The following is a 144,179-nucleotide window of genomic DNA, read 5'->3' on the forward strand; positions in this document are numbered from 1 at the left end:
AGCATTTTGGTGCATCTGTCCACATCCTGGTGCACATGATGGAGGCCACCAGGTCACTTCCTGGAGTCTAACATGCTTTGTCTCCATTATGTCTTAGCTTCTTTGTCTGCCTCCAGGCCCCGGTGGGCCTTTTTCAAGGGGGCCACTATTGAGGGGTTCTGAGATAAAAGCAGAGGAAGGTTGATTGGATCAGCCTCCACACTCAGCACAGGACACAGTTCTCTGCTGGCCTCCCTCTTCCTCCACACCTCTCTAGGAGAGGCAGAGCAAGAACCAAAGATTCAACTAGATCTGACAGCCCACCGGATAAGCCCTGCCTCTAGCCGTTGGCCGGGAGCAACTGGGCACTGCTCACTGCTTCTAGGCCTCTTGGTGCTAGAAAATGTGTGTCCATGACAAGCAGTTCGAGTCTGATGTTTTGGTGAGGACCACTGATGCCAATGCCTATTTCCCAAGCTCTAGCTCAGGTTGGGACCTCCAGCCACCCTTGGGGCTAGTTTCAACTATTCCAAATGGTTCTGCTTGGACAATGCTTCCTGTGACTAACCCAAGTCCCCCTCCATGCAGTGCCACCAAATTCTGAAAGCTGCCTGGTGGTTGCACTCCTGACCAATCCCCACCTTCTGATGCCAGGTGGCCCTCCCAAATTGATTTTGATATTGCTATTAATATATTCTCATTTTGCTATTGAGTTGCCTTGGTCATGAATCTGCACCATCCACGGCTCTGCCAGGGAACAGACAAAACCTACCGCCCTTCGGAAAAGAAAGTGTCTACACCACAGTTCCTAGGAGCTGACACAACTCTCACTCTTCATCTGTTGTGAGGTGGCAGTGTTCTTGTTGATATTGCTCCAGCCAACTGCTGCTGTTAATGTCCATAGCTCATAGTGTGGATCCTCTCTCTATATACACAAATATTAAGTAGCTCAGGGTTCTCAGGAGACATGATTAAACTCTTCAGTTTACATCTGGAGAGTGTGTTGATCACACAGCTAAGTTCATGAAGCAAAGCCAAGTGAACTTACCTGCTTCAACAGAACTGATACGACTCAGCTGACCTCTCCTGCATGTTCCAGCAGGGAACACTATAGTGTCACCTTCATTTCCTTTCCAGAGTAAAGAAGAATAAACTTCTTGGAGACTCAACAAAGTCTCATAGAAGATGTTCAAATGCAAATCTCCAGCCCCGTACCCAGCTCTAGAGTATATCTGTGGGTCCTGGAGCATTCCTAAAGTGGTACTTTTTTTTTTTTTTTTTTTTTTGTCTTTTGGGTCACACCCAGTGACACTCAGGGATTACTCCTGGCTCTGCACTCAGAAATAGCTCCTGGGTTGGGGGACCATATGAGACGCCAGGGCATCAAACAGCAGTCCATCCTATGTCAGCTGCATGCAAGGCAAATGCCTCACCACTGAGCCACGGCTCTAGCCCAGTGGTACTATATTTTTGGAGAGGTGGAGTCCACTTTTAGCATTTATCAGGGGCCACTCCTCATTCTATGCTCAAGAGTCACACCTAGCAGTGCTAGAGAACCATATGTGGTACCAGCAGGGTTGCCCATATACAAGACCTTAACTAATGTGCTCTCTGTCCTGCCCTGTACTTGGTTTTCATAATAGTCACACCATGTTGCTTTGAAGAAACCAAAGGTCTTTTATAGGGCCCAGAATCATGAAGTTCACAGGCCTTGTTCATATTCAGCATATGCCTCTGTGCCTTGTGTGCCACTTTCTCTGTCCCTCATGTGAGATCATGTGCAGCGTTGTGGTGGAGCAGAGCCCCTGGGATAGCCACTTACACTCAGGTCAATACAATGTCCAGACTCCAAAGGCCTTTGAAACGTTCAGAGGGGAGGGAAAGTGTAAAATTAATCACCACATTGTGGTGCAGGCGGATGGGAGTGATGCATGTCGGGTAGTCACGAAGAATTAATAAACCATACCAGTCAGGAGAGAGTCATGAATTCATTTGTTTTTCTCTTCGTGGTATCTCTGCCTGAGCACCAAGTCAACTGACTTTTCTTTATTCTCAGAACAAAATCCACCAGGGTGGGGTCAGGGTAGAGTGATCCAGTGGGCTTTTACATATCAAAAGGCTGGGTGAAAAGAAAAAGGGATTTGGGGGAATGCCTTTGTTTTGATTTAATAGCTGGGTATCATATAGGAAGAGTGACAAAGTGAGGGGGGTCCTGTGAACCCCATTTTTTTTGTTTGTTTTTGGGTCACACCCGGCATTGCTCAGGGGTTACTCCTGGCTGTCTGCTCAGAAATAGCTCCTGGCAGGCACGGGGGACCATATGGGACACCAGGATTTGAACCAACTACCTTTGGTCCTGGATCGGCCACTTGCAAGGCAAACGCCACTGTGCTATCTCTCCGGGCCCAGAACCCCATTTCTTATGGGCAAAAACGAGCCAAGATTTCATTTGTGTATGTGTTTATGTGTTTTGAGCCACATCAAAGTGTTCGGGGGTTACATTACTCCTGACTCTGTGCTTAGAAATTATATCTGGCAGGCTCAGGGGACCATAAGGGATGCCAGGAACTGTAACTGGGTTGAGCTGTGTGCCAGGCAAATGCCTACCCACTCTGCTATCTCTCCAGCCCAAGAGTTTGCATTTGATGAGGTTCTGCATAGTGTGAAATAGGAGTTTCTCCTTATCAGTGAGGGAACAAGAACTTTTAGTGCTTCTCTAAGTTCTGTCTGACTCCAGGTGTTCCCTGCTGGCTGACAAGCACAGTCACCATGTGTGGTCCTGGCACATGTGCTGAGTTGTGGGTCCTGCACAGGAGGCAGCTTCAGTCCCTTTTCTAATGGAATTGTCCCTGGTATCCCTGCTGACCCTTGAGTCTGGACACCCTGGCAAGGCTCAGTCCCAGTGTCAGGGCCACCTCCTTCCCAGTGCCCCCTTCTATCCTAGAATGATGGTGTCTTAGTCCTTCCAGTTTCTAGAGGACCTAGGAAGTTTCTACAGGCCCTTTCCTTTCTGGTTCCAGTGCTCAGTATGAGTTAGGTTCCAGATCTAACACGCATATTCAAGGAAGCTTGTGGGGCCCACACCTCCATCGGAGAGGGGATCAGTGTGAGAATCAATAATGGTGTCTTTACACATTTATTTGCCTGCAGCCTAAAATTCTCACCATAACCCAAAGGTGGCAGCCAGGCTGGCCTTAAGGCCACATTTGAAGATGAGACTCCAAACCATTGAATAAGCATTGCGGCCAATTTCATGCAAATACTGACTTGAAATCAACCCAGTTCCCATCTCCAGTCCCAGAGCCTATTACCCTAAATCACTCTCCAGTGGGGCCGGAGAGATAGCATGGAGGTAAGGTGTTTGCTTTTCATGCAGAAGGATGGTGGTTCGAATCCCGGCATCCCATATGATCCCCCAGGCTTGCCAGGAGCGATTTCTGAGCGTAGAGCCAGGAGTAATCACTGAGCACTGCCAGGTGTGACCCAAAACAAAAACAAAACAAAACAAAACAAAATCACTCTCTAGTGTGGGGAGGCCCCTCTGCTCCCATTGGAATTCACTGACCCTTGTGAAGGAGACAGCTAATGAAATGGAGAGCCCAAAAACATTTCATCAAACAGTTTTGATTCAAGTAGCAGGAACTTTCCCACCATGATCAAGTTCTGCTATATGTACTGCTCTCCCTGGCCCCCATTGAATCAAAGGATTCAAGAGGAAGAAGATAAGGGGAAGTTTTTCATAAGCAAAGGCCCTTATAAGGCCCTGCCTGGTGTGTGGGACTCGGATTCCTGCTTAGAAAACATCAGACTGAGACTGTTTCAGCCACTCAAATATGAAGAGAATCATAGGCAAACTGACATCACACTGTAATGTTTTGATTACAGATTCCCAGGGTAATTGACGGACTGAAGCTGTGTGTTGGTGTGTGTGTGTGTGTGAGAGAGAGGGAGTGTGTGTGTGTGTGTGTGTGTGTGTGTGTGAGAGAGAGAGAGAGAGAGAGAGAGAGAGAGAGAGAGAGAGAGAGAGAGAGAGAGAGTTTTCCCTTTTTACAGCCATAGGACCTAACGGCCTGGGGAGAGCTGTTAAGCTGTCAGTCACACCAGACTCCTTACAATCTTCCAAAAGATTAAATGTGTCAAGACTGGAGCGATAGCATCATAGTGAGTAGGGCATTTGCCTTGCACATGGCTAACCCGAGTTCAATCTGGAATCTCATATGGTCCCTTGAGCGCCACAAGGAGTGATTCCTGAGAGTAGAGCCAGGAGTGCCAACCCCGTTCCAAATAAAAGGAGATTAAGTATATCAATATGTCCTAGGTGGTAAGTCCTTGATAAATTCTTAGTGAGACACACCTGGCCTGTGATCTACTTCTCCATGTGCATGTATAGCTTCATCCACTTTGGTAGTGTTCCATGCACCTCTGCCTGCTTCGCCTCAGTGACAGTAAGGTGAATTTGGAGGAATCTCCCAGTAATCCACTGTCTTGGTAATTCAGTCTGCTTTAATTTTGAGGTCTTGACAAATAAGAGCAGAAATGCTGTAAAGGCCTATAGTTGCTGCTAAGTTCATATTTGGGCTCAGAACATCTTCACCCTTGGCCAGTGTTTTGTTCTTGCTAATTGCCAAGTGGGGAAGATTCTATAATTCTAATTCTAGAATATTCTAATATTCTAGAATGTTACTGCTGGTGAGCATTAGAATTCAGATATACTAAGACAAACATTGGAATAATCACTAAAGTAAGAACTAGAATTCTCTTTTGATGTGAATGAGCACTAGAATTTTTTAACACTATAGCTAAGTACTAGAATTCTCTTCAACTATGAGAAAGTATGGGATTTTTCTCCTAGTGTGGATATTATTAAAATGTTTCCCACCTCTGGATGAGCATAAAAATTCTTTCCTGGGGCCGGAGAGGTGGCGCTAGAGGTAAGGTGTCTGCCTTGCAAGCGCTAGCCAAGGAAGGACCGCAGTTCGATCCCCTGCATCCCATATGGTCCCCCCAAGCCAGGGGCAATTTCTGAGTGCTTAGCCAGGAGTAACCCCTGAGCATCAAATGGGTGTGGCCAAAAACAAAAAACAAAAAAAGAATTCTTTCCTAACACATATATATTCCTCAAAAATAGAAATTGAGCTTCCATATGATCCAATAATGCCACTCGTGAGGATATACTCTAGAAACCCCAAAACACCGTGAAGAAAAGCCTTCTCTATTACTATGTTCATCATAACAGTAGTTACAATGGCCAGAATCTGGAAACAACCCAAGTGACCAAGAACTGTAGTACATCTACATACTGAAATTTTATGGAGCTATTAGTAAAAATTAAGTCATGAAATTTGTTTATACATGGATGAATATGAAGAGTAGTATGTTAAGTGAAATATGTCAGAGGGAGAGGGATAGACATAGAATAATCTCACTCATTTGTGGTATATAAGAAAAATAAACAATAATACGGTAATAATATCCAGAGATAATAGAGATGAGGGCCAGGAGAACCAATCCATGGTAGGAAGTTTGCCATAAAGAATGGGGAGTGCAGTTAGGTCCACTAAGGGAAATAGAAAGCCTGTCTAGTGGGGTGAGGTGGGAGGAGGGAGATTTGGAACATTGGTGATGGAAACATTGCACTGGTAAAGGGGAGTGTTCTTTACATGACTGTAACCCAACTACAATCATATTTGTAATCAAGGTGTTTAAATAAAGATATTCATAAATAAAGGATTTTAGGAAACAAGAAAAAAAAGGGTCCACTGTGACAATCATAGTTAGGACTGATTGCTCTGGACACAATCTGGATGCTGAAAGAAGATAAAATGATATGTATGGTGCAATAGTGCAAACCACAGTGTTAAAAGGAATAAAGAAAAAGAGATTGAAAAGTAAATTATCTGCCTCAGAGCAGGCAAGTGGGAAGAGGGAGGAGGGGAGAGGGAGAGAGAGAGAGACAGAGACAGAGGGGGGGGTAAAATATCTGCTGTCCCAGAGGCAGGCAGGGGAGTGAAGGAGGGCAACTGGAGACATTGGTGGCAAGAAATGTGCTCTGATGAAGAGTAATGCACATTGTACGACTGAAATTCACTCATGAATAATTTTGTTACTATGGTGCTTAAATTAAAAAATATTATTTCCACTTGGATAAACACTAGATTTGTCTTCACCATAAATAATTTTCTTACTAAATATGTTCCATAGAATTCTCTACTAATGTGGGTGAACACAACCTCCTACCATTACAGAGGAATACCAAAATTGTGTAATGCTATTAATGAACAATATAATTTTCTTCTATTATTGATACGCATTTAAATCCTCTAACTATGAATTACTCTAGAATTCTCTGTAGAATAAGGCTAAAGTTCTCTGCCATAGAGCTGAGGACTACAACTCTTGCCTGTAGATGAGCAAGCACTAAAGACTTCTACCATGCTAGATTAGCACTAGCTTCCTCTACCACTTGGATTTTCTTTACACCACTGATAAACACCGAACTTCTCCTTCATTAGTAACAAGCATTAGAATTCACCCCCACCATGGCTAAGCATAAATGTACACCACGAAACATTTCTTTATCATTTTGATTTGCCTTTTTTCCCCCCACAACCAGCAGTGCTTCTGAGGTTACTCCTGGCTCTGCACTCAGAAATTGCTTCTGGCAGGCTTGGGTGATGGAACCCGGGTCCATCCATCTGCAGTGTGCAAGGCAAAAGCTCTACCGCTGGCCTCTACCATTTTGAATGAATGCTAGAGTAGTCTACAAACATTACTGTTGTCTCCTCTATCTTCTTGTCCCTCTTCTCTTCCCATCTTTTCTTTGGAACCCTTGAGTGGGGGGTGTCACAAAGGCCATGCACCTCATTCCCTTAGGAAACAGCTAATTTCAAGAACCCTCTACCTAATCCCCCAATGTGTTACTCGTGTTTCTTTGTGCCCCATCAATCCCTGATACCCCCAGGCAAACACTTTAGAGACATCAAGCCCAGCAAAGGGACCTCAGAGGTTCCAGAAGCAGCTAGCTTTGCCTTAAAAGTAGGTTCCCCTGGCTCCTCAAAACACAGACTCACGGAAGAGGGGGGACTTAGATCCGAGGATGAGACCAAATCTTCCCTCCATCCACACTGGGAAGAGAAAAGACTCACTCTGTTTGCGTCTACGCTGTGTGGCTCCTCGGTGTCTTCTTTTTTTTTTTTTTTAATTATAATATAATTTTATTTTGATCATAGTGGCTTACATATTGTTGACAATAATATTTTAGGTACATATTTACATAAAATCAGGAGGGATTCCCATCCATCACCGAATTGTTCTCCCTACCCGTCCGTTTTTGTCTTCCCTCCCATTTCTTCTTCCCTCACCCCCAGGGCGGCTAGAATATGTGGTCCCCTCTGCATCTAACCCATTACTTAGTAGTCTTGCACCTGTTTGGTCTTGAGGCCTCCCTTATTTCCCCCTCTAACTGGAGGCAAGACCAGCTATTTCAAGTTACGTGGTTTTGCCTGAAAAAGAAAAAAGTAATAAATTGGGGTAAGAGTCTAATACCCCGAAAATGGGCGGAATCCTTCTAGTGGCTCTCATCATCAATTTGGGAGGTGAAGGAGAAAGAGAAGGTGAAACACTCCACCAGTACCAAAAGAAGTGTCAAATATCCATTGAGGACTCCAGCTATATCGATAAGCACCACAAAAAAACAAACAAAAAACAAAACAAAACAAACAAAAAACCAACAAAAACAAGCACACAAACAAAAAACACACCATGGTCTTGAAATAAGAAACATGGCATAGCACATAACGAAAGAAAAGAGAGGAACAGAAAAAATAAGTATAACTGGGGACAACAATTTCAATAATCACACCCAAAGAGAGAAATCGACCAAAATAGATAGGTAAATAAAAAATAATAAAAAAATAATAATAAATGAAGGTAAAATATATATATATATAAATATAAATAAATAACCAAGGTTTTGTGCTTTTTGTATTTTTGTTTTTTCCCTCCTGCCCTGGCACAGTAAATATTGGGGTCATTTGAAAAGGAATTCACTTGGCCTAAAAAATATGGGGTTTCTCCGTCCTTGGAGTATACTGTCATGGGATCAACTCTAGACTTTGCTCAGGATCATTTACTCTCCCGGTGGCGTTTTTGTGGTTGGTAGACTTCTGCTCTGTCCAGGGTGATACAATCAGAGCTCTGTGTTTAGAGGTCTCAGTATCTGCACAGATCCTGAGATGGGATTTATGAGGAAGTCAGTCTTTGTGATTCTAGAGGTTCTGTTACCTCAGTGTCCTTTTAATCCATCTTCTGTGGTTGGTGATCTTGGGCTTTGCACTGAGTCTAGGATGGCACCTAGGTTAGCGTCTTTCTTTGTGTTTCCAGAAGCCCCATTCCGTTACAATTGTCTCTGCAGGACCTTTGGGACTGAGGATCATGCTTATTGTGCAGGTCATAGTTCAAACCCTAAACTAGGGCTTTTTTATTGGTCCCAAGATGTGTACAGTCTGGTCGTGGTTCTATCAGCCAGTCATCTGTAAATCGCGATCTTGGCTTTTGGACCTACCAAAGGGTGCCAAGTCTTCTGGTTTTGTCTTGTCGTTAGCTGGTAAGGTAGGCTAATCTGCTCTAAGGTCAAGTTGTTCACATTTTCCTCGTTGTCAGGATATCATGTTAGAGCTGGCCCTTGTTGTTGACCCCGCAGTATTAAGGCTGTCCTGGATGGGATTTGTTTCCTGCAGCTGTTGTGAAGAGCTGTGCCGTTTCTATGTCTGGGATCCAGGGTTCAAGGCTGGATGAATGGTATCTAATCACCTGAGGTCTAAGTTGATTCCACATGACATATTTTCCAGGTAGGAGATATCCCTGTATTATTAACAACTGTGAGTTCCTATCTCTATTAGATAAGAGCTCTTTTTTATATGTAAGATTTCCCCTTTATTTAGTGTGCCTTTGCAGGGAGAAATGGTGCTACATTATATTGTCGGTGTATTTGGGGGTGGACAGAGGGGATAACAGAAACAGGTCACATACCCAAAAAACGATAGAAAATAAAAAAAAAATAAAAAAATGAAATAAAATAAAATAAAATAAAAGTAAGTCAGAAGACAAAAGATAAACACAGAATGGTAGCACTATTCTGAAGCACCTAGAACATATATTTTATACACAACTAATACCTAACAATCAAATAACAGGGTTTAACAGGGTAGAAACTCCGAGCACTGTAATAGTCAACATATACTTGGGAGCAGTGTCCAAAATACATGAAAAAGGAACAACGCAAACTCTTGACTACACAGTATACCACAAAGAAAACAGCAACAACAGAGACAGCAGCATAGAGAGAACAGGTATGTAATCAGACTTCTACAACAAAGGCCCACAATAATCCCTTAGAGATCGTATACAGGAACACAAGTATAGAACACCACGGGAAATCACTGACTGTAATGGAAACATACCATAACACTATGTTTTAATGCCTTTATCTTACTATATTTTAAATAACCTCTTAGCTTTTCTGTCCACAGGCACCCTTGGATACAAAGGGCGGACAAACTAAGATGGCAACTCGGGATACTACACGAGATACCATACCTTGCTTGCAGTACGAGATGGCCACGAGAAAAATCTTTAACATACACTTTATCTCTAGGTTATACCTTCTTTTAGGAATTGAAGCACGTGACCAGTCAGGCCACCGAAGCAGTAACTGCGACGTACAGACTTAAACTACAGGCTCTATTCATCGAACACAATCAACCAATCCAGCATTCCCTTGCTATTCTCTCCTCTCTTCTCACTACTTTCTTCTTTTTTTTTTCTTCATTTTTCTCTTTTTTATTCTTCTCTTTACTTTTTTTCCCTTTCTCTTCTCCCTTTCTTTGTAAGGTATTTTTTTCTTTTCTCTCCCTTCATACCCCTCTCATATACCTTCCCCTTTCTCCCCTCCGGAAATCTAACTATCCCTTCACCCCTCAATCCCATCCAGATCTCCCACCATATTAAAACTCTTCACCCTCAGTCCTTAATCTATTAGGCATCAAAATCGACCTCCTACCCAACGAACCAGTACCCAGCACCCAGGCGAGGGGACACCCAGTCAAACCCACACCTAGTCTCCTGCAAGAAAAGACAGCCAACTCCCCTGCGGACTCATGCTGCGCGGCCCTCCCTACCAACTCCCCCTAACGTGGACTGTTTCTTGAAACCGGGCCTAGGTCCAAAAGTATCCCCAATACAAGAACTCTTCCAAGACCTCCCTACCACAAATTTTTACCAAACTGAAGAAGGCCAGGGGGTGGGATAGAAAGATGCCTGGGAACCCATACACCACAAGAAAAACCCAAAAGGCAATGGGAAAAACTGTACTTCCAACATAGGCATAAGACCTGTAATACACCACATCTTTACCGGCTTTCCCCCAAATGTAAGGTAGTTTTTTGCACCACTTTGGTCCTTTAAAAGCTTCGCTAACTCATTTTATTTCTTTTTCTTTTATTTATTTATTTTTTTAATTTATTTTTTCAAATGCCTGTCCTACATATACATTTGTGAGCATATACATTTTCATTCCCTTTCTTTTTTTTTTTTTTTTTTTTTTTTTGGTTTTTGGGCCACACCCGGCGGTGCTCAGGGGTTACTCCTGGCTGTCTGCTCAGAAATAGCTCCTGGCAGGCACGGGGGACCATATGGGACACCGGGATTCGAACCAACCACCTTTGGTCCTGAATCGGCTGCTTGCAAGGCAAACGCCACTGTGCTATCTCTCCGGGCCCGTTTTTTATTTATTTTTATTTTTATTTTTTCCTCGGTGTCTTCTTAACACAGACTCCGGAGACTTTACCTGAAGCTCAGCCCTTTGGTGGCCTCAGCCCTTGAGGGTCCAAGGGCTGCCACTGGCCTTAGCACTGGCTTGCAAGATGCGTTTCACCTCTGGGGGTGACTGCCCAGCAGGGGGAGCGGTCGGGCCGTGGGTCCCACCCCTCCAGTGACAGAAGGGACAAGGCGCAAAAGATGCCCTACCCCACCCCTGCAGCACCTTCTCCCTGGCGCAGGGTCTGGGCTCAAGGGCCGCCTGACAGACACCCAGGCCTCTGCTCTGGCAGACGGTTCCCCCCAATCCCCGTAAGCCGGCTGCTGAGCTCCTCAATCCCCGAGACCTCTAGGGACATCCCTGGGTGTCTCAGGTGGCTTCCTCCATCCCCCTTTGCCCTGGGGCCTGGCTTTGCAGCCAGAGCTTCTAGAATCTCCGGGACAAGGCCCAGAGCCCATGCTGTCCTAGAAGAGACTCGGAGTGCCTGACTTTGGGTCCACTAGACAGAAGCCCTGGCCCCCAGGATTCAAAGTGGGGAGGAAGACCAAGGAGGCACTACTGAGGGGGCCACCGACTGTCTGTGACAGATGGATCACTGCATTGATGGTGAGATTTTCAAAACTCGAATAAAGCTCACAAACCTTAAATCTCACCATCTACTCCCTCACTGATTTCTCCAACTCAGTTACTACAGTTTTCTAATAGCCGCAATCCTCGGAGAGGAAAAGGAAATAAGTTTTTTTAAATCAACTTTTTGAACATATCATTGTGAACAAGAGGAAGCACTGTTCAGTGAATGAATCTGGACAAATGTATCCTACCATGCAACCACCATTTTAATACATATATAGAACATTTCCATGAACTCCAGAAAAATTTGACACCCTTTGCAGTCAATATTGTCCCATGTTCCTAGCTCATTAATCTCTCCCTGTGCTAACAACCTGGTTGGTTGACCTATTTCTCTATTTTCCTATGACTCGGGCCAAACCAGCCACATGTCAGGTTTCCCTTGCTTAGCACATTTGGGGGGGGGGGGTAGCTTATTTTTAGATAAGCATTATTTTTTTTAATTTTTTATTTAAACAACTTTATTACATAGATGATTGTTTTTTGGGTTTCAGTCATGTAAAGAACACCACCCATCACCAGTGCAACATTCCCATCACCAATGTCCCAAATCTCCCTCCTCCCCACCCAACCCTCGCCTGTACTCTAGACAGACTTTCTATTTCCCTTGTACATTCTCATTATTAGGAATTAAAAAAATGGAAAATTTGGAGATAATTAGTGACACTCAAGTATAAGAAAGTAGCATTGTGACCTCTTGTATACTTCAAGTGCCCTTCTCCAGTAACATTTTGCAAAACTACATCAATAATATCACACCAGAATGTCATTGGTATGACCTACATGCTCTTTAGTATGTTTTTACTATCAGCTTTAATTTTCTACTCATTTGTGTGTGTGTGTGTGTTCATCACAATAAAGTTTTATTACCTATTCAAACTATCTCACTACAACAAAACATTATTTCTTGGTAACCACACATACACTTTCCCTCTTAGCCCTTCCCAATTCATCTCAGTCCCTGATGTAAACTAATAGATCTATAATTTTAATTAAAATTTTAATCACATATGTTTATATGATATACATATGTAACACATTACATAACATTATATACCACACACATGCAGGATACACATGATACACAATTAACATGTATGCACACATAGGGTATATAATATTACCGTACATGAACCTCTTAATATAATTCTCTAGAGAACCATCTAAAAATTGTTGCATTTTTTATGACTGAGTAGACATTTTGCAATTTGTTTAACCATTCACCTATGGGGGGGATTTATTCTGGTTCTAGGTTAGAATCTATTAAGAATAAATATGCCATGAAAAATTTTATCTTTCAGGAATAAATATCTGCATACAATTGCTGAGTCCTATGATAATTGTATTATTAATGTTGTAGGAAACTACTATAGTCCTTAGAGCATTGGAACATTTCGTATTCCTACCAGCACAAAGACTGTTTTTTCACATTCCAGTCAGCATTTGTCATATTGCTCTCCTTCAGCCATTTTGATAAGTAAGAAGTTATATCATAACGTCATGTGGTTTTGTGTTTCCCTAGTGGTAAGTGATATGTTGAGCACTTTTTCATGTGCTTGCTTCTCATCTGTACAGTCTTTTTCTTTTTCTTTTTTTTTTTTTTTTGGTTTTGGGCCACACCCTGTGACGCTCAGGGGTTACTCCTGGCTATGCGCTCAGAAGTTGCTCCTGGCTTCTTGGGGGACCATATGGGACGCCGGGGGATCGAACCGCGGTCCGTCCTAGGCTAGCGCAGGCAAGGCAGGCACCTTACCTCCAGCGCCACCGCCCGACCCCTGTACAGTCTTTTTCAAGAAATGTCTGTTCATGTCTTTTATTCGTTCTCTTTCCTATTTTAGTTTTATTTTATTGAATACAGAATCCTTCATAGGTAAGTTTCAGATATACAGTGAGTCAGGGCCATTCCCACCACCAGTGTCAACCTCCCTCCACCAATGAACTCAGAGTGTATTATCTTATACCACCACTCTTTGCCGCTGGCTTGCCAATATAACAGGCCCATTTAAGTTTAGATTGTTAAAGTTTAGGTCTTTTGATTCTATTGTCATTGACTTTGGCTTGAATATTTAGTCCTGTTCTTATTTTTTCCCCAACAATGCATCTGAAACCATTTGGCCACTGACCCAGAGCTTTTCTTTATTCCTTTCTTCTTAGTTTTATAGAAAAAAAATGTAGAAATACGTGGTAAAACAAAGTAATCCATGTCCCAAGATTCTATGAAAAAGAAAGGAGCCCCTATTTAGAAGATAAAAAAATAAAAGAATAGGGGCCGGGCAGTGGCGCTAGAGGTAAGGTGCCTGCCTTGCCTGCGCTAGCCTTGGATGGACCGCGGTTCGATCCCCCGGTGTCCCATATGGTCCCCCAAGCCAGGAGCGACTTCTGAGCGCATAGCCAGGAGTAACCCCTGAGCATCACCGGGTGTGGCCCAAAAACCAAAATAAATAAATAAATAAATAAATAAATAAATAAATAAAAGAATAAAAGAAAATAAAAGAAAAAAATGTGGGCCTGGAGAGATAGCACAGCGGTGTTTGCCTTGCAAGCAGCTGATCCAGGACCAAAGGTGGTTGGTTCGAATCCCGGTGTCCCATATGGTCCCCCGTGCCTGCCAGGAGCTATTTCTGAGCAGACAGCCAGGAGTAACCCCTGAGCACAGCCGGGTGTGACCCAAAAACCAAAAAAGAAAAAAAGAAAAAAATGTGTGTGTGAACGGTATTTTTTGTTACTGATGGTGGTGGTTTTTTTCGGGGTTTTTGTTTGTTTGTTTTGGGCTTTTTAATGCATAGGCACAGCAAAAGATGGGGGGAGATAGAAAGGAAAAACCTTTGGACTAAAAACAAGGAGACCCTACCCTAGAAGCATCCTGCCATGAGACCAACTCTTGGCTTTTGGCATACTAAATTATCTAATCCCAAAATCTTCCTTTGTGGCCCCAGTAAAAGTTCTTCTCAATCATAGTTGTTGCAGTTAGTTTTCTGTAGTTAGAGATCCTAAATTTTGTACAGATACTATGTAGAAGTCATGGTGACACAGAGCCTCTTCTGGTTTCATCTTACTTTTAGGTGGCAATGCAGGAAACCCTGCCCTGAAAGCAAGTTGCTGCTGTTACCAAATTATCAGGGTATCATATGAACCCACTCTGGGGCAAGTCGATGCCAGGGCAGCATTAGAGCCTTCCCTGGTAGAAGTCCAATTCCTGGTGCTGATGCAGAAAACCATGTTGGTTCTATAGATGGGATCCAAGATTCAGGGGTGGATGGCCAAGGCCAATCTTCTGAAGCCTAAGCCACGTCACTATGACAAGTGTTCAGTGTGTAAGGCCCCATTGCAACATAAAATGTTTTCCTATCCTTATTAGATAAGAACTTGTTTCCACATGTAAGATTTCCCCCATTTTAATGTATCTATGCAAAAAGAACAATGCCACATGATACTACTGGTACATATGGGGGTAAAAATAACAAGCTAAACAATCCAAATAACTTGGTTCTAACATGAACTTGAATCCAAGAGAAACTTACCTACTAGAATTTTTTACAAAACAAATCCATAAAAAGGAATGGGGAAACTGCCTCTACATAAGGATGTATACATTAAGAATTACCATATTTGCTGGCGTATAAGACGACTGGGTGTATAAGATGACCCCCTAATTTTGCAGTTAAAACATAGGCTTAGGCCTATATTCACTGTATCAGACAGAACGTTCCTGTGCTGCATGTGCTGCATGTGTTCCTGTGCTCATGTACCACAGTGAGCCAATAACAACAAGCAAAGGTTCAAAGGTTATACTGTCATTGACTTCCTCTCTGACTCTGGCCAATCTGAGTAGGCTTTTGACAGTGTAGATTTGGGTCCAGAACATTATCTAATTTGCATGCATAAAAAGCCTGCTTGGATTGGCTGAGTTAGAGAGGCGGTCCGAGCAGCCTTGTAGTGATTGGTGCAGGATCGAGTTGGAAAATTCGTTTTGTGGTAATATTCAGACAGTTTTTGTTTAGTGGCATATTGAAACATTTTTGGGATATACTCAGCATATAAGACGGCCCCCCGGGCCCGAAGAGATAGCACAGTGGCGTTTGCCTTGCAGGCAGCCGATCCAGGACCAAAGGTGGTTGTCTCGAATCCTGGTGTCCCATATGGTCCCCCTGCCTGCCAGGAGCTATTTCTGAGCAGACAGCCAGGAGTAACCCCTGAGTACCGCCGGGTGTGGCCCAAAACCCAAAAAACCAAAAAAAAAAAAAAAAAAGGAAAGAAAAAGAAAAAAGACGGCCCTCGATTTTCGGTTGACTTTTTTTTGTTTCAAAAGTTGTCTTATACGCCGGAAAATATGGTATACCTATTGGGGCTGGAGAGATAGCATGGAGGTAAGGCGTTTGCCTTTCATTTAGAAGGTCATCAGTTCAAAACCTGGCATCCCATATGGTCCACTGAGCCTGCCAGTAGCAATTTCTGATAATGGAGCCAGGAGTAACCCCTGAGCACTGCCGGGTGTGACCCCCCCAATAAAAGAATTATACCTATTAAGAAAATATTTCTTTTTTTTGTTTGTTTTTTTTGGGGGGGCCACACCCGGCGGTACTCAGGGGTTATTCCTGGCTGTCTGCTCAGAAATAGCTCCTGGCAGGCATGGGGGACCATATGGGACACCGGGATTCGAACCAACCACCTTTGGTCCTGGATCGGCTGCTTGCAAGGCAAACGCCGCTGTGCTATCTCTCCGGGCCCAAGAAAATATTTCTAATAAAAACTTTAGGAAGGAGGTCTTTCATCAGCCTCTTCTGGGATTCAGTGCCATTGCTTGTTGGGGACTGTGACTTGTTTGAGGCCATTTTGCTGTTCTTTCTGCCATAATCCAGCCTTTCACCTAAAGGCTACATGCAGTCTTGCTGTAAGTTCTTGGGCCAAAGAGAAAGGAATGTGCAGCTGCAAGAGATAATTAATCTTGTAGCCCGGAGGAGAGCAACACGGCCCGGTACCATTCCCAGAAATGAGGTCTTACTCCCTCAACTATATTCCGGAGTGAACTAGGCTGTTATCAATAAGTGTATGCTACATTGTCTGTTCAAGATCACTGAGGCAAGCACATCTTGCACCAGCTCCTGATAGTCAAGCAATTAGGAATGCAGCTAGAAGGTCACTAGAAATTTCCATAGAAACAGCACGTTCATCATAACTTGAAGGTCATCCAGCCCCCTAGCCCACTGCCCACTTCCTTATTTAGAGAATGATTTACTTTCTTTGTTCCTTGAAACCTGAAATACATCCTTGCCTTGTATGGGCCTTCGCGCCAAAAGTATGACTGACATCACCTTTGTACTGCCCCCTTCTCCTTCACTATATAAGAAGGAGCTGTAGCCCAATAAAGGTACCTTTGAGCAGTGAGACGCTGCCTTGGGTCTTTATTATTAACCTCTCTCAGATTTTTTACAGGTGTGGTTGCTCTTCTACTCAGCAAAATAGGAGTGCAGTTGTCTGAGAAGCCTTCCCAGCTAATTCCTGCTGGCCGGATCCCCCCTGGGGGGGCTTCAGGACCCCGCAATTGCTGATTGTCTGGCCCCTGGAATTTGTCAGATCAGTGTCTAGACCTGAACAGGGAAATGCCCATTCTTATCTTCTTAACAAGCAAGGAAGAGATTTTTCTTTCCAGTCTTTCCTCAGCCTCCTTCTGGGTTCCAGCACCATTACTGATGTCTGACCCTTGAGACCAGTCAGACAACAATGAAATATGAAGCTGCATGCCATAAACTCCTACTACAGAGCTCATTCATTGACTTTGTTACTGTTAGTTTGTTTTCAATTTTAGGTAGTTTACCACTATACCAAAATGCTAATTATTTCAGTTTGCTTTCTAGAAAGAAAACTGGATACTCAAGACCCAATAGACAATACTTCATAGTGTAGACTCCTCTTATAGTGCTCATTACCATATCACTTAGTTTTTAAAACTTAAAAATTTTGAATGTTTTTCAGAATGATCTATACACAATCTAACCCATGAAGCATTTCTTCAGTAAAGTTTAACATCATCAATGATGTTTTGCCTAACCCTAACCTTAACATAATCCTAACCCTAATTCCAAGAGCAAATCAACAGCAATGGTAGCTTCTTCTTGGGCTGTGGCAAGGTGGGCTGGGAATCTGTCTTCACTTTGGGAGCTGTTTGGCAGCTGGTTGGGGTGAGAGTAACATTCCAGTTCCTGAGGAGTTAAGAACTTATGTTAAAAAGGGTTAAATGGGGAGAAATAAAGATCAAGGCTGAGAGAGTTAAGGGCTAGAAAAGGATTTGTAAAGTAGTAAGTGGGTGGGGGTAAAAAAGGACAATATACAACATAGACAGACATTATGTATATTATAGATGGACATTAGACAGAAATTGAGGTAGCCAACACATACACTCATGTACACACATAGACAGACACTGGGTAAATTCATGGCTTGAAAAGCTGACTCAGGTGGAATGGGTCAGAATGCTTAAAAAAGATAAAGCCGGCAAGTCAGATGAAAAGATTTTATGTTTTCTAGGCAAATCGTCATTGGTGAGGGTAAACTTTACTAAAGAAAAGCTCCCTGAGTTAGATGGTATATAGAGCATTCTGAAAAACAATCATAATTTTCAAGTCTTGAAATTTAATGATATGGTAATGAGCACTGTAGGAGGAGTTTACACCATGAAGTTTCATCTAGCGGGTCTTGAGCATCCATGTTCCTTTCCAGAAAGCAAACCGAAATCATGAACATTATGGTATAATGGTAAACTACCTAAAATTGAAAACAAATTACAATAACATACTCAAATGAATGACCTATATAGCGAGAGTTTATGGCATGCAGTTGCATATTCCATTGTTAGCTGTGGACATAAACATTAGATCATTTTAGCAGAAATAATAAAATAGGAAATGAATAGATTATAATTTTCATCAAAACATCTTAATGAGTCTATAATATAATATAGCATTGCAATGTGAAACTAATGTGACCAAGCTATATCTGTAAGTACCACTGTGGACAAAAAAGACCAAGGAGTTATAAACAGTAAAATTAAGGCATTAAAACTTCTTACAGCAAGCTCTGTAGCGGGAGTCCATGGCTTCCAAATACATTCTGCACCAGTTTCTGTGGATTAAAAGCATTAGATTGGACACCTGCTCAATCTAAACAGCTATATTCGTTGTTGAAGGTCTCTTTGAAGTATAGAAGAGAATTCAAGTTTTTGTGTTTCTCCCAATTGCTTTCTTCTCCTCGCTATAATCTGGGGCTAATGGTGTTCAAGACAACTATCTATTAGACCATTGTGTTGCTTCGTGCAGTTATCTAAATATCACATATAAGTGATACACTGTATTTATCCTTTTTCTGGCTTACTTCATTTAACATAATATCTTCTAGTTTCATCCATGTTGCACAAACTGCCTGATGGCATCATTCCTTACACAATGTAGTACTTCATTGTATATATGTGCTACATCTTCATGATATACTCATCTCTAGTTGAGCATCGAGGTTGATTCCAAGCCTTGTTGGAACAGCTTGTTCCAAGTTATAGTACTGAGTGCTACAATGAATAGCGGTGTGCATACATTCTTTTGGATAAGTATTTTTCTGTCCTGGGGATAGATACCCAAAGAGAAGTTGCTGGATCATATGGTAGCTCAAGTTTACTTGAGTTTACTGAGAACCCTCCATATTGTTTTTTATAGGCGTTGGATCAGGCAGCATTTCCACCAGCAATGGAGGAGAATTCCTTTCTCACGACATCCTCGCCAGCATAGATTGTTCATAGTATTTTTGATATGTGCCATTCTCACTTACGTAAGATGATATCTCATTATTGTCTTGAATTAAATTTTTCTAATAATAAGTGATGAATATTTTTCATGTGTCTATCAGCCATCTCAGTGAAGTGTCCATTAATTTCTTCTCATTTTAATAGGGTTTTTAGGTTTTGTGGAGTTAACCTTTGTGAGTACTTCGTATATCCTAGAAATCAATCCTTTATCTGATGTGTGAAGTGCAAAAATTTTCTCCCATTCAGTTAGCTGTCTTCTAATTTTTGTTCGTGTTTCATTTGCCATACAGAAACTTTTTTACTTCGATGTGGTCCCATTTATTTAGATTTGATGCTATAACATTGGTATCCTATCATCGCAGACTTCTTTGAAGTTCAAGTCTTGGAGTGTTCTGCCTGTTTTCCTCAATGAACTTTATGGATTTGAATCTAATATCAAGATCGTTAATTCACTTTGAATTTAATTCACTTTGAATTGACTTTTGTGAACGGTGTGAGATATGATCAATCCTTAATTTCTTACACATATATCCAATTGCTCCAACACCATTTGTTGAAGAGACTGTTTTTTTATTTTATTTTTTATTTTTATTTTTTTGTTTTTTGGGCCACACCCGGCTGTGCTCAGGAGTCACTCCTGGCTATCTGCTCAGAAATAGCTCCTGGCAGGCACGGGGGACCATATGGGACCCCAGGATTCGAACCAACCACCTTAGGTCTTGGATCGGCTGCTTGCAAGGCAAACACCACTGTGCTATCTCTCCGGCTCCGTGGAGACTGTTTTTATTCCATTTCATATTCTTGGATTCTTTGTCAAAGATTAGTTGACCATGTGCTTGAGGGTTTGTCAATGGATATTCTATTCTGACCCATTGGTCTGAAAAACTGTCTTTGTTCCAATACCATGCTGTTTTGATCACTATGGCTTTGTAGTAGAGCTTCAAATTAGGTAATAAAATGCCTCCCAGTTTCTTGTTTTTCAGTATTGATTTGGCTATCTTAGGTTTTTTATGTTTCCACACAAACTTTATAATTGATTGTTCTAAGTCCTTGAAGAAAGTTGTCTGAATTCGAATAGTGATTGCATTGCACTGAACCTATATAGTAGTTTAGGTAAGATGGTCATTTTAATTATATTGATTCTCCCAAACCATGAGCATGGAATGCTCTTCCATTTCTTTAGGTCTTCAATTTCTTTCTTGAAGTGTTTTGAAGTTTTTTTTTGATATAGATGTCTCGCCTCTCTTGTTAGGTTGATTCATAGGTACTTGGTAGTTTTGAACACTATTTTAAAATGGGATGGACTCTTTGATCTCTTTCTTGTCTTAGTCGTTAGTTGTATAAAGGATTTCAACTGTCCTTTGTGTATTGACTTTGTAGCTGGCCACTTTACTGTTTGGCTTATTGTTTCTAGGAGCGTTTTTTGTGGACTTTTTAGGGTCTTCAATATATATCATCATGTCATTTGCAAATAGAGATAGTTTGACTTCCTCTTTCCTTATTTAAATCCTTTTGCTTGCCTTCTCTTGTCTGATTGTTATTATTAAGACTTTTAATACTATGTTGAATAAGATTGGACACCCTTAGCTCGTGCCAGACCTTAGTGGAAATACTTTCAGTTTTTCACCATTAGGAATAATGTTGGAATAAAAAACATGAATAATGTTAGCTGTGGGGTTTTTATAGATAGATGTTACTAACTTGAGGAAGGTTCCATTCACATCTATTTTACTGAGGGTTTTCATCATGAATGGGTGCTGGATTTTGTCAAATGCTTTTTCTGCATCAATTGATATAATCATGGACCATATGGAATGCCAGGAGTCGAACCACTGTCCTTCTGCATGCAAGACAAACGCCCTACCTCCATGCTATCTCTCTGGTCCCTTCTCCCCTTTCATTTCTGATTCTGTTTATTTAAGTATTTTCCCTTTTTATGCTTGAGAGTCTTGCCAGTGGTTTATCTATCTTGTTTATTCTTTCAAAACACCAGCTTCTGGTCTCATTAATTCTTTGTTTTGTTTTGTTTTATTTCTATATTGTTGATATCTGCTCTGGTTTTTATTATTTCTTTTCTTCTGCTTGTGTTTGGGTTCCTTTGCTGTTGGTTTTTCAGATATTTAAGGTGTCCCTTTAGGTTATTGATTTTCTTTTTCATCTTTACTAATGTATTGCTATGAGTTTCCCCCTAATTACTGCTTTTGCTGTGTCTCTTAGATTTTGGCAATTTGTTTCTTTGTCATCATTAGTTTCAAGCAATCTCTTTATTTCTTCTTTTATTTCCTCTTTGATCCAGCTGTTGTTGAGCAGCATGTTGTTTAGTTTCCAGGTGTTAGATTTTCTCCACATCTGGAGAAATCTGGATCTCTGTGGTACTGTGGTTTGATAGAATGGTTGATACATCCAAATATTTGTGACTTTATGTAGTTTAGACTTGTGTCCTAAAATGTGGTCTATACTGGAGAGAGTTCCATGGGCACTTGAGAAAAATGTGTATTCTGCTTTTTGAGGATAAAATGCCCGGCATACACCCATTAGTCCTAATTCTTCTAGTTTCTCAGTTAAGGCTCTTATGTCTTTGCTAGTATTCTGCCTAATGGCAATAACGAGGTGTTGAAATCTCCCACTATTATCATATTTCCATCCATATGTTTCTCTAAGTTTGTGAGCAAAAGTCTTACTTATATTTTTAGATCTACATTTGGTGTATAGATGTTGATCAGAGTTAGTACTTCTTGGTCTTTGTTCCCCTGATCAATAAATAGTGTCCAACTTTGTCTCCAAGTACTTTCTTGAGGTTGAATGCATTTGGTCTGATATGAATATGGTTGTCCCAGCTTTTATTGTTTTGCAGTGGCTTGTATAATTGTTTTCTATCCTTATACTCTGAGCCCGAGTCTACCTGAACTTTTAATTGTGTTTTCTGCAGGATTTGGGGGTTTGGTTTATGTAATTGCTCTTTGAGTAGTTCATTTAGGGTCTATTTGGTTAGTGCAAATATTGCGAGTTCTTTTTTGTCTGAGAATGTTTTTAATCCTTCCTCCCAGGTGAATGAGAATTTTCCTCTGGGTAGTAGATTCTAGGTTGAACGTTTCTTTTAAAGTTTGAATGTATCATTTTCTCTTTTCTTTCATGGATTGTTTCAAATGGACAATCTGGTTTGATTCTTATATTGTTTTTTTTATACTTGAGGGTTTTTTTCTCCCTTATTGCTTTTTTTTTTTTTTTTTTTTTTTTTTGGCCACACCCGGCATTGCTCAGGGATTACTCCTGGCTGTCTGCTCAGAAATAGCTCCTGGCAGGCATGGGGAACCATATGGGACACCGGGATTCGAACCAACCACCTTAGGTCCTGGATCGGCTGCTTGCAAAGCAAACGCCGCTGTGCTATCTCTCCAGGCCCGCTTATTGCTTTTTTTGTGGGTTTTGTTTCTTTGTTTGTTTTTGGTTTTTGGGCCACACCCAGTGACGCTCAGGGGTTACTCCTGGCTATGCACTCAGAAATAGCTTCTGTCTTGAGGGACCATATGGGACATCTGGGAATCAAACTGCAGTCCATCCTAGGTCAGTCTTGTGCAAGGCAAAGGCCATACCACTGCGCCACTGTTCTGGCCTTTTTCCCTTACTGTTTTAAAGAGTCGATCTCTCTCTCTTTGTTTTTGTCATTTGGATTACTAAATGTCTTGGTGTTGTTCTGTTATGGTCTATATTGTTTAGTACTCTTTTTGCCTCTTGGATTTGTAGAGAAACCTCTTTCCAAGGGTAGGAAATTCTCTGCTATTATCTCCCTCACTACTACTTCTTCCCTTTTTTCATTTTCTTCTCCTTCTGGAATTCCTATAATTTAGAGATTATTTCTCTTGCCTTTGTTCATTAAGTACCTCACTTTTTCTTCCAAGGTTTGGTCTCTCCTTTCTTTTTTGACTTCCTTGACATGTTTTTTAGTTCCTTCAGTTCCATTTTATGAATTCTCTCATATTCTAAAAAAGTTCTTTGAGTTGGTTGAATTGTTCATCTATAGATTTCTTAATTTTACACACTAGTGACTCCTTGATTTCCATTGCTAAACCATTAAGTGTTGATTTTAGGTTCTCATCTCCAAGGTTCAGGCATTTCAGTGGACTTGGAAGATTTCTCTCCATATCCAAAACTGTAGATGTCTTCCTTAGCTTCCCTATATATCTTTGCACAAAATGATTTGGAATGCTTGAGTATCCGGATGTTTAAGAAAGTGATCTAAAAAAAAGGGGGAAAAGAGAAAGTGATCTATTGAATTGTTTGTATGAAAGGTGGCTTAAAGTATATCTTTTTCTAAACTAGCAAGGTTATCTAAGTATGATCAAAATATTGCATACTAGTTTATTGGTTTGATCAGCTGGGTTTTGAGTTGTATATTTTCTAAGAAGTGCTAGATCCAATCTGCCAGGAACTCTAGAAGGGCTAATGCAAAGTAGAGGGGTTTTCCTGATCCTTTACAGACACAGACCTGACTGGTCAGAGGGGCAGATCAGCAATGGTGCTGGAACTGGGAAGGTGGCTGAGAAGAGACCTAAAAGACAGCCCCAGTCGTGTTTGGTGGGAGGGATTAAGACATGAGGTTCCCTGTTACTGCCCAGACACATACTTTGCTGGCCCTAAGTGATAGATGATCAGTAATGGCACTGGAACCCAAAAAGAGACTGAAGAAAGACCTGAAAGAAAGCCCCACCTTGATGGTAGGGATTAGGACAGGAGTTTCTCTGTTCCCGCCCCAGACACAGATCTGACTGGCTCCAGGGTGGTAGATGATCAGCAATGCTCATTTTCTAACTGAATTGTCTGCTTCTCTAACTGCTGAGTTTTGAATTTTTTTTACATTTGTGGGTATCACTCCTTGGTTAGATATGTGATTTATATTTGATAGTGTGTTTTTTCATCTTTTCACAGAGAAAGTTATTTAATTTTTATGATGACAAATTCATTAACCCTTCCTTTTATGGTTCTAGTATCAAGTTCATTTTATTTCATGCTTAGTTATTTTCTATGGAATAACTATATTTCACTGTGTGTGTGTGTGTGTGTGTGTGTGTGTGTGTGTGTGTGTGTGTGTTGGTGGTGGTGGTGGGCATTTAGGTTATTTTCTACTGTGAGGCATTACGAAAAAACTACTATGAACAATTTATAGTGTTCTTCTGTAGATATATGTTCTTGTTTTTCTCAGATAAATACCTAGGAGTAGAACTTATAGGTCATCTAACAAATATATATATTTAGTTTTCTTTAAAAATTGGCTGTTGAGGGGCCGGGCGGTGGCGCTGGAGGTAAGGTGCCTGCCTTGCCTGCACTAGCCTAGGACGGACCGCGGTTCGATCCCCCGGCATCCCATATGGTCCCCCAAGCCAGGAGCGACTTCTGAGCGCATAGCCAGGAGTAACCCCTGAGCGTCACCGGGTGTGGCCCAAAAACCAAAAAAAAAAAAAAAAAAAAAAAATTGGCTGTTGAGTTACATGACCTAGGTTAAAGTCAGGTTCCAAATTATTTACCTTTTTTAACTACACAAATAATTTACCTTTTACAAATTATTTACAACTTTTTTAAAATTATATTTCTTTACAAAGATCCAAGTTACTATCTGAAATCATTGACCTTCAGCAAGACAAACTGTTAGGATTTCCTGTTCTATAATTTTCTTGGCAACATTTCTCAATTTTCATTTATCTAAAAATAACTTTATTTGATTTTTTTAAAAAGTATTTATTAAAGCACTGTGATTTACAAAGTTGTTCATAGTTGAGTTGTATATATGCAATAGTACAAAGCACCAGTCCAAACCACCAGTGTCAACTCCCCTTCACCTTTGTTCTCAGGTTCCCTCCAGATCCCTAACTGTCATTATTAATAAATATTTTGTCCTAGTTATGAGTCTAAGTTGACAGGATTTGTCCACATTGAAATCTCTCATACCCTTGTCTCCTATATCCCCTTCTTTGAGCCAGGAAGCCCGCCAGGCCTGTATATCACGGATCCCAGCATGCAATGCGTCTTTCTTCTCCAACACTTTTATTGGTTGTTTTTCGGGGGGGAGTTTATTTTTTATTTTTTTCAGCCATGATATGCTTACATGTGGTTTCACTTATATTTATCTTGGTTGGGATTCAGCGAGCTATTTTTTATTATGGTTGAGAAAAGTTCAGCCATTATAGCACAATTTTTTTTCTATTTCATTTTTTAATTTCATGTCCTTTAGGAATTCTAATTACCCATATTGGGCTGTTGCACAGTATTCCTGAATCCTTTTAATTTTCATTTATTCCCCCCCTCAATCTTTTCTCCAGACTAGATTTTTTTTATGTTTAGGCAATTTTTCTCTACCATTTAACTGCTAATATATTTTTATGACTAATGCTTTGTTTCAGGTTTTATATTTTCAGTTCTAAAATATTGTTTTTTTATAACTTACATTTCTCTACTGAGATTATTTAACTAATTAATATTTTATTTAAATTATTTAGATAGGTTTTCTATAATACTTCAAACTTATTTATAAGACATACATAGAATTTATCATCTACTAAATTCAATAAGACCATAATTTAACTTACATTATTTGAATATTTTTCCTTTAATTCTTCAAACTTATTTATTAAAGCTACTTTAAGTTTTCTGTATGCTGAATGAAACAACTAGACCATCTCAGAGTCAATTTTTTTCATTGCTTTTTTCCCCTTAGACTTATGGCCACATTTTTCTATTTCTTTGATATTTTAGTTAATTTTTTTAATTATATACAGGATAGTGTGAGCAATGTGTTATTGAGAGACTAAAATAACAGTATTACAAATGAGACTGTAGATTCTGTTATCTTTCTAAAGAATTTTGATTCTTGGGGCCAGAGAGATAGTCCAGTAGATAGAGCACTTACCGTGCATGTGACCGACCTAAGTTTGATCCCCAGTACCACGTATGGTCTCCAAACCCTGCCAGGAGTGATACTTGAGTGCACATCCAGAAGTAAGTTCTGAGTACTTCCAGGTATGTCAAAAATGTTAATTTGTATAGTTAATCTATATTAATTTATGACCTTATTATAGTGGTTAGTTCACTTACTAAGTTTATCACTTAAATTATATGTCTGGATTTAGATATAGTATTTATTTTGTTCTTGGTTTGGGAGCTACACTTGGAGGTACTCAGGAGATACTTCTGGCTTAGTACTCAGGAATTACTCCTGGCTAGCTCAGGTAACCATATGGGTTGGGGTGGGGTGGGGGGACTTTTCCTGGGCCAGCCAATTACAATGTAAACACTTTACTCTGGCTCCTAGATATAATATTTAACTAAAACATGAGTTAAAACTATAAAATTCGCTGGGTCTTTCTCAAACCTTCTGACTTGGGGAGAACTAGACCTCCAAATTGTGTCTCATTTAGGGATCTAAATAAGTCTTGGTTTTAGGTGTATTAAAAGTAGAGTAGGGCCCATGCCAAAATAGGCTTCTACCCCTCCTCCAACAGGACAAGTGTGTAGACTTGCTACTTTATCCCAAATTCTTTCTCTTTTCTTTTTTCTTTTCTGGTCTTTGGGCCATATCCAGCAATGCTCAGGGATTACACAATTGGCTCAATTCAAATGCCACAAGATACATAATTCAGATGTTACAAGGCTGATCTGTTAAGGCTTATCCTGAGTACACAGATGTGGGTGCCGTGTTCTGGGTCTTGTGTTTCCCTTTGTCTCCAACTCCTATCTGAAGGCCATATTCCCACAAGCTAACAAGCTAACAAAGGGAGTATACAGAAGCAGTTTTAGCAAAAGCAGAAACTTTCATGGGGAAAGCGGAAACCTCAGGTCCTACATTAAATTAAACTGATCAGTCTTGTAACATCTGAATTATGTATCTTGTGGCATTTGAATTGTATATCCCTTTTATCTGCTTCCTGGAGCTGTACATTCAGCTCTGACGCATGGACACGCTTGGCCATGACTGTATATATTCTCACTCCCCTAGACTCGGTGTCCTTGACTGGAAGACTGTTCCCAGGTGGAAGTCTTGAACCCTTAGCTAGCTAAGCAAATAAAACCCTGCTTTGTGACTTGCATTGCCTAGTGGTCTCTTTGTCTTATCACTGGGTGCTAGCTCAGACCCAACAACTGAACAAGGGTCAACTGCTGTATTTTAGGAAGAAACATTTCACAGGAGCAGGAGAGAGTTGCTGTGCTCTGTTTCTGGATCTCATGGCAGGTGCATTATTTTGTGTTTATTGTTGAGTTCATTTCTGATTTATTGTGTACCTATGTATTTGAATTCACTAAAATTGTCAATAGAATGCATTTGAGTTTCATATTATAAGTGCATCATCAGCCCAGAATTATCCTTGGAATAAAATTCATATGCTGATTTCTAAAAGGCTTGTATTATTAGGTATTTAGAGTAAGTTTTATAATAATATCAACACCATTGGTTTTATTATACAATGACATGCCACTATTTTTTAAAATAGCCTCTGTCTCAGAATGTATTCAAATATAGAAATCATTTCCAGTGGAAAATATTTACTAAAAAACTTTACAATTGTGTTTTATTTTTGCTTTAATTATTTTTGTTTGTTTTATTTTGTTTTGGGCCCATACCTCACAGTTTTCAAGTATTACTCCTGGCTCTGCTCTCAGGAATCACTCCTGGTGGGCTTAGAGAAGCATTTGGGATGCTGAGGATGGAACCTGGGTCAGACATGTGCAAGGCAAGAGTCCTACCCACTGTACTATTGCTGTAGCCCCTTGTTTAGTTTCTAAAGCTGGTTACTGAGTTTTGAATATTGTACAAGCAATATCCTTGAGAAAAATTCTATACATATATATTCTCTTTAGACAAGTTGACAATTCCATATTGCAAGAAACCACCTGCCCAGCAATTTATTTTGTTTCAAGTCCAAACTCTGAGTTTTTAAAAATATTTTTGGGGGGGTCACACCTGGTGGTGCTCAGGAGTTACTCCTGGCTCTACTCTCAGAAGTCGCTTCTGACAGGCTCGGGGAACCATATCAGATGCCAGGATTCAAACCAGGGTTCATCCTGTGTTGGCCACGTGCAAAGTAAACACCTTATCACTGTGCTATCGCTCCGACCCCATGAGGTTTTATTTTTTGGTGGGGGGTTTGGGGTCACACCCAGCAGCGCTCAGGGGCTACTTCTGGCTCAACACTCAGAAATTGCCCCCAGCAGGCTCGGGGAACGATATGGGAGCTGGGATTCGAACCACCATCTTTCTGCATGCAAGGCAAATGCCTTACTGCTGTGCTATCTCTCCACACACCCCCATGAGTTTTTTAATGTAATGAAATGAAGAAGAGAAATGAGTTTTTTTCACTATGTATACATACCATAATTTCATTACCCACTCATTTGATTGGCACTGGGACTTTTTAATCCTGGTTATGTAAATAATGCTACAATAAGCATAAGTTTGCAGTATCTCTTTCAAATTCACCTTTTTGTATTATTTAAATAGATGTATAGAAGTAGAATTGCTGGATCAATTGATAGTACTATTTTAAATATTTTGAGAAAGTTCTACTCTTTCCCACACAGGCCGAACCAACTTTTACCCGCACCAACAGATTGAGGGACCCTCAACTTCTTCCCAGTGTAAAATAAAAATTCATGGGTTGTGATCTCACCCCACATGCTGTGTTTCTAACCCCTTAGGTGGACAGGTCTAAAGAAGCAAGGTAGCAGTGAAGAAATAATAAGCCAAAATATTCAGGAGAGAAGAGAGAGCCATATTTCCTGGTATGCACCCTGGTAGTATCTCCAAGAGCCAAACCAAAATTGACTTTTCTTTATTCTACCAATACTCATCCACCAGGAGGGGAAAGATAGAGAGTGAGGCAATAGTACCTATCCAGGGAAATTTTACATATCAAAGGAAGAGATTTAAAGAAGAAGGAAGTTGGGGGAACACCTTTGTTCAGGGTTGATAGCTGGGTGTCATCTTACATTCCAGGACTAGTCAAATTTTAATATTTATTGTTTGAAGTTCATTTGAATCTCTCTCTACATGTTATCCTGCATTTTACTCCCAAATATCTGCAAATATTTGTTTTCCTTGTTAGTGCAATTTTTACTTATTAAATGGAAGCTTAATTTTTTTAAGTGCAGTTTACTTTTTATTTTTTAATTTTTTGTTTTTTTGGGCCACACTCGTTTGATGCTCAGGGGTTACTCCTGGCTAAGTGCTCAGAAATTGCCCCTGGCTTGGGGGGACCATATGGGATGCCTGGGGATCGAACCTCAGTCCTTCCTTGGCTAGCGCTTGTAAGGCAGACACCTCTAGTGCCACCTTGTTGGCCCCTTAAGTGCAGTTTAACTTATACTAACAGGCTATGTATTTCAAGAAGAAAGTACTTTTTCAATCAAGTCCTCTGAACAGCTATTTTTCAAATGCATTTTTAAACAACTTACATATGTTCATACACTCCTCAGAGTTTAAAAACACACTTTCCTGTCATCTTTGTATGAAATTACTAAGGTGGATTGCAGGGAGACAGACCGGGTGGGGTAAAGGTGGGGTACAAATTGCTGGGGGGGGGCTTAGATATTGTCAGGAATCTACACATTCTCACATTTCTCTGAAAATGCCTGGAATATTTTTCTACATCATTTCCATAGATAACCCATAGGACCATGGTTCATATGTATTGATCTAGAATCTCTAGAGATACACCCTTCCCTCTTTGTCTCCCTGCCTCTGTAAGGCTCGCTAGTGCTCGCGGAGAAATGAAGAGATAGTCACTCAGGCAAAAGCTCAAGTGGGTTCTTTATTCAGGCAGGCCAGGGTCCAATGCTTGTTCAGAACCGAACAGAGGCAAAGGACCACGTGGCTTTCTTTGTTCATCCTTATATACCATAGGAAGGGGAGGAGGAAGAGGGTGGTAGGGATGACTTCCTTATAAGGTTATAACATTTGTTAAGGTAATACAAGTTCCTTATAAGGGCATGACATCCGCTAAGGTGATACGAGTTCCTCTTTAGGACAAAAAGGGTTATACGAGTTCCTTATAAGAGCATGACATCCACTAAGGTGATACGAGTTCCTCTTTAGGACAAAGAGGGTTAGATACAAAAAGGCAGGTATAAGTGGGGGGTAGTGTAACTAGTTGTTAACTTCCCTTTTCACCTCCAGTATTTTTCTTCCTTCTGAAAACATTGGAGCTATTTTCAACATGCAGAAGTGGACAGCATCTCCAGGCCCTTGAGGACCAAGAAAGTGGCGATGTCACTTTAGTTAATTAGTCAGGTTAGGGAATTTTCTATGCTGTAAAACAAAGGCTCCTGACTCCAATACACACATTGGCAAGTGCCTATTTCTTGTGCAGGCTCAGACTGGGTCTCTTTGTTGAAATCAAATACTTCCCACAGTTGCCCCAGGCACAGTTAAGAAAAGAAAAGCAGCACTTAGGTCAAAACAGGTGAGGATTGGAAGCACAAAGCCTGAGATAGGTCACTTTGGACTTTTCTAAGCCACTGGCTGAGACTACTCACAGCTGCAGAAACACTTCAGGAAGGGAGAGCAGTGGTTGAGAGAGGCCCTCAAAGCCCTGGCCTTAGAGCCAGATGTAAACCTCACTATGGTGCCTCATAATTCCCAGCCACTTTAAATTCACCCATTTAGTAGCAGGCAGAGGTTGTTAGGTCACATGCTGTTCAAATGAAGAGCCAGAACTCATTCCCTGGCACCCTAAAGGTGCCAGAACTGAGCCAGAACTGATCCCTGAAAACAGAGCCAAGAGTAAGCCCTGAGTTCCACTGGGCCTGACCAAAAATAAACAAAATTCAGTCATTTCTAGCTAGCAGAAGGAAACCTTAATTTATTGAATGTGGGTGGAATTATCATAGAGGTCTGAAAACCTTTTCTAAAAGATTCTGATACTATCCCTGAGAGCCCTCCCCTTAAAATCTAGAACCAGACAAGGGTACTTTATATATAGGACAAGATGTTCAGATGCAATTAAGAATGTGTAAATTGGGGGTAGGAGTGCAGGGTCATGGGAGGTAGAGAGATAGAAAAGTGGGTAGGGCACTTGTCTTGCATTCAGTCAACCCGATTTGACCCCTAATGCCGAATATGGTTCCCAGAGCACCCCAGAAATGATCCCTGATCACAGAGCCATGAGTAAACCCTGAGCACAACAAATGGTAAGATTGTCTTCACTATCTGGGTGCACCCTAAAGCCTTTCCAAGTATCTTAATAAGAGGGAGACAGAGGAGAAGGCTAGGAGACAACAAAGAGTGTACAAAAAGCGTACAGAGTGTACTTTACTGGAAACCACCGGTCACAGCTGGAGACCAAGAAGGAATTTCTCCCCAGAAAGAAACTGAATCTGACCTCCAGAAAGTATCTGTCTTTCCATTATTCTCTGTTGAGAACAAATTTTCACCTAATTCAAGGTCCCTTGTTAGAGCAGCTGGAACTGGGTGCCACCTTTCAGCCAGAACCCAAGATTCTGAAAGATAATTTCTTTAACAAAGAAGGTTCTGAAAAGTTAGTTCTTGACTCAACTGGCCATGAGGAGGGCATTTTCTTTCTATGCATGATTGAGTAACCACAAAGCAAATCCACCACAGCTCTGAGCTGGCAAGGAAGGTTACGGGTACTTTGTTTCCAGGGGAGAGCTGGGCCCCTGACCAGGCGCCTGTCCTTCCCCTCCTGTGGTCTGTGGACACAGATCTCGTATCCCTTGAAAAATGGATATGCTACCAACTCTGGCATACGTCTTTTCTATGGCGGCCTCACAGGCACTACTCAGGAATCATTCACTGGCAACTCTCAGCTACCCAGAGTAGGTTCAGCACAGGGAGCTGCAGAAGTGGTGCTATTTTTACAAGCCAGGGATACCCGTTACCTTGGTGGTCCAGGAGGGCCACTAGCCCTCACTAGCTCAGGGACCTCCAGCGTTACAACTGGCAATATTCAGGAAGTTCATGTGGTTCTAGGCATCGATCCTAGTACTGCTCTATTATCTCCTTCCTGTTCTTTCATACACCTCTTTAAGGAGGAAAGCTACCATTAGATTTCTTACCCCCCAGAGACTCTACCTGGTTTGTATATACTCTTAGACTACTTACAACAAGGTCAGAGGGCACAGAGCCAGAGATTACCTGTCAAGTGGTTCTGAGCAAATAAAATTTCCTACCACAAATACAATCTGCAATTCTAGGTGAACATTCATAATTTACAATAAGAATTACTGTTTTTTTCTCTGACAAACATACAACATAAATAAGCATTACCATTTCTATAGCCTTGAGATGAAGACTTACATTCCAAAGAGAATGGACAATAAATAAACCCAGAGTTAAAATGTAAAAGGTTACAAAAACACTCCGGAAAACAAACTGCTTAAGGCAATGATGACAATATTAGAGTAAGCAGACAATTAATTAGTTTTTTCTTTTCTAGAAAGGAAAACCAATGTGTGCTCTATAAAAAGAATGCATATTTTATTATAAATTATTCAAGTACTGCACAGAAGTTAAAAAATTCAAATGCCACTGCTCATAAATAATTAGCATGTATATTAGGAGGTATCAATTTAGAAATCTTTCATGTATGTGTTTCAGATAGGCTCAAGGAGATATTGGGATCTGTTGGAATAAATATTATTATATTATATATGCCATTTGTAAAGTTACAGCATTTAATTTCAGTTGTATTTAAACATGAGAAAGAAATAAAAGGAATCCATCTGAAATAATCATGAATTCCAAATAAATATTTATTTATCTCAAAGAAGTTTTTTTTTTAAATCATCTTTCCACAACTATATAAGGATCTTTTGGAGTGAGCAGAAAGCAGATTAAGATTAGAGTAATTTGGGGCCAGAGAGAGAGCATGGAGGTAAAGGCGTTTTGCCTTGCATGCAGAAAAACGGTGATTCAAGTCCTGGCATCCTATATGGTCCCCTGAGCCTGCCAGGAGTGATTTCTGAGCATAGAGCCAGGAGTAACCCCTGAGCACTGCCAGGTGTGATTCTCCCCAAACAAAACAAAACAAAACAAAAAAGATTAGAGTAATCTATTTGTAATCATGGTACTTAAATAAAGATTTTTTTTTTTAAAAAAAAGGAATACATGGCACCCGAGCCCTGGCGCAAGCATTTGCCTTACGCGCTCTAACCTAAGATGGACTGTGGTTCGATCCCCTGGCATCCCATATGGTGACCCAAGCCAGGAGCAATTTCTGAGCACAGAGCCAGGATTAACCCCTGAATGTCACCGGGTGTGGCCCAAAAACCAAAAACCAAAATAAAACCATAAAAAAATAAAATGTTTACAAATAAAAAAAGATTAATCATTTTTACTTTCATGATGCAATCTCACATTTAATACAAGATTTAATATTTGATTGCTTGATAGAAATTAGGATGTAGAAACAGATTTTTTGACACCCTCCCATTACTTCACATGGTATGATACTATTTTACCTAGACAGCATTTATATTTTATTTTGTAACTAGATAATACTTTTTAAATGTTTTATATTCATATTATTTCTGCATTACATGTTTTCAAATATTATTCCCTCCCAAAGTGCTGGGGACCATGAGGGTTACATTGGGTGGTACTAGGGGATATATGAGTCAGCAAGTCTCAACCAATTCTCCCAGGTCTAGGTGGCAGGATTTGACCTTGGGCTGAAAGCTCATGAGAGATTTTGTTTTGGTAAAGGATTGTGTCAGGGCTCTAGGTACCAAGTTCTCATATCATCTCTGAATGTTGGGCACAACTGTACAATAGACTTGAGCTGCACTGTCAGACTTCTCAAATCAAAGGTGCTGATGCCCATCCAATAAAAACACAGATCCCTCTGACATGAGGGATCCTTAAATATGTTTGGAAAAGTACATTTGCATGACTAAAGCTTGTTCATGTAGAAAGAACACTAGGTACATGATGTGGCTCAATCCAAATGAAAATAATAGTAACAAATAGAAAGTCCCTTCTATGAGGTGAATATTGTATCCACTATCACCAAACCCTGTAACCATGCTCTCAAGTAGAAGGCATTCCCCCCATCTTGCTGATTAGGAAATACAGATTGGCAACCATCAACCTCAAATAAAATGAGATCTCTATCCTGGGAAGTCACTAACTAAGAAGTCTCTGCCTTCTAGGTCTTTGAAACAGTGTGAATATAATACACAAATATAGGATATCAAGGATACTTTGATACTGGAGAATATTACTAACATCAAGAAGAAATAAAAAAAAAGAAGAAATAAAATGCTATGTGAAAGATACCACTTCTGGTAGAGGAATAGACATTTATTTAAGATACCAAGAAAAATTAGGCATTGTGTTAAAATATACCTGAAGATATTAGCAAGAGAACAAGGTAGTAAAGAGGTAAAAGGCCTAGATGTTGGAGAAAAATAGAACTGCGGAGAGGTGTGCTCTGCTTTAGGACTATTTCATCCTGAGAGCATTTATTAATTCTGGGGGCAATTACTAAACTGAGAGCCTGAGCAGAGTTTTAGACAGCTTGAAAGAAATAAGGGAAAGAGGTGGAGAATAGGAGCCATCACAGAAGATAGCCTCATCTTGAGATAAGAACCTAAAGTACTGCAGCAAAACAGTAAGTTTAGGTTACAAATAGACCTATTCTTACAAAGACTTCAGTCTACCTTCAAATCATCTTAATTTGTGAAATTGGATTAAGAAAATATCAGTTTGCTGGAGTTCCCTTGTGCTTCACTTAAATAAATGCAAATACTACATAAGAGGGCATAAAACCCTGTCTTCCTAGACCACAGATTATGTCTACATAGTTTTTCAAATACAACATCCAGGTGAAAATAAAAATGGTCAGATACTTGCATAGATATGATAACACAAATAGAAAAGACACACATACAATAGATAAAGATACCAGATAGTAAATACATACTTTAACAATATTTTCTATATTTAATAATAGTGTAATGGTTAGTTTAGAAGTTTTTGTGCATAGAGGAAGCAATGTCAAGGAATATGATGTTCAAGATAATATAGAAGGTTTGAAAAAATAAATAGAAAGGAATTTTACTTTAAAATATGATCATCAAAATTCAAAAGTTATCTTATTACCATTTTTTGTTGTTTGTTTTGTTTTGTTTTATATGTAGGCCATACCTGATGGTACTCAGGTAATCTCCTAACTCTGCTCTCCAGGATCACTCCTGGAGACTTCAGGGACCATCAATGGTGCTAGAAGTTAAATATGAGACTATGACATGCAAGGCAAATAATGTACTTGCTGCACTTCAACCAATCCCTCACTGGATCATTTTCCCTTTTATTTTGTTTTATTTTATTTTATTTTTTTTTGTTTTTTGGGCCACACCCGGCGGTGCTCAGGGGAGACTCCTGGCTGTCTGCTCAGAAATAGCTCCTGGCAGGCACAGAGGACCATATGGGACAACGGGATTTGAACCAACCACCTTTGGTCCTGGATAGGCTGCTTGCAAGGCAAACGCCACTGTGCTATCTCTCCGGGCCCTATTTTTGAGCTACTCCTAGCTCTGAATTCAGAAATGACTACTGGCAGGTTCAGGGAACCATTTTGGATGGTGGATATAAAATTGGATGATGGGGATTAAACCCAGGTCGAATGTGTGCAAGGCAAACAATCTATCCACTGCTCTGGCTCCCAAATTAATTTTTTTATTTGCTCACTGGATTAGATTTTAAAAGATTGGACAAAGGTAAACAGAAATTCAGTGAGTTGTTGACCAGAAAAAATATCCATAATGGTGCAGGAAATTATCAAATAATGAAAAATAGGAAATTTTAGGTTATGTGATAGCAGTAAATTCTAGCATAATAAGTAATGTATTCTTAAAAAAAAAAAGAGAGTGAGGAGGAACTAATAATTGAAACTATAATAATAAATGAAAAGTTTCCAAAACTATTTTTTAAATATAGTAAGTCATAAACTTTAATCTAAGGAAACTGAAAGAAAGCACAACATATCCAAGCACAACAAATCCTTACATCCAAAACAGAGAAAAATTTTATAAAGATAAAAGAATAAGACAAATTTTTATCTCACTCCATTTTAAATAAACCAGTTACACTAGATGCTGACTTCTCAACAGAACAAATGGAACGATGTAAATTAGAAAACAATGAAAAAAATTAAAATATTAAAAGAAAATTATCACAAACTAGATTTTTATTGTTATTTTTTATCTTGGGGTTTTGAGGTAGCACCTGACTGTGCTCAGAGCTCTCTCCTAGCTCTGTGCTCAGGGACTATTTCAGTATGGTCAGAGTATGTGTGGTGCCAGGATTAAACCCTGGTTGTTCACATGCAAAGCAAATACCTTACCTATGGTACTAGGTCATCACCGTACAAACTAGAATTTATCCCTAAAAAATATTTTGAAATTGAAGGCAATATGAAGTTCTTCTGCAATGGAAAATTCATCATCAGTAGACAAATAGTATATATAAGAGCTCTCTTCATACAAAAAGAATTTCAGAAATAAAATGAGTAGAGGATGGAGAGATAGTATATGAGTAAGGCACTTGGCTTGCTCATAGATGACCTGAGTTCAATTCCCAGCCCCCCATTTTGTGCCCTGAGCACAGACCTAGAAGTAAACTCTGAGCACCATCAGGTATTTCCTTAAAACCAAAATAAAATAATAAAAAAATGGGATGGAGCCCTTGAGCATAACTGAATGTACATTCTGCCTTCAAGAAAAAAAGAATAGAGAAAATACGCAGAAAAACAGTTTATTTCACAAGTAAACCTAAAAGAATATTGACTCTGTAGAATGGCAATGTTCAAGAGATTATAATGCAAGCCAAATCCACAATTTAAAATTTCTAGTACCAAAAGTGCAACCAAAGTGAAACTTCTGGGGCCAGAGAGATAGCAGAGCAGTAGGGCATTTGCCTTGCATGCAGCTGACCCCGGAAGGATCCAGTTCGATTCTCAGCATTCCAGCCTGCCAGAGGCAATTTCTTTTTCTTTTTCTTTTCTTTTTGGTTTTTGGGTCACACCTGGCAGAACTCAGGAATTACTCCTGGCTCTGTGCTCAGAAATCACCCCTGGCAGGCTCGGGGAACCATATGGGATACCGGGATTCGAACCACCATTCATCTGCATGCAAGGCAAACGCCCTAGCGCTGTGCTATCTTTCTGGCCCCACTAGGGGCAATTTCTGAGTGCAGAGGCAGGAGTAACCCCTGAGCACCACTGGGCCTTGCCCAAAAACCAATCAATCAATAAACAAATAAAGTTTAAAAAAAAAGAAACCGAAGTGAAACTTCTTAGTTTCATAAGAAAGTGAAATTAATTATATATTTTGCATACTAATATCTTTTTTGTTTGTTTGTTTGTTTTTGGGGGGTTACACCCAGCAGTGTTCAGGGGTTACTTCTGGCTTTACGCTCAGAAGTTGCTCCTGGCAGGCTTGGGGGACCATATGGGATGCCAGGATTCAAACCAATGACCTTCTGCATGAAAGGCAAACACCTTACCTCCATGCTATCTCTCTGGCCCCTAATATTAATATCTTTATTTAAGCATCATGATTACAAACATGTTTCTAGTTGGGTTTAGGTTATAGAAAAGAACATCCTCCTTCACCAGAGTTAATACTCACCACCAATGCCCGCCATCTTCCTCCTCCCCTAACCCCTGCCTATATTTGAGACAGGCGTTCTATTTCTTTCACTCATTACCATTGTAATGATAATTGTTAGTGTAGTTATTTTTTAACTGCACTCACCACTCTTTGTGGTAAGCTTCATATCATGGGCCGGCTTCCAGCCCTCATCTCTATTGTCTCTAGGTATTATTACAATGATGTCTTTTATTTTTCTTAAATCCCATAGATGAGTGAAACTATTCTGTGTGTGTTTCTCTCTCTTCCTCTGACTTATTTCACTCAGCATAATAGTTTCCATCTCCATCCATGTATAGGAAAATTTCATGACTTCATCTCTTATAACGGCTGCATAGTATTCCATTGTGTACCATATGTACACAATTTCTTGTTTCCAGATTCTGGTTATTGTAAATAATGCTGCAATGAATATATGTGTGCAGAAGGTATATTTTTATTAAGTTTTTGTGTTTCTAGGGTATATTCCTAGGAGTGGTATAGCTGGATCATAGGAGCTCAATTCCAGGTTTTTGAGGAATCTCCATATTGTTTTCCATAAAGGCTGGACTAGATGGCGTTCCCACCAGCAGTGAATTAGAGTTCCTTTCTCCACACCGCCCCACCTGAACTGATTGTTCTTGTTTTTTGTGATGTATGCCTCTCTCTGTGGCATGAGATGGTACTTCATTGTTGTATTGTTTTGTATCTTCGTGATGATTAGTGATGTGGAGCATTCTTTCATGTGCCTTTTGGCCATTTGTATTTTTTTCTTTGAGGAAGTGTCTGTTCATTTCTTCTCTCCACTTTTTGATGGGCTTAGAGGCTTTTTTCGTGTTAAATTCTGTCATCACCTTGTATATCTTAAATATTAGCCCCTTATCTGATGGATATTGGGTGAATAATTTCTCCCATTCTGTGGGTGAATTTTGTATCTTAGGCACTATTTCCTTTGAAGTGCAGAAGCTTCTCAGCTTTATATAGTCCCATCTGTTTATCTCTGCTTTCACTTGTTTGGAGAGTGCTGTTTCCTCCTTGAAGATGCCTTTAGTCGCAATGTTATGGAGTGTTTTACCTACATGTTATTCTATATACCTTATGGTTCTGAATCTGATATCAAAATCTTTAATCCATTTGGATTTGCTATTTGTGCAGGGTGTATGGTGGAGGTTAACTATTTTGCATGTAGCTGAACAGTTGTCCCAGCATCCTTGTTGAAGAGGCTTTCCTTGGTCCATTTTGCGTTTCTTGTCCCTTATCAAAGATTAGTTGGTTGTATGTCTGGGAGGATTCTAATTTTAATAATATATTTTATTTAAGTCAATATTTAACTCAATATTTATAAAATAATTTTCAACACATAATAAATATATAATAAATTATATATGACATATTAAAATATATCTTTTTATACCAAGTCTTATTTCTCTAATAAGAAACTCTAATAAGAAATACAATGTAAATACATCTGTTAGAGGGATAGACCAAATGTTGTTAAAATTTATATGGAGTAGGAGTCGGAGTGATGGTGCAGTAGTAGGGTGTTTGCCTTGCACATTGCTGACCCAGGATGGACTGTGGTTTGATCCCCGGGATCCCATATGGTTTCCCAAACCAGGGGCAATTTCTGAGCGCATAGCCAGGAGTAACCCCTGAGCATCACCGAGTATGGCCCAAAACCAAAAGAAAAAAATTTTTTTTATTTTTGGGCCACACCCAGTAACGCTCAGGGGTTACTCCTGGCTATGCGTCCAGAAGTCTCTCCTGGCTTGGGGGACCGTATGGGACACTGGGGGAAGGAACCGCGGTCCGTCCTAGGCTAGCGCTGGCAAGACAGACACCTTATCTCTAGTACCACCGTGCCGGCCCCAGAAAAATTTATAAGGAGTAATAACTCCCTAAATAGCCAAACAACTCTAGAAAAGAAGATGGGAGACTTTTACTTCACAAACTTTCAATTATACTATAAAGTTCTAATAATCAAGATTATAATAAATAATCTCAGATTCGAGAGCCCAGACCTTTAAGCATATGGACAGCTAATCTTTACACAGATGCTTGGAGCTTGAAGTGTAGTAAAGAAAGCCTCCTCAACAAATGGTGTTGGGAAAGTTGATCAGCCACATGCAAAAAAATTATCTCAGACCATATTTCACACCTTACACAAGTCAATTCAAAATGGACTAAAAACCTCTATATCAGGTATCAATCTATTAATTATATCAAGAAAAATATAGTCAGAATCCTTTATAAAATTGAATGAAAGCATCAAAATCTTCAATGACTCAATGCCAATAGTCAAGCAGACAGAAGTCCCACACTCCAAAAAAGGAATGGATATACTTCAAATTTAGAAATGTGTATACTGCAACGGAAAAGATGACTAGAATAAAAGACTCTCCACAGAGAGGAAGAAAATATTTGCCCACCATTTAATTGATTAAACATTGTAACCAAGAAATAACATGTACATTTTAGCAACAAATAAATGAACAACCCTATAAAAAATGAAAAAAGAGATAAACAAATACTTCCTTAAAGAAGACATACAGATGGCCAATAAATATATGATGCTCTTCATCACTTATCATTAGGGAAATAGAAATGAAAACAATAATGCCATGTCACCTTGAAGCAGTGAGACTGACACACATAATAAAAAAGAATAAAAAAACCAGTGTTGGCATGGATGTTGGTAAAAATAAAATCATACAGTATTAGTCGGAATTTTGATGATTTAATTTCTTAGGAAATCAATATATACAGTTCCCATAACACTTATCATCGAGCTTCCACATGATCCAACAATCCCACTTCTTGGTATTTACCCCAAAGTCCTGAAATTATTATTTGAAAAAGACTTTTACGCCCCTATGTTCATTGCAACACTATTCACAATAGCCAAGGTCTACAAACAACCCAAAAATGCCTGAGAATAGATGACTAGATAAAGAAATTATGATAATGGAATACTCAACTATAAAAATATGAAATCATGTAATTTGTTGTGATATGGAATTAGATATCATTCTTAGTAAAAATCACTTAGTAGGAAATATAGATATAGAACAGGGGTGGCGAACAAGTTCGACACAAAGAGCCAAAATTTTAAACTGTGAGAGTCAGAGAGCCACACCACGCAGTGACCTGCCAAAACAGACAAACACTCACACAAAAGCATATAATTTTAACAATAATCTATTAAACACATATTGCATTTTGCCATTTTGAGTGAGGGTCAAAATCCTGCAGTGATGGTGAGGGTGTGCTGCGTCCTCTACACTAAGAACTAATGGCCAGATGTGACCCAACATGTGCCACACGGGTCCCCGCTTGCTGGCCCGTGCAGTTATTTCCGAGGGCTGGGAGATGGGATGCCGCAGCCTGGGTGCGGGACTTCGCGTTTGGAGATCTCTCCTCAGAGGTCCCTCTCAGAAGCAGCAGAACAAAATCCAAACTTGGCAAAGAGTCACAGTATACAAAAGAATGGTAAGAGACAAAGAGCCGCATTCATTTTGGCCGGGAGCAGCATGCAGCTGGAGAGCAGCATGTTCGCCACCCCTGATTATAAAATGTCTCTCATATATAAATAAATATAAAAAATAATATAAAAATATATAAAGAAATGTAGTAAGGGAGCAACAATGACCAAGGTAATAGAACTGAATAGTTGGTATACAGATCTCAGCTTACCTGTCAGGGGCAGAGGGATGGGATGACTGCAAGGGGTCTTTGGGAAATTGGTGAAGAAAATAGACTTTCTGGTGGTGGATCTGGTGTTAGAAAATAAATGCATGAAACTATCATTAACAGTATTGTAACTTCACAGTAGGGAAATCAGAAATGATTTGGAAACAATTAAATGTTCACATACAAAATAATGAAATTTAATTTATACCTAATGCTGCATAAATGAATTCAGCAGCCAGAGAGCTAGTACAAGCATTAAGATGCTTGCCTTATGGGGCCGGGCGGTGGCGCTAAAGGTAAGGTGCGCCTGCCTTGCCTGCGCCAGCCTTGGACGGACCGCGGTTCGATCCCCCGGTGTCCCATATGGTCCCCCAAGCCAGGAGCAACTTCTGAGCGCATAGCCAGGAGTAACCCCTGAGCGTTACCGGGTGTGGCCCAAAAACCAAAAAAAAAAAAAAAAAAAAAAAAAAAAGATGCTTGCCTTGCATGCAGCAAACCCTGGTTCAATGCCCAGAACCACATATAGCTTTCCCAGGACTGAAAGGATGATGCTTGAGCATAGAGCCTAAAGTAAGCTTGAACATCACCTAGTGGGAATCTCCCCACCCTGGAAAAAAAAAAAACAAAACTCAACATGGACTATATATCTAAACATAAAACTTCTAGAAGAGAATAGGAATTCTGTGACACTGGACTAGGTAAAACTTCTCAGCTGTACTCCACAAAGACAGCCACATAAAAATAAGCTGTTTTTCATCAAGATTAGTAACTTTGACTCTGGTTCTGTTAATAGAATGCAAAGATGGAAAAAACTGCACATTTAACAAAGGTCTTAAAGGCTGAATATATTGATAATTATATAAAGTGAAGTGAAACACACAACCCATAAAGAATTGGCAACATTTTTTAACTGAAACTACTGCCATCAATACAATGTTATATCAAAGAAAATTTCAAAAAAAGATAAAAAGAAAAAGAAAAATCGGTCTAATAAACGTATAAAAAGATGCAGAATAAGGACCAGAGACACATAAAGCTCACTTTCATAAAGCAGAATTGGATTTGATCCCTGGCACCCCATATAGTCCCCCGGAACCATGCTAGATGTGACTCCTGACCACTGAGTCCCAAATAAGCCCAGAGCACTGCTGGATGTGTTGCTAGCCCCTCCTCCCAAATGATGCAGAATATCATCAGTGACTGGAAAATATAAATTAAAATTACAATGTTTATCTATTAGAATGATTGCACATGTAGAAAATCAATAAGGATATGTAGATAACCTAGTAGAATAAGTATATTTCGCTCTATCACTGAATATGAGGTTACTAAAATTCATGTATATTTTGAAAACCTATTAGGATTAATTAATGATAATCTTCATTGGTACCAGTTACAATAGCATCAGAAAATAAGTACTTATAAATATATTAAAGTGTCATTGGTAAATAAGAAGGTCTTGTGTTTACTTTGCACATGACCTGCTCTACCTATCTCTTCATTTCGAAGGCTCAGTGCAGAGTTGGCTTGACTTCAAGGACTCCACTTGTTCAGTTTTCAGACTTTATGAGTAGTTTTTAAAAAGATGTATAATATCTCCACAAAAATTAATAAGCAATGCTGAGTAAAAAGACTAGCAAAATAAATGGAGCTATATTCTACTCATGGAACGAGACACTCAATATCATGAAATCTTAAGCACAATGTCCTTTGGGAATCAATATGTCTGCATGTGTTTGTTGTGTAGTGTAGATTGAGGCCCTGTTTTTCTTCTTTCTTTCTTTCTTTCTTTCTTTCTTTCTTTCTTTCTTTCTTTCTTTCTTTCTTTCTTTCTTTCTTTCTTTCTTTCTCTCTCTTTCTTTCTCTCTCTCTTTCTTTCTCTCTCTCTTTCTCTCTTTCTTTCTTTCTTTCTTTCTTTCTTTCTTTCTCTTTCTTTCTTTCTTTCTTTCTTTCTTTCTTTCTTTCTTTCTTTCTTTCTTTCTTTCTCTCTTTCTCTCTTTCCCTTCCCTTCCCTTCGCTTCCCTTCCCTTCCCTTCCCTTCCCTTCCCTTCCCTTCCCTTCCCTTCCCTTCCCTTCCCTTCCCTTCCCTTCCCTTCCCTTCCCTTCCCTTCCCTTCCCTTCCCTTCCCTTCCCTTCCCTTCCCTTCCTTTCCTTTCCTTTCCCTGACTTGGGGGGACCATATGGGACGCCGGGGATCGAACCTCAGTCCTTCCTACGCTAGCGCTTGCAAGGTAGACACCTTACCTCTAGCGCCACCTTCTCGGCCCCAGAGGCCTGTTTTTCAAATGCATTAGAAGTAAAAAAAGACAAGACAATTTTGAAGAGGAATATATGCTGCTTATTTCTAGCTATAATAACAAAGGAAAGCAAATAGAATAAAGGAAAAGATGAGCAAGTCCTATACCAGACTACTTGTAAATAGTCACTGAGATTATGGAAACCCATTTATAGTTCTATGTGTAAAGAATGGATTTATCAATAAATGCTACATCAATGAGGTGTCTACAAGAAATGAATCCCAGTGCACAAAAAATGAATTTTTTCTGAGTAAACGATATACAAAATCCACCTCATTTTTTGCACTGTTTATAAATCTATAATGATCTATAAATTAATTACAATTTTTAAAGATATGGAAGCAAAGGTTGAGACTCATGATTTTTAAGAATCATAAAGATTCTTAAAAAAAATGAAAAATATAGAAGACACTGAATTATATAATGACCATGCATGGAAAAACACTTTGGCATAAAATTAAACATTAAATATATATATATGGTTTTATCCCACAACTTAATCTACTTGACACATATTCTAGAATAAGTTTTTACAGTTCCATCAGAAGGCACTATATTAATGCTCATAACAACATTATTTGTAGTAGCAGAAAGAAAGCTGGGTACATTTTCCAATGTTAATTTCCTGGCATTGCTAATGTTCTTCCAGCCATGTAAGATGCTATCTCTGTGAATCTACAATCATTCCAAATTAAAGGCAATTTTCAGTAGATACATTTCACTGAAGATGATTTGAAATTTGGAACATTACAGCAGGATGTGAAACAGCAGTGAAGATGAAAGAGCTGCTGCTAAATACATCAACAAATGAATTTTAGAAACATAATGCTAGGGAAAAATGCAAGTCATTGGAGAGAAGACAGTTGATGCCTTAGGTAAAGTTTAATAGATGCAAACAAGATAAATATTGAAGGAAATATCTCAATGTGCTAAAACTCAAAGCAATATTGGGATTCTGCTCCTTCCAAGGAGGCTGGTGGGGGGGGGGGCACGAGGGGCCACATCAGCTCAGATATAGTGTTGGGTTTTTCCAGCGGCCTGATAAAGGGTTTATCGGCATGTCTGATAAAGGGTTTCTACATCACTTACATATTATAGAGCTTTAACAAGGCTTCCTACTCATTTGAGAAAATGGACCCCAAAGATGCTCTGAGAAAGAAACTTAACTCTATCTGGGTTGTCAAACCAAGTGTCTCAGGGATTGCAGTTTTTGCAACCTAGAGAAAGATCGCCTGCACTAAAGTAGAGCAGGGTCCCCTAGCTAAGGAGAGACAAGCAGGCATCAAAGATGGAGAAAGAGGGCCAGAGAGATAGCACAGCGGTAGGACATTTGCCTTGCATGAGGCTGACCCTGCATGAGGCTGACCCAGGAAGGACCCGGTTAGAATGCCAGCATCCCATATAGTCCCTGCCAGGGGCAATTTCTGAACCAGGAGTAACCCCTGAGCACCCTGGGTGTGGCCAAAAAACCCCCAATCAATCAGGTTATTTAAAAAAAAAAAAAAAAAAAAAGGATGGAGAAAGAGAGAAGTGGACCAAAGTTGTCGATCTCCATAGCACTGTGGCCACATTCTCCAGGTACTGTCTTAGCCTGTTCCAGCCCAGGTCTCTGTGCTCAAAGTTAGTGTACAAGGCTTTCTCTTTTCAAGTGGAAGGGTCTTGACAGAATTCTGAAAAGGCTCCCTGGCCCACGACAGTCCAGAGTGGTCCTGAGGTATTCCTGTGTCTCATTCCCAGCTCCACCAATCAGGCCCTCCAAACCCGCAACACACACACACACACACACACACACACACACACACACACACACACACACACACACACACACACACAGAGTCTTGTCACAGCACTCTGCTGGTATAGAACCAGACTCCAAAGAATGTCAAGGTTTTCATCTAAACGATGGCAGATGGTCCATATTTTGTGCACCTGGATAAACAAAGTGAGTGTGTGTGTGTGTGTGTGTGCAAAGTGGGGAGGCCATGGTAGTGCCAGGAAGAGGGGAAGCTTGCAGGAATCCTCCCTGCTTGGCTGACTTGACCAGCCCTTCTCCCAGAGACAGGTAAGACTGTGGCTAACAGTCTCCTACCCTCAGCCCATGCTGGGCATGGTCTCCTGAAGGAGTGTCCCACAGCTGAAGAGAGGTGGAAGTCTGGAGAGTGGTGACCCTTCGCTAAATGTGAGTACTATAATCTTTGTGCTCCAAATAGAAGGGGATTCAGAGACAAAATGGTTCTGGTTTTAATTGCATACATTCATCCAAACATTCAATCAGTGCTTACTCACTTCTGAGAGACGTCCTTGGGAGCTAGGAGTGTTGGGGGCCGCCGGCAAAAGTCCCCTGGAACACTCACGACAGGAAGGTCGCTCCTTACAATTCTCTCTGTCTGGAAAAACACTCATAACTTGTTCTCGAACGTTTGGAAGGCAGCTATGCTCACCACTATACCACCACCGCTATCCTCAAATGTTTGTGCAATAATCCCAAATAATATATATATATATTTTTTTTTTTTTTTGAACAGCTGCAAACGGGGATTTCAGGCATATCTGCACACCAGTGCTCACGGCAGCCCTATTTACAATCGCCAAAGGTCCAACACGTGAGTGGGCTAAGAAGTTGGCCCAGCTCTGAGCAAAAGGGAAAGCTGACCCTTTGCAACAGCATGGACGGGCCTGGTGAGGGACCCTGCTCTTTGACTAAGTCTGAAAGCGAAGGAGGAACATCAGATGGCCTCGCTCATACGCCAGACCGAGAGAAGCAAAGAAAGGGAAGTGAAGTGACCAAGACATACAGAAGCAAATCCTTGGTCTCAGACTAGAGAACAGAATTGCCAGGCCAGGGGCAGGAATGGGGAGAAAAGAGGGCCCAATGGGCAGCGGCTGTTTGTGCAGCCCTTGAGTGAGATTACAATCACACATCACGCAAGCAGGATCTCGACGGCAGAAGAAGACGGGCGTCTCTGCCAAAAAACTCTGACATTCGTGCTCGGGGCACGTCCGGGAGCCCCCAGACTCGTGCCAAGGGGTGTAGGGGCGAGTGGGCGATCCGTTATCTTCGGGGAGCAAGTGCCAAGGAGCGCAAAGCGGGTGGCCAGTCTGGAAGGCGAGTCGGAGAGGCTAACCCGGGCAAGGGGTTGATGCGAGGCTCTCCTCGGAAAGCGTTTGGGGACCCCCCGACACCCCCAGACACGCATAGCGGAGGAATCGAGCCCCCACCCCGGCGGCTGGTGCCTCTGGGCCCGCAACTCTCACAGCCGCGCCCCCGGCCTCCTCGGGGTGCGGAGGAAGGGGAGCCCTAGTCTCGGGGCTCCGGCCACGGCGGGAGGGGAGGCGCGGGGGTGCCCGCAGAGCCAGCCTGGGCGCGGCTCCCCTCGCCTCTCCTCCTCGCGGGCGCCCCCGAGCCCGCAGCGCCGCGGGCCCCGCATGACATCAGAGGCCGGGGAGCGCGCAGGCGCCGCGGAGACGGGCGCGGGCGGGAGAGGCTCCTCCGTCCCCGCGCCGTCCCCGTCCCCGCTCGCCCCGCGCCCGCTCCCTTCGCCCGCCGGACACGGACACGGACGCGCAGAGCCGCACCCGGCCGGCGCCAACGCGGAGCCCGGGACGCGCCGCAGCCCGCCCGCATCCTCGGCCCCCGCCGCGCACCGCTCCGCTCCGCAGCGCAGCGCACCGCAGCGCACCGCAGCGCAGCGCACCGCGTTGCCGGCCGCCGCCCGCGCCTCGCCCGCCGCTCCCGGCCCCGCTGCCAGCGCCATGTCCGCAGGGGGAGACTTCGGGAACCCGCTGCGAAAATTCAAGCTGGTGTTCCTGGGCGAGCAGAGCGGTGAGGACCCGCGGCGGCTGGGGCTGGGGCTGGGGCTGCGGGAGAGGGAGACGGAGACGGAGACGGAGAAGGACAGGGCGCGGGCGGGCGCACGGGCTGGCACTGCGGCATCGGCTGGCATGAGGCTGCGGGCTTGGGCGCGGGTGGCAGGGCTGCGGGGGGTCGGGCGGGGGACGGGACAAGGGTCGCCTCGGTGGGGCCCAGATCCCCGGGGCAGTCTGGGGGTGAGGGGTGCGGCTGCAGAGGAAGACGGACGGACGGACAGACGGACAGACACAGACACAGACAGACAGACAGACAGACAGACAGACAGACGGACAGACAGACACCTGTCTCCCCTGCAGAGAGCGGGTGCCGGGTCCAGACGGCGCTGCGCGCTTGCTGCCCGCCCTGGCTTCCAGCCCTAGCCCCAGCCCCTCACTTTGGGGTTCAGGTCTGGGCGAGGGTCTCCGGGTTCCCGAGATGGACACAGACCCGGGAAAGGAGGCTGGGGGTTTGGGGGACCACGTAGCCAGCCCCCCGCCTCGCCTGGGTCGAGAGACCGCGGTGACACGCCCTGCCCGCCGCTCCCCAGCTCCCCTCCCTGTCCGCGAGGCGCCGCCGCCCCCACCCCAGCTCCGGCTCGCAGCCTTGCATGGAGGAGGGGAGGTCAGGGAGGCGACGGCCGGCGCGGGGGCAGGGCGCGAGGCTTCCCGGCCTCTGCGGCTCCCGCACCCCTGGATTCCTGGGTGGCTGGGTGGGATGGAGGCGCCTGAGCAACCCCTGACACTTGTGGGAAGGAGCGACCCTGCTAGAGAGACCTGAGAGGCAGAGGCAAGGCCTGGTCTCCCCTGGGGCTCCCCCAGGATCGAGGCCAGCCCAGCATAGACAGACCTCTGGCTCCCATCTGTTCCTCCGAGGAGAGAGGATCGGGCACCGTGTGAGGGGGTACAGGCGAGGTGATCTCTGGACAGATAGGGTAGGATGGTACAGAAGGTAGACCAGGGAGGGGCTTGGAGCCGCCTCAGCCCAGCCATCGCCCTTCTTCTGCATTCCTCGCTGCCCTGGCTTTCATCTTCATAGGTTGCAAGTTGCAGTTTCCTGTGCTGGTGGGAATGGGGTGGGAATAACCCGCTGCTGGGAGCTAGCTGCGGGTCAGCCAGGCATCGAGTTCCTGGCATCGAGTAGCCCCAGCAGATTCCAGGCCTACCAGCCTCAGTTTCCATGTCTGGCTGAGAAGGCTGTTTGAGGACGGCGCTCTCACCCTGAGTCCCTGTACCAGGAACTCTGAAACACCATTTCTTGGTTTCTCATCTGTTCTGAATGCACTCACAAGGATGGGCATTAGATAGACAGGAGAGCATCTGTGGAAGTTCTGAGTGAATACTGGTATCTGTCACAGTGGATAATAAGTCAGCTCACCGGCCTTGGGGTGCTTGCCCAGAACCTCATTTGGAGTCGGGAACGAAAGTTACCTTATTCCTTGTCACAAGCCCATACTTGGTGGAGAAGAATTGGGCGGCCAGATGTGGGGGGGCTGAGGGCGGCCACTGAATAGACTTGTGTCTGGACGCAGGTCCATGGATCGTATCCTAAAAAGGGACAAACACGGCCATCAGGACAAGGGGTACTGAAGACCCTGCTGGTGGGTAGCCCAGGACCCTGCATAGCATCTTTGTGTTCCATGTTGGGGTTTGTTTTTCTTGCTTTTCAGAGCCCTCAGGGTCCCTGAGCTATGAAAGGACACACGCCTCCCTGAGACTGTTGGGGTATTCCCACCTCATATGCGCCTTGGTTCTGCCAGCATTAGTGTTGGTACCAGCCCTCGCTTGGGGAGTCTTGAGATGTGCCCAGCCCCCAATCCCACTTCTCTCCCTGTGTAAGCTGCAGGACCTCTACTGAACAGAGTGCCAGGGCCTGCTGAGATCCACAGAGCCTTCTAGAGCAACACGAAATGGCCTCCAGTGAAGTAGTACAAAAGGATACAGAATGATCCCAGACTTGGCCTTGGGCAGTGTCACTCTGTGGCCAGCCCTTGCCTGGCCCCAGGGTAGTGCTGCTAAGGTGACACCCCTCACTGACCCATAAACAGTTGCCTATGGCTGGAGCTTATTAGCTCCATTTCTGTCCTCTCTCTTCCTTCCTTTCTCCCTCCTTCCATCCTCTGTTTATTTCATCAATCCTGGCAGGTACCCTTGCCTATGGCACCCCATTCTGCAGGAGACTCAGTCTGTGGCTTGAATCCAGGCTGGTCCTTGAGCAAGTATGGGAAGGGGCCTGGATGCACATAGTGAGGCCACCCCCTTCAGAGACAGGCATCAAGTACTGGGAGGGGCTGGAGGTGATGTTTTTGTCTGTTGTATTGGGGTGCACCAGGGGCAGCCCCCCACTTTTGCCCTATTCCCAAGTTAAGGGAATAGGGATGAGCCCCCTCTATTGATGAAAGGATCCTCTTCTGTTGATGGGGGGATCCACCTCCTGCCCATTACTTGTCCAGCCTGATTCCCCCTTCCCAGGAATCCTCAGAGCCTTCAATGTCCATCTCCTTCCCTAGTTTGCAAGAGCTAGAGACGGCCTTGACCCTAGTTAAAAAGGGCCATTTCCTGTAGGGGCAGGGCCTGGAGAATAAGCCTTCATTGGGTTTGAGAGACTAGAGGCTCCCTGATGGGGGTGAGGACAGAAGAACCTGGAGAGAGAAAAGAAACCTTTAGAATCCATTCTGAGAGAATGCACTCGCCTTCTCTCACAATCCTCAGATATTCATGAGTCCATAAAAATAAACAAATAAAATTAAAAAGTTAATAATCTGACTGTCCTATTGTTACTTATTCTGTCCCTTCTACCATCCTGGGAATATTCATTCTCATAGGCATTGATCTTATTCTGTACACAGATGGGGCTCAGGCTAAAGGGTCCCCTCTATGTCCCTTCCTGGCTGAGTCTCTCTGTCTTCCTGAGCCATTGGATGCACAGGGCTGTGTGGACTCCAAGTTAGCAGTTCAGAGGAAGCAGCAGGCAGAACCATTGAAGAGGTAGGAGAGGGAAATGGCAGCTTCTAGGATGGGTGGCTGCTGGCAGAATTCTGAGTGTGGTCTCAGCTTCCCGTGGGCAACCTTTTCCATCTCTCAGCACACAGATGGTGAGCTCTGGGCACTGACTCCACTTGCCCTGAAATGGACAGCTTCAGTTAGATCCCAGGAGATGGGCTGCCAGTGGGGGGATCCAAGTAGACCTGTGGTGGTTCCAAGGTTTCGAATGGGGTCAGTCGTGTCAGAGGGAAGGATGAGAAGGACCTGGCTTGTGAGGAGGTGACATGATATCTGGGGTTTGAAACTCTTATTGCCCTTTATTATTTCATAACCTTGGCCTTAAACTAAGTGGGTTTGGGGGCCAGAAATCTAGTACATCTTGCATGCATTCCACCCAGATTCAATTCCTGACACTACTGTGGTCTCTTGAGCCTGCCAGGAATAATCCCTGAGTACGTAGCCAGGAGTAAGCCCTGACGACCACCAAATGTGGCTCAAAAAACAAAACACAAAATAATAAACCAAGTAGGGTTTGGGGAGAAAAGTAAGTTTTTGTGGCCCTATTTAATGATTTTATTTTTTGTCATTTTGTAGAAATAAATTAATTTTAGTGTAATAATTTTTTTTTAAATCCTGGTTTCTTAGTGATAGAGTGGGTGAGATGCTTCCAGGGGCAGGCTTGTGGCAGGACACCACCCCTGAGAATAGGAGAGAGCCTTCAGTGAACTTTTTTCCCCCAGATCAGTTTGATTAAAATGTCAGAGTTTATAGGTGTGTGGAAAAAAAATTGACAGAGTTAATAATAGTACTGAGACCATTGGCTTATATTTGTGATTCTGCTGCATCAGAATTCAAGGACCCCTCCAACCTTTATCTTTTATTTCTTACCCCCATCTTCTAAATATAGTATCATGTCATCTGCAAACAGTGAGAGCTTGATTTCTTCCTTTCCTATTTGGATGCCCTTGGTATCTTTTTCTTGCCTAATTGCTATGGCAAGAACTTCCAGCACTGTGTTGAATAGGAGTGGTGAGAGAGGGCAGCCTTGTCTTATACCAGATTTTAGAGAAAGGCTCTTATTTATTTATTTATTTACTTATTTATTTATTTATCTATTTATTTATTTTTGGTTTTTGGGTCACATCCAGCAGCACTTAGGCTCCTGCTTAGGCTCTGTGCTCAGAAATATTGCTCCTGGCAGACTCAGGGGACCATATGGGATGCCGGGATTCGAACCACTGTCCTTCTGCATGCAAGGCAAATGCCTTACATTCATGTTATCTCTCCGGCCCAAGAAAGGCTTTTATTGTATCTCCATTGAAAATAATATTTTCCATAGGCTATGGTAGATGGCCTTGATTATATTGAGGAAAGTTCCTTCCATTCCCATCTTGATGAAAGCTTTTATCTTTTAATGGGTGTTGGACCTTATCAAATACTTTCTCTGTATCTATTGATAGATGTGGGTTTTTTGTGTTGTTAATATGGTGTATTATGTTGATTGACTTATATATGTTAAACCATCCTTGCATTCCTGAAATGAAACCTACTTGGAACACTCCTATCCCCATCTTAGTATCCTCAGATCACAGTCTAGTCACCTTTTCTCAGGGTGGTTTCCACTGGGGGCCATCTCATCCCTTATCATCATCATCTTCTTCTTTCTTCTTCTTCTTCTTCTTCTTCTTCTTCTTCTTCTTCTTCTTCTTCTTCTTCTTCTTCTTCTTCTTCTTCTTCTTCTTCTTCTTCTCTCTCTTTCTCTCTCTCTTTTTCTCTCTCTCTCACATTATCTTTTTGTTATTTTTCCCCCTGGCTCTCTTCACTTAGCACCACTTCCTTCATTTCCATCCTGAGTAGTATTTCAAGCTGAGTAGTATTTTGTGTGTCAATGCATACATACTTTTTTCTCCCTTTGGTTTTGGGGCCACATCCAGTGGTGCTCAGGGATGATTATTCCTGGCTCTGAGCTCAGGGATCACTCCTGGCAATGCTTAGGGGACTATAAAGCATTTTAGGGGCTGAACCTGGGTCAGCCATGTGCAAGACAAGTGCCCTGTCCATTGCACCAATCCCTAAGTACACAATTTAATTATCTACTTCTCTGATTGGGCACCAAGGAGGTTTCCAGAACCTGGCTCCTGTGAATAGTGCTGCAAAGAGCATCTGACCTGGATTCGTTCAGATTCACATTTTAGTGAAGAGAGCTGGTAAAGCAAAGTTATTGCCAGGAAACAGTTCTGGGAGATAGCTGAACTGAGCAGAAGCATTGATGGAGAGAGGAGATGCCCACGCATTCCTCTTCAGAAAGGTTGGTGCCCTGGCATCTCCCAGGGAAAGGGCTTTCTGACTGGGGTTAAATGGTTCACTCAGTTTTCTTTGTGGCTGAGTCCAAACTGGGTACTGTTCAGAGGGAATGGGGAGCTAGGGAGGACCCCACTTTGGAAGTACACCCGGGTCAAAGGCCAGCTCATCTCAGGAGCCTAGAGAGGAGAAGTACTTCTTGGGGACTATGTGCCAAACTCTTTGCAGAGAAGGAGCTAGCCTGATCCGAGCATGGGGGATCAAAGGAGGACTCTAAGTCCATTAGGCTGGATGAGGTAGGGAGAGAAAAAGAAGCAGGGTCTTTGCTGAGTGTCTGATGGAACTGTAATCACCAGCAAACACTCACTCCATTCTTCACCATAGCATTAGCTTATTGGGGGTGGCTGGAAGGGACATGAGGGGGGCAGCTAGAGCTCTCCCCAGGCACTACTATCACAGGAGTCATGCCTCTCTGCTTTTTGCCAACAATGGAGCACTGGGAAGAGGAGTCTGGGCTGTGCTAGGGCTGGGTCCCCCTGCCCTCCACCTTCCCTAACCTCATCCTGAGAGGCAGAGCTGGGATATTCTGCTCTGAGTGCTTGGAGGGATGCCAGCCCACTCTAGCTTTCTCCAGAAGTCTCTAGGGGCTTGGCTGTGGTTCTGTATGTCAGTGCCAGTTTGCAGTGTGATGTCCAGCCCGAATCATGCTGGCCTGAAGCACTGGGAGGGGCTCCAGGTGTGGGAGCAGGGGCTTGGCCATTGATTCCCCCAGAAATGTAGGGTTTACAGCTAGAACCACTTCTTGAGGGCATATTCCTTTCCCCTACCGACTCAGCCCAGGTAGGCTGAGGGTGTCCTGGCTTGTTAATTCTGTGTGTTTGGCTCAGGTTGGCAGGCCCTGGAGAGCGACTGTCCTGATGGCTGACTTGGTTCTCCAGGGAGGCCTGTGGAGGGGGCCTTGGGCTTCTCCAGGACACTCAGCACTGCAGCAACACTGGGAACAGGCCAGCACCAGAGATGTGCACTGCCCCCCCCCCTTCCCCAAGGCAAGCAGGGTGAGTCCCCACCCTTAGGCCTCTGTGCAGCCTTGACTGGTGGTGGGCATAACCCCCAACCCCGGTACTGCTTTCCTCACCCACAGACTAGAGTAGTCACGACTTTTCTGGGGTTCCCTGACGAGCAAATACATAGGCGCATGCTCATGCGGCATAATCTTAAGTGCAAGTGCTACATTAGCAAAGCAGTGACAGCGTGTCTTCCCCTGCCCACCACCTTTGCAGACACACATACACGGGACTGAAACTTGGGGTTACTTGAGAACCATGTAGAGAGTGGCAGGACACACGTCCCCTTGCCCTGGTGGCAGTGATGCAGGTGCGCTGCTCTGGGCCTCTGCCCTCCCACACTGAAGAGTACAGGGAGGTCAGTAGGCAGTGGGACTCCTACACCCAGCCTGGGGACAGCCCACAGGGAGTGAGATCTTGGGCCCCACTGATGCTTGTCACCTCTGTCACCAGTCTCTGGAGATACTTGGGCAGTTCCCTCCTGTAAAATCATCCCATGTGCTGTATCTCCAAACCCAGGTGAATAAGTCTAAAGCAGGGTCCTGCATAAAATTATCCAGACCAGGCTGAGAATGAAATATGTGTCCTCTAGCAGTCTTTTACCTTGTATCCGCTCCAACCTGCCTGCCAGAACTGTTTTTATTGAGTACAGAGACCACCCCCTGGCAGGGCAGATAGCTCAGGCTATCTTGAGCCTGTCCCACCCAGGTTGACTTATAAGACAATCTTGGTTTTGGGTGAAACCAAGTTGTAAACAAACAGATACAAAGAAGCCAGGTATGAACTTTGTTTTAGATAAAATAAGGTGTAACCTAACACCCTCCCACCTCTAATAGGGCAATACCTGTCCCACTTCTCAGAGCAGTTATGGTAGCCTAGCAAGGCTGGCATGGAGGTGAGAAACAGTAGGAACCCTGGGGAGGATTGTGAAGGCCTCTGGTTGTTGAGGGTCAAGCGTAGTTTGGAGGTGACTGGTCAGCCAGTAAAGTGTATTTTGGAGGTGACTGGTCAGCCATTTCCCAGCATCCTTAGCACTTACTGAAGCTGAACCAGGACAGGAAGTGCTTACCTGCTGAAGCCCTGTGCAAACCTGAAACCAGGAGGTTAGTGGGTGACATTGAGCCCAGAGCCTGGCCTCAGGAAGGTTCACGAAGGACCTCAGACCACAGGTGAGAAGCACAGAGAGCTCAAGGCTGAAATGCAGGAGGTTTTTGTTTGTTTGTTTGTTTGTTTTTGCCTTGGGCCGCAGGGAGGGCACAAGACTAGGATGGTTGCCTGGCTGCTCCCTTCATGCCTGCTGGGCACCTCCCACATTGACCACTGGCTACTTAACCCCATGACCTCCTGGCTGCACAGGGACTGCCCTGGAGGAGGTGGAGTGGGATGGTCCTGCTCTGTGTGGTTGGGCCAGTAGCTCCCCTGATTGACCTCCACTCTGACCTCCTGGCTCAGACCAGCAACTGCTTTGAGCTCTGGAGTCTTCTACCCTCTGCACTGCTGCTCTGAGACACACCCGAAGATGGCGGCAGAGACTGGGGGAGCCTGAGCCTGTCCCCTATATTTTAGGTGCCCAGGTACACAGCAGAGCAGAATGCTGACTCCCTCCTGGCCACCCAGTGCCTGAGCAACAGTGTCCCTGGTCCATAGGGCTGTGAGGGTCCTGTGACCATCTGCAGCTCTAGGGTCCTGGAGATCAGTAAATCGACCTCCATTCCCCCTTCACCTTGAGACATCCCTACTCACTGAGTGGGCCTCAGTAGAGACCCCTGCTGTAGGCAGGAGGATGAACTGGGGAGTCCTTGAGGCTGGAGCATCCCTGGACCCTCCTTGGCAGTGCAGCCCAGAGAGGGGCAGGCAGCAGAAGTATGGGGACAGCAACGAGGTGCTCCTGGGCCATTTAGGTGATGGGTGCCTTCTAGAACCCTGGAGACATGCTTGCTCAGCAGCCAACCAGAGGCATCATCCAGCAGACTGTGGGAGCATCTGGACAGACTGCACCAGCACCCGTAGAGGGCCGTGGGTCCACAGCCTGTCAGGTTCCAACAATTGTGTTAACATTTCTACTTCTTCCATGGCCAATCCCTTACTTATTGCTTCTCTCCTAACCTGGAACTTGCCCATCAGCATCACCAGCAGTGCATCCTGGGAAGTGCAGGAGGAGCGTGAATGTAGTCTGTGTGCATTGCCAAGTCCTGCTCTATTGATGGGCCAAGAGTTCTCATCAGTGAAATAATCTCCAAACAGCATTAGTGCCAGCTTGTCAGAAGATCAGCTGGCAGTGGGAATTAATCGTGTGGAGTTCTTCCTCCTTCTTCCTCATCTTCACTCAGCATTAACTCTCTGCAGCACCCAGACACACCGGCCAGGGTGCGCAGGGTGTAGCTAGAGTTGGTCTGAACTGCAGTCCAATGGATTATGGCGCAGTGCACCCTGAGAGTGGCATGGAAAGGAGCCATGGCGAGAGTGGTGTATGCAGGGCGGGGCTCTTGCTTGCTGAGCTGGGTGTGGAGACTGGTTTATACTCAAAGGCAGCAATGGGAACTGGAACAGCTTGGTTCCTGGAGCCTGAAAGCTAACAGTATTTGAGATGACTCAGTGAGGCAGAGAGGGTGTGTGTGTGTGTGTGTGTGTGTGTGTGTGTGTGTGTGTGTGTGTGTGTGTGTGTGTGTTGGGGAGAGGAAGGGCACTGTGAGGTCTATGTGATCCCATCTCAGGTGAACTTCAAATCCTGGAGACTGTTCTTGGTAAGGTTTTGATTTCACAGTAAAAACTGCTCGGGGAGCTAGAGAGTCACCCCAATCTCAGGATTTCTGGTACTGGTTGAGTTGTTGTTATGTGTGCATGTGTTTATATGCATTCAGGGCATATGAACACATGTTGGTCATGTGCCTTTGGCTAACTGAACCAACTTCCCCACTTTGCTTAAAAAGTGAGGGTGGATCACAGTAATGAATAGATCAGCACTCAGTAGTGATGATTCTCTGCAAAGATGTTGTTTATGCCAAGTACAATCACATTTTAGTTCCATAGGATAATCTCAGTAGGCCGGTATGGTGATGATCGCAGAACGTAATATTCCCTGTATGTATTGGGCTAAGAGGATGATTATATCCCTAATTTATCCCCTTTTCACCTTTTGCTTTTTTGTTTGCTTTTGGGCCACACCCAATGGTGCTCAGGGCTTACTCCTGGCTCTGTGCTCAGGGATCACTTCTGTTGGTGCTCTGGGGAAGATTTAACTGGAGTCATTTCACTGTCTCTTGAAAGACTTCCTATAACTTTTCTAATCTTGAGAGTCTGCTGGTGATGAGTGCTTTACTTTTGATAAGTCTGAAGACTTTATCTCATCTTTGTCTTTGAAAGACTTTGTCTTGGAGTGAAGAAATAATTAAGGTGATGCAGGAGAGCACTTACCTTACTTACATCCAACCCAGGTTCAATCTCCAGTATCGCAACTGGCACTCCAAGCACTACCAAGAGTGATCTCTGAGCACTGAGCCAGGAGTATGCCTTGAGCAGTGCTGGGTATGGTTTAAGAAGCCATCAAAAACAATAACAAAACAAAAGGCATTGTACAGTATATGTTTAAATAAAAGTTCTAGAATTCTTAGTTAATAGAATTCTATTAATGGAACTAGAATTCTAGTTAATAGGTATCTAGTTAGAATTCTTAGATGTTTTTCTCTCAGTACTCTACAGTAGAACCTCCTTTGTTTCTAAGGAACAAATGAAAGTTCTCTTTATCTTTGTTTCCCTGTGTTAATATACTTTTCTCCCTTATACCTTTTCTGATTTTTCTCTTAGTTCTAATTGTATGCAAATAGGACTATTACGAACTCTGTGGTTCCTTCAAGTGGTCTTGGCTTGGCTTTGTTCCTCTTTTTTAGATCTGAGGATTCATAGTTTTCCTCAAATTTGGAATATCTTCAGTAATGATTTCTCCAGGTATATTTTTTTCTGGTTCGACTTTCCCCACCAAAAGCCTGTTGGGATTCCAGTTACATCTATGTTCAGCTCTGTGACTCTGCTATTGATCATTTGTTTTCATTGATTAATTTTATTTATTTATTTTTTCTCTTTGGGCCACACCCAATGATGCTCAGGAGTTACTCCTGGCTCTACGCTCAGAAATTGCTCCTGGCTTGGGGGACCATATGGGATGCTGGGGGATCGAACCTTGGTCCATCCTAGGTTAGCCATGTGCAAGGCAAATACCTTACCACTTGCTCCACTGCTCCGGCCCCCTCATTGATTAATTTTAGATATCACCTCCTTTCAACTTATTTGATCTTTTCTTTAGCAATAAATCTGGGTTTAATTTGTTTTTGTTTTGTTTTTTATTTTTGTTTTTGTTTTGGTTTTTGGGCCACACCCGTTTGACGCTCAGGGATTACTCCTGGCTATATGCTCAGAAATCGCCCCTGGCTTGGGGGGACCATATGGGATGCTGGGGGATGAAACCGCGGTCCGTCCTACTCTAGCACTTGCAAGGCAGACACCTTACCTCTAGTGCCACCTTCCCGGCCCCTTTGTTTTGTTTTTTTAGTCACACCCAGCAGTGCTCAGGGGTCACACCTGGCTCTATGCTCAGAAATTGCTCCTGGCAGGCTCGGGGGACCATATGGGATGCTGAGATTCGAACCACAGTCCTTCTGCATGAAAGGCAGACACACTACCTTCATGCTATCTCTTCGACCCCTGGGTTTAATTTTACAGTAATTTTTCATTTCATACATGCTAGCCACATGAAAGACAAATGCCCTACTTGCTGTACTACCACTCTGACTCATATAAAAATTTTTTTGTTTTTCTGGTGGTTATAAAATTTATGTTTACGCTATACTGTGAGTCTATTAAGTGTGCAACAGCAGTATGTTTTTAAAATGCCCTTAATTAAATGTCCTAAAATAAAACCAAATTTTAATTTTACTACATTAAAACTTTTTAACAAATTAAAAATAACTTAATTGCTAAAAAGAGACTATCATCTGTGCTTCAGTGAGGTGTAATCTGTTTGCTTGAGAAAACTGCAACGCACATACAGCAGACCAGAACACAGTAATGTGAGGTTTGCCTGCATTCATGTTTGTTGTGTCCAGAGTGTGTGCACCTTGGAGCCCAGCTCTCCGAGTCTCTCCTGTGACTCAGATGATGAGTTTTTTTTCCCTCTTACTGGATTGCTCCTGGCCTTTGGTAGCTCTATCCTTTGTTTCATTCCAGCGACTCTTCCCACTCTCTAGAATTCCTTACACAAGTTTGCTCCTCTGCTAACTGGAACTTGAGGAGCCCCTTTGCAAGCCATGAGAATTTCCATGATCCTGGAGCTGCTTCATTTTCTCTGGACTTTCTGCAACTGCATCTCCTCAATTTGGGGAGTCCTCCAGGTTTCACTCTTTCAGTCATTCAGTCTCTGGAAGGGAGGAAGACACAGCCAGAGAGATGTGTGCATTGGTGCTGGACTCACACGCAGTTTTTGGAGCAGCTGAGGCCGATGAATAGGAGACGGTCAGGTCCAATATTCATCACAGTGAGCAGGAAAGGAGGGTTTGTGAGTGTTAGTGTGAGTAGGGGTGTTAAAGGGATTGGGAACCTATTAACTATTGCAAAATGTGAGATGGTCTCTCAATCCCGACACTGCTCTAAACAGGTTTTCACATCTTTCATGACCCTTTAAGGGGAAACAAAGGAGGGAGCTCACCCAAGCATGCATCTGGCATGGCCAGATGGCATACTTGCTGCCATGCTGGGCCCCTGCTGTGTTCCTTCCCTCACCTCCCACCTTAGCACAGATCCTCCTTAAGGTCTCAGGCCTGCAGGCGTGGGCTGGTGGATGACATGTTTGAAAGTTAGCAAGGCTAGGGCCAGGGGAGTCTCTACCTGAACCCCTCTCTTGGTTCTTTCATTGGCTAGATTTCAGGCCTGGAAGCTCTGTCTGTAGCCTGAAGTGTCAGAGGAGGAGGCCCCGGGCCAATCCCTGCTATTAAGAAAGACCCTTCACTGTACCCCAGCATGGGAGTGGCAGGGGCCCTTACTCACTAGGCTTTCTTTCCCCTCCCTTCTTGCTTTTTCCTCATGCAGGTCTGTGGCTTGCTCAGGGACAGCTCTCATGGTCCATAAATTCCATAGTAGAGTGCAGTGTCCCTCCTCAGCTTCATGCTCCCACCCCAAAACAACAGCCAAATGTTTTTGTGGGTATAAGCCAAAGCTCAACTTACAAACCCAGAGCAGGCATGACCACTGGCCTGCCCTGAGACCTGCAGCCAGTGCCCCCTCAGGGCAACTGCAGGTTGTGCTCTTCCTGAGACTGAGCCCTCTACAGCCCTGTACAGCCTGGGGTCCGCTTCCCTGATGTGTCAGTGGCTGCCTTAGTTTCTGCTCACTGCCTTTGTGGAGTTCGGGGTCTTATTACCTAGAGCTCAGGCCACCCACCATCCTCACCCTGACTTGGAAGCATGTGGCTTTAAGTGAGGAAAGCTGAAGTTACCCAACTATTCTGGGGGCCTGAGGCTGAACAAGGAGGAAGAGAAATCTTGGGGCAGATGTGGGGAGCTGTGTGTGCATAGGAGATTTGCGGTGCCCCGGAAGTTGAGTCTGACATTTGGAGCAGGGCAGGGCGGCGTAGATAAGGGAAAGTAGGACCAGAGCAGCAGGCCCCAGGCACCCGGGTAACTCACTCAGGGCTGCCCTACTGGCCACTTGCATACCTAGAACCCACCTCACCACTTCTTATTGTGGGGACACTCAGGGAAAGAAGCAGGAGTGTGCCTGGTTTGTGCAGGAAGGGAAACTGAGGCCAGCTCCCCAGGCTGTGTTTAGGGATGGAGACCTGCCATCTTGGGCAGCACCTACAGACTCCCTTATGGCAAGAGCAGGCTCTGCCTGGAGGTTTACTTGGGGACCTTTTGTTCTGGCTCTCTGTGATCTCTTGCACATGGCTGGACCAGGACACATGGAGCTCTGATTTGTAGGATTCCTCTTCCCATCCTCCTTCCCCACTGTGGGGTCCACAGTCTCCCACCCTGACACATGAGGCCCATAGGCCTTGCAAGCTGGGTAGGTGTGGGACAGTCAATGGTGCCCTCAGCTCCTGACTCAGGCTGAGGACAGCAAGTTGCTGTGGGGTCCGATATGGGGCAGTGAAGGATAGGCCTGCCTAGAGGGTCCTGTGTTAAAGACCCTCTTCTCACACCCTCCTCCCTGTCTCCCCTCTCCCAGTGTTCCTGCTGCCCATCTTTTTCTCCTTCTGGCCTACCCTTGCCCTCTGTGGGGCACAACAGAGCTCTGCTGGCAGAGGGAATTAGCACTTAATTAAAACGTCCACCCAGGAGCTGTGTGAGTTTCTTAATTACTGTGGAGTCTTTGGGGGAACAGTGTGGAATGGGCTCTTTCTTGGCACTTTGTCATCATGCTGCTGTGAAAGGCAGCCAGCCAGCTGCCCTGCAGAGTTCAGGTAGGAACTGCCTTCTGAGCAGGGCAGGGGGTCAGAGTTCCACTGTCCCCCTACCCCACCTGCTCAGCTTCCCACCTTGCAGAAAGGATTGGGCTTCGTGTTCTGTTTTGTGGAAATGAAGGAATGAAGGAAACTCAGGGCTGCCTGTGCCAGGCCAGGCATCATGTGGGATGAGTTATACCTTCTCTGGGGTTCCTGTGGAGCCAGAATGCTGGGCCCCAGTGGCCTGGACTCCCTCCAAGCATAGGGCAGGGCCAAACCCCCTGCAAGTAAGCCCTTTCCATCACTCTCACCCAGATATAGCTCAAGTGGCAACTGTGATCCTCAGTGCAGAAATCCTACCCTTGCACCCCGGAGCTGGTGTAGGGGTCATTGTGTGTATATGGTGATGAGGCTTTGAGCTGATGAAGGGGGTCAGCATGCATGTGTGGTGAAGTCTGTAACTATTGTGGAAGGTCAGCATGCATGTGTGGGAACTCCTGAAACTAGACCCAGGTAGGTAGGCAAGGTGAGGGGCTGTCTATAGTGTGACAGTACCTTGTAATGTTCATCTTGTGGGCTCTGTCACATCCTCTTTCCTTTTGGGCCCTACAATATTTCTTCATTCACAACCACAATACCTCTATGGGGATAATGGTGGAAAGGAATGCAGAGCTCGACTCCTCCAGTCCATGCAGTGTCTGTCTGCTTGAGGTGGGTTAACTTGGTGATGGCTGTATGCATCGAGCACCTCAGCCTCAGATGGTCCCATGCTCTATCATATGTGTTATATGAAGGGCAGGTGTATTAATAGTGCCTAAGGACCTAAACCCCACTGTAAAATAAATCTACTCTGTTTGTAAGAACACCCCACACACTATATCTCCAACCCCAGGCAAACTGGTCTAAAGCCGGTAATATAGCCACAAAGGATTAATAAACCAAGCTAGTCAGAAGAGTCATGAAAGTCAGCGGCTTCTCCCTCATGGTGTCTCTGAGCTTGCCAACCCAAAACTGATTCTTTATTAAACCAATATTCATGCACCAGGAGTAGGAATGTCAAATCATCTAGGTGGGCTTTTACGTATCACAGAGTTTTAAGGGAAAGAGGAAGATAGGGAACACCTTTGTTCGGGGTTAATAGCTAGATGTCATCTTATACCCAACTAATCTTGATGCTCAGGAAAGGCTTCCTAATTGGGGAAGATCAGTGCAAGGGGAGGTCCTCACCCTGATTCTTTAGGGAGAAGGCCAGGAATCTTGTATGAGAGTCTCTCATGCCTCACCCTTGGGGTCTCTTTATCCTGCTGATGACTCTGTGATCACCAGTGGAGTATATGACAGACAGGCTCTGCTGAATTATGAAACCTAAAAATATCTGGTGGAAATCTTCAAATTTGAGCCCAGCTGGTTGGTCCCTGGTTTTGCCAGAGACCTCATTTATTTCTGAGGCCTGAACGAGGGTGCAATGTTGCTGGGGGCAGTGCTCTATTTTGGGGGACATTCCAGGACCAAGTGCATGTATCAGCAGTGCCATGCATCCAAATGTGCCTCTCAGGAGCTTCCAAGGGGAGCAGTAGATATTGTACTCCAGATCTTTCTTGCTTTTTTACTTAAGAACAGTTCCTGGCTCCTCTTCTATATCATTGACAAGTAGAAGGTAGGTTAACCCTGCTCCAAGGATCATTTCTCAAGCCCAGGGGTTTTCTGAGTGAAATGAGGAAGAGCCCTGAGTGATAGGCAGCCAAGATGGAGATGGGGATGATACACCCTTCCAAGAGTTCAGGGGCAGCTTCCAAGTCGGGTAGGACCCTGTAAGTGACCCAAGTTTACTTTGTATTATTTGTACAACACAAAGGCAAATGAAATGATCAAAACTTAGATCAATAAGAGTCAATTTGTGATCATTGTTCTATCCCTGTGATGTTACTAAACTCATTATCTACGGATTTAGTAGGCTGTGGTTGGTGCTAGTTGAGCCTTCCATGTCACTTTATAGACTGATTGAACTTACTGTTTTCTATGCAACTTTCCCATTAGGTTTCTGTGATCCTACTGGGTTGACACTACTATGAAATTTGGAGGTTGTCGCACAATTGCATATGTGACTGTGCAGTCTGGGACCTATAGCTCTAGGACAATTTGTAGGCATGGCATTCTGCTGAGATTAAGTGATAGATCTGGGCAGTTTCTATCTTTGGAGGGCATTGAATATGGCTGTGGGCTACTGTGCCTTCAAGCAGAAAGGGGAACCTACCCACCCCTATTCTGAGTAGGTCCTGGAGTTGTCCGTCCATACCAGTCCACCTGGGAAGGTTCAGCAGCTATCATATCCTTTTGGAGATTAATTGTGGACCTGGGCTATTTTTCTGCCCTCAATAACTATTCTGGAGGAATTGCTGGAACCTGCTGATGGCAAGTTTTCCAGACCACTGTCTGGCCTCTGTCTCCCCAGGAGACACAAGCAAGCTGAGCCTCCACTGGCTGGGCACTATCATTAGGCTGTGGCCGGGGAAGGCCTCATGTGCAACAGGTTGAGTGCTCAGGGCTGACAAATGTGGGGACTGGAAACACTTCACTAGGCTCCTCCCACTCTCTGTTGGCCCCTGGCATCTCTGAGGGCTTTTCTTACCACACAGCCCAGCCAGTGCATTGTCAAGGTCACAGCGGCCCACAGACTTCTAGCCATGTTCAGCTACTGCTGCACAGAGCTGAGCTGCTTTGCAAAGCAGATTCTTCTCTGCCAGCAGGATTTTATTAAACACAAGCAGACATCATTATGGAGTTTTTTTCCTCTCAGCTCAACAAGTCTCAGTGATATTCTTGTAATCTGCTGGTTTAGTCTCACATGACCAAGCAGGGAGATATATTTTCCCTTTTTTCTCCAAACCAGGTTGAAAACTATCGAGAGATAAAGGGGTAGCAAGCCTAATGCCGCTTAGCACTAGCAAGTGGGTTTCCTCACTTATGACCACAGTCCAGTCATTTAGTTATTATCCCTGAGGTCAGGCACAGGGGTCTGGAGGATGGTGTACAGACTAATAACCAAGAGATCATGATGAATTCCTGGTGAGTGTGATGTGAAGTCAATTTATGAAATGGTAGAAGCAGAAGCAAAGTAAGGAGATGGAGAAAGGCTCTCGCAGAGCTGGGCCATCAGGGAGAATGTGGAGATTGGTCTCCCCATGCACCCAATCTGGACCCAATCTCTGCAATTTTTCCCATTCCCCTTGGTGCTGGGTTTCCAGGGGCCAGACCTCCAGCACTGAGGAGTCCTTCTCAGGCTTTACCAACTATAGTTCTCCTTCCCCTCTTGGTCTCTGTTTCCTCTTTCTTTTTTGGGCACTCCAGCTACCTTTTTTTTTCAAAAGTGTCATCGCCTGCTTTTCTTTCTTTTTTTTTTTTTTTTTTTGGTTTTTGGGCCACACCCGGCAGTGCTCAGGGGTTACTCCTGGCTGTCTGCTCAGAAATAGCTCCTGGCAGGCACAGGGGACCATATGGGACACCGGGATTCGAACCAACCACCTTTGGTCCTGGATCAGCTGCTTGCAAGGCAAACACCGCTGTGCTATCTCTCCGGGCCCACATCGCCTGCTTTTCAAAGCTGTCATCATGCCCAGTTGTTTTTTTTGTTTTGTTTTGTTTTGGGGGCCACACCCAGCAGCACTCGTGGCAGGCTTGGGGGGCCATATGGAATGCCAGGGATCGAATCAGGTTGGCTACATGCAAAGCCAACCTTCTCATGCCCTACACATGCCCTACTTATGTGCTATGCCATCATGTCTACTCCTGCCCCCATCATGCCCATTTTTAAGTGAGGTCTGGAGGGATAATGGCTACCTCCTAGTGACAGGGCAGACCAGTGTTCCCCTCTGCTGGAACTTTGAGAGCATGATCCTGTGTCAGAGATGGGACCACCTTCTTCCCTGACACTCTAGTTTAGAAGCCCCTGCCTTCCTCTAACTGCTGTCAGGAGATGCTCACACTCTCTGCCAGACCTTAGCATCTTAAGTGGAGGGTCACAACCCAGAGTGTGGGTTCATGATAACTTTGGCTATTGTGAAAAGTTCCTTCTGAACATGTACTAACCAGAAATTAATTCAGACCTAACCACATCTTGAATCCAGTGTGTTTCTAGCATTCCCGGTTGCATTTCGTTGGAATAGGGGTCTTGAACTGGAAGTGTTAAAGTAGTTCTGTGTTGGGGACCAGAGTGATAGTACAGTGGGTAGGGCATTTGACTTGCATGTGGCTGACCCTGGTTTGGTCTCTGGCATCTCTTATGGTCTCCTGAGCCTGCCAGGAGCGATTTTTGAGCACAGAGCCAGGAGTAACCTAGTAACCTGTTGAGACTACCAGGTGTGGTCCAAAAAAACAAAAATAAATAAATAAAAATGAATAAAGTAGTTCTGTGTTATGTGTCATTCTCGTGAAGGGACCTGTGCCAAAGGGGCCCTGTGAGATGGCCTTGCCCTTCCAGCCAGGCACCAGATTCCATGCCAGTACTGCTAATTCTCCTGTCTGAGAGTTAAGGAGAGGTTCTGCCGGCAGGCATTCTGCAGCTGAGAATAAGCCACTGAGCAGCAGCAAGACAGTTCTGTGGGAGCAGGCAGTGTAGACAAGTGCTCTTTGTGGTACCTGACAGGACAGATGTTTCTTAATCACTCTCTACATATGCTAGGAGGGCACCTTGGGCATGTCTGGACCCCATTGCTGGGCCCCATTGTCCTGCCCACGGCTACAGCAGAAACCAGCCCTGCTGGTCAGGAAGTTAGGTCCTGTGGGTTGATTCAAAACCTTCTGGTTCCTCTTAACTCTGCTCTTGGTTCTCCATTGGGGTGTCTGCAGATATAAGGGAGGACCCCAGGGTTGTCCCAATGACTGGGAGGTCTGCCAGTTTTTTTCAGGGATCCCCAGGGATTCTGCAGCTCCAGAAGAGAGTTAGACACACTCATCAGAGCACAGGCCCCAGGAAATGGACCTGTTGGTGTCCTGCCCACTTCCCTAGAGAGTCTCATTGCTCTGGGTACCAGGCCAAGTGAAACAGAACCACAGACTTCTGCCTAGGCTGAGCCATGCGGCATGTCCATGCCCAGGGAAGGCAGGTCAATGGCTGAGCAACAAGTCTTGCCTGTGTTTATTTGTTCCTAGATCTTAGATTTGGGTAGTGGAACTCACAGGATGCACCTTAGGGAGGCTCTTCCAGGTCTGCCTCCCACTACTGTTTCTGTAGCTCAGCCTCCCTGATTTCTTCCTGTGAGTTGTGCTTCAAGGCAGGGCTGAGGAGTTGGTAGATAACAGGGCTGTGGAATCAGTAGATAAATCCTCCGACTGCAACTCCTCAGATTTTTTGTACTTCCGACTCCAACTCCAACTCCAGGTACCCCAAATTTTCTCCGACTCGACTCTGCAGCCCTGCTTCAAGGACCCTGCTCCATAAGCCATGCTGAACATTTTTTTCTCCTTATTTTGCAGTTGGGAAGACATCTCTGATCACACGGTTCATGTACGACAGCTTCGACAACACGTACCAGGTGAGACCAGGGCCCAGGTCTGTGGCCTTGAGTGCTACCGAACCACTCAGCTGGCACTGGGGTGGGCTGGCTCCAGAACCCAGGGCTTCCCTTTCCCGAGGAGAAGCTGCACCCTGGACCTATCAGAAAAAAAGAAAGAAAAAACCTCAAGAGAGGAAATGTTTTTCAAAGGAAGATTCTCAGGAAAAGAGGATTCTTATCAGTCTGTTCTTCCTTGCTCCCATGGGAAGGCCTAAGCAATCCTTGTTGATCTTAAACCATATATATGGGTCTATTTATATGCAAACCGGTGTATAAATAGGGTCCTAAACTTACGGCACTGATAAAAACAGCAATTACATTTTTTTCTTAATTAGAATTTTCTTAATAGCAATTTTTCTTCTCTATCTTACTTTTTGTAAAGATGTGAACTATGACACGAATGGCAAAGTTTGCAGTAACTGTTTATCTGCAAGGCAGAATTCTAGTCAGTAGCAGGCTATTAGTCATAAAGTTTGGGGAAGTCAGGGTTCTCTGTGGGTTTTTCAGTTTATAAGGGTTAGCTTTCCTTAGCCCTGACTGCTCCAGGGTCAGCTAGCTGGAGAGTGTTTGGTTTCCTAGGGTGCCACGTAGAGGGAAAATGGGCAAGAGACAAAAGAATGAAAGCTAAAACAGTAAAGAACTTGCCCCTGGAGCCTGTCTGTATGGACAGGCATGCAAATACAGGCATACCAGAGACACATACACACAGAGGTGTACAAGTATCAGGCAAGCACGTGGATTCTCACAGACATGTACATGCAACATATGGATATAGACACCCAGGCATGTAGAGTCAAGTTCATGTGTGCGTGTACACAGACGACCCATGCACACAAATTCTTGCACATATGAATGTGTACAGTTGTGCATGCATCCATACAGATGTGTGCAAAGCAGCTGCATGCATGCAGAGACAAGTCCATGTGTACGTATTTACACACATACATACGCACAGTTGCAGAGACGCTTCATTTTTTTTGTCCCTGCAACGAGAACTGGCTTCCATTGCTTTGCATGGGCAGGAAGCTAAACAGGAAAACCTCTCTGGCTCCTGGCTCTTGAACGTAGTCAGGGTCAACCAGTGACCTGGTTGTAATTCCAGAAGATCTGATAGCTAAGCTTTGGGAGATGGAGGCAGGGGTCAGTAACATTTCAGCTACCTGGCTCCTCTTGTGATTTTAAAGATTAAATGAATTAAGTGAATTTTCTTTTGCAGTTACAGGTTTTTAGAAGGCACCAAACAATCATTCCTACTATTTCTGAAAAAAAAAAAAAAAGATATTATTGTTTCATTCTTCACATCAAAGCAGTCATAGCACAGTTTTCTAATAGCGCAGGGTTCCTGAGATCTCCATTTCCAAGTGAGGTGGCAGATATTTCTTGAGGTGTAGCAGGTGTGGAGATTTGGGACCTTCAGGGATTAGGAGACCTCTGGGACCTGTGGGGCACTGATGCAGGGCTTTGATATACTCAGACACCTCATGTGCAGCATCTCCCGAGTGTATTTGATCATGGAATCCTTTTATCAGTGAGTCTTCGAGAACAGATATTTATAGAGCATCGCCAGGGACTGTGGTGTGCATCGTTCCTGTGCTTCTTCTGTCCTGGCCCTGTGTAAGATGTACAGCCCAGCACCAGGGCTACACCGTTTGGGCCTTGCTATCTGTTCTGCACCCTCTTTGCCTTTCACACAGCCTCTGTGCCTCCCTCCGTTTCCTGCTGTGTCCTGAAGTGCAGACTACTGAGGGGATAAGGGCCAAACAAGAGACTCAGACAAGGCTGGTGTGCATGGCATATGCCCATCCCCTCTCCCCTTCTCCTCCTCCTCTCTCTCTCTCTCTCTCTCTCTCTCTCTCTCTCTCTCTCTCTCTCTCTCTCTCTCTCTCTCTCTCTTTCTTGCTCTTTGCCAGGCTCAGGCAGGTGGGCTTGTCTAATGCTTCTCTTGATAAGGGGATTCCAGATAATAGTGCAAGTGTGTGTGTGTGTGTGTGGTGGGGGGAGAGAGACCACAGGGATATCACTTACTCAGTGCTTTTGAACAGTAAGTTATATGTGAAAACATCACAGTCCGTTGGAAGTCCAGGTTTATTAAGACTGAGATGGGCTCAGTCTTTGCAGTGGTTCTTGCTGGTATGGATCGTGGCATTTGCATCCTTCAGAATTCCTATCCACCTCATCTCCACTGTTCATAGATTGCCTTATCCTTGATGCAGAAGGGCTCCCTGGCCTCTGCTTGCTCACTCTTTCCTCCTTTCCTCTTCTTTGAAGGGGTCCTCTGACCTCCGAGACTCAAAGTGCCTGGCTGTGTGGGTGGGACCTTCCCTAGCTCTGCCTCTTCCCAGCATCCTGGACAGGGGCACTTAGTACCCTTTCTGCAGAGAGACAGAGAAGCAGGCTGGCTGGCTCTACCCTGTGCTCTGCTCCTGCAGCCTCCTGCCCTTGGCTCCAGAGACATGGCCTTTGTGAGAGGTACTTGGATTTAGACCCAGCAGGTTGGGCGGCTTGGAGACCTGCACAAGGTCATGTGTGACAGAAAGGTAGAGAGACCCCCGAGTGCCCCTCTCTGTGGGTTTTTCTCTGTGTTTTTTTTTCCCCCCATGGCAGCAAGTAAAACTTCCTTGCTGGTGCCCTTCAGAGTGGTAATTAGGCTGGGAGGCTGCAGCTCCCCTGGTGCCTGGCAGGCTCATTTTAATGAGCTCTCCAGAGATGTAGGGGGAAGTGTCACTTTGATTTTTTGTTTTTCTTAGTGGTAGCAGCTCACAAGACCCTAAGATCTGGGGGGAGGGGGGTTGTTCCTCATTGTGTCCAGAGCAGAGGTCATTCCTCAGCCCCATTAAACACCCTGGGGATCATCCAGTGCAGCCAACAGACCCCACCACACCCACCTTCCTTCACAGAGAGGCCCATGGCACTTCCCAGTCTTTACTCCCCAGTTCTTTCTGTAAGGGCCCGACCCCCATTCACCCTCACTTGCTCATGGACAGCTGATGTTTCGTGAATGTGTTTGATGGCTTGGCAGCAGAGCTGATCCAGTCCAGGGTAATTCCAGGGGTCAGAGCAATGGTGTAATGGTAGGGTGTTTGCCTTACATGAGGCTGACCCAGTACAGACCTTGGTTTGATCCCCGGCATCCCATATGGTCCCCCAAGCCAGGAGGGATTTCTGAGCACATAGCCAGGAGTAACCCCTGAGTGTCGGCCACATGCAAGGCAAACACCCTACCACTACGCCATTGCTCTGACCCCTGGAATTGCCCTTTTTTTTTTTAATTGGAAATCATTTGGATGAAATTGAACTCTGTATTGCCTAGACTTTAAACTTGAATGTGACTAATTTCCACTAAAGCCATAGTTCCTTCCTATAGATTTTTAAAGCAAATGGTAAAAACTTAGGGCCCAAAATACAATGTGTGTTACTCTTGGATGAAGAGAGAAGCACCTCCCCTTAATAAAAGCAAAACCAATTCGCAACAAGTGGAGTTACTGTGGTGAAGTGAAGCTGACAGTAACTTGTTAACAGTGTTTATGGGAAGCTGTGGACATTCCAGCCTCCCTGCCTGAGTTCAGAACTGCAGAGCTCAACCAGATGGGTCTGAACCCTCAGATTTTGGGCAGAACACTTAGGCCCTAGTTCTTGGCTAACTTGAGCAACATGCTTCTATTATATTAATATGCTAGATTATTTTTCCTGTGGCAAACAGGTTCTGTGGTCAGAATGTGAGGTGAAATAAAAAAAAGGAATGTGAGGTGGTAGATGGGGGAAATTTTACAAAGATTGGGATGTATGCCTGACTGCACTAAATATCAGGTGTGACTTCAGCATAGCTCTGGAGCACTGAACCTTCAGGCCCACTTGACTAGATTAAGTATCACTAAGAGTAACTTCTAGACCCTGAAACATCACTGGGGACCCCTCCCCACAAATTGAAGTGGTAGCCTTATGAAGCAGAGTTCTCCTGAATGCCACTAAGCTGGGCAAGCTGATCCAGCCCTAAGAGACCCCCTGGGTGTTGAATCAAATAATTAAAGATGGGGCTGGATGGAAGTGGATGCCATCCCAGGCCACGTGGCTCCGCAACCCCCATCCAGCCGGCGGGTCCCAGGCCCAGGTGAATGGCGGAATCAAACTCATTCAGAGACAGGCATCAGGAAGCATCAACTTTATTCATACCCTATCCACCACATGTGTGGCCTCTATCCTAACCTTTCAAGCATTCAGCCATTCTTATTTAGCCCTGCATCTTAATTCCTTTTAGCCATCTTCCTTTGACCTCCATCCTGGTCAAAGACCAAAAGAGGCACAGACCCAAAAGCCAGAGAATGCAGCAGGGCAGACAGACCACGAATCCCCTAGCTTAAAGGTTTATCTACCTTTTCCAAGACCCCTCCCAGAAATGGGTGGGTCTCAGGTAGCTACACCTAAATCCAGGGTCTCAGATAGGTACACCTACACCTGGGTACCAGTCAATCCAGTACCGCAGGGCTGTGAGTTGGCTTGTGTCAGGCAGACCCATTCCTTCCCCACTATCTCTCAGAAATAGATGTGGGGTGTCCCTCTGCCAGATCAGAAAAGCAGATGGGCTTGAACCAAGAAGGGTTCTGGTTTTCTAGGTGCAGAAGTGGGGGAGCAAAGGTGGTGCTGTGGTGGTGGAGGGAGTGTTGAAGAGTCATCTCTGGCTTTAGCTCTACTCCCTCTATGGCAGGCTTGCTGTAGCTTGCTGTCTCTCCAGGCAGTCTCACCTCACCTCATTGGTGTTCCAGGGAAGAAAAGTCAACATCTCCTTGGGGTTCCCTTCTTCTCCTGGGACAGCTGCTTAAGTCCCATTGATCAGAACTGGGTTTCTCCATCACCCGAAGAAGTCTCCGGGGAGTCCCAAGAAGACTAGTTTTGCTTTCAGGAACTCTTGAACATATGCTAGTGAACATCATTAGTTCACAAAAGTGTCTTCTGTGAGAAGTGATTGAGTCTTTCAGTAGCAATTCTGATGGGCAGATTTTAGAAATCCATCCTCCGTTGCTTCATAGTTCCACCTAGGTAGCTCTTCGATGTCTTCAGAAAGTCCACTACAGAGAGGAAAAAAAATAAAATAATTAAAAAAAAATTTTAGTAAGAAAATAAAGAAAAAATATTCTACCACGTGGACTCTGCCTTAAGGCTACGGGTTTATTTTTCCTTACTTTGAACTCCTGAGGAGTTTCAGCTCACAAAACCATGGACATAAGCGTGGTTCTGAAGGGGTTCCCTGATTTTGCTTGCATTGACCCCTTTCTTCAAGGGTGGGAGGGTCATCTCCTTTGGTTGTTTATTCAGACCATAGCCAGCAAGTAAAGGAGCAGTCTGTCCATATTTGAATTAACTGGTGACTGCTAAGCCCCCCAGAAGGCCGAGCTGTTGAAGAGACTCTTGAGTCATGGCCTCCCAGCCCAGCACCCCCTCCCTGGAGCACTTTGGGAAGCTCCTGGCAAGGCACAAACTGACCAACACGTTTTCTTGGGACTGCCGTCTCCTTCCTATACCACAAGCACTTGCCAGTCTGCCTCTCTAACGTGTGCCAGCCTCATTTGCATGCTAATTTGCATGATCTTCCCATCTGTAGTTGGTGGTCCAGAGCACTAGAGCCACTTCATTGCTAAGGGCTGGTGCTGCCAGCTGTTTTTTCTGCTACTCGGGATGCTTCCCAGCCCTGGCCCCAGACTGAAAGAAGATGCACACTCATCCTTTTCATGATCTCTCTTCCTGAGAAGAAGAGTCTGGAGTCAATTTATGCAAATTGCTATCTACATTTCCACCACAGACTTTATTACTGTGTCATGTCAAACGGTGGATGCAAAATGAGCCTTCACAATCTATGCACATGGCAAAGACGATCTCAAAAAGTGCCTGAGGAAATATCTCTATCCTGGGATCCAAGGGGTTGGGGGAACCTCCAACTTGAGAGAGGTGTGTACTGTTCTTGCTCTGGTTGTTGGAGCCCCTCTGATAATGCTTACCACCTTGCAAAGGAGGTTGCTTCTTGCCGTTAGGGATTCTGCTCCCTCGGGTTCTTCACGTTTTGTGTGAATGAAGCGTGGGCGGCTTTCTAAAGGCAGCAAGTTTGCACGCTTGGATTATTGAGGAATTCCAGATGCCCCGCTGGGTGGGGGTCCTGCCATAGTAATGCAGCCCTGGTATTGTCAGGGACATTCCAGCCAGTCTTGGTGTCAACTCTCAAAGTCTTAGTAACTTGCAAATGGTAACTTTAAGAACCGTTCATGCTGACAGAAGTAGTACAAGGATTAAGGTACTGGCTTTGCATGTAGCCTGTCACTCTTTGATCCTTGACACCATATATGGTCTCCCAAGCACTTCCAGGAGTGAGCCCTGAGCACAGAGTTAAGAGTAGCCCCCAAAGACTTATGTGTAGCACCCTCCCCCTCAAAAGTTTGCAGAGTATAACATTTAACAACATTTGGGCCAGAGGTAGTAGAGGAAGGAAGGTTCTTGCCTTACGTGTTGCTATTTCAGCTGACCCTTGTTCGATCTCTAGCACCACAAAAGGCTTCTTTAGTACCTCTCCCAAATTAGAAAAAAATATCTAGTACTGTTGGAGGAGAATCATTTACTCTGTCTCTGTGAGAAGAAAGAGAGTGCAGTGAACAGCAAGCTAGAAGATTCTAACTCAGCAGGTTCAAGAAGCATTCACTAATTGGGGTGTTCGTAGGGACCACAAACACAAGATTGTATGTAGGGCACAGAAACTTGGAAACATTTGGGTAGGCTTCATGGATTTGCTCAAGTCCCTTCAGTGTGGGACTTCAGTCGGCCTCAATACTCACAAACCCTCGACTCCAGTTTGCTTTTCATCCTTTGGTGATCTCATGGGGTTGTGATCTACACAAGCCTGAGCCATTGCTGGAAGGGCCCCGGCAGGTTCTGGGGATCCAGATCCATAGCCACTTGTCAGCTCTCACATCAGCTCCCATGGTGTTGGGAGGAAGCCATGTGAGGGACTGCAGCCACACGTGGAAGGAAGCACTTCATATCTGTTCGCTGCCAGAGTCAGTCACACATGCTGACAACTTTCCTGGAGACACGCAGACCCCACTCCAGCTTCAGAACCTGTCAAGACCCCTCTTTTCACTCTAGGAGAGACCCTACTCTTGGGGATGAACCAGGGGTGACACTTGCAGAGGACACCTAGCTGTCATTCTCTTTCCTTTTCCCACAAATTCCCACAAGCTCATTCTGAGATGTGCTTTGTATTCTGGGGATTCTGTTTGTCCCTTTGAAAGGACACCTATGGGACCTGGGTTTCCCACAAGTATGGTTTCTTCCACACTCTTGGCCCCTCAGCCTTGCAGCCCCCATGCCATGTGCATGTCTTGGAATCTTCACTTTCAAGCTGAAAGGCTCCCTTCCCCCCTTGCACACATGGGTGTGATACCCCTATTCCTGCCCCCACATTCTGCTACATAAACACACCAGCATATCTGTTGGACATGTGTTCCCACTTACCCATGTCTGCTCATATGCATATCCCCACCCCACCCCACACACAGACCCCTACCTTCTGGCCAATGTGGGCTTCCCTTTGACTGGTCTTGAGGTCTTAAGGGTGTGAGGGTGTGTCCTTCCTGGGTGGGGATCTCAGGTTTCTCCCCTCTGTTGTCCCCAGTGTCCTTTCAGATCACTTCTGTGGATTTGTTCACAAGTGTCTATTTTCTCTGCCTGCTGTTATGCCCCTCACTAATTTCGGAATTCTAGATGCTGTATTTTTAGTTCTAAATTTGCATTTGAGGTTTTTTTTAATAGCTTTTTTACTGATTATTTTTATCTGTTTCTTCATTATGCGCCTACTTTTCTTTATAGATTTGAGTAGTACATCATCTGTACTTTATTGGTTGGTAAAATCTTGCTACATTTAGTAGCTGGGTTACCTCAGAGTTGGTCGCTTTTATAGGCTGCTCATTCTGAGATGTGCTTTATATTCTGAGAATTCTCTTTGTCCCTTTGAAAGGACACCTGTGGGACCTGGGTCTACATTTCTCCTCCTTGAGGTCAACTCCATCATGAGTGAAAGTCATATTCAGATATGTCACTTTGTGGGCTGGAGCGGTAGTACAGAAGATAGGGCTTGTACACCACTAACTTGAGATCAACCCTTAGCATTAGCATCCTATATGGTCCTGAGCCTTTCGAGAGTGATTTCTGAGCACTACTGGGTGTGACCCCAAAACAAAACAAGAGATTTGTTGCTTCATTATCAATCTTAAGAAGGTAACTTGGGGGTCTGTGTGGATCTCATGCCTTTGGACAGAATGTGGGATATCTTCTCTGACCTTATTTTCAGAATATTTCATCTACTCTGAAGTCTGTGTTCATTTCATATCTCATTTCTTAGCCTGTGTGAAAGTGGGTTTCTTTCTAGGTCTTTACCTCCTCTGAGCTTTCACAGGGGCTGTGCTCTTGTCCCCTTTCTTAAAGTCTCCACACCCTTCTGGTTGCTTCTGGGTTTGGTCCCTTTCCAGCCTTGAATTGTTGTTGGTGATTATTAATTCAGAGTTGGGCTATAATTAGAACCAATTCTGTCCCTCAGGGATTTTTCAAAAATAACCCCCATCACCACTCTGCTTCCTCTACACCCCAAGCTTCGCCTGTGTCAACCTGTCTCACCATCGCAGACACTAGGGTATGAAGACATGCGTGATGATCTGTACTTACACCAGGTGCCATGGAGGAGGTGCACAGAGATCCCCAGCCACCCTGCCATCTGGCCTGTTTGGGGGAGATGGTGGTGGGAGAGATGGGGTCCAGCTGCCAGTGGTGTGGGCCAACTGCTTGTGCCTTGTGTTTGGGAAAATTGATGATGCTAAGGAACTAGAAGTGTTCTGGTGGCCAACCCTGGTGCAGGCTGCTTGCTTTTAGAGTCCTTGTTTAGGGGCCAGTGATGTGGCTCAAGTAATACAACACATGCTTTGTGTGTGTAGGACTCGGTGTTTTCACCCTTAGCATCAAATGCTGTAGTATAGCTGGGTATAGCCCTGATAAACCTCCACCCCCTCATCTAGAAATGTGGCTTGTAATCTGTGCTCAGAGAGCTGACTTTTAGGAACTGGAGAGATAGTCCAGTTGGCTTCCCTGCACCCAAACTTCAACCGAGGGTTTCTTCCCTGTTCACCCCATATGCTCCTCTGAGCCCCCCTAGGAATGGTTCTTGAGCTCAGCGCCGGGAGTAAGCCCTAAGCACAGCCGGGTGTGGCCTAGAACCCAAAACTGAGAGCTGACTTTTGCTGCTGTTGTCGTTAAAATGCTAATGAACTTCCACTTGAGTGGGTTCCCCTGAGCTACCATGGCTAATGGCCATGAGATTCTGAAATTGAGACACCCTGCTAGACACTCCTTGCACATAAATGCAGCACTGTCTGTCCTTAATGAAGGCCCTTAGGGAGCAGAGGGAGTGTAGGTAGATGGGATCATGGGCCTTGCTGCTGAGGAGAGCTGGGCTCCAGCTTGCCCCTTGGCCTCCTGTGTATCTTTAGGCCAGAGAAAGCTTCCATTTCTCCATTTCTCTGGCACTTTGCCATCTCTCATACCACTCTGGCTCTGCTGCTCCTCTGGAACACAAACACACACTTCTCAGCAGAGTGTGAGCAAGTGTGGAGGCCTGGAATTCTGAGTCTCAGGCTGGTTGTCCTTCAAAGCTTGTTTGCAGTCCTGCTTGTATAGCAATCTCCTGCTAGAACCTCATCTTTATTGGGAACCATGTTCTCCAATTGTGTTCAAGAGAGTTCTGTGTTCATTTCATTCCAACACCATATCCAGAGAGCCCTCTTCTCTCCATCAGTGTCCTGGAGACCCCTCCCAGCCCTCTGCCCTCTCCAGACCTGTTGCCTTTGGCCCTTTGTGGCTCTCTTATTGTTATCTTTTATTTATTTATTTATTTATTTATTTATTTATTTATTTATTTATTTATTTATTTATTTTGGCACCCGGCAGCGCTCAGGGGTTACACTTGGCTCTATGCTCAGAAATCGCTCCTGGCAGGCTCGGGGGACCACATGGGATGCCGGAATTTGAACCACCGTCCTTTTGCATCTAAGGCAAACGCCTTATTGCTGTGCTATCTCTCCAGCCCCCATTCATTATCTTTTATTCAGAAAAAAAAATCCCTTTTGGGGGGGATTAGGGTTTAATTTCAAAATATTTGAGTTTTTCCCATTTATCTTTGTGGCTAATTTTCATTTTAAAAGATCAGTGGCCTGAAAGGTTAGTTAAATTGATTTCTCTTGTTTTTATAGAGATACATTTCGTGACCCAGCATGTGGTTTACCTTGGGGAACGTTTCAGGTGCCCTGGAGAAGGACTCAAAATTTGGGGAGTTAAAAGACCCTGTACCTTGCCTTTTTTGTTTGTTTGTTTGTTTTTGGGCCACACCCAGTAATGCTCAGAGGCTACTCCTCGCTATACGCTCAGAAATCACTCCGGGCTTGGGGGACCATATGAGACACTGGGGGATCGAACCATGGTCTGTCCTAGGCTAGCACAGGCAAGGAAGACAGATGCCTTACTGCTTGCGCCACTGCTCTGGCCCCTGTACCTTGCTTTTGCTTTTGGTTTTGATCAAATGGAAGTGATCAGGGGCTACTTCTGCCACAGTGCTCAGGCTTCAGTCCTGGAGGTGCTTAGAAGACCCCATGGTACTGGGAATCAAACCTTGGGGTCCTGCATGCAAAGCAAACACTTCTCTGCCCTTCTTCCTGGTCTCTGAGGGACTCTGAAACAAGGGGTCCAGGCATTGCATATTGAATCAATGAATCTCTGGCCAGGAGGAGAGACTGACCTGTGTGCCATTTTTCTTTTTTTCTTCCTTTTTTGGGGGGATTGGGGGTTCACACCTGACAGTGCTCAGAGGTTATTTCTGGCTCTGCATTCAAAATTGCTCCTGGCAGGCATGGGGGACCATATGGGATGCTGGGATTCGAACCACCATCTGTCCTGAATCGGCTGCGTGCAAGGCAAACACCTTACCACTGTGCTATCTCTCTGGCTCTCCATTTTTCTAATGTAGCAGAAAACTATTAGCTGAGGGTCCTTGAACCTAACCCTTGGGCTTGAAGAATGTTCTGCAGAGAAGCTGAGTGAGACTAGTCATGGAGACTCAGCCCCATGGAAAAGTGGGGGGTGGGGCACCAGCATTTGAAACAAGAAAAGAATTTAAGGGGACTGTCCTGCCTAGCACTGCAGGAGAGATGAAGTGTCAGGAGAGCCTGGGTGCTGGCTGCAGAATATGTCAGGTGAAAGGTGGAAGGTGTGAGGGTGTGTGGTGGTGGGCACAGAGAAAAGGGACAGGTCACTCAAAAGAGGGAATGGATGAGTGGGTTTTAAGTGAGGAGGAAGAGCTCAGGGGCCTTACAGAAGTTAAAGCATCTGGGAAAGGGCTGGCAGAGAGGGTTGAAGGAGGGAGCTGTTTGAGGGCTCAGGATGCTACATTCCCTGGGTTCCTGGTCAGAGGTGAAGCCTGGGTCATAGGAGGTGAGGCCATCAGCATATTCTCTCTAATCCCACTGACCTAGACAGTCGGGAGCACTAGCCTTTCACACAGAGATCAAGAGTCAGCAGGAGCAGCAGGGGAGAGACCAAAGCCAAAAATAACTGTGTCATGAAAAGCAGAGGAAGAAAGTGTCAAGGGTGATGGTCATCAGGGCCTGGCCTGAAGCACGTTCTTCCAAGTAGAAGACAAAGTGATTGTAGCAGCCTAGAAACAGTCTCTTCTGTGGGTCTGGAGCCACAGACCACATTGTATGGTTAAGCTATGGCTGGAGGAAAAGTAGTTTGAGATCTTCCAGCAAGTAGACCATGGGGGAGAAAGGAGTGATTGGCAGACTTAGAGACAGGAAGGAATTGTTTTCTTACAATTTTTATTGAGGTGCCATGATACCATATTACTAATTATTCTTTCTGTGTGTGTGTGTGTGTATGTGTGTGTGTGTGTGTGTGTGTTTGGTGGGGGGATTACACCCAGCAGTGCTCAGGGGTTTTTCCTGGCTCCAGGCTCAGAAATTGCTCCAGGCAGGCACGGGGAACCATATGGGACGCCGGGATTCGAACCGATGACCTCCTGTATGAAAGGCAAATGCCTTACCTCCATGCTATCTCTCCGGCCCCACTAATTATACTTTCAAATTATACATATTCCCAACACCAGGCCCATCACCAGAGAGCCTGCTTCTCCCCATCAGTGTCCCAAGGTTTCTCCTAGCCATCCACCTTCCTAAGTAATCTCAGTTCTGTAGACAAAATCTTAAATTGTTATTCCCTTATGAGACTTCTTTATAGCCCACATATAAGATATTTGTTTTTAATTGTGGAAATGGTGGCATCTACATAGGATAGGTAAATAAAGCTCAAAATTTCACAAAATTATAAATCAATGCGAAGTTGATCAAAATAATTTTAAGATTCCTTATCTTTCTTTTTTTTTTTTTTTTTTTGGTTTTTGGGCCACACCCGGCGGTGCTCAGGGGTTACTCCTGGCTGTCTGCTCAGAAATAGCTCCTGGCAGGCACGGGGGACCATATGGGACACCGGGATTCGAACCAACCACCTTTGGTCCTGGATCGGCTGCTTGCAAGGCAAACGCCACTGTACTATCTCTCCGGGCCCTTTATCTTTCTTTTTACATGTATATCTCTTTAAAAGTCAATACTATGGATAATTCTATGCTAATCTACTAGAAATTTACATGAAATAGGTAAATCCTACAAATATATAATTTAGTAAGAGAAGAATTTTAAAAATTTAAAGGAAAATCTAACTAGGTCCATAAAAGTATAAAAGTATTTTAACAGGGGCTGGAGCAATAGCACAGCAGTAAGGCATTATCACTGCTTGAGGCCAACCCCGGCTGACCGGTTCAATTCCCTGCAACCCATATGGTCCCTGAGCCTGCCAGGGGTGATATTTTTTGTTTTGTTTTGTTATTTTTGTTGTTGTTGTTTTTGTTTTTGGGTCACACCCTGCAGTGCTCGGGGGTTACTCCTGGCTCTACACTCAGAAATTATTCCTGGCAGGCGTGGGAAACAATATGGGATGCCGGGATTTGAACCACTGTCCTTCTGCTTGCAAGGCAAACACCGTACCTCCATGCTATCTCTCTAGCCCACCAGGGGTGATTTTTGAGCACAGAGACAGGAATAACCTCTGAACGCCACCAGGTGTGGTCCAAAAACCCATTAAATAAATAAATAAATAAATAATTTAATTTAAAAAAATGGGGCCGGAGAAATAGCATGGAGGTGGGGCATTTGCCTTGCATGTAGAAGGACGGTGGTTCGAATCTTGGCATCCCATATGGTCCCTCAAGCCTGCCAGGAGCGATTTCTGAGTGTCAAGCCAGGAGTAACACCTGAGCACTGCTGGGTGTAACCAAAAAAAAAAAAAAAAAAAAAAAAGTTCTTTAACTTACAAAGGTATTGTTGGAGTTTTCAAAAAAAATTTTTTTTATTAAATCGCTTAAGATTCAGAGTTGATTTTCTGTTGTGTATGTAAATATTTTAGGGGATTACTATGTTACTCACCGTAACCTGATTGGTGATTGTGCACTACCCTAGGGTAGTACCTGATTCTGCTTCCACCATTGGTTGGTATCTGATTCCACCATTGGGTGGTACCTGATTCTGGGGGATAAAAACAAGGGTCTGTGGAAGGGAAGGGGCTTTTTTGCTGGAACTGAGGCTGAGTCTTTGGACTTCAGTCTTGTCCACCGAATACAGCTAATATTTCCACAAGCCTGACTGTCTTCGAGCTGTTTACCCGCTGTTTCACCTCAGAACCATCGGCTAGACAGGGTGGCAGACGCGTGCTCCGAGCTGGAAGAGAAAGGCCTCATCCTCCATCCCTTCATCAGTCAACCTCTTCAGGGATTGACTTGCAACAATTTTCCACCACCAGTTTCCCCTGTTACTCTTTCCTCAAGTCTGCCACTATGGCAGAAACCTTTCTTCTCTCTGTCTCTCTCCCTTTTTTTTTATATATATATATTTTTTTTTCTTTTAGGCATCATGGTTTGCAATACTGTTACTGAAGGGGTACCATGCATATCACTTTACTGATAGAAAGAACAGGAAGGAGTTTTGTTTTGCTTTGGAGCCATAATTGGTGGTTGTCAGGCTTATTCCTGGCTTTGCACTCAGAAATCACTCCTGACTGTGCTTGGGGAACATATGAGGTGTTGGAGATCAAACCCAGGTTGGCTGCATGCAAGGCAAATGCCCCAATGGCTATACTATTGCTCCGGCCCCAGGAAGAAATAGTTAAAACAATAATGTAGAAGTTTCAGGGATGAAGGGAAGGTGTAGGTAGAAAATGATAAGTTGAATATGTTGAAGAGGAAAAAGATGACTTGGGGGCTGGGACACGCCCCTACCACCCCAGGAGAGAATAGCTTCTCTTCAAGGAGAAAAAAACAGAGTCAAAGCTTCCAGAGAGGCTGGACAAGGTAAGACAACTTTGCAAGTAATGTTTTCATTTGTTTTGATGGCTTTGGAGTCAAACCCATCTCAAACTCAGGGCTTAGTGCTCAGAGCTTAGTCCTGGCTCTGAGCTCAGAAATTATTTCTTGCAGGCTCAGGGAGCCATATGAAGTGCCTGGGATCAAACCCAGGTTGGATTCGTGCACAGTAAGTGCCCTATCCACTGTACAATCTCTCCAGCCTCCCTGCAAGTAGTTTTTTCATTCTGATCGTTCTCTTTCCAACAGTCTATGTGGGCAAGCAATTGAATGTCTGTCACACACAGAAATCTTAGCAGTGTCATTGGACTCATAAATGATGGGGCTTGAGTGATAACACAAAGGCTAAGGCATAGGCCTTGCATGAGGCTGACCCTGTTTCTGTTCCTGATAACACATGATCACCAGATGCAGCTCTGGAGGCCCTTGATCTTTGCTGGGTGTGACCCTGGAGACCTCCCAACATCATTTAGGGAGCCTGGGTAATCCATGGCACCATACGGCCCAGACAGCATTGAACCAATTAGATAATCATCTCTGGGTAAAGGCTTGACTTTCCTCAGCATAAGTTTAGTGGAACTGTCCTCCTCCCCCAACTTTCCCCACTCCTAAATAATGCACAAACAAGCAAACAAGTTTAGTCATTTCTACAGCGGTTATCATGGTTGCTACTTTGAAGTATAGGAGCAAGGGACTAAAGTGTAAGTGAAGATTTGGGGCCATATTCTGTGAGACGGGAGGGGGAAGTGCTATGAATAAGGTGATTGAGATGAGGGATGCTGCTTGCCATTTCCAGGAAATATGTGCTTGGTTTTCTTGTACCCTTTAAAGCTTAAGATTTCTATCTGTAAAATGTTTCTTCTGCCTAAAGCACTTACTGAAATGAGGACCCTTTGATGACAAGTGATCACACTTCTCCCCTATCTGAAAATGGCATGTTTTGCCTTCATTGTTGACAGGAACTGTCACTCCTTCCATAATTCTAGGCTGACATCTTAGAAGTGGCTGTTTTCTTAGATAATGCTCAGGTGTTTTTCCATTATCTTCTGCCCTTGGTGTTTCTCATGAAAGTCAGCACCATTTTTCATTCGTATTATTGTCACCGTTTCCTTCTCTATAAAGCTCTTTCTTTTTTCTATCATATTGAGGGTAGACACAATCATCAATACCCACCCCCAAATTGCCGAAATGTTTCCTATCTGACACTAACCAATATTTCCTAGATATTCAGTGAACCTAAAATAGGAAACCCATTCCTAGGCAAATCACAGTCAAATTTCTATAGTATATGGATAGCATCAGGGATCAAACTCATGGTCTCACATTTGAAAGTCAGGCTTTTTTTCAAGCCATCCCTTGAACTCCCCTGACTAGATTTCTGCTTCAAAATACCTTTTTTCCTGCATCTAGAGTGATTAGCTATTCCTATAGAAAATAGGGGAAAACATGTAGCAAAAGAAGAAAGACACCCGGAATGACTCTCCTGCTGTGACTACAGCCTGAGCTTATTCTCAATGTCTAAGGTGGAAAACACCGAGACACCTGCTACAGCTGATCAAATTAGAATCACACTGAGCACACAGTTGCATAACCAGCTCCTTTACACCAAGTGGCCTTTTCTCCAGAGCTTCACATCTCTTTTCCAAGTGTGACTCCTAGAGGCTGCCAGAAGGAACATCACAGGGACAGGAACATTCCAGCTATAGCATGTACCGGAATGGTGGCTGCTCCTCAGTGGTGTTAACCAGTCCTTGTTATTAATCACGCGTTTCTTTATGTGATTAATACTGATGTGTGCAGGTGAGGCCCAGGCAGGTTGGGTGGCCTGCCAAGGGTCACACAGCAAGTGAATGAGGGCCCAGGCCCTCTGGGCTCCTAGACTGTCTGCACCATCCCCAGCGGCTTTGTCTAAGTGGCAGGAGCCAAGGCACAGGGGTGGCAAAAAAATGCTAAACACATGTTGGTTTGGGCAGAAAACAGCCAGTGGGTGTTGCTATTGAACTAGATGGGCTCCCCTGCAGTAGGTCAAACTGCTGGAGGTTAGGCAGCTGGGCCTTGCAAATTGGAGACCCCCAGCTGGCTGCCTCAACCCACTCTCATGCCTTGAAAGCTGGGAGCATTCCTTTTGTCTCAAAGGAAAGCCCACACTTGGTGGGGGAACTAGGATAGCAGGGCTCTGCTTCAGCAGCAGTGGCCTTTCTTGGGGCTTTTGCCGCCTTTTCACGTTGACCTTCCTGTGTTTTGCTCTCTAGGCTACCATCGGAATCGACTTCTTGTCCAAAACCATGTACTTGGAGGACCGCACAGTAAGTGACTTGAGAGGTGGGAAGACAGGGGGCACCTGTCAACTGACAGTTGGGGTCACCCCAAAAGTCTAGTCTGCTGTGGATCTGGCACTGCCAGGAGCCTAGAGCCGAGCACTTGCCCCGCTGACCTCCTGCCACCCCTGCCCGGACACAGGTGCGGCTGCAGCTCTGGGACACGGCAGGCCAGGAGAGGTTCCGCAGCCTCATCCCCAGCTACATCCGAGACTCCACAGTGGCTGTGGTGGTTTATGACATCACCAGTGAGTATGCACCTGTGTGTAGTGGGGCAGGGGTATTGGGGACGTGTGGTATCTGTGGGAGTACGTGGGGAGATGGGGTGTGGGTGTGGACTGGGTATGAGATATGTATAGATGTATGTAGATGTGTAGGTGGGGATGTGTATAGGTGTATTTTTTTTTTATTCTACCACTTCTTTTTTTTTCTTTTCTTTTTTTCTTTTTTTGGTTTTTCAGGCCACACCCATTTGATGCTCAGGGGTTAATCCTGGCTAAGTGCTCAGAAATTGCCCCTGGCTGGGGGGACCATGTGGGATGCCGGGGAATCAAACCACAGTCCTTCCTTGGCTAGCACTTGCAAGGCAGACACCTTACCTCTAGTACCACCTCACCGGCCCCTCTACCACTTCTTTTTAAAATTTTTTATTAATGTCTTTATACAATTTGATTACAAACATGATTGTAGTTGGATTTCAGTCATATAAAGAACACCCCCTTCACCAGTGCAACATTCCCATCACCAAGGCCCCAAATCTCCCACCTTCCTATACCACCCCTGCCTGAACTTAAGTACAGGCTTTCTACTTCCCTCATTTTCCACATTGTTATGTTAGTTATCAGTATAGTTATTTCTCTACCTGCACTCACTACTCTGTGGTAAGCTTCATATCATGAGCTGGACCTTCCAACCCTCATCTCTATTGTCTTTGAGAATTATTACCAAAATGTCTTTTATTTTTCTTAAAACCCATAGATGAGTGATACTATTTTGTGACTATCTCTCTCCCTCTGACTTATTTTACTCAGCATAATAGATTCCATGTACATTCATGTATAGGAAAATTTTACGACTTCATCTCTCCTGACAGCTGCATAATATTTCAATGTGTGTATGTATCAGTTTCTTTAGCCATTCATTTATTGAAGGGCATCTTGGTTGTTTCCAAAGTCTGGCTATTGTAAATAGTGCTGCAATAAATATTGGTGTGAGGAACGGATTTTTGAATTATATTTTTGTGTTCCTAGGATATATCCCTAGGAGTGGTATAGCTGGATCATATGGGAGTTCAATTTCCAGTTTTTTTTTTAGGAATCTACATATTGTTTTTCATAAATGCTGGACTAGACAACATTCACACCAGCAGTGAATGAGAGTTCCTTTCTTTCCACATCCCCTCCAGCACCGATTGTTCTTGTTCTTTGTGATATGTGCCAGTCTCTGTGGTGTTAGATGATACCTCATTGTTGTTTTGATTTGCCCTGATGATTAGTGAGGTGGAGCATTTTTTCATGTGTCTTTTTGTATTTGTATTTCTTCTTTGTCAAAGTGTCTGTTCATTTCTTCTCCCCATTTTCTGATGGGATTAGATGTTTTTTTCTTGTAAAGTTCTGTCAGTGCCTTGTATATTTTGGATATTAGCCCCTTATCTGATGGGTATTCGGTGAATAGTTTCTCCCATTTAGTGAGTGACTCTAGTGTCCTAGGCTTTATGTCCTTTGAAGTGCAGAAAGCTTCTCAGCTTATTATATTCCCATCTGTTTTTCTCTGCTTCCACTTGTTTGGAGAGTGCTGTTTTCTCCTTAAAGATGTCTTTAGTCTCAATGTCATGGAGAGTTTTACCTATGTGTTGTTCTATATACCTATGGTTTTAGGTCTAATAGCAAAGTCTTTAATCCACTTGGATTTTACCTTCATACATGGTGTTAGCTGGGGGTCTGAGTTTGTTTTTTTTTTGTTTTGTTTTTTTGCAAGTGGCTAACCACTTGTTGAAGAGGCTTTCCTTGCTCCATTTAAGATTTCTTGCCCCTTTATCAAAGATTAAATTATTGTATGTTGAGAGATAGCACAGCGGTGTTTGCCTTGTAAGCAGCTGATCCAGGACCTAAGGTAGTTGGTTCGAATCCCGGCATCCCATATGGTCCCCCGTGCCTGCCAGGAGCTATTTCTGAGCAGACAGCCAGGAGTAACCCCTGAGCACCGCCGGGTGTGGCCCAAAAACCAAAAAAAAAAAAAAAATGATTGTATGTCTGGGGTACATTCTCTGAATACTCAAGCCTATTCTACTGATTTGAGGATCTGTCTTTATTCCAATACCATGATGTTTTGGTAACTGTTGCTTTGTAATACAGTTTAAAATTGGGGAAAGTAATGCCTCCCATATTCTTTTCCCAATGATTGCTTTAGCCATTCTAGTATGTTTATTGTCTCAAATGAATTTCAAAAGTGCCTGATCCACTTCTTTGAAGAATGTCATGGGTATCTTTAGAGGGATCACATTAAATCTGTACAATGCTTTGGGGAGTATTGCCATTTTAGTGATGTTAATCCTGCCAATTCAGGAGCAGGCTATTATAAGTGTACTTGTATATCACGTGTGTGTGGGTGGTAAGTAGGTATTTATGGGTGTATTGTATACATCTATGAGTGCATTATATACGGTGTGTAGATGTTTAAGATACGGGGAGTGGTATGTATTATATAGTATGGATATGTCTATGGGGTGTTGTGTGTAGTTTGCATGTGTATATGGTATGTGTAATGCGTATAATATGTGGTGTGTATAGCATGTGAGTATGGGGGTGTGTGTGGTTTCAGACATAAAACTCTTCTGTCTCTAGAAAAGTCTCCATAGCCTCCAACTTGGGGCTCCTTTTCCCCTCCCCACTACTTGTCCTCAGCCAAGTTCAGGCTGCTCATTCTTTGTTGCCTTGGGCATTCAAGGTGACAACAGCGTCAACGGGAACCTTGCAGATGTGGGGCCTTCAGGGTCCTGGGCAACAGCACCAGGAGCTAATATTCCAGGCTCCTTTCTTGAAGTTCTTTGGGAAGTGGGTGCCTGGTCCACCTTCCTGCTCCCAGATGCATGCCTTTTTCTACCCCCTTATAGTCACACCCTGGGGGCACTCACTCCTGCTCTGTCTGATCCCCACTTTGTATCCCCAGACCTCAACTCCTTCCAGCAGACCTCCAAGTGGATTGATGACGTGCGGACAGAGCGGGGCAGTGACGTCATCATCATGCTAGTGGGCAACAAAACAGACCTTGCCGACAAGAGGTAGGCCGGCACCAGGGTTGCTCCTTCAGGTTGAGCTTTGCCTGATGCTGGCCTTCATTCTTACCTGTACCAGGAATCTGGGAAAAGGTCCCATGGATCCTGACTTTTGGAGCAGCTGGAAACACAGGGTTTCAGCTCAGGGACAAGGACAGAGATATAGGGTGAGGTCAGAGGAACAGCTGTCTAGGAGTAGGTCCTGGCACAATGGGCATGGGGAGGGCCAGGAGCTCTGCTGGACATGCAGGGGTATGCACAGCTGAGCGTGCAAAGGTGTGGCTGGGCATGCAGAGGCATTGCTTGGCATGCTGGGTCATGTTTGGGTGTGGGCACTGCTGGGCATACAGGGGTACTGCTTGGTACTGGTGTGCTTGGTACTTGGTACTTGGTGTGCTGGAGCACAGGCAGAAGCCTGTGCTGCCTGCTCTGTTCCTCTGTTCTGGATTGGGGATAACCCAATGGGAGGTTTGAGACCTGTCCTCCACCAGCTTTACATACAACTGTCTCGGCTCCCTTGCTGTGTCTGCCTCTTGAAGTGCCTGTGAAGTGGGTGGGTGGCAGCCAGGATGGTTGGTGGCCCTGCCGGGGGCCAGTTGGAGACTTCACTGAAGAGGCTCTTACAGGCTGGAGCCCAGCTTGTTGGATAAAGACTCTTTTGTAGTGGGTGTTAGATGGGTGGCCCTGGAAGCTGCCCTTGCAGTGAGAGCAGGCTCTCTAGCTCTTTCATTAAGGTCTGTGGCCTGGGGGCCATCACTTTCCCCTGAGTTGATTTCAGAGGGTGGAGGCTTCGTGGCTTCAGCCTTGCACCCCAGGCAGATATGGCATGGCCACTGTACCCACTCTGTGGAGGGAGGCCATGGAACACGTGATTCCAGGGAAGGCGGATCTTGTAGGCCAGTGAGGAGGCTGAGAAGTGCCTCTGGCCAACCGAAGTGCCCTGTCCCCAGGCAGATAACCATTGAAGAGGGGGAGCAGCGCGCCAAAGAACTGAGTGTCATGTTCATCGAGACCAGTGCGAAGACCGGCTACAATGTGAAACAGGTAGGGGCACCTGGCACCGACCCCATCTAGTTCACAGAGGCTCCCCCACAGACAGGGCTGCCCATTGGGAATGGGTGGAGTGCACAGAGCACCCCAAAACCCTGTCCAAGAGAGCAGGCTCACTTCCAGGATTGGGAAAGTCAACCAATGTGTGAGAGTGTCATCATGAACAGCAACTGGTCACAGGGTACCCTAGCTCGGCCTTGCATGGGATGGGGGCATTGACAAGAAACAGTGAGACACCAGGGTGTTTGGAAAGTGCCTAAAGACTATCACTTGGGTAGGGTTAGGGCTATAACTTGCATTAAGGTCATGGGGAGACCCCTGGGTCTATGGATCAGCTGATCCTGATTTTCTCACTAGCCTGTAAGCCTGTAACACTCTGCAAGAGTCCCTTTGGTGTCCCAGGTGTTTTTGGGTCTTCCTCCATGACAGGGTGTTAGACCCTGTGACTTGTGCTCCCCAATATCCCTCAGTTGCTCCCCACCCCAGTGCTCCTTTATAACAGTTTCTGACTTTAAAGACCTGGGAAGCTTTTACTTGACAGGTCTGGGTTCTCAGGGTCCTATGTTTGAAAGCCCCCTACTTCACCAGCCTGTCAAAGGGGTCTTGTTTTAGAGCAGGATTGCCACCACATGGAGGATACTCAGGGAGGTGCAGGAGGGAGACAGGGCAGGGTGCAGTGCTGGTGGCAGTGAGGAAGGTGGAGAGGAACAGAGTTGGGGAATGAGACCCCAAATGCCTCAGACTCAGGTCTCATCCTCCCCAACTATGCTGCCTCCCAGCTCCTTCCCAGTCTTCTGGGATACAAAGGACAGGGCAGCTAAACATCTCCTGGAGGGTGGATGCCATGCTTGGGGCCACCAGGAGATGCTGAGCAGTGCTCTGTGTGGTGCTGATTAAGTCTGAAGAAAAGAGGGAGGGACAGACCTAGGCATCCATAGGACAGCTAAGATCAGTAAAAAGCTAACACTTTCCATTTAGAATGTTCTAGAAGGTAGGCAGTGGTCTGAATGGGAATGGTGTGATCCAGAACCTGTCTGGTTCAGTTCTTTGGCAAGGTAGACTCTGGGCCTCTAAGCAATTGCATCTACTTTGGAGATTTCCCCCCATGATCCCAGGCGTATTCTTCCAACCAGCCATCTGATTAGTGGCAAACATTGGCTGTATTATCAGTTGTGGAGCTTGTGGCTGCTGAAGCAAGAGGTCAGGAAGGCTTGTAAGGAGTGGGCCAGAATATTTCTGTTTCTGAGAGAGCAAAGATGGCAGGTCTCAGTCAGGTTGCAAGAGGTTATGCATTTGATTCAGACCCTTGCCCTATTCTGCAGCCCACCCACAGGACCCTCAGTGGCATCCCTGTCATCCAGCCTAGGTGCTCCAGCAGGACTGGGTCTGAATGCAAGCATAACTTGTCCGAGGGATCCAGCTCTTGGGAGACCCAGCCCAGAGTCTCTGTACTGGAGGGAATACAGGGCCATTCGAAGTTTCTGGGTCCTCATATGTTATCACGTCCTTTCATGTCCCTTCATGGAACAATCCAGCTGCCTTTGCCCTAGACCCTGTAGTATTTACATAAAGTCCTCCTTTCTATACTTCACACTCACACAAATGCCACATCCCTGAAATCAGTATGGCTCTGCTTCCCAGACTGGCGCCTTCCCAGGGCTCTCCAACCTGCCACTGTCATCCCTGCTGTGACTATGAGGCTCTGAGGAAGGGGCATCCATCTCACCAGCAGTCCCCACATGGGTCCCTCTGAGGGCAGTGGGTGGCACAAGAGCCTTCTGCACTGGGTCAGTTCCCTGGGGTCCCCCAGGTCATGCCTGATGCTGTGGTAGATGCTAGGCTGGGCAAGAGAGCTCTGTGCAGCCCCTGGCATCCAGGACAAGGTCAGCAGGACAGAAGCGAGAAGCCCAGGGTGGTCTCAAGGAGGAAGTGAGGGTGGAAAGTGGGAGAGCCACAGAGGGAGGGGCTCACACTTCATCTCCTTCTACCATTCAGCTCTTCCGACGCGTGGCCTCTGCTCTGCCCGGAATGGAGAATGTCCAGGAGAAAAGCAAAGAAGGGAGTATCCTTTTTCTTGGCAGAGTGAGTGCCAAATGTGCTGGAGAAACCTTCCACTTCTCCACCGAGTACCATTTAGTGTCCTAGAAGGGTCCTCACCCTTCCTCGTGGTGTGTAGGAACTCACTCTGCCAGCCTGTCCAAATGCCCTACAACCAGCACATCTGCAGTCTTGTTTGTAGAGCATGCAGGGCTCAGGTACCAGGGCTCAGGTACCTGCAGGCTGTGGGCTGTGCAGGTAAGATACAGCAATCACTGTCCTTTCCTGAGAGCCCTGATCTGAGTATCCTGGATCTGGGGGAAGGTCTAGGGCTGGAGTGTGATCTGTTCCTATCCCCCCATCTCTACCAGAGATAGCTCCCCTGACAGGCCTCCAGTGTGTCCCACCCTGAACATGTTCTATGAGACATACCTAGGGTAGCAGTAGGAACTTGAGAAACTGAAAGTTGGGACAGGATGTGATTTGCTGTGGGAAGAAAGAGGCTGTGACTATCTAATGGCCCCGTCCATGCGGAGGCCAGAGAGAGACTGCAGGGATGAAGGTGTTTCTCTTGCATGCAGATGTTCCCAGTTCAAGCCCTGGTGACACATAGTCCCACTAGGTATCACCAGGTATGGCCCTGGAGTCCTCTGAGCTCTGCTGAACCCACACAGCACATCTCCTCAGATAACCCAGCATAATCTGCTGGTCTGGTAAACTGAGAATTGGCATGAGTAACATCCTTACCCTCGTATCTCATGAGCTCTGCCTGGAGGACCCTACTAGAAGCCAAAAGCAACAGATGCACGTATACATAAAATAGGCTAGGCATGTCCATATATTTGTGTGCATATATTTGTGTGGGAAAAGCCGACCACGGGGATGAAGAGGGAGGAAAACAAAAGTTGGGGAGAACATTTGTCACTGCCACTGGCAACCACCATAGTAGGGTTCAATTCCCAGTGCAGCCCCCAGCCTCAGGAGCAGCTCTGACTGGGCCTCTGGTGCCCTTCCCTGGTGATTCTAGTTGTGCCCATGCCCCCAGCTGCTAGGGTACTGATGACTAGGACTGGAAGGGGGACTGCATGGTCCTTGCTCAGAAGTGTGGCAGTCCAGCTGTGGCTTCGAGAGGAAGTGTTGTTCCACTGTCATGCCAGAGTCTGTGTTGCTGATGCCAACAAGCTCAGACCACGCCCTAGGTTTCTGTTTTTTGAGACGGGGAAACCATGCTCTCCAGGTGGTCCTTCACCTCAGTGCACTCTGAGTGGAGCTCACAGGCACCAAGGTCCAGACCATAACTGGGGTCTGCACTGTTCACCAGAAGGACTTCTGGGAGAGCATCTCTCTCTCTCCCCCAGAGCACAGGAAGGCTTGTTCAAATAGGATGAGGTGAGTTGAGAGCAGAGGTGAGGCCATTGACTTGCAGATGGAGTGGGAGAGGGTGCCACTTTGCCCCTTCCTGCCTGTGGCCAAGAACTGTGTCTCCCATAGTCTGCCAATGCACAGAGCAGCAGCTTTCGGGCTATGGGGTCTGTACCAGGTGGTGAACTGCTGGTGCTTGTCACAAGTGTCCTTTTCCTTAGCACAGCCCCTGCAGTGATTGACATCAAGCTGGACAAGCCCCAAGAGCCCCCGGCCAGTGAGGGTGGCTGCTCTTGCTAATGCAGCCGGACCTTGGCTTCCTCTGACACTTCTGCTTGTTGTGTTGCTTCCTATTGGTTAGCTTCCTAGAGGGGGTGGGACAAGCTCAGCAAGATGGGAGGACTTTTCTTTTCTCTCTGTCTCTAGAGGTAGGGTAGGGTGGGGAGGGAGGCTGGGCATCAGGGATCACGTCACTCTAACAGCTGTTACTTAAACAACTATTTTTTGGTTTGGTTGTAATATATTGTACTTTATTAAGATTGCCAAAAACTGTTAAAATTTAAAAAAATTTAAATCATGTGTATACAACTTTTTGCCAGATAAAAAAAAAATGTAGTCCTTTTTATTTGAAAGATGTGCTGTTTTGTTTTGTATATTTGTAAACTTACAGAGAACCTTTCCACACACCTCCTCCTTCCTGTCTTCCTGAATGTTCACTCCTCCTGTCTCTGCCTTCCAAGTTAAAAACCAGATAACTGGTCAACCTAAATAGACTGTCTTGCACCTTGACTCCACCATCCTCCCTCCATCCCCCATCCCCTGCCTGGTTAAATCAAACACTGGTTGAACAAAACACGCTCTAAAGAGGCAGCTCTGACTCTGTCTTTCTGTGGCCAGAATGGGATTGGTCCTAGCCCTGAGCTAGAATTCAGGCCTTGAAGACTACACAGAGACATAGCACATCCCATTCTCCCTGCCCCACTCCATGCAAAGCCTCTATGTGGGTGAATGGTAGATTGGTGATCTCTTGGCCTGCCCTGGTGACCGGAGGAGCAAGAAGGAAGGATGAGGTGCTGTTGGCAGCTGTAAGGTTGTGTCAGGGTATGATGATTGATGTGGAGTACCATGTATAATTCTGAAAATGTAACCAACAAATCTGCCTAGCAATCAGCACAGTCTCTGGGTTGAATCTAAGAGAAGAGCAAAGATAAACTCAATGTGAGCCCCCACCCCCACCCCCACCCCGGAGCCCAGGCTGCACGGTCCCTGTGCACTTGGATTGTGTGTGTAGAACTGCTGTCTTGAACAGGCATGTTCCAGATACTTAGCTGCTAATACTGCAAAAGTGCTGTTTGAGCCAACTTTCTGGCGTTTTCCTGCTGGCCTGTGCAGTTGAAATCTTTGTGTATGTATGTTTCTGGAATTGTAGTAACCTTCTGTTTACCTGAGAGCTGTAGTGAGGGTACCCAGAGAAAGCCTTCCTGACCATCTTGACTCATTTCTGAGAAGGGCTTTGTCCTGAGACCCTGTCAAACCCTTAGAGAGGCCTCTTCTTACTAGGTGATGTAACTAACTTGGCCAGAATTCACATTGACCGTGTGCCTGCACAAAGCAGGCTGTGGACAGTGTTTTGGCCCCCTCCACTGACATTGGCTTTCTTCAGGCATCTCTTGGCTTGTCATAGTGGAGCTGAACAGCCACTTCAAGGATGGGTAGGTGATATTCTTCACAAAGCCAGGTTCCAACAAGATGCTGGTAATGAGCTGCACAAGTTCTCAGAAATGAATTCAAAATGGCAGCCAATAAATACAGTAGAACTTGGCAGGACCACTGAAAATTAATCAGTGGGCTTCTGTCACTGCTCTCAGCCAAGGAGATGGTGTATCATAGCTAATGTTTAGAGGGGAAATCGTCTTCAGGTGAAGGAAAGAGGGAGCAGGATTCCCACGGAAACCCTCTTCCAGAAGGCAAAGACCAACATGTGAGCGTAATTACGTGTTTAGTTTTTATGTGTGTACATAATTATATAGACTTGTGTATACACCTTCCACAGACATTCTCACAGAGATAAATGTGCGCAATGTATATTCTTGTTTTCCCTGCTCTCAAGTGGGACCTTGCATTGTGGTAAGTTTTGGAAATTCAAAAGTACTGCAACGTGTTGACATAAGAATTACTAAATATTGTCAAAAAATACAACTTGTGATTGTTTTGCCATCAATAAAAAAATGTTCATAGATGTGTCAAGCTATAGTTAAAAAGAGCCCACAGGAATATGTGCAGCATTCCTTCTGTACCTGATGCAAGGTGTGGGTGCCCACTGGCCAGTGTCCTGCCTCGTATGCCCCCACATACGAAGTGCAAAGAGCACTTCTTTACCTCAAGATGTAACAGGGGTCCCTGTTCGGGCACCAGCCTGGCTGGCAGTCAGAATCATTGCTGTGGCCCCTGGGAAAGCTTCATTCATAGGGATCTGCACTGGATCTCCATGAGTGACTGTATGTTGGATTTTTATTTTCTTGGTAAAAAAAAAAAAAAAAAGAGTAGCCTTTCTTATAACATTACTGTTTTTTAACAAAGAAAAAAAAAGTAGACCATTTCTTCCCTTCTCATGTGTACCCCTCCTTCCAGGGCACCTTTCCTGCCAGGGCCAATGAGAAGCATGCAGGAAGCACCAAACCCCACCTTCCCAGGATGCCTTCGACAGCTTTCCCTCTCCTGTCTCTCCTGAGCCAGGTGGGCCCAGGACCTCCTCTTCCAGGAGCCATGCCATCCAGTGACCTAAAGGCCCCTCCAACCCCCCACTTCCTGGCTATTAGAGCAGCCAGACTTCTTGCCCAAAAAGGCTTCAGTTCATTATTTTTTGACCTAAGCCAATGTCATGGCTCTCTGCTCCTGCGTGGTAGAAAATTAAGTCCCTAATAAGTTGTGATGATGAACTGTGTAGTTCTATGATGGTGTCTTGAGTCACCTCAGTGCCCCAGGGATCCCACACTCCTGGATTCCACAGGGCCCCACATGAAGATGAACTCACTGGAAATAACACCAGATCCATCTTTGTCCCTCTCTCCTAAGACTAGCCCCCAAAGCCTGGGAGATGAGCAGGGTCATCTTTTGTACCTGCACTGAAAACACCGAGCCCCAGATGGGAAAAGTGGGCAACATGCTGTGGATGCACACATGTTCCAAGTGGGCATTTAGGGGTCCATGTGCTTGGTGCCTTTAGCAGGTGTCCTTTGCCTAGAGCTCTCTTTTCGGAGACTGTCAACAGCCTGGTCACTCTAACATCCAATAGTGATGTTCCCTGGTTCGAGAGCAGCAGCTTGGTCAGTGCAAAGGGTTTGGGCAGCAGGAGTGAGGATTGAAGTTGGGGGAGTAGTCCCAGGAGATTGGAGTATGAGGCTAGAGAGCCACCTACCCCTTGGATGCACCCTCTTAAGTCCCCAGGGGGTCAGCTAGCACGGAGTCTCCTGTACTCAAATACCAGCTGTGATGAGAGTGGCACTGCTGGCTTCAGTGTCCTTCCCTCACCAGTGAGAGGCATGGAAGCGTGTAAGGTGAAAACGGGGAACCACAGCCAGGTGGGCAACTGTGAAGAGCAACTGAGCCACCTGTTGCATGTCTGTTCCAGGACAGGCAAATGCTGTCAGCGGGTCAAAGGGCGCTGACCCCCTTTTCCTAGGAACAACCAAGACTGCTCCAGAGAAGTAAATTCGCAGCTGGAAAGGCCCTGGTGTCAACTGCAGCCCATTGGCCAGGCTGCCCTGGTAGAGACACCACCTATCACCCACCTGACTGCAGGCTCCTCCTCCTGGAACCAGGACTAGCTTTCACCTTCTGATTGTCCTGGTACCTCCCATCTCCCCACACACCGAGGCATCCATGGAATTAGTCTGGAAATGAACAGCTTGGCCATTCTGAGACTTTGAGCTCTCCGAGTGGGTATCTTGTTTTTGGACTCGAGACCCATGTGGCTGACATCCCAACAAGGCATGGAGTTGGAGAAAACCCTTGGCGCCAGGCCTGCTGGGTTATTTCCAGTGAGAGGCCTCCAGACAGGGAGGGGAGGCCTGTGTCCCTTCACTTCCCCTTCCCCATTCCATAGCGTGACTGTGAGGAACACACAGGGTGGCACCCACATTACTCCTGGGCCCAAAAGGCATAAGCGGCCATATTGACATTACATAAAACTGTGTAAAATGTGGAAGACTCAGCATGTTGATCTGACAATAAAACTGTCCTACTTCTCAATGCAAAGCCTCTGGTCTGCTGTTTCCAAAGAAATGGTGGGGTACAAAGACATGCCGGGGGCTGTAAAAACCTCAAATGCATGCTCCATGGGGTCCTTCTTGGTTTCTAGCACCCCTGGCACTAAGCCCACCACCCAAAGCCACACTTTCCCCCCGCCCCTATCGAGTTCTCTACCTCAGGAGACTGGTTAGGTGGGGACACTGACATTAACATCATCTCTGGAGTCCCTATTCTGCTGAAAGTCTGAAGGGACCACACAGGCAGCAAGGAGATTCAAATATGTGGGACTCCATCAGGTCAGGGACTAGCTCTCTCTTTCAGGTGGTTTCCAGAATCACCAAGTCATTGAAGAACCGAATTTGTGCCATAATCCCCTCCCTGTTGACACAAGGACTTACAGCTTCTGCCCACACCAACTAGAGAGTGTCCTTGAAACGGCACCTCAGGAGATGAGCACAGCAGGGCTGTAGGGTAGGTCAAGCCCTCCAGTTCTCACGGCAAGTCAGAATTCAGTCTCTCCCCTTTGAAAGACCACCCTCCAGTTGCCTCCTAGGATCAGAGAGGGGCTTCTCAGGCCACTATGTCTTCCCACTAAAGCATGCTTTGTAAAATGTGGGTGTTCTTTCTGCCTGTTGTGATGTGCAGAAGCTTGTGGAGAGCAAGTGAGAGGAAAATTGTGTTGTCCTTTGGAAGCAGCAGGGAGAACAGTTGCATTGGGGCTTACAGGCACAGTGCCTTTCTGGTTGGGGGATGTAGGAATGGAAGCCCCCACATGTAAATGTGGAAGTGACAGTCCAAATAATGGCCTGCCTATAGTGCCCATCCTTGTATTTATCAGGAGTGGAGAAAGGAGCTTTAGAATCCCATTTAATGCATTCCCCAAGGGGAGTGGATGGTGGTAGAGTACATACATGCCTTACACACATGAGGCTCTTGAGTCGGTCCTAGAAACCTCATGGGCCACCTTTGCCAACATCCTTGGGTGAAGCTCCTACAAAAATAATAGGAATAAAGCAAAATAAAAATAAAGGGGGAAGCTCAGTTCTGCCGAAACAATCCCAAATCAATACCACCAGGTTCCCCACAACATGGTCATAGGGGAGGTGGCCCCGTGGGGGCTGTGGCAGTACAGGAAACAGGAAAATCAGGGTAAAGGTGAGGACAGCACTGAGGTGCTGGCCTTGGGTGTCCAGTGTAGCCATGGATAAGAGTTGAGGGAGGAGAGCAGGGAGCCACATACATCTTGTCATCTCCAACCAAACCCCACTTCCACTCACAGGCCTGGACATGTGTGATGCTTCTAAGCAAACAGACACCTCATTCCTGTGAGTAATCTAGAGCAAGAGGGAAGAGGGATGTCTTGCCTGTTCAAGCCAGTGCACTAATGGCCTTTCTTGAAACATCTCAAGGACAGAAACGAGAACCATCATCATGACTGCTGCCAAGAGCTTTCAGGTGAGAAAAGGCAGAAACTAACCGACCAACCCAGATAATTCTGTGCTAATCCCAAGCCGTTGTAAAGGAAGTGGGGCTGGGGAGAGAAAAAAGCCTAATATTCTATCAGAAGTCCTCTCTAGTCTGCAGAATTTGGCCAGGTACTCACACAGCAAAACTGCTGGGATCTCAAGAAATGCTGAGCAGGCCAGGGCTTAAAGAGGAAGAGTTGAATGAGGCACCCTAGGGGCTTCCCACTAGCAAGTATTGTCAAGAACAAAGACCCCAAAGACTGGCTAGAGTCTGGCAGGTAACTTGTGGAAGGCTGGAACCACTGGGAGAAGTTTGGAGAACAGCAAAGGGAGAGAAGAGTGAGCCCTGGGCCTAGACCCACAGCATGCCCATGTGTGACACACCCACTCATGCTGCAGCAGGAGTGTACTCCTGTTGTTGCTCTCTGTGATGTAGTTGCCCCATGGCCTACACCAGGTACAAGGGGCAGCTGCAATAGGTGGCAGCCAGATCACCTCTCAGGTACAGCATGCAGGGGCCAGTATACCTGTAAAAGGACATGCTCAGTACAGCATGAAGCCTCACCAGGTGTTAAGACTACACTGAGCCATTCCACAGCTCTACAGATGATTCTGATGCCCAGAATCACCGAGATCAACTTTCTTTTTCCAAAGGATCATCTTTAGGCCATGGATAAAATTCAATCTGCCATTTCTATGGGGCTAAGCATTTGTATGGACATGGCCAAGCCAAGTTCAATTCCTAGTACCACATATGTTCTTCTGAGCAAGTGTGATCTCCCAGGAGTGATCCCGGAGCACAAAGCCAAGAGAAAGGAGTAAGCCCTAAGCACCACTGGTTATGGCCCAAATATCAAAGAACCCCCACCACCACCACCAACTTTTCACAATAGATGCCCTGGTTCACTCCCTGGCACTGTATGGTCCTGAGCACTAAGCAGGGAGCAACCTCTGAGTACAGCTCAGGTATAGTCAGTCGCTAACGCAAAAGCATTCAATTGGTTCCCCTTGCTCACTTGTTTTGGTCTTGCTCCCTCCGATAAAGAACACTTTAGCAGAAAAGATCACAGTCAAAAAGGGCAAATGCTTCTTAATACTAGTCAGTTGCTGATTTTATTCACAAAAGCACCTTTAATTATGTGACAACATCACACTTGCACATCCTCTTCAATTTCCTGGCAGGGATTCTTGTCTACTTAACATTCAGACTCAGCTGGGTAGGAGAAGGCTTGGTAGAAAAACCATCAAAGCTCTGCCACCTCGTCTGCTGTCTCCACTTGCATTGGTTAGGGACACAGCAGCAAAACTGCCTCACAGTTTGTGAATGGCTTTGTAGATGGCAGTTGGCACCCCTGCTCAGTGTCCAAGTGATCCACAAGGCAGTGACAGCAGAGAGGTCTGGGTGGCTAGGCACACGGCGCCATTCTCAGTGGGATGGTCCTGATGCCATGCTGTTGTTTTCTCAGACTTCCGCTGGCGCCTCAGGCTGGATTAGGTCCCTGCCAAATGATCCCAGAGCACCCACCAGCATCTTCCTTTCTAAAGCACAGGGACTTGGAATCAGCTGCTCGCAAAATGGCAGACATGCTACTTCCTTAAGTCTCAGGTGGCCTTGTCTCCATGTGTGTGATTCACAGAAAGTGTGCTGTGCAATCTTCAAACCCTGGGAGTTTGCCTGAATCCTAATATATGCTCCCAATTGTACTTACTGAACCACTCTAATTGCTTTACACCAGTTTATTTACCAAGAAATGTCATAATAATTTATAAAATCCTTTTAAAAAATATGATAGAGACAGCAAAGTACTTTACTCTAAAAAGCAGGTTTAAAAAAATAAAATGTTCAAAAATAGACAAAGGAAAGGAAAACAACTCAGTGGTAGGACACATACTCCACCTGTAGCATTCCTGTAGAGTTCCCCAACCCCACCCTAAACCAAGTATGGCCTGGTGCCCTCTTGCTAGGCTAGAAGTATCCCTGACATGCCTCTTCCCCCAGCGCCACTGATTGTGGTACCTGTATTTAAAAAAATCGAGAGAACTTTTGTCACTCTGTATTTGTTGCACAGCATTTAAGCGTCAAACTAGAGCTGATCAGACAGCAAGTGAAGGCAGTCCAGGAGCCCTGAGCTACTTCACATGACAGCTACAAAAACTCTGTTTTCTCCCTTGTATAGGAAACCACCAGCAAACACTAGACCCTGGACATCAGTGATGCAGGGATGCAGCCTAGTCTAGAGCCCATTACCTAGGAATGATCCCAGGGTTCATGACAGTTTTGACCCTATGTGCTACGAGGTAGAAACATGGTCAAGTCATTGAGCTTTTGAAGAGCACACCTAGTGTTGACTTCGCCACCACACTCTATGGTCAATGTACAACACCGGTGAGAAGCCACAAAGGACCAGATGTGTACTGCTTACGAGAGTGAGGGAAGGGGCAGAGAGATAGCACAGTGGCGTTTGCCTTGCAAGCAGCCAATCCAGGACCTAAGGTGGTTGGTTCAAATCCCGGCATTCCATATGGTCCCCCGTGCCTGCCAGGAGTGATTTCTGAGCAGATAACCAGGAGTAACCCCTGAGCGCTGCCGGATGTGGCCCAAAAAAAAAGAGTGAGGGCAATTAGTGTGTTCTCATTTTGGGCAGGTTTGTTTCTAGAAAAAAGGGACCCACAAACCAAAGGAGAGGTTAAGAAAACTTTTCCATGATAAGACCCTCTCCTCATAGAGTTAGCATGTTGTGTCATAAAGACTGAATCTACATCAAGAACTACATGTAAGCAAAAGGGGAACACTGAACAAAGGGGAGACATGAATTATAAGTTTGGAAGGAGGGGGACATGAACTTAATAATCAAATGTATCAAATTGGTTCCAACGATCATTTGTCCCCATGAGGATATGTTTGTAACTACATCCTGTCTCCTGCCTTTACCAATAACACTCTTTCCCCACACATATACACAACTAAGCCCAGCATGATTTCGCTCAAGCAATTTTGGCCAGCCATTTCTCCAGGTCCTGGATGTCTGCCGAGCCGGTGCTCCCACCCTTGGCGCTGCACTCCAGAAACTCCACTTTGAGGGGCAACTGTGAAAATTCAAACTCTTTTCCTTTCTTTCCAAGCTGAGCAGGAACAGCGCTGGAGCTGTCCAGTGTGCTGGGGGCAGCAGAACGGGTGACTCGTAAAGTGTTCCTGCAAGGCAAAAGGCAACAGTCAGGAAGCTACAAGTAACATTTGCCTAGTAACAGAGAGACTTTGGAAAATACTAGCTCCTACAGTGTTCAGTAGTGGTTTAAATCTTCAATGACATGAATATGCTAGTCAGAGCATATGGTCACATGCTGGTCACATGGAGAAGGCAGCAGTCCCATCTTGCATAGCTCCAAGACACAGGTCAGTCTTGTGTCACAGGCTGCAGTCTGGTGCTCACTGCCACTAGAGAGTGCTGCCTGATGCCATTTTAAAAAATCGTGCTGTTATTTAAAAATGAATTTCTGAGAATTTACTTTGGGTAGACAGAGCATTCACATTACAGATAAAGAACTGGATATAGAACTAAGAAACCCCCAAACCCCAGATTTTCATATCCAATTAGACATAATGAAAATTTGCTCACCATCAAAATCTCTCTTAGTAGGTCACTTTACTGCCACCTGCTGGTCCAAACAAAGAGCACACAAGCCCCACCCCTTTCTGCCTCCCAGAAGCACTTGTAGGACTTTCATGCAAAATAAGGCATTTCTTACACATGGCCAAAAGACATATGAAAAAATGTTCCACATCACTAATCATCAGGGAGATGCAAATCAAAACAACAATGAGATACCACCTCACACCCCAGAGAATGGCACACATCACAAAGAATGAGAATAAACAGTGTTGGCGGGGATGTGGAGAGAAAGGAACTCTTATCCACTGCTGGTGGGAATGCCGTCTAGTTCAACCTTTATGGAAAGCGATATGGAGATTCCTCCAAAAACTGGAAATCGAGCTCCCATACGATCCAGCTATACCACTCCTAGGAATATACCCTAGGAACACAAAAATACAATACAAAAACCCCTTCCTTACACCTATATTCATTGCAGCACTATTTACCATAGCAAGACTCTGGAAACAACCAAGATGCCCTTCAATAGACGAATGGCTAAAGAAACTGTGGTACATATACACAATGGAATATTATGCAGCTGTCAGGAGAGATGAAGTCATGAAATTTTCCTATACATGGATGTACACGGAATCTATTATGCTGAGTGAAATAAGTCAGAGAGAGAGAGAAAAATGCAGAATGGTCTCACTCATCTATGGGTTTTAAGAAAAATGAAAGACACCCTTGTAATAATAATTTTCAGACACAAAAGAGAAAAGAGCTGGAAGTTCCAGCTCACCTCAGGAAGCTCACCACAAGAGTAATGAGTTTATTTAGGGAAATAACTACATTTTGAACTGTCCTAATAACGAGAATGTATGAGAAAAATGGAGAGCCTGTCTAGAGTACAGGCGGGGGACGGGTGGGGAGAAGGGAGACTTGGGACATTGGTGATGGGAATGTTGCACTGGTGATGGGTGGTGTTCTTTACATGACTGAAACCCAAACACAACCATGTATGTAATTAAGGTGTTTAAATAAATTAAAAAAAATAAAAAATAAATAAGGCATTTCTTGGTGTTGTATCACTGCAGATAAATTAGTGGAGAATCCTCATTTAAAAAACAAAACAAAACAGGCTTTCTCTCCAAGCTCGTATTCTCCCTTGATTGCTGGTCTCAATATTTCTTTGCTTGCATATATGCACTCTAGAGCAGGGGTGGCTGTTGGTGTACCTATCTGAGACCTGCCAGTTCCCAAGACCCCTCCCATTAATGGGCGGGTCTCAGATAGGTACACCAAAAGTTTTAGTGAGTTAGTGGTTTAAAAAAAAAAAAAATAGGGGCCGGGCGGTGGCGCTAAAGGTAAGGTGCCTGCCTTGCCTGCGCTAGCCTTGGACGGACCGCGGTTCGATCCCCCAGTGTCCCATATGGTCCCCCATGCCAGGAGCAACTTCTGAGCACATAGCCAGGAGTAACCCCTGAGCATTACCGGGTGTGGCCCAAAAATAAAAAAAAAAAAAAAAATAGGGGGCCGGAGAGATAGCATGCAGAAGGTCATCAGTTCGAATCCCGGTGTCCCATATGGTCCCCTTGCATGCCAGGAGCAATTTCTGAGCACGGAGCCAGAAAAAACTCCTGAGCACTGCCGGGTGTGACCCAAAAACCACAAAAAAAAAAAAAAATAGGGAGGTAATACAGCTTAGCCCAGGTGTCGGCAACCTGCGGCTCCGGAGCCGCATGCGGCTCTTTTGAAGGCTTGCCGCGGCTCCGGAGCCGATGTCAGAAAAAAAAAATACTGCTTTAATCTCAGCTCCGCTTCTCTCCGCTATATCTATAGCAGTGAGGCGGAGCTGAGGAGCGGAGCCAATGGAGGCAGCCGTACCTGGTGACGTATATAGCATTAAGGTAAGAAACAATATATGCAGTGTTATATTTGTTTTAAATGTTGCAATGGTTTTGCGGCTCCCAGTTTCCTTCGGAAACGGGTCCAAGTGGCTCTTTATGTCTGAAAGGTTGCAGACCCCTGGCTTAGCCCATTTAAGATCTGATTTCTAACCGCCTGCATCTTTGTCTTAATTAAGTCATTTTCTTTATAATTTAAATGTTTTGTTTTCCAGTTAATATTTTCAATTGCAAAATGTTTTACTGTGTGTATTTTAATGTACTTAGCCTGTTTTTAAAATGTATGTTATGCATTTTTTTTTTTTTTTGGTTTTTGGGCCACACCCATTTGATGCTCAGGGGTTACTCCTGGCTATGCGCTCAGAAATCGCCCCTGGCTTGGGAGGACCATATGGGACGCTGGGGGATCGAACCATGGTCCGTCCTACGCTAGCGCTTGCAAGGCAGACACCTTACCTCTAGCGCCACCTTCCCAGCCCCGTATGTTATGCATTTATGCTGTAGTACTTGTGTGTAGGGAAGGTTAATAGGAACAGAAAGTTCCCCCAATATAGTTTAAAAGTATAGGAACGTGAAAGTTCCGAAATAGTGCTTGGTAAAAAAGCATTAAAGGAATTTTAAGTTACAGGTGTATAGTATATTTTGCAAAAATGTTATGTTTTTGAAAAGGGCTGGTATATTAATTTTCACTTTATTACGTTGTTGTATGAAAATATTTACCCACCTTTGGCTAAAGGTGGAGTCAGAATTACAAAAGGGTCTTTATATTTCAGAAAAGGGGGAAATGTTGGTGTACCTATCTGAGACCCGCCCATTAATGGGAGGGGTCTTGGGAACTGAATATTAGGTGTGACCTTACCTGCAAGACCCCGCCCATTCCTGGGAGGGGTCTTGGAATAGGTGGATAACCCTGGAGCCAGGGGATTAGGGGTCTGCCCTGCTGCGCTCACGGGCTTTAGGTTCTTTGCCTCTTTTGGTCTTTGACCAGGATGGAGGCCAAAGGAAGAAGGCTGAATTATAAGATGCAGGGCTAAGAATGGCCGAATGCTTGAAAGGTTATGAGATAGGCCACACGCCTGTGGTGGTTAGGGCATGAATAAAGATGATGCTTCCTGATGCCTGCCTGTGAGTGAGTCTTGATTACGCCGATCACCTGGGCCTGGGACCCGCTGGCTGGATGGGGTTGCGGAGCCACGTGGCCTGGGATGGCAGAGAGAAATCCATCGCCATCCACCACCATCCAGCCCCATCGTTAATTATTTAATGCTACAGGTGGCGAACAAGTTCGACACAAAGAGCCAAAATTTTAAACTGTGAGAGTCAGAGAGCCACACCACTCAGTGACCTGCCAAAACAGACAAACACTCACACAAAAGCATCTAATTTTAACAATAATATATTAAACACATATTGTATTTTGCCATTTTGAGTGAGGGTAAAAATCCTGTTCACCACCCCTGCTCTAGTTTTATCTCTTGAACACTATCTTTTGCCTCACAAAACAAACAACAAAAGAAACTCCTAAACAAAGCTGTGTTTATATACATGCAAATATAATGTATATTCCTGGTCAAGAAAATAATTTTTAAAAAATAAAAAAATGGGGCCAGCGAGGCGCTAGAGGCAAGGTGTCTGCCTTGCAAGCGCTAGCCAAGGAAGGACCAAGGTTCGAACCCCTGGTGTCCCATATGGTCCCCCCAAGCCAGGGGCAATTTCTGAGCACTTAGCCAGGAGTAACCCCTGAGCATCAAATGGGTGTGGCCAACCAAAACAAAATGAAAAAATAATTCAAGATATTACTGACCTCTAAGGGGAAAAGCTTTAGAGAAGGGCAACACTGGACCTTCTAAACAAACCAGTGCGTCTATAGATAATCATTTTACTACTCTTTGAACTCAACATACATATTCCTTTAAATGTAAGATAAATACACCTGAACTTTGAGCTACTTTGTGCTATGATTTGCTGAATACATTCAGCTGTCAAATCCACCTTGCTGTCAGCTCTGCTGACATGAGGGAACCTCAGTAAAGGCTCCAACAGAATAATAAATAATAGCACAGGGTTTCCGGGAACTGGCAGGTCAGTGTGCAAAGTACACTTCGCCAGTCTAACACATCCTGACTCCAGCATCCTCCTTGTTCTAGACATCTCTTCAACTTTATTCTTTATCACATCCTTGAACAAATGCCCAAAGGCAACAGAAGCAGAGAACTGGTGTATAGCAGGAAGCTTAATGGATAAGGAGCAGTGGAGGTGATAGCAGTAGAGAGGACGATGCATGAACCCTACCAATAACTTAGTAGTGTAAATCATGATGCCTAGGAAAATTATTTATATATATCACCTTTTCTTTTATTAATAATTTTTGTTATTGTTTTTGTTTTTGGGTCACACCCGGCAGTGCTTAGGGGTTACTCCTGACTCTGCTCAGAAATTGCTCCTGGCAGGCACTGGGGACCATATGGGATGCCGGGATTCGAATCACCGTCCTTCTGCATACAAGGCAAATGCCCTGCCTCCATGCTATTTCTCCAGCTCCTATTAATAATTTTTATTGTGACCAAAGTGGATTACAAATCTTTCACAGTAATATTTTAGGAACATAGCAATATAAATATATCTCCTTATATAAAATATTATACACTTATAAATGTAGAGGTGGTAATAGGTCTGTGTTTTTGTTTTTTTTATTTGGGGGCCCCACCCAGCAGTGCTCAGGGGTTACTTCCTGAATCTATGCTCAGGAATCGCCCAGGAACTCTCCTGGCGGGCTTGGGGGACCATTTGGGATACTGGGGATCGAACCCAGGTCTACCTCGTGCAAGACAAACACTCTACATGCAGTGCAGGCCTGTGCTCTTATTAAATGTATTTCTCCCAATAAAAATATATAAAATAATCTGGTAAGTACAAGTAAATGTTACCGAGTTATGTAAGCAAGCCAGCAAGCCTTTGTTTAGTTTTTTTGGGGGGCCATATCCAGTGGTGCTCAAGGGCTACTCCCGGCTCTGCATTCAGGGGTCATACCTGCATTCAGTGCTTGGGGAACATATGGGATGCCAGGAAGTGAACCCAAGGCAAGGCAAGGCAAACACCCTACCTGCTATGCTATACTTCCAACCCTCTTCTCACTTTTTGATTCTGCTTTTTTATTTTACGTAGCATTTTACTTATTTTATTTGGAGTGTTTGGGCCATATCCAGTAGACCTCAACGTTTACTCCTAGTGGTGCCTGAGAGTGATTCCTATCCCTAGTGCTATGAGACTCTATGTGGTGCTGAAGTTTTGACTGAGGTCAGTGTGAAACAAGGCAAGAGCAGTAACCTGGTACTTTCTCTCTAGCCATTTTTCTTTCTTTTCTTTTTTTTTTTTTTTTTACCTGCACTTTAAAAATATACTGTTGGCTTGCAAACCCTGAGCAGGAATTTGACAGCCCCTAAAAGCAAACCAGTCACTAGAGATTAAACTCACGAGTACAGGTACTATAATCCCATTTCTCATCCTGAGTATAGATCTTGAATACCTGCACCACGGATGCTATACCTGATGCTATATATTTGGCATGTAACAGATGTTTAATAAATGAATAAGGGATTATACCTTTAGACCACAGTGCAAAACACTCTAAAGTTGAATTTATAGATTTTATTAGATCGCTTTCTTTAAGAAATCAGAACAGCAAAAGAAAATAGAACTTGCATTCAAGATAACGGACATGTATTTTAACAATTAAAAGAAACCCAACCACAATCATGTTTGTAATCAAGGTGTTTAAATAAAGATATTAATTAAAATAAAGAAAACTACAATATATGACAGTTAAAAAAAAAAGACTAGAACTTGCCTTAAAAAATCATGTTATACTTCAATAAAAATTAAAGTATCTGCCTTAATGTAATTTAAGGGTATCTTCAATGGAAATATGCTCTAGCTTTTACAAAATGGCAGAACTCACAAGTTAGAATCTTAAAATTCACGTTTATAGTTCAATTTGAAAATTTTTAGTTACTTAAATCAGTAATATTGCCATGTAACTTGAAAAACAAGCTATGAAATAGCACAAACATTTTATATTCTTCCAGTATGTTATTTTCTTACATTATTAAAAAAACTTCCCATGTTTTTTTTTTTTTAATTTAATTTAATTTTATTTGGTTTTTGGGTCACACCTGGCAGCGTTCAGGAGTTACTCCTGGCTCTATACTCAGATACCGTTGCTGGCAGGCTCGTGGGACCATGCAGGATGTCAGGATTAGAACCACCATCCTTCTGCATGCAAGGCAAACACCTTATCTCCATGCTATCTCTCTGGCCACATTTTTTTTTTAATTTTATATTTTTGTAATTTTTACTGTGAAAACTTCCCATGGTTTTAAAATCTGTTAAAGCATTTTATATGGACTATAAATGAGGTACTAATGATAGTTTAAGAAATACTGGGCATATAGTTTCAATAAATCTGATACCTTCTTTTTATGAGACTTTTAAAATATGTATATGCATCCATTTGTGTTTGTTACTATCAATTATTAACAAGTATATTTCACACATTTCCCCAGGCAAACTGTGGTTATCAAAAGTCAAATTTTCATAATTTTCTCATGTTTACTGTTTGTTGTAATAGTCAATCAATAGGACTTTGCCATACTTACAGTTCTTTCTCAAGCTGCTGCTGAATTAATTTTGCTGACTTTGCCATTGTAATGTCTGTAAGGAAGAGAGGAATTATTATATTTTTAAAACAATACAGAAACTTACTTAAGCCAAAGTTTATTTTTTATAAAAAAAAAAGCTTTTTATTATTTAGTAGCATTATTATCAAAATAAACTTTTTATCTGCATATGTAGATTTTCCTAAAAATAAAACTTATAAAAAATACTTATAATGTTAAGCTGGTGACCCTGAAATTGACCTTAGCTTTTTCACAAGTTTTTCACACACAAGAGAACTCTTATGTTAACATTTGTAAAGTCAGCTAGTATAAAAAAGAAAATCTACTAGCTCTGTGAATCTTAAAATAAGTGGAAAAAAAGCCTTTATCCCCACACCTAATACCCTGTCATAAAGTGAGTGCATTTCTTTTTTATTTTTTTTTTAAAATAAGTGGAAAAAAAAGCCTTTATCCCCACACCTAATACCCTGTCATAAAGTGAGTGCATTTCTTTTTTATTTTTTTTTTAATTTATTGACTGGTTAATTGATAGGTTGGTTGTTGGGCCACATCCAGCGGTGCTCAGAGGTTACTCCTGGCAGGCACGGGGGACCATATGGGACACCGGGATTCGAACCAACCACCTTTGGTTCCGGATCGGCTGCTTGCAAGGCAAACGCTGCTGTGCTATCTCTCTGGATCCTAAACAAAATTCTTGTTGTTGCTCAGGGGACCACATGGGATTTATGGAATTGAAACCAGCTCAGCCATAGGCAATGCAAGTGCTCTATCCATTGTATTATCTCTGTGGCCCCAAAGCTTTTAGAAGTTGGTAACAATAAAATTTAAGCTTTTAAAGTTATGAATGGATGGTAATCTTTTTTAAAGGCCATCCTCCATCCTGACTGTCCAGTCGTTTACATGCCATAACACTGTTAGTCTGAAAACATAGCCTATCAATAAAATGATTTGTCTTTTAAAAAGAGAGATGTAGAGCCGGAGTAGTAGCACAGTGGTAGGGCATTTGCCTTGCACATGGCTGAACCAGGACGGACTCAGGTTCAATCCCCGGCTTCCCATATGGTCCCCTGAGCCAGGAGCGATTTCTGAACACAGAGCCTGGAGTAACCCCTGAGTGCTGTCGGATGTGCACCCCACCACCACCAAAAAGAGGATGTACCAAAGAAAACTTGCCGAGTCTCTCGGTCCTTAAAACAACCTAGTAAGACTAATTAAATGTAGGGGTTACAAAGATTTACAAATCCTTCAGTTCATTATCACCCTTACTAACAACAATTAAAGACAGCTAAATTAATTCTTAGTAGCAATTACAAAAAAAAATATCAATTTTTGCCACCAAAACATACCTTGTTTATTGCAGGCAATCAAGAATGAAGGTGTGTTTTTCAGATTCATACTGTCAATGAGGACTTGATAAAGAAACTCGGCCACATCTTTCACCTCGCGCTGAAATGTTGCACTATCTACAACAAACACCACCGCCCTGGAAGGCAAAAAAAAAAAAATAACAGTGTAGGAACTTATAACAGTATTATAGGGGGCCGGAGAGATAGCATGAAGGTAAGGCATTTGCCTTTCATGCAGGAGGTCATCGGTTCGAATCCCGGCACCCCATATGGTCCCCCATGCCTGCCAGGAGCAATTTCTGAGCCTGGAGCCAGAAATAACCCCTGAGCACTGCCGGGTGTGACCCCCCCCAAAAAAAAAACCACAAAAAAAAAAAATAACAGTATTATAGGCAGCATTATATTGAAAAAAAGGTCTCCTTAACTGTATAAAGTTCAATCATAATGAACAGCACAAAAGGTGCTAATCTGCAGGTGTGCACACCAAATAAGGACTGCTAAGCTAAAAAGACAACATAAAATGATGCTTGCCCTCCAAGATCAAGAAAGCATATATATAGGAGCTGGAGAGATAGCATGGAGGTAGGGCATTTGCCTTGCATGCAGAAGGTTGGTGGTTCAAATCCCGGCATCCAATATGGTCCTCTGAGCCTGCCAGGAGCGATTTCTGAGCCTAGAGCCAGGATTAACCCCTGAGCACTGCCAGGTATGACCCAAAAACCAAAAAAAAAAACAATCTTAAAAAAAAAAAAAAAAAAAAAAAAAAAAGGTAAGGTGTCTGCCTTGAGAGCGCTAGCCTAGGACAGACCGTGGTTCGATTCCCCGGCATCCCATATGGTCCCCCAAGCCAGGAGTGACTTCTGAGCGCATAGCCAGGAGTAACCCCTGAGCGTCACCGGCCCAAAACCAAAGAAAAAAGAAAGCATTTAAATAGAACTGTGATAACAGGAACAAAGAGGAAGATCATTATTCCACCTATTTTTATCAAGTACAGTACCTTAGAGTACTGTCATGATAATTTCATGCATTCTATCCCAGTATCATTGTTCCAACATGATACCCATCACCAAAATACCTGCTTCCCTCAACAAATGTCCCAATAACCCTTCCTATTTCCCCCATCCTAATCCCAGAACAAGTTCTATAGATCAGTTCTCCAGTTCTATTGCCTTTTTTCATTTGCTGCAAATATATATATATTATCCAACATGTGAGAGAAATCATTTGATATAGGTCCCTCTCCTGATTGACTTCGTTCAACATGAACTGACTCTCATCCCCATAGCAGCAAATTCTGATTCCATTTTTTCTTATAGTCGCACAGTTCTCCATTGTATATATATTAATTCTTGATTAACTCCTTGATCAATAGCTAGGTATGAGTTATTTCTATAATATCTGGCTATTATGCAATGAATTGATGTTTTGGGTTTTTTTCGGGAGGGGGGATACTTAAAAGTGGTATTACTGGGTTTGTATGGGAGATTTTTCTTTTTCTTTTTTTGTGCCAAACTCAGCGATGCTCAGAGCTTATTCCATGCTCTGCACTCAGGAATCACTCCTGGCGGGGCTCGGGGAACCATGGGATATCAGGAATGGAAACTGGGTCAGCTACATGCAAGACAACTGCCTAATCTGCTGTACTATCTCCAGCTACTGGAGTTCTTTCTTTGCTGAGAAACTTCTATAGAGCTCTCCATAGAGGCCGAACAAGATGACTTTTCCACCAAGGAATAAGGATTACCTTCTCACCATATTGCACCAACACTGGTTGTTTTCAGTTTTCCTGATATATGCCAATCTCACTGGTAACTATCTCATTGTTTTGATTTGCATTTCTCTAATAAGTGACAATAAACACCTGTTCTTATGGTTACTAGCCATCTAAATAGCTTCTTCTTTTTTTTCCTAAATAGCTTCTTAAGGGAAGTTTCTGTTTATTTCCTCTCCTGATTTTTGGATGAGATCTCAAACTTTTTTGTTCTGTTGAGCTCTGAGTGTTTTATAAGTCATGGATACAGCTCTTTATCTTAAGTATTGTGTGCAAGTATTTTCTCCCATTCAGTTGAGTGTCTATTTTAGCTCGAGTTTCTTTTGGGCAAGGGACATACTAAGTCAAATAGACTTAAAATAATCAACTTGTTTTTAACTGTCAAACCATCAATATAAAGACATATCATCATTCCAGGTACAATTAAGAAGAAAATATACAGTCAATTAAACTAGGACACTATAGGGGTTGAAGAGATAGTATAGGGGTTAGGGTGCCTGTACTGCACGTGAAGCTGGGTTCAATCCACAGTACCCCATATGGTTCCCTATCTTCACCAGAAGTGATTCCTAAGCACAGAGCCAAAAGTAAGCCCTAAGCATTAGTAGGTATGGCCCCCAAACAAAAGAATAACAACAACAACAACAACAAAAATAATACCCTCCAGGATACTATCAACAATAAGTAGCATCCTAATTTCATGGATATTAAAATGTGCTTTAGGGGCCGGAGCAATAAGGCCTTGTACATGGTTGGCCTGGTTTTAAATCCAGGCACTATATATAGTCCACCAAGACTGATCAATAAGCACAAAGCCAGAATTAGCCTTAAGTGCCAAGTATGGCTCAAAACAAAAATAATAATATAATGTACTTTTGTTTTGTTTTGGGGCTACACCCAGTGATGCTCAGGGGTTATTCCTGGCTATGCGCTCAGAAATCACTCCTGGCTTGGCGGATCATATGGGACGCCGGGGATCAAACCCAAGTCTGTCTTGGGTCAGCTGCATGCAAGGCAAACACTTTACTGCTGCAGTATCACTCTGGCTCCGTTTTATTTTTTATTTTATAATGTATTTTTAAGTAATTTAGTATGGAACACTGATTTTCTTTAAAGTTCTTAGTGGTGTCAGAAACAAAAGAACACGGGATTTTAAACTACAGACAGCAATTTTAGGAATTTTAGGAGTATCACTAGGGCATTAATAAAAATGAGAAAGGTCATTCTGTGCTTTTCTGTCATCAATTTTAGGTAATTTAAGAATAGATATTTGGGGACCAGAGCGGTGGCAGAAGCGGAAGGGCATTTGCCTTGCATGTGGTAACTCAGGACTAACCGCAGTTCAATCCCCTGGTGTCCCATATGGTCCCCCAAACCAAGAGCGATTTCTGAGCGCATAGCCCAAAGTAACCCTGAGCGTCACTGAGTGTGTCCCCAAAATTCAAAAAATTCAAAAAATTGGGGCCGGAGAGATAGCATGGAGGTAAGGCATTTGCCTTTCATGCAGGAGGTCATTGGTTCGAATCCCGGAGTACCACATGGTCTCCTGTGCCTGCCAGGAGCAATTTCTGAGCCAGGAATAACCCCTGAGCACTGCTGGGTGTGACCCAAAAACCACAAAAAAAAAAATAATAAATAAATAAAATAAAATAAATAAAAAAGTAGATGTTTGATTTTTATTAACCTCTAGGACTCTACCTAATTCTAAAATTCTTTTCTTAGATTTTAAGTTCTACATATTATTAAATTTGTCCTTTGTGACCAATTAATACTTTCTATACATCCTGGGAAATGAAAAAAAATTTTTTTTTGGCTTTTGGGCACACCCAATGGTGCTCAGAATTTACTCCTGGCTCTGCTCAGAAATTACTCCTGACAGATTCAGGGGACTATATGAGACGTGAGGGAACAAACTTGGGTGGACCATGTGCAAGGCAAATGCCCTACCTGCTGTGCTATAGCTCCTGCCCTGAAAAAATGAATTTTTAAACTTTATTTCATACAATCCTCATAAAATCTTCTAAAGGTAGGCTTATCATTCATATGTCTGACTTCACTACCCACACTCTTCTCACTCCCAGACATAAGCTGCCTTACAGAAAACACTAAAACAAACGTACTGATCTTACTATGCAGAGTTCAGACAAGCCATTTAATACCCTTATAGTTACTTACCTGGCTGAAGACTTAAAACGCTCTAAGAACTGAAGTCTCAAGCTTTCATGGCCAGGGAGGTCAATCAAGGTCAAACTTGAACCCTAAGGAAAGCAATAAGGACAGTGCTTCAGTTCTGCTGTTCACAACATAAATGTTTGATATCAGAGTTCAAGTACAAAATAGTATCCACTTAAATTATCAGAAATTCACTACATCGAATATTCACAGGAGCAATAATAAATTAAATAGGGTGCTTGCTTTGTATTTGGCTGATGCAGGTTTGATTCCTGGCACAACTATGGTTCCCCAAGCACCACCAGGAGTGATACCGGAGCACAGAATCAGGAATAAGCCCTGAGTACTGCCAAGTGCTGCCCCAAAATAAAAGTAACAGTAAAAAAATAAAATAAAATATTTTGGGACCGGAGAGATAGCATGAAGGTAAGGCGTTTGCCTTTCATGTAGAAGGTCATCGGTTCGAATCCTGGCATCCCATATGGACCCCCGTGCCTGGCAGGAGCGATTTCTGAGCATGGAGCCAGGAGTAACCCCTGAGCACTGCCGGGTGTAACCCAAAAACCACAAAATAAATAAATAAATAAAATAAAATATTTGCAGACTATATTTATAAATCCTCAGTCAAAATTCTGTATATATAATATGAGCAAATGATATAATATGAGTGAATAAAAATGATATATCAGCAAATATAGTTCACTTTTATTTATTTATTTATTTATTTATTTATTTATTTATTTAGGTTTTTGGGTCACACCCGACAGCGTTCAAGCGTTACTCCTGGTTCTACACTCAGAAATCGCTCCTGGCAAGCTCGGGGGACCATATGGGATGCCGGGATTCGAACCACTGTCCTTCTGCATACAAGGCACACGCCACCCTACCTCCATGCTATCTCTCCAGCCCATATGGTCCACTTTTTAATACTGATAAAAAGACACAATATTGTCCAGAAAGAACAGAGCTAAAGCATAAGAAAGTGATTGGAAGATGAGAGAAAAGAGGGGCTAGAGCAATAGCACAGCATGAAGAATGTTTGCTTGGCACGTAGCCGAGTCAGGTTCAATCCCTGGTACCCCACATAGTCCTCCACTCACTGCCAGGAATGATGCCTAAGTATAGAGCCAGGAGAAGCTCTGAGTGCCGCCGGTATGCCCCACCCCCCAAAACAAAAGGGAGAAAGGAGAAATGTTCTATATATTCAACAGAAAAGTGCAATTTTCATATATAGCCCTCTGATGGTCATATTAAAGACCAAAAGGCTTTGGGGCCGGGCGGTGGCGCTAAAGGTAAGGTGCCTGCCTTGCCTGCGCTAGCCTTGGACGGACCGCGGTTCGATCCCCCGGTGTCCCATATGGTCCCCCAAGCCAGGAGCAACTTCTGAGCACATAGCCAGGAGTAACCCCTGAGCGTTACCGGGTGTGGCCCAAAAACCAAAAAATAAAAAAAATAAAAAAAATAAAGACCAAAAGGAAATAGGTAAAATAAATTCATAACAATCCATTACTTAGTTTAATATTTTCTTTTAACTTGAAAAAATCAAGAAAATATAATTTCCTACATCCTTATTTATACCATAAGTCTTAAGATCTGCAGTCCCTTTTACACTTGGAGCATCCCTCTATTTGAGTGACTCCATTTGAGTCACATTTCAGAAGTTCAACAACTGTATGTGACCAACCACTGGCCATTCTATTGGAAAACAAACAAACAAAAAAAAAGGTGGGCGGGGGAGGCTGGAGTGATAGTACAGCAGGGGAAGGGATTTACTTAGCACACAGCTGATCTGGTTCAATTCCCATAATCCTGTATGGTCCCCAGCACCATAAGTAATTCCTGAGCACAAAGCCAGGAGTAATTCCTGAGCACCACCAGGTATGGCCCATGAAAGGGCCGAAGAAGAATACAGCTGGTAGGGTGTTTGCCTTGCATGCAGTCAACCTCAGGTTCAGTCCCAGGTAACACACATGGTCCCTCAAGCCTCAACAGGAGTGATACCTGAGAGCAAAGCCAGAGTCAGCTCAGAGCACTGATGGGTATTGCCAAAAAATTAGTTACAAATTAATCTGAAAATAACCACACTTGCAGATGAATTCATCCTAGAAACAACCTTTTCTAAACACCAGAGTAAAGGAAAATCTCATCTCCAAACATTTATGGGACCTCTTACCCTGCTATTGGTAACTCTGTATGCAGCAGAACTGTCAGTAATAGAAGTCTGAGTGTCTCTGTAAAGACCAGTTAACAACTGTAAAAAAGATAATACAAAGATGATCAGAGTCAACATACATAACAAACAAAGAGTCCTACTTAATTCTTAGGTATAAGGTCAAAAAAAGTATGGCTTCCAAGAGCTGGGAGGTTATAGGCGTTCTTCTCCCTTTACATGTTGAAAATCTCATATGGTAGCAAACTTCATTTCCTTCTTCCCAGTGAGAAGTGGGAAAATAAACACTATTATTTTGAAAGATTAGAAACTAAATTTATCAACCTTCCATAAATATTCCTTAACATTAAAAATGATTAGATTGGGGACCAGATAGCATGGAGGTTAAGGCATTTGCCTTACATGTAGAAGGTTGGTGGTTCGAATCCCGGCATCCCATATGGTCCCCCAAAATCGCCAGGAGCGATTTCTGAGCACTGCCAGGTGTGACCCAAAAACCCAAAAAAAAAAAAAAAAAAAAAAAAAAAAATCATTAGATTGTATTTCTTCTCTAGTGGATGGGAAATAATTTATACTCTGAAAAGGAAAAATGAGGAAAACTTTGCTACTCTTTACAGCAAAAAAAAAAAAAAATATATATATATATACATATTAATTTCTAAAAGTATTAAAGAGGCAGAAGAATTAGTTAGTTCAGGATGTAAGGCTCAGTTTAAATCTGCTGCACAACATATGGTCCTCTGCAAGGGGTCACGGCTGAGCATAAGGTCAGGAATAGCCTCTGAGGACATGAAATGTGGACAAAATGCAAACCCCAAATGTTTAACTGTATAAAGCCTAAGTAACCCAAATTGTTAAAGATGAATGACCCACTAAGAAAATTTTATATATGAATTTGTTACAAAACTATACATCCTACAAGGACATTTGGTAGATTTCACATCCATGTATTTATCAGCTGTAGATCACACAGGTATTCTGTAGTTAATGCTACAACATCAACCAGTATGAACGTTTTTCTTAATCATAATACCTTGAACATATGGTTACACAGCATTTAGATATTGTGTTATTGGGCTTTATAAGCAATCTAAAAGTATCCCGGAGGATGTGCTATATATAAGAAGACTGGCATCAACAGGCTGGAACCTGAAATCAATCCCTCACAGATACAAGGGGCAAAGAGACACACATTCCTGTCTTCTACCTCCAACTTTTGGCATCCTTAGGGATAACAAGTTCAGTACTTAAACTCTTAAATGGTAAGATGTAAATGTCAGTGTCAGGAAAGCTAAGAAATAGGCCAAGTATTTCACCTGGTGGGCTTTCCAAAAATCTATTTTTAAATCAAGTTTAAAATGCACCATTTTTCAGCATCAGCCACATTTCCAAAGAGACCATAATCTCATAGAACTGGATGTCTTAAAATTTCCTATCAGGGCCCGGAGATATAGCATAGCGGCGTTTGTCTTGCAAGCAGCCGATCCAGGACCAAAGGTGGTTGGTTCGAATCCCGGTGTCCCCATATGGTCCCCCGTGCCTGCCAGGCGCTATTTCTGAGCAGACAGCCAGGAGTAACCCCTGAGCACCGCCAGGTGTGGCCCAAAAACCAAAAAAAAAAAAAAAAAAAAAAAAAAAAAATTTCCTATCAAGGGGCTGGAGCGTGGCGCAGGCCGTGAGGCGTCTGCCTTGCACGCGCTAGCCTAGGATAGACTGCAGTTCCATCCCCCTGCATCCCATATGGTCCCCCAAGCCAGGAGTGATTTCTGAGTGTATAGCCAGGAGTAACCCCTGAGCATCACCGGGTGTAGCCGAAAAAAAAACAAACAAAAAAAAACTTCCTATCAAGCTTATGAGCAGCATAAAATCAAAATATTTACTCTAACAAAGAGCAGTGTTTTCCCGGAGTCACAAAGGCCGACAAGAAGTACAGCTCGTTGACTGCCCCTTCTGCTTCCAATGATCTTCCAGAACACTGAAATAAAGAGAAACATACACATTTATGACTGATGATCAAGAGTAAACATGTATGACTGAACGATCAAGAGTTTGCAGATGACGGGTGGGGGTGTTATCAAAAATCTATCACCAAACTTCATTAACCTGGAGCTTACATATATAGTGTTGTTACCATTATATTACAGCATCGCTCCTGTGTGCGGGCCCTCACGCCCCAAGAATGGCCTGTCACTATTCATTCAACTTCTTTGCACCCTCTACCTTAACTGGGGCCTCTTCAAAGGTGGCCTTCTCTTAGGCATTTTACTCCACCAGGACTCAGGTAGGAAGGAAACAGATCCAACTTGAGAGTCTCAGAGTAGGGGCGATGGAAGGGGAGCCTCGTGCTCTGCATAGCAGGGTTGCGGGGATCCCCATTAACAGCAGGGCCAAAGGAGAGTCTCTCTTCTCTTCTCTTCTCCTCTCCTCTCTCCCGCTCCCCCTCCAAGTCAGCGGTCAGCACAGAGCAGACCAGGCCTGAACCCCACCTGCCCACACCCTCCATAGACGCCGGACGCCGCTTTACCCAACGTCAGCAGTACCACGAGAAGCGCTGCCAGGACTGAGAGAATGGTCGGGTCCCCCTGCTGCAGCTCTTGCTTCAGGGTGTCTAGATAGGGCTGGAAGGCGACCCCAACATCGCCGCCATTCCCCCCTCGCTGGTAATCCGCGGAAGCCATGATTGAGCTGCAAGGTCTCCGGCGCCACGAAAAGCGACGTGGCCCTCTGCGCTGCGCTTGCGTTATGAGAAAGGCATCACGGGAGTTGTAGTCCACCCGTCTATTTCGCGTATGCAGGCGGGACACGAAAGTCTGAAATGCTTTATGGGAATTGTAGTTTTCTGGGACACTTAACCTAACAGTCGTAGGTTACACCCCGGAGGTTTACGAGTAACATGCTTATTTCCTCCTTCCTTCCTTCCTTCCTTCCTTCCTTCCTTCCTTCCTTCCTTCCTTCCTTCCTTCCTTCCTTCCTTCCTTCCTTCCTTCCTTCCTTTTCCTTCCTTCCTTCCTTTTCCTTCCTTCCTTCCTTTTCCTTCCTTCCTTCCTTTTCCTTCCTTCCTTCCTTTTCCTTCCTTCCTTCCTTCCTTCCTTCCTTCCTTCCTTCCTTTTCCTTCCTTCCTTTCTTCCTTCCTCTCTCTTTCTTTTATTTCTTTTTCTTTCCTTCCTTCCTTCCTTCCTTCCTTTCTCTTTCTTTCTCTCTCACTTGCTCTCTTTCTTTCTCTTTTTCTTTCTTTCTTTCATTTTTCTTTTTCTTTCTTCTTTCATCTTCTTTCATCTTCTTCCTTCTTTCTTCTTTCATATTCTTCTCTTCTTCCTTCTTCCTTCATTCTCTTCATTCTTCTCTTCTTCCTTCTTTTTCTTTCTTCTTTCTTCTTTTCTTCTTCCTTCTTCCTCTTCTTTCTTCTTTTTCATTTTATTGAAATAATAGTGATTTACAAAGTCTTTCATTTGAGACATACAATGAATTAGGGCTAATCCCACACCAGTGTCAACTGTCCACCACCATGGTCTAAAGAGTGTACCCTTTGCCCGCACAGCCTGCCGGTATAACAGGCCCATTTAAAGTTTTGGTTTCTTAATTCTAGTATTGTTGGCTTTGGTGTGGATATTTAGTTATGTCCTTCTGAGACTCCAATGATTACTATGTTATTTCTATTGAGTTTATTGCAGACCTCTATTTTTTATATGATCACATTCTTTGAAGATTTTTTTCCATTGTCTAATCATTTGTTATAAGGCTCTTTTCTAGCCTCTTCTGTTATAAGGAGTTGTTATGCATCTCCTCCTCCAACTCACTGATTCTGTCTTTAGCAGCTGTTACTTTGTTGGTGAGGCTTTCTTGTGAGGTTTTCATTTTGGCTACCAAGTTTTTTTAGCCCTAATATTTCAGTCTGGAGTTTTCTTATTTATAATTTCATGACTTCTTAATTTTTATTTGTGGTTTGTTTAGTTAGTGCCATGAATTCTTCTTTTGGGGAGGGGGGTTTGGACCACACCCGGTGATACTCAGGGGTTACTCCTGGCTATGCACTCAGAAAGCACTCCTGGCTTGGGGGAAACATATGGGATGCCAGGAGATCGAACTGCAGTCCGTGCTAGGTTAGCATGTGCAAGACAAATGCCCTACCACTTGCGCCAATGCTCCAGCCCAATTCTATGGATTCTTTGAGCTCCTTTTTTATTTATTTATTTATTTATTTTTGTTTTTGTTTTTTTTGGGCCACACCCATTTGATGCTCAGGAGTTATTCCTGGCTAAGCGCTCAGAAATTGCCCCTGATTTGGGGGACCATATGGGACACCGGGGGATCGAACCACAGTCCTTCCTTGGCTAGCACTTGCAAGGCAGACAGACACCTTACCTCTAGCGCCACCTCACCAGCCCCATCTTTGAGCTCCTTTAACATCCTCCAAATTTCCTCCCTAAAGTCTTTCTCAGAGAGGCCATGTAGGTGGCCTATACTTGAGTCTTCAGATTCATCATCATCATTCTTTAATCATGGTGGTACTCTGTGATGCTTTCCCATAGGTCCTTTGAAGTGTATGTGTGTGTGTGTGTGTGTGTGTGTGTGTGTGTTTTTCTATGTGTTGTGCTGCTATACATTGATTAGGGGATAAGTGCATCTGCAGAGTAAGGCATAGCTGGGGTTCCTGCTGATTTTGTGACTCTGGGCAGGAGAAGCCTGTATTCCTTCAACGGAGGAAAGGCTTCACCTCTCAGCTTATATTGTCTTTTGTGGGAGGGGCACTCACCCCTCTATTTCTCAGGCATTCTGCCAGTCTCAGCCTAAGCTGGGTTTCTCTGCATTTTTTTTATCTCTATACTGTAGATTTCTGCTCTGGTTTTATTGCATTGTTTTTTGTCTGTTTGTGTCAGGGTTCTTTTGTTGATATTTTTCGAGATATTTTCCAGATATTTAAGGTGTGCTTTTAGGTTGTTGATTTTCTTTTCTTTTCTTTTTTTTTATGTAGGCCTGTATGCTGTGAGTTTCCTGCTAATTACTGCTTTTGTTGTGTCCCATAGATTTTTATAATTTGTTTCTTCATTATCATTAGTCTACATGCATATCCTTTAAGATATCAGGTATCACCTCTCTCCCACCTGTTTCCCTTCCTACTCCTGGTTCTTTACAAAATAATAGATGAATAAACTGATGGCTCAAGAGCTCTCCAAGGAGGATGCTGGAGAGACAGTACAAGGGTAAATCACAAGTGGCATCCCTGGGTTATCCTGTGCACCAAATGGATCCCAATACACTACCACAAGTTACTCCAGAGGGCCCCCAAGCCTCAGATAATAGTAAAATTTATGGGTCTAAGATATAGTGCACATATTATGACTAGTCCTTGGTATGGGGCTTCTGCCAGGACCCTTGTTGGAATCTCAGCATTGCTTATGATCCCCACACACTGTCAGGTATATTTCCTGAGCACAGAGCCAGGGAAAGAAAAGCAGGAAAGCAGGGAGGGAGGGAGGGAAGAAGGAAGGAAGGAAGGAAGGAAGGAAGGAAGGAAGGAAGGAAGGAAGGAAGGAAGGAAGGAAGGAAGGAAGGAAGGAAGGAAGGAAGGAAGGAAGGAAGGAAGGAAGGAAGGAAGGAAGGAAGGAAGGAAGGAAGAAAGAAAGAAAGAAAGAAAGAAAGAAAGGAAGGAAGGAAGGAAGGAAGGAAGGAAGGAAGGAAGGAAGGAAGGAAGGAAGGAAGGAAGGAAGAAAGGAAGGAAGAAAGAAGAAAGAAAGAAGACCAAATAATAGATGGAGCAGTGACACAAGTGCTTATTCCAGTTGGCTAAATATTCCTGGGAGTTACCTTTATGGTCTCCCCAAAAACGACTTGGAAAATTATTCAAGCCAATTGATTAATTAAATGTCAATAAATCATAGAGAGTGTGAAGAGTGAGAAAAGAAAAGAACCTACAAGAAGCCTAAGTAGAAAGAGTATAGGAAATAGAATGAAGTGTGTCCTGGAAGTGGTCAGCAGCATGTCTTAATAGCATTTAGGTCCAGAGGCCTGGGACAAAAAGGGAACTGGGGAGGTAGTGCTGCCACTGTGGGAAATGAGATGGACGGTATGGAAGCAGGTTGTTTTAGTAGAAAAGGAGTACCAAGAATCATAGCTACCACGAGTTAGTGTTAGGCAGTGGACTAAATGTTTTAATGTATTAATTTAATCTTTACAATGACCCACAACAGGCAAACTGAAGCATGAGGTAAGTCATTGACCTAATGTTCTTATGGTCGTGTGTGTGTGTGTGTGTGTGTGTGTGTGTGTGTGTGTGTGTGTTTGTGTAAAAGAATTCATTAGTGAATCCATCTGGGCCTGGGCTTTTGTTTATGGGAACACTTTTGATTAGTCTTTTAATTTCCTCAGTAGTGATGGGTTTATTTAGATATGCTAGATCATCCTGGTTTAAACATGGAATATTGTAGGAGTCCAAGAATTTATCCATTTCTTCCAGGTTCTCATGCTTTATGGCATAGAGTTTCTCAAAGTAGACTCTGATTACCTTTTGAATCTGCAGTATCTGAGGTGATTTCACTCTTTTCATTCCTAATCTGGTTTATTAAGTTTCTCTGTGTGTGCTTTTTGTGAGTTTTGCTAGTGGCTTATCAATCTTCTTCTTCTTCTTTTTTTTTTTTTTTTGGTTTTTGGGCCACACCCGGTAACGCTCAGGGGTTACTCCTGGCTATGCGCTCAGAAGTTGCTCCTGGCTTGGGGAACCATATGGGATGCCGGGGGATTGAACCGCGGTCCGTCCAAGGCTAGCGCAGGCAAGGCAGGCACCTTATCTCTAGCACCATCGCTCAGCCCCTATCAATCTTCTTTATTTTTCAACTTTTGCTTTCATTGATCTTTCAAATTGTTTTTTCTTAATTTCCATTTTATTGATTTCTGCTTTAAGATATATTATTTCCTTTTATCTACCTATTTTGGCTCCTTTTGTTGATCATTTTCTAATTTTAAAAACTGTGTCAATTAAACTATGTAGGCCCCTTCTTCCTTTTTGGTGTGTGCTTGCAAAGCTATAAATTTTCCTCTTAGTACACTTTCACTGCCAACACCCATTCTTGATAAAAACTCTCATCAATATGGGAATGGAAGGAATTTTTTTCAATGTAGTCAAGGCCATCTACCACAAGCCAATGGCAAATATTATACTCAATGGAGATAAACTAAAAGCCTTTCCTCTAAAATGATACAAGACAAGGCTGCCTTCTCTCACCACTCTTATTATACATAGTGCTGGAAGTTCTTGTCAGAGTGATTAGGCAAGAAAAAGAATTCAAGGGCATCCAGATAGGAAAGGAAAAAGTCAAGTTCTCCCTGTTTGTAGATGACATAATATCTTTATGATAGGTAGAATAAAATAGAATCATATAGAATATATAGAATAAAATAGAATCATATAGAATAGAATCATAGAATAGATTCATAGAATCACATGGCAAATATGATAGAATAGAATCATATAGCAAAGTGGCAGGCTATAAAATTAACATGCAAAAAATGGCCTTCTTAAACACCAATAATGATAGAGAAAAAATGAACATCAGAAAAACAATCCCATTCACATTAGTGCCCCACAAACTCAAATATCTTGGAGTCAACTTGACTAAAGATGTGAAGGACCTATACAAAGAAAACTATAAAAACCTGTTTCAAGAAATAAAAAAGAACACACGGAAATGAAGACACATACCCTGCTCATGGATTGGCGGATTAACATAATTAAAATGGAAATACTCCCCAAGGTATCGTACAGTTTTAATGCAATTCCTCTAAAGATACTCATGACATTCTTCAAAGAAGTGGATCAAACACTCCTGAAATTCATCTGGAACAATTAACACCTGCAAATAACTAGACAAATCCTTGGGAAAAGGAATATGGGAGACATCACTTTTTCCAACTTTAAACTACTACAAAGCTATAGTCATTAAAACAGCATGGTATTGGAATAAAGACAGACCCTCAGATCAGTGGAATTGACTAGAGTATTCAGAGAATGCTCTCCAGATATACCATCAACTACTCTTTGATAGAGGGGCAATAAATGGAAAATGGAGCAAAGAAAGCCTCTTTAACAAGTGGTGTTGGGACAATTGGTCAGCCACTTGCAAAAAAACAAACTCAGACTTCCATATAACACCCTGCACAAAGGTCAAATGCAAATGGATTAAAGATTTTGATATCAGACCTGAAACCATAAGGTATATAGAACAACATGGCCGAGCCAGGATGTTCTGCCAGCATGGCGTTTGGCAGCCCTCCCGCCATGCCAAAGGCTGCTTTAACCAGGCCTAGGAAGGGGATGCGGGATATGGGTCACCCCAGCACCCCCCCTACCTCCTTCCTCTGGTACTCCAGGGTTTTGCCTGGCCACATGGCGGGGCAAACCAGCGAGGTGGGTCCCTTGGAGGAGTTTTTGGTGTTCCTAGGCTTGCCCCATTTCCCTCCCACCTCCAAAGGGAGGGTTTGGGGGAGGGGGCTCTGACCTCCCGGCCTTCAGGCTCGGGAAGGACCCCTTTCCTTCCTGGGAGCCGAGCAGGGAGGTTCTGCCAGCATGGCGTTTGGCAGCCCTCCGCCATGCCAAAGGCTGCTTTAACCAGGCCTAGGAAGGGGGTGAGGGACATGGGCCACAATAGGTTCTCGCATTAGTACTTATCAGAGAAATTTCCTTATTAAACCTGTTCATTGCGAAACCGCACAGGGGCGGAACATTATAAGAAATATATGGATATCATTGTGTTTCATCTGCTAGTCATTTTCTGAACATTGTCCATGTGCTCCTTTTATTCCTTTACTCTCTCACTCCCATCTCCTGTTACCACACATTTAACCATTTTCTGTACTAATGATTTCTGTTTTGGCCAAGGTGGATTACATATCTTTTACAGTAATTTTTGGGTGGAGTCTGAAGCTTCAGCAGGCAATACGTAATGGCAAAGTTTCATGCTGTAGGCTTTTTGGCCAAGATAAGGTAAAGATGCAGCCTCGGTTGCCCCCCACAGCCTTCTCTCTCCTTCCTCCCCGTCCTAGGGTTATTCCTGGACACCTGCTCAGGGTCCCAGCAAGTGGGTTCCAGTGAGGTGCAATTTAAAAGAGACCCCAGGTTTCCTTTTTCATGCAAGGGGCTGAGAGGGGACTGCTGAACTCTCAACTTCCAGCAATTAGGAAGCAAAAGCCTCTCGGGAAGTCGGAAGCTTCAACAGGCAACAAGTGGAGGACATGGCTCCATGCTCTCTTTGTTTGTCCAATCACAGACCAAAGTGGTGTCTCGGAAACACCCCCCTCCCTCTTGACTATTTTCAAAACATAAAAGGGTCACGTGTATCTCCTTTGTATATCTCAGATGTATTCCCTTAACATCTATAACTTTTTTCGAATATCCTCATATAGTGACAATTTTGCCCACTGGATTTGTTATTTGATTGTTTGATTTTCCCCCTTTGAGATCTGTTTTATAAGCAATACTGGTAGAAGAATATCTCTGTATAGATTTCATGTTTGTACCAAGTTACGAGGAATGTTGGACTTTATTTGTTAGCCCCCAAATGCATCAACAATATCTTGTGGCATTGCTTCTCTTTTGCATAGGCACATTAAAATGGGGAAATAATACATATGCAAACAAGTTCTTATCTAATAGAGATGGGGACACAAATTTGGTAATGTAATTAGGCCTTTTACCCTGAACATTGGCATAATGATTTGGCTCAGGCCTCAGAAGAATGGGCATCGCCCACACACACCTGAACAATGGATACCATCTATGGAAACAACCACAATTGTCTATAACATTACCAGGATCTAAGCCTCTACCAGAGAAGACCTACCACTGCTTTGGCATTGACTTACTCCAAAGAGTAGTCAATGAGTAGTCTGACGACTCATCAGACGACTCAGCAACAGTCTGCATGCAGGGCAGATCACTCCGCATTGAATGGTATGCTGAAACTAGAGGATGCTCCACATCAGCCTGACATCGATGAAAGTAATGTACAGAATCCAGAGTCTTTAAATATAAGAATCTGATACCAACAACAGCTAAAGTGTGAAAAAATTTCACCAGGACCTTGAGAATGACTGGAGTTGGACGGACTGGTTTGCCTGGAACCCAGAGTCTGTCTTATGCTAATAAACTGAGGTGAGGCCTTTTTAGTAATCAGGTCAAGGATTTTTTTTCCATTTCCCCCATTTTTCTGGACCTATGCAAACAACGGCGATTGCTACTATCACACCTTTACTTTTTTTTTTTTTTTTACTTTTTTCCTTTAAGGAAAAAAAATACAACTTACTGAACTTAAAAACAATTGTAGTAGAATGCCTGTCTCAAATACAGGCAGGGGATGTGAAGGGGGAAGGGGGTAATATTACACTGGTGAAGGGGGGTGTTCTGGTTATGACTGCAATCCAAATATGATAATGTTACTTAAAAATATATTAAAAAAAAAAGAATGAATGAGAGGACTGGAAAACCTGTCTAGAGTACAGGTGGGGGCATGGGATGGAGGGAGATTTGGGACATTGGTGGTGGGAATGTTGCACTGGAGATGGGAGGAGTTATTTACATGACTGAAACCTAATCACAATCATATTTGTAATCAAGATGTTTAAATAAATAAAAATATTTAAAAAATAAATAGCCCAAGACTTATATAGCAAAAAAAAAAAAAAAAAAGAAAAGAAAAGAAAAGAACAACATGTAAATAAAACACTCCATGGCATTGAAACTAAAGGCATCTTCAAGGAAGAAACAGCACTCTCCAAACAAGTTGAAGCAGACATACACAAATGAAACTATTACGCTGAGAAGCTTCTGCACCTCAAAGGAAATAATACCTAGGATACAAAAGCCACCCACAGAATGGGAGAAACTATTCACCCAATACCCATCAGATAAGGGGCTAATATCTAAGATATACAAGGTACTGACAGAACTGAACAAGAAAAAAACATCTAACTGCATCAAAAAATGGGGAAAAGAAATGAACAGACACTTCCTCAAAGAAGAAATACAAATGGCCAAAAGGCACATGAAAAAATGTTTCACCTTACTAATCATCAGGGAGATGAAAATCAAAACAACAATGAGGTACCATCTCACACCACAAAGACTGGTACACACCACAAAGAACAAGAACAATCAGTGCTGGCGAGGATGTAGTGAAAAAGGAACTCTCATTCACTGCTGGTGGGAATGCCGTCTAGTTCAGCCTTTATGGAAAGCAATTTGGAGATTTCTCAAAAAACTGAAAATTGAGCTCCCATTTGATCCAGCTATACCACTTCTAGGATATACCCTAGGTACTCCAAAATGCAACACAAAAATTCCTTCCTCACACCTATATTTACTGTAGCACTATTTACAATAACCAGACTCTGGAAGCAACCAAGATGCCCTTCAACAGATGAGTGGCTAAATGTACATATACACAATGGAATATTATGCAGCCGTCAGGAGAGATGAAGTCATGAAATTTTCCTACAAATAGATTTACATGGAATCTATTATACTGAGTTATTTAAATAAGTCAGAGGAAGAGAGACAGAAAAGTCTCACTCATCTATAGGTTTTAAGAAAAATTAAAGACATTGAAATAATTTCCAGATATTAGGGCTGTAAGGACCAGCTCAAAATATGAAGCTCACCACTTTAAAGAGTTGGAAGTTGTGAGTGGTGAGTGCAGTTAGAGAAATAACTATGCTGAGAACTATCATAACAATGTCATTGAGTGAGGGATGTAGAAAGCCTGTCTTGAATACAGGCAGGGGTTGGGGAGGGAGGAGATGGGGGCATTGGTGATGGGAAAGTTGCTGGTGGAAGGGGAATATTTTTTTTTGGTTTGTTTTATGACTGAAACCCAACTACAATCATGTTTGTAATCATGGTGTTTAAATAAAGGTATTATTTAAAAAAAAACACACAAAAAAGGAATCATATAGCAAAGTGGCAGGCTACTAAAATTAACATGCAAAAAACAATGGCCTTCTTATACACAAATAATGGTGGAGAAGAAAAGTACCTTAGAAAACAATCCCATTCACAATAGTGCCACAGAGACTCAACTTAACTAAAAAGAAGGCCTTTACAAATAAGACTACCAAACACTGCTTCAAGAAATAAAAGAGGGGGCTGGAGAGATAGCAAGGCAGTAAGGCATTTGCACTCATCTATGAGTTTTTGAAAAATAAAAGATATTATTGTAATAATATTCAGAGACAATAGAGATAAAGGCTTTAAGGACCGGCCATAATATAAAGCTTACAACAAAGATTTGTGAGTTCAGTTAGAGAAATAACTACACTGACAACTTTCATGACAATGATAGTGTGAGAAAAATAGAATGCCTGTCTTAAATATAGGCAAGGGGTGGGGGAGGAGGGAGATGGAGGGCATTGGTGGTAGGAATGTTGCACTGGGATTGTTCTTTTTTATAACAAAAACTCAACTACAATCATGTTTATCATCATGGTACTAAATAAAGATAAATTAAAAAAAACAGAGTTGGGCTTAAAAAGTTAATTTTATTTCATGGTGAATATGTATGTCAGACCTGAACTGTTGCAGATGGGACCATGCTGCTGGAATACGCTGGGCCTTGAAGGCAAGACTCTGACAAACATCTCAGTCTTATTTATTAGAGAAGTCCGGAACCTATGACTAATCCTCGACCAGGAGAGATTTAGATAAAGAAGGGGAGAGAGCTGGGTTTGGGACCATCCAACTGTCCTTTCTAACTGCCAATAAACTCTCCTTTTGTTCCTCCAACTCTCTTCCAACTGTCAACCTAGGGAGGCAGAGTTTTATAGACGCAGTAGACAATCATGATTAGAATCTTTTTTTTTGGGGGGGGAGGGGTCACACATGGCAGCGCTCAGGGGTTACTGCTGGCTCTACACTCAGAAATCACTCCTGGCAGGCTCAGGAGACTATATGGGATGCCAGGATTCGAACCACAATCCTTCTACATGCAAGATAAATGCCTTACCTCCATGCTATCTCTCCAGCCCCCTAGGATCTTATTTAAAGGTGTGACTCCTTTTATGTCTGGCTGGTGCTGGACTGTAGGACTAGATAGGTGGGTGATGATCTTGACTTGACCTTAACTGGGATAACTAAAGAGAAGTGGGCAAAAAGACTTATGTCTGAGTGATTAGCCATCAGAGGCATGGTAAGTGAGGTTCCACCTTTAAGGAGGCCAAGTGAGAAGGAGAACAGTGACTGCCATGAGAACTGAGGTCAAGTGATAATTTAATATGATGTCTTAGTGCTGTTCCAACCAGTAAAACCAGAACCTAAAGTATACTTGGTCATTCACTTAAAATATTTAAAAAGTAGGAGGCCAGAGTAATAGCACAATGGTTAGGGCCTTTTGCCTTGCATGTGGCTGACCCAAGTTTGATTTCTGGCATCCCATATAGTCCCCTAAGCCTGCCACAAGTAATTTCTGATTACAGAGCTAGGAATAATCCCTGTGTGCCACTAAATATGGCCAGAAAGCAAAACAAAATTTAAAAATAGAAATATCTATATTCATTTTATTTAATCTTCTGATTACTCAAATTTAGGATATCCCTATTTTTCTTTACTTTTCCTTGGTAACACACACACACAGAGCTATATACATTTGATTACATTATGATAAGCATGTAGATTCACCCATAAAGAACTTCTACTGGCACTGTATCCCAGTAATATGTGATTGTGCTACCAGTCAAAAGCATTAGAAAATCTGATCAATGTTGAGTTTTTAAGAAGGGATTAATTGCATATTTATTTGGTCAAATAGTATTAAAAGGTATTTTAGGTCAAACATTTAGAAAAGAAGAGATTTAGAAAAAATAAAATCAATGACTTTTATTATATGTCCTTCAGAAGTGCCACACCATATTAGGCAAATGGGAAGCTCAGGGTCATGTGAGCTTTACCCCCAGCTGGTAGTGACCTCTTTCTTCTATCTTAAGGCTTGTGGAAAGTGCAGGCTTCCAGAAGTTCTGTGGAGCAAAACAGCAAGGTAGAAAAGTCAAAACCTTTTATACTGATTTTCTGTCAGTAATGACCAGTTCATTCTGCGACTTAATGCCTTGCTCTTCTGCTAAGTCGACTTAGAAGTAAGTATTCCTAGCTGCTTTCTCACCAACCCACCTCCCATGCAAAGCTCCTGTGCTTCTCAGGGCAGTGTCATACGCCAAGGATAGAACATGATTTCTCGACCTCCTATCATCCCAGCCTAGGTTGTACAGGCTGCCTAACCCCTGACTGCATGGGGCTAGACGCATCCTGGGAGGCCAGGTGTAGGTAGATGCTGTACAAATGAAACAAAAAGCACTAAGCACCTCAACTAATCATTTTCACTTCTAGGGTGTGGTGCTGGAGCAGTCAATAGCAGAGCCAGACTTGCTTCCTTCATGATGAATATAGATTAGGTCAATGAACATCAGAATTGTAAGGAGGAAGCTGTTAAAAATGCCTGGAGAATAATATTCTAAGGATCCTGCATCATTTACATGTGCAGAAATGGAAAGAATAGCCACCTTACATCTACATGTTACTACCTGCACCTTTAAAATGATTTAAAATGATTAAATGATAACCACTGTAGTTACAGAGGAGAACAACATGGACATGGGCACACATCTGCTTTAGCTCCTTAAGTAATAAGTCAGGTTTCTCCATAGCCAAGTAGTTCATTATCTCATGTGGTCCTTAGTCCCATGATCCCCTCACTATCTCCACATGCAAGTAGTCTTTCATTGATCCTAGGATTACACTACTTCCTTACCCTTTCATTTCACCCATCTGCCGTCTTCCCACGGGAATAGAGTCCACTCTTCCTTTGGTCTTCACCATCTGAAACCCTGCCCATGTTAAGTCTGAGTTTCCTTCATATTGTTACTTCTACTTACTTGAGGTGGAGCACTGTTGCAGATTAGCTGTAGCTTTGACATATGCACTTCCTAAGTAGGTTTCATATGTTGTTGCATCAGGAAGTTTGGCCAAACATAGTGTTTTATCCTTGAACAAAAGGTCCTTGGTTTCAGATTGAAACATACAAAACTTGCCAGAGCAGTCAGAATCTCTTCCAAACTCAGCCTGTGAAACGGATAAAAAATATATGAGAACTGAGGCCATGGCATCTGGGTTCAAATGTATGAAATGGAAGAGTCTGGAGCCTGGGAACGAGAGTGGGGAAGAAGGGGAAACTGCAAGGAATACATTAGGATCATCTCACATCCATTATTCTGGACTCCAGCTTCATGCTTTCATGAGACTCCAGAAGTCTCTGCAGAACCCATCTTGGCCCAGCATCCTCTGCAAATTCCTTCCCATCCACCTAGCCCTGAAATATCTGAGTTTTCTTTCCTATTTATTGACCACATGCCTTAGAGGCTGCTAATAGGAAATGAGGATGGAAACAAGTCCTGCTAAGGAAAATAGGAAATATGAGCTCCCCAGTGAGGGGTTGGTACTCACTGGAGTTAACATGTTTGGGGAAAGACAGCAGGCAGGAGTGATTCCCTGAGCACAGAGCCAGGAACAAACCCTGAGTACAGCCAGGTCTGACCCCAAACCAAACAACAACAACAACAAAAGAAGTTCATGTTTGACTGAATCTAATCCTATCTTGAATAAAATGGGATTTTTTGATTACCTCAGGATTTGTAAGAAGTAAAAGGATGATTATACAATTTACAAGTGTTCCATCTGCACTGAGGAAAATGTTCATTGAATGTGTATTGCTTTGCATACTCATTTAAAAAGAGCCCACAAATTTGCTGTTTTTTTTTCCTGGAGAAAACTAATAGTGGATCAATAGGCTAGAAATTGTCACTGAGGGTAAGGTGGTGTTTGTGGATTTGAGATTTAATATTCAAGTAGCCTTTTTCCCCACAAGAGCAACCCTGAGTTGTTGGTTTTCTCAAACTGAGAAGTTTCTGGGGTTGAGGAGGTCCCATGTTTTTCTGCATGTTGGAATGGTGGTGAATATTCTAAGCAAGAAAAAAAAATTCACATGTCATGATTTGTATCAAGGAAGGTTTGGAAATAGAACCAATCTCCTTCATTTTCTTTTTTTGTTTTTGTTTTTGTGTCATGATTTGTATCAAGGAAGGTTTGGAAATAGAACCAATCTCCTTCATTTTCTTTTTTTGTTTTTGTTTTTGGGCCACACCCGGCAGTGCTCAGGGGTTACTCCTGGCTGTCTGCTCAGAAATAGCTCCTGGTAGGCACAGGGGACCATATGGGACACCAGGATTCGAACCAACCACCTTAGGTCCTGGATCGGCTGCTTGCAAGGCAAACACCGCTGTGCTATCTCTCTGGGCCCTCCTCCTTCATTTTCAAAACAGATGGTAGAAGAGCAGAAATGATAGTACAGAAGCAGGTTCCATCCCAGGCACTCCATATGGTATCCTTAGTCCCACCAGGGGCTATTATTATTATTATTATGTATCCATAATACTGGTGATAGGATTGGTTTTAGGAAATTTTAAGCCTGAAACTCAACTATGAATAACTGTAAATCATGATACTATGGAGAAGTTAGGTTTTATTTTATTTATATTGATTGATTGGTCTTTGTGCCACACCCAGCAGCACTCAGGCTTTACTCCTGGCTCTACACTCAGAAATAGATCCTGGAAGTCTGGGGGACCATATGGGATGCCAGGAATTGAACTGGGTCCCTCCCGGGTTGGCAGCATGCAAGGCAAATGCCCTACTGCTATGCTATCTCTCCAGCCCTTATGGAGAACTTTGTAAATTATAGCACCTCAATACAATATTTTTTAAAGGATTACAGTGTGCCAGAGAGATAGCAAAATGGGTAGGGCACTTGATTTGCATGTAGCTAAACCTAGTTTAATTTCAAGCATCCCCGGGCCCCACTAAGAGTGATTCCTGAGTGCAGAGCCAGAAGTAAACCCTGAGCATCATTGGGTGGTCCCAAAACAAAACAACAAAAAAAGATAAAATAAAAAATATTGCAAGGGGAATAGTGGTAACCCCAAGCAAGGTCAGGGATGAACAATAAGACAGACCTTGTACCAAGGATACATGCATCAGATGGAGACTAATATCTAGTGATCAGACACACTCAGGCTCAGAAGACCCTGTTCTCCTATCTATGCCCTCCCAAATCTAGTTTCCAGCAGAAGTCTGCATGCAGTACAGGCCGGCACTTACTCATGATGTATCCAAATAATACCCATCCACCCCAGATGAAACAGTAGAGGCCTAAATACTACATACCTGCTGATCAAGTAACATCTGGCGGACACAAGCTGCTTTATCTTTCCTGGTAACCACAGCATGATTCGGGCCTCGGGCAAGGTGGCAGCTCTCAGCCTCAGTCGTGGGCTTTCTGGTGCCATCGAGGCACAGCAGCTCAAAGTCTGTCTGCTTCAGATTCTTAGCCCAGGGTTCATTATTATTTCCTGGGGTTCAAGAGTTTGGATCAGTAACACAGACAACTTTAAGACCCTCTACACTGAGGGTATGTGACCAACCCAGTGGAGAATGCAGGAGCCAGAGGCCAGTAAAGCATGCTGGTTATTACAGGTATGTGGGATAGAAGAGATGCCCACCTCTCTACAACTCATGTCAAGAACCCCAAACCAGGAGTCTCTCCTTTCAACCTACTTCACCTACATCCTGGGTATAGGGTACAGAAAGGTCTATATTTTACCGAATCCCACCAGGACTTCTTTTTTCTCTCATTTTTTAAATTTCTTTTTTAAATTATAATATCTTTATTTAAGCATCATGATTACAAATGTTTGTAGTTGGGCTTTAGTCATAAAAAGACACCACCCTTTAACAGTGCAACATTCCCACCATCAATGTTCACCACTAACCTCATGCCCCTTCTCCCCAGAATCCCTGCCTATATTCAAGACAGGCATTCTACTTCTCTCACTCATTAACAATGTCATGATAGTTGTTAGTATAATTCTTTCTTTTTTCTTTCTTTCTTTTTTTTTTTTTTTGGTTTCTGGGCCACACCTGGTGATGCTCAGGGGTTACTCTTGGCTATCTGCTCAGAAACAGCTCCTGGCAGGCACGGGGGACCATATGGGATGCCGGGATTCGAACCAACCACCTTAGGTTCTGGGTTGGCTGCTTGCAAGGCAAATGCTGCTGTGTTATCTCTCCAGCCCCGTAGTTATTTCTCTAACTGCACTCATCATTCTTTGTGATAAGCTACATCTCATGGGCCAGTCCTTCTAGCCCTCATCTCTATTGTCTCTGAGTATTATTACAATAATGTTTTTTTTCTTAAAAATCCACAGATGAGTGTGTGTATCTCTCTTCCTCTGACTTAATTCACTCAGCGTGATATTTTCCATGTCAATCTATGTATAGGAAAAGCCACTTGCTTCAATGTCGGAAGAAGGTGACCCTCTAAGCAGATTGAAAATCTCTGTGCTGTACCATTCTGGTACTACCAAGTAGAACTTCTCTGGGACCTTTCTGGATGTTGTGTCAATGATTTCTTTTTTTTTTTTTTTTTTTTTTTTGGTTTTTGGGCCACACCCGGTGACGCTCAGGGGTTACTCCTGGCTATGCGCTCAGAAGTCGCTCCTGGCTTGGGGGACCATATGGGACGCCGGGGGATCGAACCGCGGTCCGTCTCCTAGGCTAGCGCAGGTAAGGCAGGCACTTTACCTCGAGCGCCACCGCCCGGCCCCGTCAATGATTTCTTGATTTAAACTTTTTAAACTTTTTTAACTTTGGGGCCACACCCAGTAGTACTCAGGGCTTGCTTCTATATTCCAGGTTCTGTACTTAGGGGTCATTTCTGACAAGCTTGAAGTACCATATTGGATTAAAACCATATGGTTGATAAGTGCTAAGAAAGTGCCTTACTGTCTGAATTATCACTCTGACATTGGCCCTGTGTCTCTTGATTTCTATAGAGAGGTCATACCATCAGTGCTTAAGGGTCCATCAGGTACACAGCTTATGCTTGAGGTGGGGCAGAGGACTCTGCAATACTAGAGAGCAAGATCAGGGCCTTGCATTGCTAGGCAATGCCAACTATTTAGACATAAAACCAGCCCCTACACTAGTGTTTTAAGCCTTACTTGCTCCTATTAGATCTATGTGAAAATACACTCAATCCTCTGTGTATGGTCCATGTCCTATTCTCAGACCCTTGCATCATTTCTATATTTTCTCCAAAAAACATTTATCCACCCATCCTTCTGAGGTGATTCTCAGTGTTTTCTAAGTTTTCGCACACCCCTTCCATATATAATAATATTGAAATCTTTTATTAATTTTTTTTTGGTTTTTGGGTCACATCTGGCAGTGCTCAGGGGTTACTCCTGGCTTTATGCTCAGAAATTGCTCTTGGCAGGCTCAGGGGACCTTATGGGATGCTGGGATTCAAACCACCATCCTTCTGCGTGCAAAGCAAACGCCTTACCTCCATGCTATCTCTCCGGCCCCAAAATCTTTTATTAATTTTATTTAATATTTTTAATTTCACTTTAATTTCACAACTAACATAGATTAATGTTTATAAAATGTTATGTATTTATATATACACTTTATATAAATATATTTTAAATAAAAGTTAAAATGTTCTTTTTCTACACTTTCCCAAATATTTGCTACTAAGTTTAATTAAAAAAAAAAAAAACTCCAAATCAGGAGCCGGAGTAGTGGTGCAGGGCTTAAAGCATCTATTTCCCTTGTGCGCGCTAGCCTAGGACAGACCGTGGTTCAATTCCTCAGCATCCCATGTGATCCCCCAAGCCAGGAGCGATTTCTGAGCGCATAGCCAGGAGTAACACCTGAGCAATACCGGGTGTGGCAAAAACAAACAAACAAACAAACAAACATTTCCAAATCACCTGCTTCTTTCTCCCAAACCAAGTCACTATATGCATCATATTCTAACATTTCTTTTTTTCTTTACCTCTAGTCCACTACCACTACCATATTTCTCTTCACACTCATTTGTTCTACTCCAAAAGTTAAATTTCTAGTATTCAATACTATGGTCTCAGTTCTCTGTAAGTCACAATCTTATAGGAAGAGTAAAATTGCACAGAAATTAAAAGTGACATTTTGGGCATAGATAAAAGCATGTTCTAGTTTGTGGCATTATTCTCCCTAAGAGCAGCACATACAGTAGAGATATTAGATGAGAGAGAAAAAGCTCTAGGTGTATCTTATAACATGGTAGGGAAGAGAAGAAAGGAGACAAGATGTTTCTCTGTGGGAGGAAAGAGGACACTGGCAAGACTTCAGGACAGATACATGCTCAAGTTTCCAAGGAAGAGAGACTTTTAAGCTGGAGCCGTCTCAGGCTAGGGGTTGCGGGGAGAAAGTAAGGAGACATATCCCTGACACTAAGGGTAAGGGTGGGGCTTAGATAAAGGAAACATAAATCTAGCAGGACTTACGAATGGAAATTAATGGTAACATATGAGCCAAAACCTCTAATTGGACAAATAAGATAAGTGAATGGAAGATTTATTTTTTAATAGGATAACAAAAATACCCAGAAACATTTGATCAAAATTTTTCTTTTAATTTAAAATGATGCTTATTACAGTGGATAATTCATAAAATATTACCTGGCCTTCTGTTGATTTGTTTAGGAATTATACCCAGTGGTGCTCAGGGCCTCCTTCTGGCTCTGTGCTCGGTGATCACTCCTGGCCCTGTTCAGCCAGGTGCAATGCAACCTGTACTACCCACTATCTCTCTGGCCCCTGGAACACTACTTAATTTAAGGAAAAAAATTTGAAACATTTAGCCAACTTTTAACATTAGCATGTTTTGGCTTGTCTTTTATCTACATGCACCTTCAATTATACAGGCACAGATCTCTATAATCAAATCATAAAGTTCATATTTATATTGTATGCTCTTTTATATTATGAGTCTTCTATATAATAAATACCATGGAACTCAATGAAGACATTTTGGGGTACAAGAAATTAAACCCCAAGCCCTAGACATGTGAAGCAAGGAGACATTTTGAAAAAATAGAAAACATAGTGAGACTCATCTGTGATTGACTAGCAGAGCATATAATGGAAATCTCATTTGGGACAAAGATGGTGAGTTTTTGAGAGCAATATGAAATTAAAAAAGTCAAGTTTGCAATGCCACTGCATTTTGTACATAAAAATGAGTATGTGTTGGGTCTAGAGGATTAGTACACATAGTTGACAGGTGCCTTGCACATGGCAGACCTGGGTTCAAGCCTAGGCATCCCATTCCATCTGGTTTCCTGAGCATGTGAGGAGTGATCCCTGAGCATAAAGTAAGCCTTAAGTACTACTAGGCATGACTCCCCACCTCCAAACAAAAGTGACCATATGGCAAAGAAAAATCCTGAGATATTATTCAGATGGATGTGTAAGCTGCTTCCTAACTCCCTTGAAGGGGCAGGCTTTTAGAGTCACTGGAAAATGTAGAGAATTGAAGCCTAGAAAGAAGAACCCTACTCAGAAGTGCACAAAAATAAATCAGCAGGTGCAGTTCAGGAGTGGATATTAGAATAACATTCATGGAAAAGGATATTTGTTAGAGAAAAGGCAAAAATAAAATAAAGAAAGAAAAATTATCAAACCCTAAATTCCTTAAGTAAGTAATTTGCATCTTTTGTGTGCCTCCCACCATAGTGAGTGCTGGGAGATAAAAGGAGGGAAATAGAGGGGCCAGAGATATAGCATGGAGGTAGGGCATTTGCCTTGCATGCCGAAGGATGGTGGTTCGAATCCCAGCATCCCATATGGTCCTCTGAGCCTGCCAGGAGTGGTTTCTGAGTATAGAGCCAGGAGTAACCCCTGAGTGCTGCCGGGTGTGACCCAAAAACAAAAACAAAAACAAACAAAAAAAGGAGGGAAATAGAGCTCCAGCAGCTTCTTTAGTCACAGTTTCTATAATCTACAATGAAGTAAATCATAGCAATTGGAAAGATTATTCTTGCTTTGAAATGCAATTGTGCAATATCAGAAGGCTTCTTGGAGGATTTGGGCTCTTCTAATTCACTTACTAGAGGAAGAATTTGAGTTTGGGTGTGGGAACATAAGGAAACGATAATGCCTGGTCACTAACAAGTTCCACAGTAGGGAGTGTGACCCAGAGAGAGGAGAGAGCATGCGAATCATTACCAATGTGCTTTTTTTTTTTTTTTTTTGTGGTTTTTGGGTTACACCTGGCAGTGCTCAGGGGTTTTTCCTGGCTCCGTGCTCAGAAATTGCTCCTGGCATGCATGGGGGACCATATGGGATGCCGGGATTCGAACCGATGACCTTCTGCATGAAAGGTAAATGCCTTACCTCCATGCTATCTCTCCGGCCCCGTGCTTTTTTTTCCCCTAGTATCAGTAATCGTATATTTATTCACCCACTTGATCCGCTATCTATTGATGCTCATTTATTAAATAGATCATTATTAGTTTGGTTTCCAAATATAGTTTTTAGCTTTATCATAATTCCCATATTTATAATAAGCATCTTTGTTAAAGAAGATCTTTCCCTTCACTTTTTTTTTCTTTTTTGTTTTTTTAGGCCACACCAGTTTGATGCTCAGGGGTTACTCCTGGCTAAGTGCTCAGAAATTGCCCCTGGCTTGGGGGAACCATGCGGGATGCCGGGGGATCGAACCACGGTCCTTCCTTGGCTAGTGCTTGCAAGGCAGACACCTTACCTCTAGCGCCACCTCGCCGGCCCCTCCCTTCACTTTCATTTAATATCAGGATAGATTGTATATTCTTTTTTAAATTCCTTTTATTTAAACACCATGTATATTCTGATTTGAGTCAATGGGAAAAATACCTCATTGCTCTTACTGTGTACTTCTATTAGTGTTCAGTCTCATTGATGCTTGGTGGGAGAGGTCACCAGATCCTTGGCTGGTGAAAATGGAAGGAAGGGAGGACATAGACTGCCAGAGATAAAACTACTTGAGCTACATTTTTGTTCCCTGTTCTTCTTCTTCTTCTTTTTTTTTTTTTTCTTTTGGTATTTGGGCCACACCCGGTGATGCTCAGGGGTTACTCCTGGCTATGCGCTCAGAAATCGTTCCTGGCTTGGGGGACCTTTTAGGATGTCGGGAATCGAACCGTGGTCTGTCCTGGGCCAGCAGCGTGCAAGGCAAGCAAGCGTCCTGCCACTGCGCTACCACTCTGGCCCCCCTGTTCTTCTTTTAATGCTCAAAATATCCCATTCTTGGTCAATGGGAAGCCCTTATAAAGAGCACCTATTTGGTTTTTATATCCTTTCATTATAAACACTTATGTATGACATTTCAGACTCAACATATGTATTTTTCCTACACCAGCCAGAGTCAACTATTTTTCCAACAATTTTTCATTTTGTGGAAATTTGTTCTAGAAACCAAGGTCTTGGTGCTCATTCTTACTGCTGTGTCAGTTTCTAGTCTTCTCAGTGACCAGATTCAGGAAATGTAAGGAATGTTTAAAAGATGTTCTGGGAATGGTCTACATGTCCATTTGATTCATAAAATTTGGATATTAATTGTGAACGTGAAGAGTATTAAGTCCACAATAATTTCCTGAAGGCTCTTTAGAGAGAACTCAGGATAACTGGGAACCTCAGTATTCACTGTTTTTGTTTTTTTTTTACCCAGGCAGACTTACTTATGGGAATAGAGAAACATGTGTACATACCCCCTGTATTCTGCAAGACAGTCTCATCTTTGATAAAGGTCACATCTCCTTTTTCAACCAGACACCTGCAAAGGGTCAAAGAGAGGACAGAAGAGAGGAGATGAAAGACATCTGTCATTCAGGAAAGCCATGTACTAGGCCCATGGAGATCTGATCTCAGTAATTACAACTTCCCCATTATTCTTATTCCTCTACTATAAGCTTACATTAGTAATATATATATATATAATCAACAAGAAGAAAACAAACATCCTCTTTTCTTTGTACTGATACACTCTAAGTTCTACACACTCTTTAATCAAACCCCACATTGTGAAGGTGGAAACTAGTGAACTGTAAATTATACTCACAATAACTCAAAAAGTGGTTCTAAATGAAAAATAATTATAATTTCCCCTTGAGAAGTTCATGTATCACCATATTTATCACCATTGATTGATAGGCTCATGAACTATTCAGTAACACAGGCCTGAATCAGAAAAGATAGTTTAAAAGTAAGGCCAAGAGGGGCCGGAGAGATAGCATGGAGGTAAGGCGTTTGCCTTTCATGCAGAAGGTTGGTGGTTCAAATCCTAGCATCCTGTATGGTCCCCTGAGCCTGCCAGGAGTGATTTCTGAGCATAGAGCCAGGAGTAACTCCTGAGAGCTGCAGGGTGTGACCCCCCCCCCCAAAAAAAAAAGTAAGGCCAAGAGCTACACAGGAGTTACTATAAAAAATGGTAAGCACTCCATAAAATAGAAGTGTAGAAACTACATGCCTTAATTTGATATATTTCCAGGTAAGCACAGTTATAAATTCCCTAGGCATGCATGAAAGCACGTCAGACTCCTAAATCCTTTATTTAACTGTAGCAACTTTTCCTTATTTTAGCACTAGTAATGTTTAATCTCCTTTTATTTTGAGATGCTGTTGGACAAATTAGATGCTAGTAGCTTCACTTGATTCACTTTTTTTGTTTTTATTTTTATTATTTTTGATTTATTGTTTGTTTGGTTTTTTGGAACATACCCAGTGACTCTCAAGGGTTACTCCTGGCTTTGGGGGACCATATGGGACATCAGGTGTCGAACTGAGGTCTGTCCTAGGTCAGCCACATGCAAGGCAAACAACCTACTGATATCACTCCGGCCCTTGATTAACTTTTTTAATAAAAAATATCTCTTTATGCTACCAAATACACCAAAGGTGGGGAGTATATCATATGCTAGTGAATACTTCTAATTAACACCCTATTGCTAGTCCTTACTGTCCATTGCCACAAGGCATATAGACAGTATTTTGAAGAGGCCTGGATGCTTGTTTCAACAAGATTCCTATGTTTGGTAGATTGGTGTCCCAATATAAACAAGACTGATGAGCTAAGGAATCTAAGAATCTTTCTACTTCCTCAAATGGAATCTTGTCAGGGCATTATTATTAAATATTCCTTCCAAAGTTAAAAACAAAACTCACCTTAAAGCCCCAGAGTAGCCATAGTATCTCTCATGGTTATTGGGAACACACTTCTTTCCTGGAACATTTTCGGAGCCAATACACAGATCACAGAGAGTGGAATTTTGTCTATATCCAGGGGCACAGCCTTGACTGAAAAATTCATCTGTACAGAAGGACAAAAGGAAGTCAGCTCTTGTTGCTGAGTCAATCTCAGTAGCTATTTAACATAAAACAGGTGTGCCTGAGTCAGGAGAGATAGCATGGAGGTAAAGCATTTGCCTTGCATGCAGAAGGTCAGTGGTTTGAATCCCTGCATCCCATATGGTCCCCCGAGCCTGCCAGGAGTGATTTCTGAGCATAGAGCCAAGAGTAACCCCTGAGTGGGCCGGATGTGACCCAAAAATCAAAAAAACAAAACAAAACAAAAAACAAAAACAAACAAACAAACAAAAATACCAGGTTGCCTGGTCCAGGATCTAATGACTGGGCTATTTAAAAGGAAATTTAGAGCTGGAGAAATAGCACAGAGGTAGGGCATTAACGTTGCATGTGGCTGACCAAGAACGGACCTGGGTTCGATTCCAGGCATCCCATTGGTCCCCTAAGCCTGCCAGTAGTGATTTTTGAGTGCAGAGCCAGTAGTAACCCCTGAGCTCCACTGGGTGTGGTCCAAAAACCAAAAATAAAATAATAAAGGAAAGTTAATTGAGACTTGGAGTAGAAAAAAAGTAAGCCACACAATTCAGGTGAGGGAATCCACAGGGACACCCTGAAGGTGGCACCAATTTACCCAATGAGAAAAGAGATGAAAAGTGAGCTTAAAACTCTCATTTCCTGGGCCTGGAGAGATAGCACAGCGGCATTTGCCTTGCAAGCAGCCGATCCAGGACCAAAGGTGGTTAGTTCGAGGTGTCCCATATGGTCCCCCGTGCCTGCCAAGAGCTATTTCTGAGCAGACAGCCAGGAGTAACCCCTGAGCACCACCGGGTGTGGCCCCAAAATAAAACAAAACAATAACAACAACAACAACAACAAAACCTCTCATTTCCTGAGCTTGTATGTATTTTCATATATCTACTTCCTATTAGAAGTGACTTGACTGTAATCATACAACTACATTTATATTTGTAATCACGGTGTTTAAATAAAGATAATTAAAAAAAAGAAGTGACTTTAATGAACTTAAAAAAATCCAGGCCCAGGAATGGGCTGGGATATTTCTCCTACAAGCTCTCCAAGGTTGTGAACTGGTGGGCGGGAAATCCTAGCAGCTCCTTGGTTGATGAGACTGAGAACTCTGGAATGTTGCCCCATCCACATTTTACTTCTTATCAGAATTGCAATGAAAGATACTCAGTCTTATCTGTGGGGCCCTTGCTGGCACTGAGATTTGTGTAGTGTTTGCCTTTAGAGGCCTCTTCTTTTAAAGAAGTGTATACATTTGACAGGAAGGATATAGTCAGGAAATTCATGTAAATAAGAAACTATAGAAAGCATTTCTCCATGGCCATTTTACACATTGATTTTTAGAACATAAAACTAAGCTCGGGTCCGACGAGGTGGTGCTAGAGGTAAGGTGTCTGCCTTGCAAGCACTAGCCAAGGAAGGACCGTGGTTCGATCCCCCGGCGTCCCATATGGTCCCCCCCAAGCCAGGGGCATTTCTGAGCCCTTAGCCAGGAATAATCCCTAAGCATCAAATGGGGGTGGCCCCAAAAAACAAAAAAAAACTCATACTTGAGCTCATATAAACTCATTCAGAGCACCAAGAATAAACTGATTTGCAGACCCTAAGGGACTCAAGAACTGGGTAATAACTCTGCAAACCTGCTAAGAACTTCAGAAGACAGGTTCATTTCATGTTGCCTCTATGTAATAACTGTCACCCAGTTAATATCCATTTCTCCTTATTTATTATTAACCAAAAAAATTGGGGGGGGGAATTTTGGGCCACACCCTGCGGCGCTCAGGGATTACTCCTGGCTCTTCACTCAGAAATCGCTCCTGGCAGGCTTGGGGGACCATATGGGATGCCAGGAATCAAACACAGGGCTGTCCTAGGTTGGCCATGTGCAAGGCAAACCCGCTACTGATGTGTTATCTCTCCGGCCCTTAACAATTCGTTTGTTTTTTTCTTAATTCTCAATCAACTTTTTAATTGAGACATAATTTAAATAACATTACACTAATTTGAGGTGTACAACTTTTTAAATTCAGCATTACAAATATAATATTAAATTTATAATATTAAATATAATATTAAATTTAAATATTTATTAAAATAAATTCGGCTTAGCTAGAGATAGCATTCAACACATAGAGGATAATTTAGTAAATAGACAAAAAGATATAGAGCAGAGTGAGAGCTGGTACAAAAATTGGTTTTCTACCACTCCATGGATAACAACAGTGCTCCCAGCCTTTTTGGGGCCCTTCATTGGCTTTATGTTGCTAGTTTCCTTTGGTCCTTGAGCTTTTCGCAAACTCACCACCTTCGTAAAGAATCAAGTGGATGAAGCAACCAGAAAGGACTCAAAGGTTCTGTACCAACAACTATGCACCTCAGAAGACCAGCTGACACCTGACATCTCCCCTCCTGCCAACTCTCCGCCACTTAAGTTTGAAGTTATCGAGGAGCTGGCGCATAGACCTCAATCTGTGCCTTGCCAAGCTTTGGAAACGACTGAATCAAGGGTAGCAGATGCGGTGACTGGAAGCCCCACACCTCTTCACCTAGTGTGGCCAGTCCACCAAGGCACGTCTGTCCCTTCTATATTGTATACTAAACAGGGGGAGATGTGGGAGATCGAGCACCACACATATCAAAGGAACTCTGAATGAATTTTCCACCGCCTGTCTGATTCAAGCCACAAAAGTTTGCATAGCCCCGAACCAACAGAAAACTCTGCAAATAAATTTAGCTCAGCACAAAGAATCTGGCTTAACCAGATGCCTTAACCTTTCCATGGAACCTGTTTTTGTAACTGCTCTCAAGCATGTAGTTATAGATATGTTTTTGTAAAGTTTAAATTATGATCCTTATTGCTTGCACAAAAGATAGATCTAAATGGAAAATAGGCTAAACAAATAATTGTATTTGCGTAAATATCAATTAGCTATTTGTTTAAGAATTTGCTTCCCCTCCCCCCATCCTGCCAGGTTCCTCTTTATCCTTCCCGCCATCAAAATGTGTTTATGCTCCCATTGGTTAAAATTGTTGTACTTGTACAAATCTGATTGGTTTATGTTTCAATCCTATGTTACTAAAATAGGCCCTGGATTGAGCTATTATGAAAGGGGCCCTTGGGCTACTGTGAAGGTAAGAAGCGCTCAGGCCATGGGGGTACTGTTGGAAAGATGTGTGCAGAAATAATGTTAACCGTATATTAACTTCTGATCCTCAATAAAAATAAGCTATTATAAAAAAAAAAAAAAGAGAAAGACCTTAGTGTCATGGGAAGCAGTTTGGAATAATGGAGAGCAAGCATATTCTTCAGATAGGCAGCCTGGTTTCATAATTTTGTATATTATTAATGAGATAAACCAAGGGGCTGGCCCTTGCCACTAAATCTCTAAGTCTCAGTTTTTTACCTATACAACAAATTTAGAATTCCCCCACTTGCTGATATGTTAAAAGACTCTGTTCTATAATCTGAGATTTATTAATACTTTTTCTACAGGTGAAGAAATTAAAGCATAATAGTGTAAGAATTTAAGTGTGTAAGTTTAGTTCAGAGCCAAATACTTGTAGGAGTTCAAATAATATGAGAACATCAACATCCCATTTATTGATCATTCCACATACTCATCGATATTTCAGATCCTCTGTACCTGATTATATGATGTAAATTGAGATATATATTTATATATATTTAACTTTTTCACATTTTAATTGTATGCCTTTAAGAAAATTATTTGTGTAACAGATAACACTATTCTACAGTCTCATTAAATCAAACTTTACCCTTGGTATAAAGCAAGGATAATTCTTTTTTAATAAAAGAAGTCTGCTGTATTAAAAAAAAAAAAAGAAAGATGGCCTTTGAAATAAGCCTAGACAAAGTCCATCACCACATAGTTACAATTTTTTTTCTTACAATAAAAACTTTTAAAATTTATTTTGTTATGTACTTCCAAATACATGATGCAATATTATTAGTTATACTTATCATGCTATATACATTATGTCCCCA

At 43.5% G+C, this 144,179-nt stretch overlaps 3 protein-coding genes and 1 non-coding gene across 4 annotated transcripts in view; 1 reads left to right on the top strand and 3 right to left on the bottom strand.

Annotated features, from left to right (window-relative positions):
• Nucleotides 1-42,976: 42,976 nt before the first annotated feature.
• Nucleotides 42,977-43,101, bottom strand: LOC126012513 (small Cajal body-specific RNA 15). The gene has a single exon (XR_007496972.1). It is a non-coding gene; the product is annotated as a small Cajal body-specific RNA 15 (non-coding RNA).
• Nucleotides 43,102-47,434: 4,333 nt separating this feature from the next.
• RAB6B (RAB6B, member RAS oncogene family) lies at nt 47,435-92,178 on the top strand. The gene is made up of 8 exons (XM_049776008.1): nt 47,435-47,660; nt 66,938-66,996; nt 83,758-83,811; nt 83,966-84,071; nt 86,992-87,103; nt 88,048-88,141; nt 90,143-90,209; nt 91,782-92,178. The coding sequence occupies exons 1-8, from the start codon at nt 47,591-47,593 to the stop codon at nt 91,844-91,846; spliced, it is 627 nt and encodes a 208-aa protein (XP_049631965.1). The 5' UTR covers nt 47,435-47,590; the 3' UTR covers nt 91,847-92,178.
• Nucleotides 92,179-99,873: 7,695 nt separating this feature from the next.
• On the bottom strand, nt 99,874-117,610 carry SRPRB (SRP receptor subunit beta). The gene is made up of 7 exons (XM_049775996.1): nt 117,420-117,610; nt 116,776-116,870; nt 114,899-114,976; nt 112,729-112,811; nt 108,783-108,919; nt 107,416-107,470; nt 99,874-100,456 (listed from the first exon to the last, which is right to left on the bottom strand). The coding sequence occupies exons 1-7, from the start codon at nt 117,571-117,573 to the stop codon at nt 100,249-100,251; spliced, it is 810 nt and encodes a 269-aa protein (XP_049631953.1). The 5' UTR covers nt 117,574-117,610; the 3' UTR covers nt 99,874-100,248.
• An 11,128-nt stretch (nt 117,611-128,738) lies between these two features.
• The window catches only part of LOC126012131 (serotransferrin-like), a 37,205-nt gene continuing 21,764 nt past the window's right edge, over nt 128,739-144,179 (bottom strand). The window contains exons 13-17 of the mRNA XM_049775952.1: nt 140,006-140,150; nt 138,553-138,617; nt 132,147-132,331; nt 129,803-129,989; nt 128,739-128,890 (exon numbers count right to left, since the gene is read on the bottom strand). Coding sequence (XP_049631909.1) covers nt 128,856-128,890; nt 129,803-129,989; nt 132,147-132,331; nt 138,553-138,617; nt 140,006-140,150 — 617 coding nt within the window. The 3' untranslated portion in view covers nt 128,739-128,855. The remainder of the gene's footprint in view (nt 128,891-129,802; nt 129,990-132,146; nt 132,332-138,552; nt 138,618-140,005; nt 140,151-144,179) is intronic.

Source organism: Suncus etruscus, chromosome 6, assembly GCF_024139225.1.
Source record: "Suncus etruscus isolate mSunEtr1 chromosome 6, mSunEtr1.pri.cur, whole genome shotgun sequence".
NCBI lineage: Eukaryota > Metazoa > Chordata > Mammalia > Eulipotyphla > Soricidae > Suncus > Suncus etruscus.

What these genes read in the sequence shown, in the direction of transcription:
- RAB6B (XM_049776008.1), top strand. Translation starts at nt 47,591, where the DNA reads ATGTCCGCAGGGGGAGACTTCGGGAACCCGCTGCGAAAATTCAAGCTG. An exon ending in GTTCCTGGGCGAGCAGAGCG is followed by an intron (nt 47,661 to 66,937) that starts GTGAGGACCCGC and finishes CTTATTTTGCAG; the next exon opens with TTGGGAAGACATCTCTGATC. An exon ending in GGTGGTTTATGACATCACCA is followed by an intron (nt 84,072 to 86,991) that starts GTGAGTATGCAC and finishes TTGTATCCCCAG; the next exon opens with ACCTCAACTCCTTCCAGCAG.
- SRPRB (XM_049775996.1), bottom strand. Translation starts at nt 117,573, where the DNA reads ATGGCTTCCGCGGATTACCAGCGAGGGGGGAATGGCGGCGATGTTGGG. An exon ending in CGTGGTACTGCTGACGTTGG is followed by an intron (nt 116,871 to 117,419) that starts GTAAAGCGGCGT and finishes TCTTTATTTCAG; the next exon opens with TGTTCTGGAAGATCATTGGA. An exon ending in GATTGCCTGCAATAAACAAG is followed by an intron (nt 107,471 to 108,782) that starts GTATGTTTTGGT and finishes TCTTCCTTACAG; the next exon opens with ACATTACAATGGCAAAGTCA.